The sequence below is a fragment of the Mesoplodon densirostris genome, chromosome 4 (genome assembly GCF_025265405.1).
Source record: "Mesoplodon densirostris isolate mMesDen1 chromosome 4, mMesDen1 primary haplotype, whole genome shotgun sequence".
In the NCBI taxonomy this organism is placed as follows: Eukaryota; Metazoa; Chordata; class Mammalia; order Artiodactyla; family Ziphiidae; genus Mesoplodon; species Mesoplodon densirostris.
Genome location: NC_082664.1, coordinates 171,473,848 through 171,618,026, shown reverse-complemented (window position 1 = coordinate 171,618,026; position 144,179 = coordinate 171,473,848). Strand labels below are relative to the sequence as shown.

General features: G+C 39.5%; 3 protein-coding genes across 9 annotated transcripts; all 3 read right to left on the bottom strand.

The window, feature by feature from the left end:
* Window positions 1-22,905: 22,905 nt before the first annotated feature.
* On the bottom strand, window positions 22,906-98,494 carry SPAG6 (sperm associated antigen 6). Of its 2 annotated transcripts, XM_060095448.1 has the most exons (11): window positions 98,470-98,494; window positions 98,295-98,390; window positions 79,997-80,163; window positions 76,135-76,318; window positions 61,029-61,234; window positions 59,969-60,142; window positions 58,204-58,356; window positions 47,654-47,845; window positions 40,644-40,760; window positions 36,947-37,092; window positions 22,906-22,975 (listed from the first exon to the last, which is right to left on the bottom strand). In XM_060095448.1, exons 1-11 carry the CDS (start codon window positions 98,492-98,494, stop codon window positions 22,906-22,908), a joined length of 1,530 nt encoding a protein of 509 aa, XP_059951431.1. The 2 variants fall into 2 exon arrangements, with proteins under 2 accessions (XP_059951431.1, XP_059951432.1); XM_060095449.1 differs by lacking the exon at window positions 36,947-37,092 and having other exon boundaries at window positions 22,913-22,975.
* Window positions 98,495-112,637: 14,143 nt separating this feature from the next.
* Window positions 112,638-122,824, bottom strand: BMI1 (BMI1 proto-oncogene, polycomb ring finger). Of its 5 annotated transcripts, none has more exons than XM_060097701.1 (10): window positions 122,591-122,824; window positions 117,601-117,731; window positions 117,157-117,253; window positions 116,487-116,542; window positions 116,349-116,399; window positions 116,080-116,188; window positions 115,954-115,999; window positions 115,424-115,522; window positions 114,977-115,057; window positions 112,638-114,889 (listed from the first exon to the last, which is right to left on the bottom strand). In XM_060097701.1, the coding sequence occupies exons 2-10, from the start codon at window positions 117,710-117,712 to the stop codon at window positions 114,560-114,562; spliced, it is 981 nt and encodes a 326-aa protein (XP_059953684.1). In that variant the 5' UTR covers window positions 117,713-117,731; window positions 122,591-122,824; the 3' UTR covers window positions 112,638-114,559. The 5 variants fall into 5 exon arrangements, with proteins under 5 accessions (XP_059953684.1, XP_059953685.1, XP_059953686.1 ...); XM_060097702.1 differs by lacking the exon at window positions 122,591-122,824 and adding an exon at window positions 122,112-122,271; XM_060097703.1 differs by lacking the exon at window positions 122,591-122,824 and adding an exon at window positions 118,482-118,577.
* Window positions 122,825-124,073: 1,249 nt separating this feature from the next.
* On the bottom strand, window positions 124,074-128,038 carry COMMD3 (COMM domain containing 3). Of its 2 annotated transcripts, none has more exons than XM_060097706.1 (8): window positions 127,873-128,038; window positions 126,436-126,547; window positions 126,267-126,330; window positions 126,140-126,174; window positions 125,718-125,778; window positions 125,566-125,622; window positions 125,414-125,473; window positions 124,074-124,443 (listed from the first exon to the last, which is right to left on the bottom strand). In XM_060097706.1, the coding sequence occupies exons 1-8, from the start codon at window positions 128,009-128,011 to the stop codon at window positions 124,384-124,386; spliced, it is 588 nt and encodes a 195-aa protein (XP_059953689.1). In that variant the 5' UTR covers window positions 128,012-128,038; the 3' UTR covers window positions 124,074-124,383. The 2 variants fall into 2 exon arrangements, with proteins under 2 accessions (XP_059953689.1, XP_059953690.1); XM_060097707.1 differs by having other exon boundaries at window positions 126,267-126,327.
* Window positions 128,039-144,179: the final 16,141 nt, after the last annotated feature.

Genomic DNA, 144,179 nt, shown 5'->3' with positions numbered 1-144,179 from the left:
TCCCTCCCATATTATTTTGAAGCAAATTCCAGACATATAATTTCACTCATGAACATTTCAGAACTTATCTCTAAAATATAATGACTACTTTCTTTTCCAAGTAAACATATCAACACATCACCATTATCACATCTGAAACAATTAACAATCAGTCCTTAAAGTCATTAAATGTCCCACGTTCAAATTTCCAAGGTCTCATACGTGTCATAATCTAATATTTTTAAAAAATCAAGATCTGAGTAAAGTCCATACTTTGCAGTTGTTTGATGGGTCTCCTAAGTCTCTTTTAAATTATTGGTCCTCCTCCAACTCTCTTTCCCCCTTTGTAATTTATTTTCCAGGAAACTGGGGTGTTTGTCCTAAAGGGGTTCTCCTCTCAGGATTTTGCTGATTATATCCCAGGGTGGCAGGAAAAGAAAAACATCTTTTTCTGTACTCTATTTTCTATAAATTGGTAGTTGGAAGCTTGATCCATATGTATGATTTTTATTTTAATGTTTTCTTTGGCTTTTTATTCATTTAAGTTTTACCAAATACCTACTATGTACATGTCTGTTATGGCTGGTTGTTATGGAAACAAAGATGCCTCAGGAATTCAGATAAGAGTGAAGAAAATGCATGCAAACAGAATTATAATCAATTCTTCCTTCTGGCACTCCACCAGAAGGAAGAAACTAGCTTGCCAGAGGGAGGCTTCTTAAGGAGGTGACTTTTGAACTAGGTTTTGAAAGAAGAGTAGGAGTTTTCCAGATGAGAACCTAGGGAGAGATGAAGGGAAGGCAATTTCCAATCCAAGATATCAGCACATGTGAAAGCAGAACATTGTATAAGAAAATGAATACAGCTTGAAGATCTATCCGTCTAAAGTAGGACCGCTGATGGCAGAGTTCCTGAACTGGGTAAAAATACCTTTAATTCCCTCTACCTTATTTCTGCTCCGGGAAAATTAGCTGCTTGGTTCCCGCCTCCTCAGTCTCTAGAGGAGTCTGTGGCTTTTACAGAGTTGACCGTCATGGCCAAGGAGAGCAGGAGCAGAGCGTGGAGAAGATGCCAAGAGCAGCAGCAGGAGAGAGAGGTCAGGTGACCTGAGCACTCGTGACAGAGCTCGGGCAGTGCCCAGCTAGCCTGGCCTGTGCCTGGGACCTTTGGCACAATACGTTGCACATGTATTCAGAGGCAGCCTTTGGCGAGATGGTCAAGAGCGTGAAGTTTATTCTGGTCCCCTTAGCACACGCCTCTCTTCACCTCTCACCTTGCTCCCATCACCCCCGCCCCCAGTAAGATAAGGGCAGAATCTGATTCTGCAACAAGATGACAAGATGCCTGCAGGAGACAGAGGACTGGAGGGAAATGTGGGGAAGGAGGGTGACAGAAGCAGAAGCTTCCGGGGCGGCCCTCGCAGTACAATGCTCCTGCCTATCCCAGGCTGCCTCTCTGAGGCTGTGTCAATCCTGTCCCAATCACTAGGCTAACAACACCCACCCCTCCCCCTGCTTGCGGGACTATGTGTCACTTATTTTTACCATGTCGTGACCATTTCCACCTTTGGTCATGCTGGTCCCTCTGATAGGATGCCCCCATCTCTCCCTTCTCTGACTGGCAAACCCCTACTCATCCTTCGAGGCCAGCTCAGGGGCCACGGGCCCTCGTCCCTGGATGACCTGCCCCCATCACTGTGCTCTCACAGCACAGGCACAAGTCTTGGCTCCTGCATCTGTCGCTCAGTATGACCATCTGCTCATGTCCTCCGTTTCTCCTCCATTTGACTTTTTCAAAATAGGACTGGGCTCCATTCACCTGTAAGTCTCAAGGCCTAGTCTAGGGCTGGCACGTGAAGATATTCAGTGAGCATTTGCTATGTGACTAACTGGAAGTATTAACTAGAAAGATTTGGCTTGCACCCTTTGCCTCACTCCATCTCTTTTTTCCCTCCCAGTTATAAGAGGACATTGTAGATGGTGGTCTCGATTGAAATATCTGGATTACCCAAAATGTAGTAACCCTTGTAGCTTTTACCGAGGTCCATGCACATTTTGGTAAGGTTTTTTTGATAGCACTGGGAACCATGGACAGATCATGGCTATTGTGGCATAAGGCCTAAAATTAAGGCCCAATATTATGCATGTCTTGACATCTGGGGAAAAATGGGAGACCTCAAATGGCCTAACCACAAGTTCCCCTCCCCACTCTGCTCCAGAGGATAAGGTCCCCCAGCCAAACAAACCTCCTTATTAAATGGACCAGGAGCTAATCCCTGAGTGGTGGGTTTCAGTTCCCTGCCAGCCCTCAGAATTCAAATAAGCCAGTCACATCCTCCCATGGGAATCAGGGGGCACTTCACCCTCTTGACGCTACAAAGAAGTCTGCCTTACCCACACAAGTCATGGTTGTTCATTCCATCCTCGAGTGCAACCTGCACGTGGCCCTGTGCGCAGTGTCCTCCTCCTCCCAGCTGTGAGTGTAGGTGACCAATAAACTACTGTCAATCTCTTCTGTCCAGTGTCAGGGGTTGTGTGTCTGGCCATGCTCATAACTCTAGGGTGCGAACACCTCCCTCACCAATGGCGTGAATAGGAGGTGATTAAAACCACCATGGGTTCCAGAGGAACAGTGGTGATGGTGGGAAGTGGAGCCAGGTTGGCAGGGATGTAGAAGACCTAGCAGTCTTGGTTGACCTCCCTCGTGAGTTTCCTATCATGCTGGGTTCCTGAGCTCTTACGGTAGTACTGGTGATCTGTCCATGGTTCCCAGTGCTATCAAAAAAACCTTACCAAAATGTGCATGGACCTCGGTAAAAGCTACAAGGGTTACTACATTTTGGGTAATCCAGATATTTCAAAACATGGCAACCATGGAGTGAACGTGTAACTTTTAAAAAGGTCTTTAGTTGAGAATGCCTGGCCTAGACCAAGCTAAGTTTTATAGGATTGCTGAGGTTAAACTCTAAGAGAGCCCTGGGCTGATTCCCTTATATCCCATATTGTTTTGCCCTCTTTAACCCAACTTAGCCCAAGGGGAATCCATTCAGGAGCAAAGTACTGCCCAGCTGGGGTAATCCAAACGAGAGTAGATTTCTTTGGCTTGAATTCTTTCCATAAATGCATCACTTTCCACCTGGCACTAGTGTTAGGCCAGTGGAGGTATTCTGCAACTGCCCTTCAAGTCTGTGAAAGAACAGGCTCCTCTCAAACAGCAGCTCTGAGAGAGGAACCACAAGTTCAAGATGAAAATCAGTGTCCCTTCACTTAATAAGATGCTTACTATATAATAATTTTTAAGATACAGGTAACAGAAAAATGGGGGAAATGACAACCTAAAAGTAAAATGAAGAAAACTCCAAGCTTCAGAAATCTATCAGAATGATGTTCTCTTGAAAAAACTTCCCTTGCTGAATCATTCATTTTTAGTGTTATGGTAACTAATTCCAAAAGTGACTTAGTGTTAGCAAAAAGTTCAGAGTCCCTCCACAGTTCAAGTCCGTAGTTCTCTGGGTAACTACTCAAGATCAGCAGGGTATTACTCTCTTATGTACCAGCCACAAATAATTTCAGGCCACAGCATTCTGCCGTCTCTCACAGATAATTTTTAAAAGGTTCTTTGGCATCCAAAGGAGTTGGATACATCTGATAAATGTCTGAGACACTTTGGACAAGGTTTGAAATAACTTTTTCCGAGTAAAGACAGTATAGTAAAGGTAGAGCATGAACTGTATTCATTTTTTCACATTCCCTAAATATGTTCTAACATTTGCATATTACTACGAGTGGCAGTACTATTTTTTATTATTTCAACCTTATCTTACTCTGTGGAGCACTTTATGAAAGCTAGCAATAATTCTTACCTTACAAGCCTAAAAGGTGGGTTTATTACTTTAGTAAGATCTAAGTGAATAATAACGTTTCTCTAGCTCCACAGACCTCCTTGCCCTTTCCCAGGCAGCAACCTCGCAGAAAACCCAGAGGCAGCACAGTAGACAAAGCTAGCTGTGGCAAAGCTGCTCTTCTCTTGTTTCTTCCACACAGTGTTCATGTCTATGTATAAATATTGCTCCATTCATCTTTATTACAGGCGGTGACTTACAGGAACTCGTCCATAGTCACTCAGAACTAGGAACAGAGTGCAGAAATCTGAGCACTGGAGATGCCTGGAAACTTTTCTGGAGTACAAAGGGATACTGACAGCTCTCACGGTCCAGCCTTCACTTTCAGACATGCTTACGTCTAAGTGAGCCTCAGTGGGACACAGGCCTGGGGAATCCTTTTCCCCAATTTGATTAGAGGAAGACTGTGGTCAGAAGACTGGGTTGCAATCCTGATGTTGTCACTAACAGAGTATCCTTTGGTAAGTTCCTCTTACTAGGCCTCATTTTCCTCCTCTGTAAAGTGAAGACGCTGGCTCAGATGATCTTCAAAGGTTCCTTCAGATCTCAGCTTTTATATACAGCAGATTATTTCTGAAGATGGTCCCACAGTCCCTCCTACCTCCTACTTTTTTGCTATAGTTTACCAAATAGTTGTAATAAAATGCACACATTTTGACAAATGTTCCCTGTGTATACACCACCACAATCAAGGTACAGAACATTTCTATCATCCCCAAAAGTGCCCTCATGCTTTTTTGCTGTCACCACCCTTCAGCCACAGGCAACCAGTGATTTACTTTCTTTTCCTCTAGATCAGTTTACCTTTTCCAGAAATTCACATAAATAGAATCATACAGAATGTACTCTTTTGTGTCTGGCTTCTTTCAAACAGCAGAACCACATCCCCTTTGCAATGTGCCTTATCATTCTCCCACCAAGAGTGGAATCCCAGGGCTTCCCAGGTGGCGCAGTGGTTGAGAGTACGCCTACCGAGGCAGGGGACACGGGCTCGTGCCCCGGTCCGGGAAGATCCCACATGCCGCAGAGCGGCTGGGCCTGGGCCCGTGAACCATGGCCGCTGAGCCTGCACATCCAGAGCCTGTGCTCTGCAACGGGAGAGGCCACAACAGTGAGAGGCCCGCGCACCGCAAAAAAAAAAAAAAGAGTGGAATCCCAATCTTTTGACTCTGTGCTGGCCCTTGGACTTGCTTTGACCAACAGAACACAGTGAAATTGATGCTGTGTAATCCCTTTCACTCCTTGGAAGACATCCACCATGTAAAAATGCTTGGGCTAGACTACTGAATGATGTGTGACCACATGGCAGGGAGAGAGAGAGAGAGAGAGGAAGCATGTGGAAGAGAACCAAGGTGCCCCACCCAGGTATCAGCGCCAAGGCCCAGACAAGTGGATGAGGTCACCTTGGATCCTCCAGCTGAGGCACCCCAGTCAAGAGGAAATGGAGCAGAGAAGAGCCATCCTCACTGAGCCCTGCCTGAATTCCTAACCCAAAGAATCATGAGCAAGTAAAACGGTCTTTCTTTAAGTCACTAAATTTGGAGGTGGCTCGTAACACAACAGTAGTTAACTGAAAACATTAGTCTTCTGCTCTGTTTTCTTTCAAGGTCCATCAGAATTTCTTTCAGGCTCCAGGACTATTAGCTACTATACACGTGTTTTACCTTAAATCTTTTCTACTTCTCTTACTCCCCTTTCTTCCTTCCTTCCTCCATCCCTCCCCCCTTCTTTCTTTCTTTCTTTCTTTTTTCTTTCTTTCTTTCCTTCTCTCTTTCTAATTGAGGCATATTTGGCAAACAACATTATATTAGTTTCAGATGTACAATATAATAATTCTATATTTGTATATATTGTGAAATGATCACCACAATAAATCTAGTTAACATCCATTACCACACAGTATAGAATTTTTTTCTTTTGATTAAAACTTTAAAGATTTACTATTTAAACCGTTAAATATGTAATACAGTACAATTAACTATGGTCACCATGCTGTACATTACAACCCCTGACAATTACTTTATAACTGGAAGTTTATACCTTTTGATCTCCTTAATCCATTTCTCACACTCCCCCATCCTCCACCAATGGCAACCAATTTGTTCTCTGTTTCCATGAGGTTGGTTTTTGTTTGTTTCTTTGTTTTTTAAAGATTCCACCTATAAGTGAAATCATATAGTATTTGTCTTTCTCTTCCTAACTTATTTCACTTAACATATTGCCCTCAAGGTCCATCCACGTTGTCATCTTACTCCCGTTTCAGATTGTTCTTCCCTAAGGTATCATAAATTGCATCTAAATTATTTCTAACTACACATTAACCCTGTTACTTACATGGACTTGAAAAATGTAGGGTGTTTTTCTTAGATTTCACTTCTACGTGATAAAAAAAAAATCTCAGATTCTTTCCCTCTTTCCTTCAGATCCAGTGTTCTGGCATTTGAATTACAGCATATTCTAGAGAAAAGAATGTAGAGCTTGGGAGCAAAGAGCTCTCACTTCAGACCAAATGAGCTGTATGGTTCTGGGCAAGTTTAAAAGCTTCCTGCACCTGATTTTCTCCATATAAAGTAGAAATATCTCATGTGCTGGTAGACAGAAGATAAAGTGCAAAAACAGATAGAAGAGTTATTCAAAAGCAAAAGTACCTTTCATTTCCATAACTCTGACAGGTTCTCTTGCAATGATATTTGCATGCCCTCCATAGGTCAAGTTCTCTGTCACAGGGTTGAACATGCAAGATACATTCACCTATCACCTGGAAGACAAGATAAATACTATTTCAGCCTTACAGCTTTTTGTTGGGAAAAGTGAGGAGTGTGTGTGTGTGTGTGCGCGCGTTTTACTTTGCTACTCTCCGTAAATGCTTTATGGTGGGCTATGACTCATTATGGTCAGGGAAAATCTGGTGAAGGAAACATTCTCATGGAAGGGTGAAAGCTGTGGTTTACATGAAGAGATGCGTTGGCTTGTGGGGTACTTAACTGTAGGGCTTAAGACTTTTAGAAGTCACTTCTAGCAAAGAAAGAATTATGGGAGTCCTATCTCCCCAAGTACAACTCTAAATCAAAAATAATACTAGACATAAAATAAAGGTAAAGAAACTAAGAAAGGTTCTGATTTGCACCGTGATAGTTACTTAGAAGCTTCGTTTGAAGTATCAGATACAATCCATCTGGTTTTTTCCCCCTCATTTTTTCTTGGTGCCCCTGTTTTCCTCGGTGTCCTAGGACAGTGGTTCTGAAAGTGTAATCCCTGAACCAGCAGTAGAGCAGCATCACTGGGGAGCTTGTTAGAAATGCTAATTCTCTGCCCCAACCCCTAATTTACTGAATCAGAAACTCAGGGTGCAGGACCTCGCAATCTGCGTTTTAACAAGCCCTTTCAGGTGTTCTGAAGCACTGAAGTTTGAGAATAGCTGCCTTAGACAGATGCTTGAGCTGCCCACTGCACTGTTTCTCAAACTAGCTTTCATTAGAATCTCCTTGAGAGCTTTATAAAAGTACCAATGCTGGGACTCTAACTCCACAGATTCTAATCCCATTGGTCAGGGGTAGGCCCTAGAAGTCAGTACTTTTTAAAAGTCTGATTCTAATATGCCAACCAGGATTGAGAATCACTAGCGTGTTGGGTAATCCAGCTCTAACCCCCAGGCTTGAGCAGTTGGGGGTTGGCAGTGGGGATGGGGGGAGGTGAGGGAGGACAGAGAGGTCTGCTTCCTCAGTTCAGGCTGAAGGGAATGAGCAGGAATATAGGGATTGTTCAAAAGAATGTTTAAGCAAGTTTGAAACACAACAGATTTAAATGTGAAACGGGGAAAGGGAAGTATTGTAGTTAAGCCATTGTCTTCAGGTAACGTTTGGGTCAGTAAGCATTTTGGATTGAATCAAAGGGAGAAAATTTAGAGAAAACTGCTGAAAAAGAGTAGAGTTAGTACAACTAAGAAAATTCCTTCTGGTACTGTGTTGTGCACTAGAAACTTCTTGCACCTTTATATTCCGAATCTCTAGGCCAACATTCAGTTTACTCCTTTTAAAAACATCTGGAAAAGGAACACCTCTATTTTTAAAAATTTAATATTGCTATTCTCCACAATGTTTTACTGTATGATTTATTGTAAGATTAGTACGGTCAGGCAAAGTCTGGGTGAAGGAAACATTCTCAGGGAAGGGTGAAAGCTGACTGAATAGTAATTATCTTCACTTATACAATAGTCAACTGAAGGAAACCAGGAAAATCATTTTTAAACTTTTAAAAATTATAGCCATAAAAGGAAAATTTTAGAAATGAATTCTTTTCGGTAAAAGTTAGGTTTTTTAAAGGACTTGATATTTAAAATATATTTCATCATGTATTTTTATTTGATATGTTCATATTTTGGATGAAGTGAGGGGCAGAAAATAGAAATGTTTTGAAAAAAGTGGTAAAGTAGATGGCAAATGAAAGGTGAAAACAAGTAAAGAAAAAAGATGTAGTGAAAAGACAGAAGGGGTCTGGGAGTAGAACAATATAAAACAGGAAAGGGATTTTTGTTTTTTTTTTTCACTGCTATATCTGCAGCATCTAGAACAAGGCATGACACATAATAATATAGTATACTTGTTGAATGAATGAATGATCTTACAGGATACCTCCAGTTTTGCATACCAGGATGATATGATTACTGGTTGGTTGAGGCATTAATATATGAGATCTTAAACTTATTTTTTTGTGTGAAGGACTTTCCAATCTGTCAGGTATACTTTGACATATATTATAAACTTTCCTGGCCAAGGTGTGGCTCTTTCACAACCAAAAGTTCCAAAGAAACAGAGGTTGAGACAGGGGTAATTCCTTACAGCAGCTGGCTGTTCTGATCCTCTTCACTCTCAAAACACCCCATTTTCACTTCCTTCAAAACGAATCCATCATTTATGCATCAGCATCCTGTGGGGATGAAAGGGTGTTCAGAGAACAGAAGGATTTAGCCGGCTAATTTTCATGTGAAACACACTCCCCAGGTGTGTCTTCATGTACTAGACATGACATTGAGGGTCCAGCACAGAAACATAGTTACGTGGGGCTCACTGATGTCCGTCTTGTGTTCTGAATGTCCCAGAGCCCCATGTCTTGCTCATCAGACTGGCCACCTAAACTCCCAGATGGGGTTGAGCATGTGTCCGAGGGTCACCTACGACTAGTTAAAAAAAAAAAAAAAAAAAAAGGACTTCCATTTTCCTCACCGATTTTTGTTGGGCTCACCTCAGAGAATTAATCTCTAGAATGAAGTGGAAAGCACCCTAGACATAAAAGCTCACTTCTTTCATTATTCTCCTTTGGAAAACGTAATAGTGGGGTATCACTATCTCTTGGCTATTCCTCACCAATGATTGCTCCGAAGCGAAAAGAGCAGGTCTGAAGAGATCAATTTTTCTTTTGTCACGTGGCTTGTGGTTTCGTGCTTCTCTCACGATGCCTTTAAATAATGTGCCATGTGTTTTTCATTCACTGAGTCAGTAACTATTTACGAAGCCCCCCCCCCCAGTACTTTGCCAGGCACTGTGCTAGGCTCCAGGGAACCCCAGTGAACAAAACACCTCCCGGCTCTCCCAGGTTTAGATCAAGTGGCGGAGAGAAGCCAAACAATAAGTATGTAAAATATGCAACGTCTAGCAGGTGGCAAGAAAGGCTACGAAAGGAAACAAGAGGGGAGATCAGCAGTCACAAGCTGCGAGCCCAAGCTGGACTTGGTGCTCTCAAAAAAGACCCTCCTGCCCGCTCTTCCGTCACTGAGGGCTGCCGCGTAACCAAACAATAGACGCCTTCGCCGCGGACTGGAAGCCCCTTTCTGAGGTTCAGCTGCCTCCGCCTTCTCTGGTCAGGCAGTTTCCCTGGATATTCATAAAAAACCACAGACTAACGGGATCCCCAGATAACTTTAACCCGCACAGCCCTCTCCTGAGGCCTGCGTCTGAGGCACCAGGGTGGACTCAGCAAAACATATCTCAGGACTGTAAGCACGGGTGAGCCTCGCCCACCTCCACGGTTTCCCAATTCAATTCTTTCTGAGGGACGAGAACTCGGTCTCATCTGGTTTCAGACTCGCTAAAGGAGATGGAGTCAGTTTAGGCGGAGGGCAGTCCTCAAACTCCAAGACTCCAGTCAGAATGAAAATGTCGGGAAGGAAAAAGCAGACTTCCCCGGGTTTAACTGATACGGAAAACATCGCCAGCGGAGCCCGCGCGGGGGCGGCCCGGCGGCCATTAAAGGGGCGCCGCTTCGCCACAGCTCTTTTCCCGCAGACAAAGCCTCCTCGTCAGTCCCTCCGCTGCCGCCGAAGGGGCAGCACGTTCGGCAGAAGAAAAGGAGAGCCACTGCTCTCCGTCAGGCAGCCAGACAATAGCGGCGGCCAGGCCGCGCCTCGCCGAAGGGCAAAGGACCGGCATCTTTGTTTCCACCCTATCCTTCAAACCCGGTCTCCGCGGGCTGTCGTAGCGAGGAGAGCGCGGAGGAGGAGAAAACGACTCGGGACCACTCTTCCCGCTCGTTCCTTTGCAGCGGCAGGGACGGGGCGGCCTCCCCGGGCCGTGGCGGGCACCAGCCGAGCCCGCGCTCCCCTCGTCCACGACACTACCCCTTCGGCCCCGCGGGAAGTAGCGCCGTCCGCGCGGAGGGAAACGGCTCCCGGTGAGACGCCCGGCCGCCGTGACGCGTCCGCGGAAACGCGGCTTCCTCGCGCTCGTGCGCGTCGACCGCCCGCGGCCCAGCCTTTGCTGGTGGTCGGAGGTCCCGGCCCGTCCCTCGAGAGCAGGCGGCCCTGGAGGCCGGCGGCTGGAGGGGTACGGCCTCTCCGGCCTCACGGGCGCCCTGGCAGGGCCTCCGTCCCGGGAGTGGGGGTTTGTCTGGCCCGCGGCTGTACACGGCCGGCCCCGCTGTCCCCCTCTCCAGCCGGACAGCAGGTGCCGCGAGTCGGGCCCCGGACCGCGGCGAGCGTGGCAGCCTGACTGGCCGGGGTCGGCCCGGAGCCCCCTCCCAAGCTCCCCCGCCGGGCACCGCCAGCCTCGTGTCCCTGTGCTGGGAAGCAGGGTGGTTGTGATGGCTCCCAGTGAGCGAATGCAGGTAAAATGCCCGGCGTTTAGCACACAGAGTGAAGTTCTCCAACAGAGCGAGCGGTGAAAAGGGACCCAGTATTAATACATGCGGCAACGCGGATGGATCTAAAAAAACATTATGCTCGGGGCGGGAGGAGAGGTAAACGCGGAAGACCTTAGTGAGTCCGATTGCGTTTATCTGGAATTGTAGAAGAAGCAAAACTGTGGTGATGAAAGAGGCGAGAGGATGGGAGGCAGAGGAGCAGGAGGGAACTGTGGGCGTGATGGCGCAGTTCCACGCCTTGCTGGGAGTGGATGTTGAGGACGTGTGCAGCTGCCAAAATTCAACGCTCTGCAGCCTTCACATGGGTGGATTTTATTACACTCAAATTACACCTCAAACGATCTTGGGCGGGGGGAGAGTTAAAGTAGTGGGTAAGGGTAGTCGAGGAGCATGGGACCGTTTGGTGGAAAATAATTACATTTACAAAATCTGAGAGCTGAACGCTTGCTATCTCTGAACTGAGTGGCTCCTCCTTCTCCAGGAGGGAGTGAACATCAGCACAGGACCAGCTCCGGCCCTCGAAGGAGGCACGGTACCAGACCCAGCTTGTGCGCCTCGCCGCTTTGCTCAGTCCCACCTCCACCCTCTAGCTCGGTGCGGAGGCCTGGCCTCCACTGCTGTGGTTTCCTCTCAGAACAGCCTCCCCGTGGGTGAGGGTCAGGCTTCAGCACCGTCTCCCCCGCAGCCCCATTCTGACGGTCGGTCGGTCGGTCGGTCGGTCGGTCGGTCGGAGGCACTGGCTCCTCCCACCAGTCCCAGACTCAGGTGAAAAACCCTGAGGTTCGGCTTGTTCCTGTCTCCTTGGCAATTGCTGGGAGGGTCAGAAGACACACCCAGAAAAGTGGGGCATTGGAGCCCCACGAGGCAAACTTACACCACAGAGGACAACCTAAGAGGGCAGAGAGCAAGAAGTAGCAAACATACAAACTCCTCTCCCCTTTTCTCCATAGGCAGCTGGTCCCAAGGCGTGATGGTTCTGCATGGCTTGTCGGGAAGGTGTCCCTGGGGACTTAGCAATCAGCTGTACTTCTCTCGCGAAGCACCACTTTCCATTTGCTTTCCTTTGCCTTTCCCCTCACCCTTGCTGCCCTGGAATTGCACCTCCTAATAAAATCTTAGCGCTTAAACTTGGCCTCAGGCTCTGCTTTCTAGGTAATCCTTTAGCAGCCTTTGGTCTTTCACTCTGTGCTTACTGAAAATTTCACAGCCACAATAGCAAACAAAATTAAGATTCTTTTTGGCTTAGGACAGGACACTATTAGTCCTGAACTGCTACTTGAAAAAGCAACCAGCTGAAACCAATACTAAGTACATACATTTATATACACATACCTCTGTGTGAGTTAGTAGAGATTAAAAATTTGTTTTTCCATTTATAGGTTCCTAGTGGTGTTTCCTCTCAAGAGTAAGTTCCTAGAGCACAGGCACTTGTATGTTTTGAACATTTGGAAGCTTAAAAAACTTGAGATGCATGTGAGTGCAAAACCAAGAAAATGCTTTTCAATCATGATCATAAAGCTGTCATTTTGTCGCGGGGAGGTCTGGTTATGTTTTTTGGTTCATTCATAAAGCCATGTTCTATCTTTGCTAAAATCTTATTATTAGGGAAGGATATGTTAAAGCCAGTTGCAGGAACATCTTCTGTTCCTGAATGCTTTGCAGAACAATTTTTCTTTGCCTTACTTTAAATACTGAAGATGAGTAAGTTTGTATTTTTAATGATAACAGCCACTGGCTTTGTGGCCTCCTGTTTCTTGCAGGGTTGTCAGACCTTTTTCTTCCCTCCCACTTGGCTTGCCAACCATCTGTAACTTGATCAACAGTAATTTGAGATGAGACTGGCCAGGGTCATATGTTAAATAGGACATTTCCACTTTCTTGACCACAAAATCCTCCCTTTCCTGGCCACTTAAACACTGTTACATAATCTACAAACATGTGGCTCTGATGATGATCTGCTACATATGCTGGCAGAGGTCACACCTGCAAATCTACCTTTCTATTGGCACAATATTTTTTTTATTAGAGACATTTTTATTGCTCATAATATGGTGTACCAGAGCATTTAAAAGTTATTTTTAAAAACATGTTCTGCCTTATCTACATCATCATAATGAATTGATTTTTGCAGAGAAAACTTTGTCATCCTACCGTGAACAATTTTTAATCTTTACATCTGAAAAATGTTTTATCTGGGGTTAATTTCAATCACAAACAAACACAAAGCCAGGCTGTACACATAATGTATTTAAATAAATTTTCACAGAAAGAAAAAAATACCTTAGGTTATAGACATGCGGTATCAGAGGACATCCCATTAAGCAAACGTGAGAGCTTCTCTTTAAATTCTAGCACTTGATTCTTTCCGAATATATGAGGGCAGATAACGTTCTAGGTTTTATAAATACAAATAGGTCTTGGCCTTTTCAGAATAGGTCATAAGCTTTGCTGCAGTTGTCTGTTACTCAAGCATTTTTAGAATTCTTTAGAGTTCTGAAAGAGACTGAGCCACATTCTTTTAAATAACATCATCAGTGATAGCAAACCTTTCTCTTTTGAGAGTGGATTTAATTTTTAGAAATAACCCTACAGTCATTTGAAACCAGACCAAGCTGAGGAACATTGTTTAGCAGGAGAAAACTGAACACGAAAAAATAATAAGTGAACGGAGTGATACTTTTTTAAAAATTAAACTTTTAGAAAAGGAGAATTAAGGAAAAGATTGAAGCAGAAATTAATGAATGAGAAAACAAAAAACACAATTATTGATCAATTCCAAAAGTAATTCTTTGGAAAAAATAAGAAAGTAGAGAAATATCTGGCAAATCTATTTAATTAAAAAAAGAAAATATAAATAAAATTATAAAGGAGAAAGGAGACAACAGATATGGAGACGTCTGAGGGGATTATATGAAAATACTATGTATAGTTAGCTACATGCCAATATATGTTTTTTCCAGGAAAAACATAAATCACCCAAATTTAATCAAGAAGAAGTTAGAAAAACTAAGTAGATCAAAACTAGAGAAGAAGTCAAAAAAGGCTCACCCTAGAGATTTTATGGGCAAATTCTTGGAAATTTTGAAGGACATGTAATTCCCTTTCTGCATGCATAAATATATTAAAATTTAATCCATTTTATGAAGCAAATATAATTATTATAAAACCTATCAACTGTGGTACAAAAAGAATAGCCAAAAAATATAAAGTCACATAAGAAATCAAATGCCAGAATTCCCCCCAGAACTATCAGCAAATTACATTCAATGAAATAAGTAATTTTTAACATGATCAAGTAGCTTTTATCCTAGAAATGCCAAGATATTTTAATAATGGGAAAATAATTGAAATAACAAATCATACATTTAGGCCATATAAGAAAAAACTTTGTTATCTCAATAGATGATAAAAATCTAACACCTACTCCTGATTAAAACTAAAGTTTTTAAAAGACCTCTTAGTAAATATTAAACCAATAGCCAGCATCATATATTTTAATAAGGTCTATAAAAATAATAATGCTAATGGTAAGACAGCCAAACTGTAAGGAAGAAGAGAAAGTGTATAGTAATTCCTCACGCTCCCATCATCACTCCTTATTCTCCTTCCCAGACACAACCTTCATTAACAGTTTCTTACATGTCCTTCCAGAAATCTTCCATGAACATAAAAGCATATGACCATCCCTTTGAAAAAAATCAAATAGAATCTTACTATACGTATTGTTCTGCACTTGATTTTTTTCATTGTATACAATAACTTGGACACCTTCCCATATCAGCACATAGATCTACCAAAAATTTTCATAACTTATTATATGAATATGTGAATTATGTAACAGTTCACATATTATATGAATGCGCCATAGTTTTTCACTCTCCTATTGGGGAACATTTTCTAGTTTTCTGCAATTCTATACAGTTACACTGAGCATCCTTGAGTATAGGATTAATGCCTAGCAATGGAATTGCTGGATCCATTTCTGAATAGATATTTCCAAATTAGCATCTAAAAATTAGTCTGGATTAATTTATAATCCCTCTAAAAATGTTTGCAAAAATATCGATAATTGTTGAGGGTAGGTGATGAGCACGTGAGAGTTCATTTTACTATTCAATCTACTTTCGTGTGTATTTTTAAATTTCCATACTCAATGATATGACAGGAGAGACATTCTCATTAAAATCAGGTATAGGGGCCTTCCAGGTGGCGCAGTGGTTGAGAGTCCGCCTGCCGATGCAGGGGGACACGGGTTCGTGCCCCGGTCCAGGAAGATCCCACATGCCGCGGAGCGGCTAGGCCCGTGAGCCATGGCCGCTGAGCCTGCGCGTCCGGAGCCTGTGCTCCGCAACGGGAGAGGCCACGCCAGTGAGAGGCCCGCGTACCGCAAAAAAAAAAAAAAAAAAAAAAAAAAAAAAATCAGGTATAAAGATGCCCGCTATCAGCACTATCCTTTAAAATTATGCTGAAATAATTCTGACAAGAAACAGAAATAGGTAAAATATTGAAGGCAGAAGAAAAGTTACCTTTATTTGCAGATGATACTTTTGCCTAGAAAACTCAAGACATGATTAAAAAGCTATTATAAAATAATTAGTAAAAACCAGTAACTTTTCCAGATCCAGTAATAACCTGTAGGGAAATATGTATTTTTAAAAGATTCTATTAAAATATAAATAATATTGGCAACACCTGGAAGGGATTGATACAAAAAAAGAGAGGAGAAAAAGCATGAAAGCAAAAAGATTTAAATAGATTGAGAAATCTGTTATGCTTCTAGATAAATGTATCTATTCCTTTATTTGTGATTTTAACCCAAATTCTAATAAGATTTTTTTTAAGTTGAAAAAAATTAATTTCCGTTTGGAAGAAAAAGCAGGAGAGTAGCCAGAATCCTTTTGAAAAGGAAGAATAATAATAGGAGATTCACTGTACCAGATGTTAATACATGTTATAAAGCCACAGTAATTACAATGATTTTGAACTACTGAGAAAAGCTTGACAAATAGATTAATAGTTCAGAAAAAGCCCTGAAAGGAAATTTAATATGCCAATAAATGAAGCATCACCAACGAGGAGGACATAGATTATTCAAAACTGGCCAGTAATTTAGTCAATTAGATGCTCACTTCATACAATTTACTGAAATACATCCCAGATGGATCAAAGGGACAAATGTAAAAACGAAACTGTGAAAGAACTAAAAGAAAATATAAGTCCCTTAAATAAGGAATTTTGTGTGGGAAAAAAACTACGAAATAGAAGATATATAGATGTATTTGCATAAGCATTTAGACCATCTGTGTGTCAAAAATTACAAACAATATTAAATAAAAAGTCAAGAAGTAGAAAGATATTTGCCATAAGAGTTAGTATTTGCAACAAGGTCCTTAAAAGCCTTTTCAAAGAAGAAATCCCAACACCTTTCGGGCAAAAACAGCATCACTGTATTATGGGTTATGTCTTAATGAGTTCAGAGGGAACCACTTTGAAGAAGAGAGTTCATTCGGAAGAATCATTTGTCCCAGTTTTAGAATGCAAGGTATTTGCTTTTGGTATGTTTTTTGTTTGTTTCCACCTCATTTCATGGGTACAAAGTGATGATACTTGGATTACAAATGCTTTTTTTTTCCATTTTCTTTTTCAAAAGCACCCCTAGAATATTGTGCTTCCCTCTCTCCTCTGAAGGGCTTCACTTGATTTATCTCATTGCAAACGCAGGGGTAGATACTCTTACTATCCCCATTTTCCAGATTAGGAAAGATGTATCTTTGTGGCTTTAAGTACAAATAGGCAGCAAAGTGAAATATCGACATAAACAAGTCATTAGAGGAGAAGCGACGCCGAGTGAACACGATTTAGAGAAAGAGAGGCAGTTGTTAAAAGTACCTGCCGATCCTCAAATGCGTGTGCTCAACCAGGAAGGATTCTTACCTCCTGCCCCAGCTTTGGCTGTCACAGACCACGCCCAAGGGATACAACCTAGCTTTCTGCAGTGCCTGAATGAGAACAGGTCGCAGAGGCCCCGCTGGAGAGAGGAGGCTGTGAGGAAGCTCACAGATGCCTGCACTTGTGCTAACACCTTCTGGGGGCTCAAAACAGAGACTGTTTTGAGCATGTACCGACTTCACAATATGCATGAATCGTCTCATGTACCCATCACCAAACAACCTCAGGACTTAGGTACTTTACAATCTCCATTTTCCACATTAGGAAACTGAGGCACAGAAAACGTTAAGCAGCTTGCTGAAGCTCACACAGCAAGGGAGTGGTCGAAACTGTATTTGAGCCAGGCAGCTGGGGCTGGAGCCCAAACCCCTTGGCCACAAGTAACCATGTATAAAGCCCTTTCATCCACAGGAGCACATTTGTCCCTCACAACTTTGTAAGGAGGTCAGGAAATATTCTCCCTGATTTACACTAAGGCAGTGGGAAGCCAGAAATGGGTCACTGGAATTAGTCATCTTTTGTTTTATATATATACTCTGAAGAAAGAGCATGGATGGACATGTGATAAGGAATGACTGGAGGGAAAACAAAGACTTAGCAAGGCTTGGATCAGAGAAAGAAGTGCCCCAAACTTTAAGTAGATTAAATGCAAGCTGCAAGGAGGGGAAGGGAGCTGGGGAACAGGCAAGGGGAGGTTATCCTAGCATGGGGAGAATGAAAATCATTCTAGCTCACCAGCCACCAGGTCTGTCATGATGCTGGATGATAAACAGTGAAAGAAATCACACCCACGGCATTCTCATCATGTCGAACTCGTTTACCTTCCTGAAATACTAGCTCTACTCTATGTCACTATTTGTCTAAGAATACTGTTGTTAATTCATGTCTCTGTTTACTTACCTGGCCTTCGTTAGTTAACAAGATTAGAAGTTATGTCTAAACAGCCAAAATGAAGGTCCATTGCACAATAGGATTTTCATGTAGTTTTCAAATACAATCATGGTAATAAAGTTTATGCAAATACTTTTAGAACTTGCTCTCATAGAACTAAAACAGTATTAGTTAACCTCTGAACTTGTTGCTTGTTTTTTGATCACCTTATTTATTTCCCAGTGTTGTGAACACAAAGGAACTTCGCAAGAAACTCTCATGTTCTGATAAACTTACATCTATAAAATGATCCATGTTAATTAAATGCACTGGAACTAACTCTATTTAAAAGTAGGAAAATAAAGAATGCTTTTACTCTAAGACTGTTGCCCACTCATTTATCTGTTTTTGTTCATCTCAAATGATAGATATCAGAAAATATATACTCTATACTCATTTCAAAATGTTCCTAAAATTGATATGTGTCATCAACTGCAAAGGGAATTCTTTAACCGATTGTAAATGACAGCATTAACCTCAAGTTGCATGTAATGTTATATCAGTGTAAGATTTTTCATAAGAACATTGTCTAAGTATAAACGTTTTCATAAATAAATTTCTGTCTAAGTCCTCTCTCAAAAGTGAGTAAATTTCATGTAATAAGTCCTTCCTAACTTCCTTTTCCTGCTCCAAACCCACATTCTTTCGTTCTGTAACTCTTGGCCATCAAAATCCTTCAGTGAGCTGTAGCCACCAAACAGGTTTCCAGGATTTGATCTCAAATAGTTTTTAAAAATGGGGGGATTGTTCAGACTGAAATATTTGGCTATGCCTCAGGGGAAAAAAATAAAAGGCACTCTTAATCCATGGTTCTGACAGCGCTGTTCTGATTTCTCTTTTAATTGCCAGTGCTGGCATGAATGAAATACAGAATGATTCACCCAATGATCATTTGAATGCTGGTAGAAAACCGTACAGAAAATCCAGGTGAGTTGAAGGAGAAAGAGATCAGGGACTTGTGAAGAAAATGCAGTCAGAAAACGAAAAGAGAGGTTCTACGAACGCAGGCAAACAAACATAGCAGGTTTGAACTCTAATATTTAAAGCCTGCTAAAGGCCAGTGACAGATGACACCAGGATGGGAGAGGAGCCAAGGGTGACAAGTTCCTAAGCTGACTGTTAAATAGATGTAACTCACTGATGAGAGTGCCCATGTGGGATTTTAATTACTCAGACATCTGTTTAGTGAAGTGTATAGTAAATAGGGATCAAATACAGAGATCAAATTATGCGGGGAAGAGAGTGGAGATGACATTCATGACTCAGAAAGGAGAGCTATCAGCCAGGGGCAAATCAGTCCCGGCTTTACATCTCACCAACAGAGAAGCAGTTATTTTAGATGTGGGGCTGGTTAGCATCCTAGGTCATGAATTTAATTAAATAACCCTCGAGAGGCAGAAAACAGAACAAACCACTGTATTTAACTGTCAGTAAGACACGCTGCAAATCAACGGTCCAAATTCCTCCTCTTCTTCTTCCCTCCTTACAGCTGTCAGGGACAAACAAGGTAAAAGAAGCTAATAGTTGATGTAACAACATGGATGGACTTGGAGGGCATTATGCTATGTGAAATAAGTCAGACAGAGAAAGACAAATACTGTATGATCTCACTTATATGTGGAATATTAAAAAAAAATAAAGAAATAAATACAACAAAACAGAAACAGACTCACACATATAGTGGTTACCAGTGGGAAGAGGGGAGGGAGGAGGGGCAAGTTAGAGGTAGGGAATTAAGAAGCACAAATTACCATGTATAAGACAAATAAGCTACAAGGATATATTGTACAGTCAGGGAAGATAGCCAATATTTTATAATAACTTTAAATGGAGTATAATCTGTAAAATTATTGAATCTCTATGTTGTACACCTGAAACTAATATAACACTGTAAATCAACTACACAATTAAAAAAATAATTAAAATAAAAGCCAGTTTTAACCTAAAAAAAGTCCAAAGTGCCTTAACCAATGGGTAAATGCAATAGTTACAATTAAGACTGTCATTTGATCCTTTTAATCTCTGAAACAGAAGAGCTACAAACCGGTATTTTCTATACAGTGAGTTTTGTGGCAAAATAAGCCACAGTATACATAAGCCTCAACATTTGCTAGCACCTATCTTAAAGTTAGATGATTTGAAAACACAACAGACAAATCCTTCATGCTTTCAAGGTCAGTTTCTAAATTTGACATCTTAGATTGGAGATGGCCTTACCCAGGAATTTAAGGTCAGGGTTTATGAATTTAAGGAAAGGGTTGGAGATCTAAAAACACAACAGACAAATCCTTCATTCTTTCAAGGTTAGTTTCTAAACTTGACATCTTGGATTGGAGATGGCCTCACCCAGGAATTTAAGGTCAGGGTTTATGTTAAGCAGGACCTCAAATCAAGTTTAGAAACAAGCAAATCTTTAATCCTGTCTTTAAGGGGATAGTTCAAGAGAAAAGGTTAGAAAAACAGGTCAACCTCCTGTAACTATGAGGTTGTCATTTGTTTTTACATACTGAATGAAATATGCCTGTTTGGTGTTCAGTGTCTTGTGCCTATTTTATTCCCTGTGTCTGGGCAAATGTGTTTATATTAGAAAACTCCATGAGGGCAGGAAATTTAGCTTTTCTTTATAATAAATCATCTGGAATAAACTCCACTGATCTAAGAGTATGGGGCCTGGTGTGCCCAACTGCTGGCCAAAATGTATCATCTGTCACTGACTGTCAGATTGCCCATAAATCACATATTGGTTTGCACAGAAGAGTTTACAAAATTGTTACATGCATCATTGCAAGTTATCTTCATAAGCATCTTATGAGTCTGCTGAGCAAGTATTATCACCTTTACTATTTAACAGACATGATCAGAACCCAAACTTTCACCGTCTCCTTTCAGGTACCACTGATACACACCTATTTCCACAACAGGTGAACTGAATGAATAATAATAAGGTTCAACCAATAATAAGATTCAACCATTCTATTCCTGAAATGATAAAAATACACTGTTGTTCATGTAAGCTAAATGAGATATCCTAATGATAGTTGAATTTTAAATAAACTGCAGGGGGTGGGGAGGGGAAACAGAGGATTGGAATTGACAAAATTCAAACCAGGAGTGAAAATAACAAAGAATACCATCAGTGAGAGACACTATTTTTCCTCTAGCACAAATAGAAAATATATTTTTTAAAGTCTCATAATAGACTTTGCAAAGAATAAAGAAAGCTTCATTCTGCTTTAAGTGTTTTATGTCAAGAAACATTTCATAGCATATATTTTCTAAATTGCATATGAACAACTTAAAGCACCCATTCAAATTCCACTAAATATTTTTATTTTTCTTAGCTTAAAACTATTTGATAAGTATGAAATGATTTAAGAAGTGAAAAATTTCAAATACAACATACAATAGCAAGAAGTACCTAATAGGAAATTCACCATTCCCATAACATTTGAGGAGATCTTATAGCAGATGGACTAATTTCTGTCATTATTAATGAAGAAAGATGGAAACCACCTTTATTTTCTCAGTTTGTTAAAAGGTTCATAAGAGAAGCTGGGCAGGCAGGAAGGAGAGAAAGGGAAGCTACAAAACTGAGGATAAAGATTACATTTTCTTATGCAATGGATCTAAGAGATTACTGCAAGGAAACAAAATAGGCCCTTTTCAAAAAAAACTGCAGGCAATTCTAGACTGATACAAGGCAAAACGAAATGGGGTAATCTTGGGTATGATGAAATTTAAAAATATACAACAAAGCTATGTACCGTTAGGAAATGATGACAGAGATGAATCCAGAAAATACCAAAAATAAATGGGTAGGCTTCTTTTGAGAGGGGGAAAAAAAAAGAGTCTGAGAAGGAAACCTGAAGGCCAACCAGACTGGAAACAGTGTGTCCAAGGGGCTCTCTGGTTACCATTTACTTCCTCTCCAGGCCTCCAGGGGAGATCACTGTAAGGAATGTCCTTTAAATTAAAAAAAAGACACAGTTGCCAACTAACCAAGACTCCTCAGTCTAATCACATATTCCCCAAGGTCAGAAACACTACATAGGAAAAATGAAAAGGACAGTTCTAGTGCTGTTCTTATTTAAAATTTTATCACAACTCCCTTTTACCCTCCTTTCAGCTCTGTTTGTGAAAATGTAAAGTCTGAGTCGGATAGTATTCTTTTCAAATTTTTCCTTAAATCCCTGAAAATCTGACTTTTGAAACCTGGGAATGTGAAGCTAGGACAAGGGAACACTGAGGACCCATTTTATTTGCTTGCTTCCTTGTTCATTCATGAGCAGGGCTAGACTAAGAAGAAACCTTTCAATGAAAATGGAACGCATGCCTGCAATAGTATAGTGTTTAATATTGACTTCTACCCCGTCCAGCCCCAGGAAAGGTAAGGAACAGTTTAGGCAGGGTAAGAAGAGGTTTAGGAAGCTTAGGATGAAGGGGAGACTTCCTAAATTTTAGGACAACCTGGCAGGTTATCGATAGATTCCATGTGTTCGGCTAACACATTTGTGTAACCAGCATCAGTATGTCTTTCAAATGCCCTGTACTTTGTCATCAGTGTCCTCTTTCAGCTAGTACTTCCCTTGGATATCCTACTGTGGAATTTGCAAGGCAAGCTTTCCCTGCCTGTGCCTGTGAGGAATTGGCAAAATAAGAGTTTTTGAACACCATCTTTCATCTGTATCTAGTTGGAAGGGTGTGTGTGTGTGTGTGTGTGTGTGTGTGTGTGTGTGGTCTTTAATGGAACAATAACTAATGCCTTAGATCCTTTAATGTCTTTTTAAAATTTACCTTTAGAGCATATCCTATGCAAACGACCATGAATAGTTAGTTCCTCATACATTCAAGCCACTAATTTTTAAAGTATTCCATAAATATAGAAAATATCCAAAGGCTTTTCACAGTGAATAAATCTAGAATGAATTTAATTCAAATATTTAGAAAGAGCTTTAACAACTGTCATTCATAAATACTCTGCTGTGAATTTGAGTATAAAAATGTAACTTTGCTCAGTTATTAAGTGGTTGATAGCTGTCCACTCTCTGCAGAAGTGTATCTGAATATCCAGGGGAAAAATACCTGAAAAAGAAAATTTTCTATTAGATCTTTGTGAAAAGATTTGGCACAGTAGGCAAAAAAGATTTAATATAAGATATTTATCTGAAATAATTCTCTGAGTGAAACCTCTAATACACTGACCAGGTATGCTCCAGGAATGCTTTGTGCATGAGGGTAGAGATGATCAAGGAAGAGAACAACAGCTCACAAGACTGCCAGATAAACAGCAAACATTTAAGGGATATCAGTGCAATGACAAAGAAGGTGTATTTTCAAAGCCAGGAACTTGGATCCAGTAACAATATTTTATTACAGAGACTGTTTTCATTATGTCAAGTGACTGATGTTGCTTTCATGATCATAGCTAATGGGTTTTTTTTGTAAGTTAGACAACACAGTCTATCATTACTAATCAACTTCCACATTCTGACTACCCTACAGATTATTCTCAACGTATGTTTTTTTTTAATTTATTTACTTATTTATTTTTGGCTGTGTTGGGTCTTCATTGCTGCATGCGGACTTTCTCTAGTTGCAGCGAGCGGAGGCTACTCTTCATTTCGGTTCACGGGCTTCTCATTGCGGAGGCTTCTCTTGTTGCAGAGCACGGGCTCTAGATGCACGGGCTTCAGTAGTTGTGGCACAAGGGCTCAGTAGTTGTGGCTTGCGGGCTCAGTAGTTGTGGCGCATGGATTTAGTTGCTCTGCAGCATGTGGGATCTTCCTGGACCAGAGCTCGAACCCATGTCCTCTGCATTGGCAGGCGGATTCTCAACCACTGTGCCGCCAGGGAAGCCCTCAACGTATGTTTTAATCAGATCTGGCTACCCATAAAAACAAAAATTTCTGGGAGTATAATTCACATTAAACAGCTATTTAATAAATAGTTTACAAATACTTCATTATACTAACCTAGGAAATAAATCCTTTTAGTTGGTTTTGGGCATCTATAGTACTATAAATTTACATTTATAAATTTATCATTTTATAAAATATATAGTATAAAAGTATTATATATATTGATTAATGCATTGTGAGATGCTTCATATACCATGAAAAGAATTTATATGCATATAAAAGTATGTCAAATAAAAATTGGCAGACATTCTGGAATACACTAAAAGGATTAAAAAATCTAGTAAGTGTAATTTAAAATTTTCTAAAACATTCAAAATAATTAAACCTCCTAAGGTGTTTTCTCCAAATAAAACCTAATGTTCAAGACTTGCTTTATCCTTTGTTAATCTTTATCTATCCTCAGATGCTTGACTTAAAAACTCATAATTTATATTACATTAATTTCTTCCACAATTTGTCAAGTTAATGTGGATAAAACTGTGTTTTATCAAGTGTTTTCTCAACAGTGTGCTTATAGGCGGTCATAGATAAACAGATACATACATGCATACATAAAGAGCTACCTTAAAGAATGTATCTCCACCAAAGGCCTCCTACCCTTGAAAAAAATTGTCCCTCAACAGTGAGTCTCTTCAAAGTATTCCTAAACCAAGGAAGTTACAACTGTTTCTCTCTGAGTTAGTCACAAATTTTAAGCAGGCCTCACCTTCCTGGGTCTTATAAATGTGTTAGACACGAGATAGGTAGTACTTTTTTTTTTTTTTCTTTTCTGCGGTACGCAGGCCTCTCACCGCCACGGCCTCCCCCGCTGCGGAGCACAGGCTCCGGACGCGCAGGCCTGGCGGCCATGGCTCACGGGCCCAGCCGCTCCGTGGCACGTGGGATCCTCCCAGACCGGGGCACGAACCCGCGTCCCCTACATCGGCAGGCGGACCCCCAACCACGGCACCACCAGGGAAGCCCTAGGTAGTACTTTTTATAGAAATGGTAGAAAGTGGATTTAGAAAAACCAAAACTTTAAAAATTGTGCTGTTTCAAATGGTAGCCACTAGCTACATGTAGTTCTTGAGCCCTAGAAATACGACTGAGGAACTGAATTTTTATATTTAATTTTAATTAAAAATATTAATAACTGATATTCAATTAGTTATTAGAAAAATTTTAGGTGTGCTTGGAACAACCTGTGAATCTACTTTTTCAACTGTAAACTTTATATAATCTAAATACAGATCATGTATTTCCAATGAAATTTAATATCTGAATTGAGATGCACTAGAAGTGATAAAATACCCACCAGATTTCAAAAACTTAGTATAAAAATGTAAAATAGCTGATTGATAATTTTTATACTGATTACAAATTGAAATTATAAAGCTTAGATATATTGGGCTAACAAAAATATATCATTAATATTTATTTACGCTGTTTCATTTTACTTCTTAAAATGTGGCTACTAGAAAATTTTAAATGACACATGTGGCTCATATTATATTTCTGTTGGACAGTATTGCTTTAAAATAAAGGTCCCCAGTAAATAAATTAGGACCTACCTATAATTCTTGAGGTTTTACCTGGCTAATTGCCAGGCTAATTGCCACTGTATACCTGTCTCCCCAGGGACCTCAGCGATGCCACAATCTCCAGGATTCCCCACGGGGAAGGAAATGTGCTCAGGACTTATACTTCTCACACCTTCAGCAGGGTGTACACTTATCACTACCTAACTTCTCATAAATGCATACAGACCACGTATGTAACTCAGTGTATGGACCCATAAATAAGTACATCAAGTTACCCATTAACTGTCAGAAATCCCATTCCAGCTAGAATCTGTCTGATGCTAAGGAATTCCTTTTGGTTTTTTTTTTTTTTTTGGTCTATTTTTATTTAAGGAAACCTCATACTGTTTTCCATAGTGGCTCCACCAATTTACATCCCCACTAACAATACACGAGGGTTCCCTTTTCTCTACACCCTCTCTAGCATTTATTATCTGTAGACTTTTTTTTTTGATTCTTTGTATATTTATTTGTCTTCAGAATGTACTCCAAAAATGAATTTATATTTAAAATATTGTATTCTTAAGTCACTTAAGATAATTACTTTTACAAACAATAAGAAATTAGTAAAATTGGCTTCTGTTCTAAATTCATAGGAATTCCTGGAATTTTTTTTCTATTTGATTTAATTTATTTTTAATTTTTTAAAAGTTTTTAATTTAATTTTTTTATACAGCAGGTTCTTATTAGTCATCAATTTAATACATCTCAGTGTATACGTGTCAATCCCAATCGCCCAATTCATCACACCACTACCACCACCCACCCGCCACTCTCCCCGCTTGGTGTCCATAGGTTTGTTCTCTACATCTATGTCTCAAATTCTGCCCCACAAACCGGTCTACCTGTACCATTATTCTAGGTTCCACATATATGCATTAATATACAATAGTTGTTTTTCTCTTTCTAACTTAACTTCACTCTGTATGACAGTCTCTAGAACCATCCACATCTCAACAAATGACCCAATTTCATTCCTTTTTATGGCTGAGTAATATTCCATTGTATATATGTACCACTTCTTCTTTATCCATTTGTCTGTCGATAGGCATTTAGGTTGCTTCCATGACCTGCTTATTGTAAATAGTGCTGCAATGAACATTGGGGTGCATGTGTCTTTTTGAATTATGGTTTTCTCTGGGTATATGCCCAGTAGTGGGATTGCTGGATCATATGGTATTTCTATTTTTAGTTTTTTAAGGAACCTCCATACTGTTCTCCATAGTGGCTGTATCAATTTAATTCCCACCAACAGTGCAGGAGGGTTCCCATTTCTCTACACCCTCTCCAGCATTTGCTGTTTGTAGATTTTCTGATGATGCCCATTCTAACTGGTGTGAGGTGATACCTCACTGTAGTTTTGATTTGCATTTCTCTAATAATTAGTGATGTTGAGCAGCTTTTCATGTGCTTCTTGGCCATCTGTATGTCTTCTTTGGAGAAATGTCTATTTAGCTCTTCTGCCCATTTTTGGATTGGGTTGTTTGGTTTTTTACTATTGAGTTGCATGAGCTGTTTATATATTTTGGAGACTAATCCTTTGTCCGTTGATTCGTTTGCAAATATTTTCTCCCATTCTGAGGGTTGTCTTTTCATCTTATTTATGGTTTCCTTTGCTGTGCAAAAGCTTTGAAGTTTCACTAGGTCCCATTTGTTTATTTTTGTTTTTATTTCCATTACTCTAGGATGTGGATCAAAAAAGATCTTGCTGTGATTTATGTCAAAGAGTGTTCTTCCTATGTTTTCCTCTAAGAGTTTTATAGTGTCCGGTCTTACATTTAGGTCTCGAATCCATTTTGACTTTATTTTTGTGTATGGTGTTAGGGAGTGTTCTAATTTCATTCGTTTACACGTAGCTGTCCAGTTTTGCCAGCACCACGTATTGAAGAGACTGTCTTTTCTCCAGTGTATATCCTTGCCTACTTTGTCATAGATTAGTTGACCATAGGTGCGTGGGTTTATCTCTGGGCTTTCTACCTTGTTCCATTGATCTATGTTTCTGTTTTTGTGCCAGTACTATATTGTCTTGATTACTGTAGCTTTATAGTATAGTCTGAAGTCAGGGAGTCTGATTCCTCCAGCTCCGTTTTTTTCCCTCAAGACTGCTTTGGTTATTTGGGGTCTTTTGTGTCTCCATACAAATTTTAAGATTTTTTTCATCTAGTTCCGTAAAAAATGCCACTGGTAATCTGATAGGGATTGCATTGAATCTGTAGATTGCTGTGGGTAGGATAGTCATTTTCATAATATTGATTCTTTCAATCCAAGAACATGGTATATCTCTCCATCTGTTGGTATCATCTTTAATTTCTTTCATCAGTGTCTTATAGTTTTCTGTACACAGGTCTTTTGTCTCCCTAGGTAGGTTTATTCCTAGGTATTTTATTCTTTTTGTTGCAATGGTAAATGGGAGTGTTTCCTTAATTTCTCTTTCAGATTTTTCATCATTAGTGTATAGGAATGCAAGAGATTTCTGTGCATTAATTTTGTATCCTGCAACTTTACCAAATTCATTGATTATCTCTAGTAGTTTTCTGGTGGCCTCTTTAGGATTCTCTATGTATAGTATCATGTCAACTGCAAACAGTGTCAGTTTTACTTCTTCTTTTCCAATTTGTATTCCTTTTATTTCTTTTTCTTCTCTGATTGCTGTGGCTAGGACTTCCAAAACTATGTTGAATAATAGTGGTGAGAGTTGACATCCTTGTCTTGCTCCTGATCTTAAAGGAAATGCTTTCATTTTTTCACCACTGAGAATGATGTTTGTGGTGGGTTTGTCATATATGGCCTTTATTATGTTACGGTAGGTTCCCCCTATGCCCACTTTCTTGAGAGTTTTTATCATAAATGGGTGTTGAATTTTGTCAAAAGCTTTTTCTGCATCTATTGAGATGATCATATGGTTTTTATTCTTCAGTTTGTTAATATGGTGTATCACACTGATTGATTTGCGTATATTGAAGAATCCTTGCATCCCTGGGATAAATCCCACTTGATCATGGTGTATGATCCTTTTAATGTGCTGTTGGATTCTGTTTGCTAGTATTTTGTTGAGGATTTTTGCATCTATATTCATCAGTGATATTGGTCTGTAATTTTCTTTTTTTGTAGTATCTTTCTCTGGTTTTGGTATCAGGATGATGGTGGCCTCATAGAATAAGTTTGGGAGTGTTCCTTCCCCTGCAATTTTTTGGAGGAGTTTGAGAAGGATGGGTGTTAGCTCTTCTCTGAATGTTTGATAGAATTCACCTGTGAAGCCATCTGGTCCTGGACTTTGTTTGTTGGAAGATTTTTAATCACAGTTTCAATTTCATTACTTGTTTGTTGGAAGATTTTTAATCACAGTTTCAATTTCATTACTTGTGATTGGTCTGTTCATACCTTCTATTTCTTCCTGGTTCAGTCTCGGAAGCTTATACCTTTCTAAGAATTTGTCCATTTCTTCCAGGTTGTCCATTTTATTGGCATAGAGTTGCTTGTAGTAGTCTCTTAGGATGTTTTATATTTCCACGGTGTCTGTTGTAACTTCTCCTTTTTCACTTCCAATTTTATTGATTTGAGTCCTCTCCCTCTTTTTCTTGATGAGTCTGGCTAATGGTTTATCAATTTTGTTTATCTTCTCAAAGAACCAGCTTTTAGTTTTATTGATCTTTGCTATTTTTTTCTTTGTTTCTATTTCATTTATTTCTGCTCTGATCTTTATGATTTCTTTCCTTCTGCTAACTTTGGGTTTTGTTTGTTCTTCTTTCTCTAGTTCCTTTAGGTGTAAGGTTAGATTGTTTATCTGAGATTTTTCTTGTTTCTTGAGGTAGGCTTGTATAGCTATAAACTTCCTTCTTAGAACTGCTTTTGCTGCATCCCATGGGTTTGGGATCCTCGTGTTTTCATAGTCATTTGTCTCTAGGTATTTTTTGATTTCCTCTTTGATTTCTTCAGTGATCTCTTGGTTATTTAGTATTTGTTTAGCCTCCATGTGTTTGTGGGTTTTTCCCTGTAATTCATTTCTAATCTCATAGAGTTGTGGTCAGAAAAGATGCTTGATATGATTTCAATTTTCTTAAATTTACTGAGGCTTGATTTGTGACCCAAGATGTGATCTATCATGGAGAATGTTCCGTGCGCACTTGAGAAGAAAGTGTAATCTGCTGTTTTTGGATGGAATGTACTATAAACATCAATTAAATCTATCTGGTCTATTGTGTCATTTAAAGCTTCTGTTTCCGTATTTATTTTCATTTTGGATGATCTGTCCATTGGTGTAAGTGAGGTGTTAAAGTCCCCCACTATTATTGTGTTACTGTTGACTTCCTCTTTTAGAGCTGTTAGCAGTTGCCTTATGTACTGAGGTGCTCCTACGTTGGGTGCATATATATTTATAATTCTTATATCTTCTTCTTGGATTGATCCCTTGATCACTATGTTGTGTCCTTCCTTGTCTCTTGTAACATTCTTTATTTTAAAGTCTATTTTATCTGATATGAGTATTGCTACTCCAGCTTTCTTTTGATTTCCATTTGCATGGAATATCTTTTTCCATCCCTTCACTTTCAGTCTGAATGTGTCCCTAGGTCTGAAGTGGGTCTCTTGTAGGCAGTATATATATGGGTCTTGTTTTTGTATCCATTCAGGCAGTCTGTGTCTTTTGGTTGGAGCATTTAATCCATTCATGTTTAAGGTAATTATCGATATGTATGTTCCTATGACCATTTTCTTAATTGTTTTGGGTTTGTTTTTGTAGGTCCTTTTCTTTCCTTGTGTTTCCCACTTAGCATTTGTTGTTGAGCTGGTTTGGTGGTGCTGAATTCCCTTAGCTTTTGCTTGTCTGTAAAGCTTTTGATTTCTCCATTGAATCTGAATGAGATCCTTGCCAGGTAGAGTAATCTTGGTTGTAGGTTCTTCCCTTTCATCACTTTAAGTATAGCATGCCACTCCCTTCTGGCTTGTAGAGTTTCTGCTAGAAATCAGCTGTTAACCTTATGGGAGTTCCCTTGTAGATTATTTGTCATTTTTCCCTTGCTGCTTTGAATAATTTTTCTTTGTCTTTAATTTTTGCCAATTTGGTTACTATGTGTCTTGGGGTGTTTCTCCTTGGGTGTACCCTGTATGGGACTCTCTGCGCTTCCTGGACTTGGGTGGCTATTTCCTTCCCCATGTTAGGTTAGTTTTCGACTATAGTCTCTTCAAATATTTTCTCTGGTCCTTTCTCTCTCTCTTCTCCTTCTGGGACCCCTACAATGCAAATGTTGTTGGGTTTAATGTTGTCCCAGAGGTTTGTTAGGCTATCTTTGTTTCTTTTCATTCTTTTCTCTTTATTCTGTTCCACAGCAGTGAATTCCACCATTCTGTCTTCCAGGTCACTTATCCGTTCTTCTGCCTCAGTTATTCTGCTATTGATTCCTTCTAGTGTAGTTTTCATTTCAGTTATTGTATTGTTTATCTCTGTTTGTTTGTTCTTTAATTCTTCTAGGTCTTTGTTAAACATTTCTTGCATCTTCTCGATCTTTGCCTCCATTCTTTTTCCGAGGTCCTGGATCATCTTCACTATCATTATTTGAATTCTTTTTTCTGGAAGACTGCCTATTTCCACTTCATTTAGTTGTTTTTCTGGGGTTTTATCTTGTTCCTTCATCTGGTACATAGCCCTCTGCCTTTTCATCTTGTCTATCTTTCTGTGAATGTGATTTTTGTTCCACAGCCTGCAGGATTGTAGTTCTTCTTGCTTCTGCTGTCTGTCCTCTGGTCACTAAGGAATTCAGAAGTAGTTTCTCATCAGGAAAAAGTTTGGAATCCCTACCTTAGCAATTAAAAGCAATTTAAATCTAATCAGAACAATCTTTATTTATGTCTTTTATACTTGCAAAAATGAAACAAATATTTGCTTGCTATGCATTTATCATCAAAACAAATAGTGAAAAAATGATAAGTGGCCATGTGCTGCTACATAAGTTTCTCCAGTATTATTATAATGTTAAATTTGATCTAGCTAATAATGTGACTTAACATGGATAGAAAAAAGAACAAGAATAATATGTCTTGGTGTAGGTGTGTGTGGGTTCATCTTGTTTGGGACCCTCCTGTACCTGAATATCTGTTTCCTTGGTGTTGGGAAAGCTGGACAGCCACATGTAAATCAATAAAGTTAGAACACTCCCTCACATCATACATAAAAATAAACTGGAAATGGCTCAAAGACTTAAATATAAGACATGGCACCATAAAACTCCTAGAACAGAACACAGGTTAAACATTTTCTGACATAAATTGTAGCAATGTTTTCTAAGGTCAGTCTCCCAAGGCAATAGAAATAAAAGCAACAATAATCAAATGGGACCTAATCAAACTTATAAGGTTCTGCAAGCAAAGGAAACCATGCACAAAATGAAAAGTCTATGGACTGGGAGAAAACATTTGCAAACGATGCTACCAGCAAGGGCTTAATTTCCAAAATATGCAAACAGCTCATATAACTCAATAACAAAAAAACAAAAAACCCAATCAAAAAATGGGCAGAACACCTCAATAGACATCTCTCCAAAGATGACACACAGATGTCCAACAGGAACATGAAAAGATGTTCAACATTTCTAATTATTAGAGAAATGCAAATAAAAACTACAATGAGATATCACCTCACACTGGTCAGAATGGCCATCATTAAAAAGTCTACAAATAACAAATGCTGAAGAGAGTGTGGAGAAAAAATCCTCCTACATTGTTGATGGGAATGTAAATTGGTGCAGCCACTGTGGAAAGCAGCATGGAGGTTCCTTAAAAACTAAAAATATGGTTGCCATACGATCCAGCAATAACACTCCTGGGCATATATCCAGACAAAACTATAACCTGAAAAGATACATACACCCCAATGTTCATAGAAGCACAATTTACAATAGCCAAGACATGGAAACAACCTAAATGTCCACTGACAGATGAACAGATAAAGATTTAGTATACACACACACACACACACACACACACACACAATGGAATACTACTCAACCATATAAAAGAATGAAATGATGTCATTTGCAGCAACATGGATGGATCTAGAGATTATCATACTAAGTGAAGTAAGCCATAAAGGGAAAGACAAATACCATATGATATCACTTACATGTGGAATCTAAAATATGATACAGATGAACTTATTTAAAAAACAGAAACAGACTCACAGACATAGAAAACAAACTTATGGTTACCAGAGGGGGCAGGGGATGGGGAAGGGATAAATTCAAAGTTCGAGATTAGCAGATACAAACTACTATATATGAAATAGATAAACAACAAGGTTCTACTGTATAGCACAGGGAACTATATTCAATATCCTGTAATAAACCATAATGGAAAAGAATATGAAAAAGAATATATGAATATATCTGAATATATATATATATGAATCACTTAGCTGTACACCAGAAACTAACACAACATTGTAAATCAACTGTATTTCAACTTCAAAAAAAAAGAAAAAGAAAAAAAGAACAAGAAGAGGGACAGATATAACAGATATTTACTGAATTGAATTCTTCCTATCTGTAAACCCTGTGGCTAATCCTAATAGCCTCTCACTTAATCCTAATAGCAACTCTGTGAAGTAGGTAATTATTCACATTTTACAGATGAGAAAACTGGTTAAGAGGGTTAAGTAATATCTTCAAAGTCACAGTTAGCAAGTCGTTTGGACTGAGATAGGAACTTAGATCTGTTTGATACCTAAGTCCGAGCTTTTAGCCATATTCCTCATGAAAGAACCAAAATGAACCTCCAAAAAAGAACTGGAAATGCCTTTCCTCTGGCTATCACCCTACTTTTTCCTGGCCTTTAAGAATATAGGGGAGGGGCCTCCCTGGTGGCGCAAGTGGTTGAGAGTCCGCCTGCCGATGCAGGGGATACGGGTTCGTGCCCCGGTCTGGGAGGATCCCATATGCCGCGGAGCAGCTGGGCCCGTGGGCCATGGCCGCTGAGCCTGCGCGTCCGGAGCCTGCGTGTCCGGAGCCTGTGCTCCGCAACGGGGGAGGCCACAACAGTGAGAGGCCCGCATACCGCAAAAAAAAAAAAAAAAAAAAAAAAAAAAAGAATATAGGGGAGTTAACTCATCCTAGACCCATGTAGAATTTAGGTTACTGTAATAGCTGTTATCACACCAGAAATGTGCTGAATGGAAGACTGTATGCATGCCTTGCACCCCAGTTTAGGCAGAGATCCAGAAGACAACAGCTGTGGAGTGGCCCAGGATTAGAACTTAGGTCTTCTAACATCTCGTCCTGGGCGCCTTCCCTCTCATCATACCAACCACCTTTATTAAACATTTTTAAAGATTACTAAAATTAGAAGGCAATGTGAAATAAATGTTTAGGCTAAAAACAGCTGAGAGAAAGTATCCACTGATAATCTGTCTTATAAAGAATAATTCTAAAATAGTCACCAAGTCATTTTTGAGAATTATGATAGCAAAAATTAAACAATTTTGAGATTATATTTGTCTGCTTTCATAGAAAGGCAAATTTTCAGAGATTTTTATAAAACTCCTCTAAATTCTATAGAGCCCAATGCTTTAAAAAATATATGTCAGAAACTTGAAAAAGTTAGCCAGCTAACCAAAATTCTTCATGATGATTAGCCAGTTTTCAAAATGAAATCCCAGATCCCAGAATATGAAAAGTGGAAATTTTACAATGGTATTTTGACAAAGAACCAGGTCAAATTCTAACATGACAGAGTTTTTTATTTCCCCTGGTGCCCTGTAAAATAATCCTAGAAATTAGTGGAAAGAAGACTTCTATTCAAGAAAGCACCTTACCATTGGTTAATTCTAATAGGTCACTCCATTTGGGGGACCAGTTAGTTCGCTTTTTCCATTTTTCTATAATTCTGTTTATGTTAGAAAATTGCATAGAAAGTTATTTTAAACTTATATAAGATAGCATTCTTCCTGAAGGGACATACATTCCATGCACAAAAATTAACTTTATTTTCTTCATAAAAGGTTTTCACATTTCCTTCATTTAGTGGGTTCACACATATTTATGTTATACAACCTTTTTGATATGTTATTTTATTTACATATTATACATAGTGTATATACATGTTATGATATACTACTTCTTTGATGTATTTTATATATATTAATATTGTCAAAGCTAATTTATTGGAACTCTTTTGGTCAAGAAGTTCTCATAAACCTCCCCAAAGTGAATGAACTTGTACACCTCTGGAAAGAACTTACTGGCAGAGTATATGTGAATATAAAACAAATTTCAATATTAAAATTATTTTCGTGCTTTTAAAATCAATGTTACCATATGTATTAAAAACCACTGATATTAAATAGGAAGAATACTCCCAGAGTAATGGAAACAAAAACAAAAATAAACAAATGGGACCTAATTAAACTCAAAAGCTTTTGCACATCAAAGGAAACCATAAACAAAATGAAAAGACAACCCACAGATTGGGAGAAAATATTTGCAAATGATGTGACCGACAAAGGATTAGTCTCCAAAACTTAAAAACAGCTCATGCGGCTTAATATCATCAAAACAAACAACCCCAGTCAAAAAATGGGCGGAAGGGGCTTCCCTGGTGGCGCAGTGGTTGGGAGTCCACCTGCTGATGCAGGGGACGTGGGTTCGTGCCCCAGTCCAGGAGGATCCCACGTGCTGCGGAGCGGCTGGGCCCGTGGGCCATGGCCACTGAGCCTGCGCATCCAGAGCCTGTGCTCCGCAGCAGGAGAGGCCACAGCAGTGAGAGGCCAGTATACTGAAAAAAAAAAAAAAAAAGGGCAGAAGACCTAAATAGACATTTCTCCAGAGATGACATACAGATGGCCAAGAAGCACATGAAAAGATGTTCAACATCACTAATTATTAGAGAAATGCAAATCAAAACTACAATGAGACATCACCTCACGCCAGTCAAAATGGCTATCATCAAACAATCCACAAACAATAAATGCTGTAGAGGGTGTGGAGAAAAGGGAACCCTCCCACACCATTGGTGGGAATGTAAATTGGTACAGCCACTATGGAGAGCAGTCTGGAAATCCCTTAAAAAACTAAAAATAGAGCTACCATATGATCCTGCAATCCCACTCCTTACCATATATCCAGAGAAAAACATGGTCCAAAAGGATATATGCACCCCAGTGTTCACTGCAGCACTGTTTACAACAGCCAAGACATGGAAGCAACCTAAATGTCCATCAACAGAGGAATGGATAAAGAAGATGTGGTACATATATACAATGGAATATTACTCAGCCATTAAAAAGAATGAAATAATGCCATTTGCAGCAACATGGACCAACCTAGAGATTGTCATAGTGAAGTGAAGTTAAGTCAGACAGAGAAAGAGAAATATCGTATGATATCACTTATATGCAGAATCTAAGAAGAAATGACACAAATAAACTTATTTACAAAACAGAAACAGACTCACAGACTTAGAGAACGAACTTATGGTTACCAGGAGGGAAGGGTGAGGGGAAGGGATAGTTAGGGAGTTTGTGACTGACATGTACACACTGCTGTATTTAAAATGGATAACCATCAAGGACCTACTGTATAGCACAGGGAACTGTGCTTAATATTATGTAACAACCTAAATGGGAAAAGAATTTGAAGAAGAATAGATACATGTATATGTATAACTGAATCACTTTGCTGTACACCTGAAACTATCACAACACTGTTAATAAACTATATGCCAATAAAAAATAAAAAGTTTAAAAAATAAATAAATAAATTGAAGAAAAATAAATAAATAGGAAGAATAGTTTACATAACATATAAATTATAACAAATTTTAAAAATTGGAATTTGTAATCTCTAATATTAAGAGAAAATAAGAAATGAGTGTAGTATTAGAAAAAATATAGATAAATATAGCCTTTAATTCTGCATGTTTTGTGGACATTTTTCAAGACTCAGTTGCTTAATAATTCTATTTGTACTTGGTAACTTTGTTTTTATTTATTTGGGGTTTAGTGGTATAGTTCTCTTTTAGGCTTACAGGGACTGAGGCTTAGGTTTAATGCTCTGAAACCAACCTCATTAAAAAAATTAATCTTGAGAAAATCTTCCTGCTACATTACTATGAAGCATCTGCATTTCATAAAAACATTATTTATTTAATTATTTCAAATATAGATAGTAACTTTCTTTTTGCCATTCAACATCTCCTTTTTATTTGTAATACTCTCACCGATATGAATGGAGCTTAAGGCAGAGAAATAATATGCAGGGAACTATGAAAATCAGACTCTTTCTAAATCAGGTTCATATTAAAGATTGTTAATTTACTTTGAACTCTGTATTTGGGTACTCTTTAGTAAAGCATGTATTAAATTAGTACAGAAATATCTCAAATGGCATCCCAGTTTGATGTGGAAATGTATGTGTCAATCAGAACATCATTTAATTTGAGGGATAAAAGAGATCAAGAGAGAAGTAGAAGTATACACTGGTCTTATGTGCTATTTCAAAGTCCACATTTTGACACAGTAGATATAAAATCTAGGTTTGAGAACAGAAAAACTACATTATAACTTTGACCTTCTCAAAGTCCATTTTTCCCACCTTACTATTTCTTCTGGGTAACAGTTGTTAACACTGTTGATGTATTCTTGAAGGAGAGATCCAGGTTCTGCTTTTATCTCTTGAATCTTTTTAAGTCCACCACTTGTTACAAAAAGTCGTCGAGCTTTGCTATCATGTGGCAGCACCTTGAAAAGTGAAGCACATAAAAATGTCAGCTTTTCTTTTCCAAGTTGGATTTTTACTACTGAAAAGCAATAATATATCTCAGGAAATATATAAGAGAATTTATGTCCAATATACCTGTAACATAATGAGCCTAAATTTGCTGATCATTGGAAGTCAAATGCAGCCTTTTTAGAAATTTGTTAACTTTTTATTTATGTCGTGGAGATGGAATAAAGGCAATGAACAGGAGCAAAGATAATGGAGAGCCACTCATATACATACAAGGTAAAGCAGTATCCGTTCTTCTCTTATACAAACTGAAGGTCTCTCCAATCTCCTTAACAAGGCACAGAGGGCCTTCTGTGACTCAGGTCCTAAATACCTCTCCAGCATCCTTCCCTACCGATCTCTATGCTAAATTTTATTTCAATAATCTCAAAGGGTGGGTCCAAACCATTTCTTGCCTTTGCCTATGCTGTTTCCTCTTCCTAGAATACCCTTCCACCCTCCACACACCTCCCCCATTACTGGCTCACTCTTGCTTATCTTTTTTTTTTTTTTGGCCACGCCACGTGGCATGCAGGATCTTAGTTACCCAACCAGGGGTCAAACCAGTGCCCCCTGCAGTGGAAACTGGACCATCAGGAAATTCCCACTCTTGCTTATGTTTTAAGACTCAGCTCAGATGTCACCTCCTTTAAGAAACTTTCTCTGGGATACCCCTATTCTCTTTTCCCAGGATGAGTTGGGTACTTTTCTTCTCTCATGGAATTCTGTTAAACCCCTATCAGTGCACTTGCCACATAATATTTTAATTATTAGTTTATATGTCTATCACTCATAAATGTCATTGAAGGTAGAAACTATTCATTCATTCATTTCTCTAGTGCCTGGTGCCTAATAGATGCTCAATAAATGTTTAGGAAATGAAAGAACATACTAAGGAGTAGGCAGAGAAAGGAAATGGAGGAGGTGTTAGACACAGAAGAAACACCAGGGAAGTAAAGAACCAACAAATGAGAGAGAAGACTTTAAGAAGCGACCAAGGAGAACTAAATAAAGTCACTGGGTTTGACAATGGATGTTAGTGTGTTGAAAGGAAAGAGCCAGTGGAGATGAAGAGGTTAATCATGCAAGACAACACGACCACCAGACAAGGAACAAATAAGGAAGGTCCTGGGGGCTGGGGATGCGGTTCCTGCTTTCTTCCTTCCGTGGCCATTGCTACCATTCCCTCTGACAGAAACACCCTTTCTTTCTTCTTCCATTCTTACTCTTTCTTTAAAGACCAGCTTTGTTTTCACTTGTACTTCTTCCACTGAAGTCCTCCCTGAATATCTCAGGCTGCATTCACTCATTCTTCTCAATTTTTTTTTTAAGTTTATCATGAAGTCTAGTACATAGAAGTGTTTTCTGATTGTTCCATCTGGTCTCCCAGCTGGATTATAAAATTCCTTGAAAAAGAACTTGGTCTTATTCTTTTTTTGCCTATCCCTTAATGCTTAACAGAGTGCTGGGTACATGTAGGCACTTTAATACTTAAAACTACAAAAGGATCTTGCTAATAGAATGATAATACGCATCAACTGGACAGTAAAAGCTGGCACTAGTGTGTATACCTAAAAATGGAAAAGCCTATAGATGTGTCAGTTTTAAATATTTTGTTTGGCCTGGAGGGTTTTTATTACCTCCTATCTGTCTGCAGCCACGTTAAATTCATACCTTTTTACCTTCTGCCTTGCTTTCCCATCTCTTTTCTAGTGCTCTGGATCCTTAGATTAAGAAAATGCAAAATTCTGCCTGAAGAAATATTCCCAAAGGCACATTTATAAGAGTATGTGATATGCAGTATTGTCTTTATTTTATCTTGGCTGTCTAACTTCCACAAATCCCACTGATTTACTTTAAAACGTGACTTATTTTGAACTCAGTTCAAGCTAGTGTTCATTTTCATAAAGTTTAGTAAAATTCAAGTTCAAGTTCAATAAAACCAGAATATCTCACTCCCTGCAGCCGAAAAGATTAGATGATAAAATGAAGCTTTCAGAAATCATGTCAACTACTCACTTTCAAGAGCTGATGACTGTGAATGATCCACTCATCTCCTTACATCTCCCTCCCTCTTAGCTGATCGAATTAGCTGGTCACTTTCTTACTTAGCACCAAGAAAACAAAGTTCAATTATTTTCTTAGAAGGAGGAAGACAGAGCATAGGTGTTTGACACACAGAATTGTATCCTGAGGGACCTTCAGCAACTTACAACCTTCTACCATCCAGTGACTATGGTGCTTGAGGGGCAACCAAGCTGTTGGAGATCATGGGAAGGATTCAGAGAACTGAGGGCTGTTAGCAGACAGTATGATCTTTCAGATGAGTATCTAAAACTAGACCTATTTAGCTGTAGGGCCTAACCTAAACATTACAGCAATATATAGTTTTTGTTCATTATTTGTAGAAATACAATGTACAAACAGTGGTACCTCCTTTATACAGCGTTATAACTGACTATTCAAATGAATTTGGCCTGCCATTCATTTTTATTATTTTTTAAAAATCAGCCTTAACCACGTCCATGTTTTATTTCTTAAAAACAACTTTTGGGGATTTTGTGGGTTTTTTTTTTTTGAGTGCTTAGTATGCCTGGGATTAGGCTAAATTCTTTATATATAACATCTCATTAACCTTTACAATGACCCTATAAATAGGTTCTTTTATTAACCCCATTTATGGGTAATCACACTAAGGTTTAGAGAGGTCAAGACTTGCTAAAGGCATTGCTGCTGGTACATGGAGAATCCAGGCACCCCAGCTCCAGAGCCTGGGCTCACGGACACAGTGGGATACTAACTCCAAAGACCCTGTTTTCTTAAAACCAACCTCCTGAACACAGTTGACAGCTCAGGGTCCCCCTCCTGGCCATCCACAGCTGTGAGAACACACTCACTCTCTCTCAGCCTCTGCTTTCAACAGTCAGTCCCACTGGCTGAGCCCCTCCAGCAGCTTGACCTTTCTACCTTACTACCTTGAATCTGCAGTGGTCTAAGAAATATGACAGCCACGTTTGTCAAAACTGTTCACAGAATAAGTCAATACACTCCAAGTGACGTCTCAAAGCATCGCCGGTAAAGTGCATGCACGTTGCAAAAAATATTTCAGTGACTCAGAGACCTTTTTCCTTTTCTTTATAAGATCTTCGCAGTGTTCCCAGATGAGTGAAACTAACAGACACTGGGAAAATTACCAAAAGTTACTTCTCAGTATAAATTATCTGCGCTATGAGGTTTTTATATGTTGACTCTTTACTCTCCAAGAACATAAAAAAGACAGTACAGAGGCTGTGAGGAAAATGTGAGGAAGAAGAAAGTGTGAATTATTTATGTGTGAATTTTATTAGCTTATGTTAATTTTATTAACCTATATTACCTTCCATGTCAATATGATAGGTGAAAGTTAACTAGTAAAACCCTGCCCCCATCTTATAGAAGAAAACATTGACCCAGCAGAAGAAACAAGTTAATACCCCATTTCAATTTTCTTCCCCCACTTCTAGGCTAAGAGAGCATGGCTTACCTTACTGAACTGTCCAACCACATACTTCAGAATATTGGGAGGAGCACCATACAGAAATGGCTCGAGAGCTGGTAAATAGGTGCATTTTTGTAGGATATTCTTTATGGCTTTTTTACTCTATTGAAATACAAAGCAAAATACATACCAAAGTAAGTAATCAATGAAAGCTTGACAAGAATTCATGTCTTGTGTTCCTGGAATTTGAAAATGAAGTGAAGAGCTTGTGAGGAACTTAACTGCTGTTGGTGACAAGGTCTACCAGTGGCATCCACTGTACCATGCAGACAGCCTTACTCCAATTTTAAAGGTTCCAAATTGGTGATAGACTGCCAACTTATTAATCAAGAACTCTAATTACGCTAGAAATCCACTGAGCTTCACTATCCTTCATCAAGAAATATACTTGAGGGCTTCCCTGGTGGCGCAGTGGTTGAGAGTCCGCCTGCCAATGCAGGGGACGCAGGTTCGTGCCCCGGTCCAGGAGGATCCCACAGGCCGCGGAGCGGCTGGGCCCATGAGCCATGGCCGCTGAGCCTGCGCGTCCGGAGCCTGTGCTCCGCAACAGGAGAGGCCACAACAGTGAGAGGCCTGTGTATCGCAAAAAAAAAAAAAAAAAAAAGAAATATACTTGATTTTTTACTATAAACTTCTAGATCAGGATGTATATCATGACTAATAATCAGTTGTATTATCCAGCATGAAAGAAATATTAGCATATTAGTTAATTAAGATTTTGTTTACTTGTCAATTTCTGGGTTTAAGATTTTTTTAACAACATTATTGAGATATAATTTACATACCATAAATTCACTCATTTTAAAATCCATAGATTTTTAGTAAATTTACAGAGCTGTGCAACCATCACCACAATCTAATTTTAGAACATTTTCATCATCCCAAAAGAAACCTTGTGCCCGTTTATAGTTACATTCTTGTGGGTGTAAAGTAATATCTCATTATGGTTTTGATTTGCATTTCTATAGTCACTAATGATGTTGAACATCTTTTCATGTGCTGATTGATCATTTGTTGGTGAAATGTCTATTCAGATCTTTTGCCCATTTTTTAGTTGGGTTGTCCTCTTATTGAGTTTTAAGAGCTCTTTATATATTTTGAATACAAGTCCTTGCTTGAATATATGATTTGCAAGTAATTTTTCCAAGTCTGCGGCTTGTCTTTTCATTTTCTCAGTGATGTCTTCTGAAGCATACAAGTTTTTCATTTTGATGAAACCTAATTTATCAATGTTTTCTTTTATTACTTGTGCTTTAAGCGTCATTTCTAAGAAATCAATGCCTAATCCAAGGTTAAAAAGATTTCCTTCTATGTTTTCTTCTAAGAGTTTTATAGTCTTAATTCTTATATTTAGACCTATTATCCATTTTTAGTTAATTCTGGTATATGGTATGAGACACGGGTCCAAATTAATATTTTTGTCTGAGGATATAATAATTATCCTAGTACAGTTTGCTGAAAAGACTAACATTAAATTGCCTTGGTACCTTTGTGAAAAATCAATTGACCATAAAAGGGTCTATTTCAGATTTTCAATTTAATTACTACATTGATATATATATGTCTTTCTGTAAGCAAGTACCACACTATCTTGATTCCTGTAGCTTTATAATAAATTTTGAGGTTGGGCAGTGTAAGTCTTTCTTTTTCAAGATTGTTTTGGCTAGTCTGAGTCCTTTGCATTTCCATATGAATTTTAGGATCAGCTTCTCAACTTCTGGGGGGAAAAAAGCCAGCTGGGATTTTGACAGGAATTGTATTGAATATGTAGATGGTTTTCACAATATTGAATTGCCATTTTAACAATATTGAATCTTCCAATCTGTGAACATGGAATGTCTCTTCATTTATTCAGATCTTCTTTCATTTTTTTCAGCAATGTTTTATAGTTTTCAGTGTACGAATCTTATACTTCTTTTGTTAAATTTATTCCTAAATATTTTATTCTTTTTGATGCTATTGTGAATGAAACTATTTTCTTAACTTCATATTTGAATTACTCATTACTAAGATATGGAAATACAATTGATTTTTTTTTTTTTTTTTTTTTTTTTTTTGCGGTACGCAGGCCTCTCACTGTTGTGGCCTCTCCCATTGCAGAGCACAGGCTCTGGACGTGCAGGCTCAGCGGCCATGGCTCACGGGCCTAGCCGCTCCGCGGTATGTGGGATCTTCCTGGACGGGGGCACAAAGCCATGTCCCCTGCATCGGCAGGCAGACTCTCAACCACTGCACCACTAGGGAAGCCCAATACAATTGATTTTTATATTGATCTTATACCTAGTGATTTTGTTGAACTCTTATTAGTTCTAGTATTTGTGTATGTGTGTGTCTGTGTGTATTCCTTAGGATTTTCTACATATAAGATCACATCATATTTTGGATTTAAAATGAATAAGCCTTTGGAAAATGTGCCTTATATTTGGTTATTTATGGCTCTGAGTGAAATAAAATTGTTCCTACAACTTCATTCTGGGAATTGTACAGAAATTACATGGGGTCAACAAACCCTTTTATTTATCTAATTCAGGAAATCAAGTAATATGTTACTTTGAAATAATGAATAAGAGATTATGAATTTTGCTAAATGTCAGAGCATTTAGTAGCTAGTGCTTATCCTTAGACATATATAATACATGATGATGTGAGGGAAGGAGTCATGGGCTATCTACTTATGGCAACTTGAGTTTGAGCCTGGTTTTCCTATGAACTAGCATAGCATCTACAGTTCTACATTCATTAATTTTTCTGATATTTCTAAAAACTGACTTTAGCCACACTGATCAAAGCTATTGTAAAAACCACAGTAAGTGACTAACAATACTATTTTTTTTATCTCAACAACACACATAAGTGTAGTAATTAACAAAATACAATTGTCAATTCTAGGCAAACACTTGGTGCCACTTCACTTGTTTTTCACAGAAAATGAAAGGAGTAACAAAAAATTATTCACTGTTGCTTTCCTTAATGAATGATCTCTAATGAAAATTGCTTAAAATGAAAAATGTTTCTTATTCAAAAGTTAATTTTATTCTGAAAGCATTCTGACCCAAAGAGCTATAGTTATTTAAATGAGGGGAGCACATAGGAGTAAATCTTCATGACCTTGTGTTAGGCAAAGTCTTCTCAGATATAGCTCCAAAAGCACAAGCAGCAAAAGAAGAAAAATGACTGAACTTCATTAAAACTTTTTTTTTAAATGTGCTCTAAACAATACCATCAATAAAGTGATAAGACAATCCACAGAATGGGAGAAAATATTTTTAAATCATACATTTGATAAGGATTTGTATCCAGAAATATATAAAGAACCCTTAAAACTCAATAATAAAAAGATAAATAGCCCAATTTAAAAATGGGCAAAGGGTCTGATTAGACATTTCTCCAAAGACGATATACAAATGGCCAATAAGCACATGAAAAGATTTTCAGCATCATTAGCCATCAAGGAAATGCAAATCGAAACCAGAATGTGATACCAATTCACACCCACTAGGATGGCTATAATAAAAAACAAAGACAATAACAAGTGATGGCAAAGATGTGGAAAAATTAGAACCCTCATACATTGCTGGTGGGAATGTAAAATGGTACAGTCACATTGCAAAACAGTTCGGCAGTTCCTCAAAATGTCAAAAAGAGTTATCATATGACCTAGCAAATTCCATTCCTAGGGACATACCCAAGAGAAATGGAAACATACATCCACACAAAACTTGCACAGTAATGCTCATAGCAGCATTATTTATAATAGTCAAAGAGTAGAAACAACCCAATGTCTAAGCAGTGAACAGAAAAATAAAATGTGGTATATCAATACAATGGAATATTATTTGGCAATTAAAAGGAACAAAATATTGATATATGCTACAACATGGATGAACCTTGAAACTTTAAGTGAGAGAAGCCAGGCACAAAAGGCCACATATATTGTATGGTTCCATTTAAATGAACTGTCCAGAAGAGGCAAATCCCCAAAGACAGATAGTAAATTAATGGTTGCCTGGGGCTAAACAGGAAGGATATGGAGTGACTGCTAATGGGAGAATGAAAATGTTCTAAAATTAGACTGTGGTGATGTTTGCACCTGTGAAGATACTAAAACCATTGAATTGTATAGTTTAAATGGGTAAATTATATGGTATATGAGTTATATTTCAATAAAGCTGTTAAAAATAAAGGGGAACAACCAAGACAATAAGAATACAATAATTAAATCAAATAATTATCTTAGAAATAGTTTTATAACCATTTGAATAGTTTTATAACCATCCAAATGCCAAACTAAGATGATGCATTTCGATATGATACCTCTGAATCAAAACAAATGAATTCAGTTGCCTGAATATTATCAAAATATATGTAGGTAAGCTGATTATATAAAAGATATATATATTTTTTCAGTTTTTATAAGGTATTTGAAATTACATAGGTGTTTAGACAGTAAGGCTATGTGAAAATGTGCACGAAATTCCAAGGGGCTGCTCCTTGGCTCTCTCTCATGGATCAGAACCAATTAGAGAATGCATACAGAAGCTGACATGCCTTTGGGACAAAATGAACTTCAACATGGCCTTATAATTTGAAAGCTGCTACAGAGTAACAAATGAGAAACACCATTAGACAGTTCCTAAAGCTCTTGGATACATTTTCCCTACTGAGATAGTGTCACATCAAACAGATTTGGACTTTCACTCTAAAGCCTTTAAAACAACAACTGATAGAATCCAAGAGACCTTGGGGAAGAAAAAAAAAGGAATGATTAAGTCCCTACAATAAGAAAATATCTGGATGGATTTAAAGCCTTGGAAAGATTGTTGACAGGATAATGATTGATAAATCACTTTTAATTTAATACCCACTGTATTTCCTGAAAGTAAATATTATATTAAATAAAGGCAGAAGGAACCTTCTATTAGTAAACCTAAATGTTTTAATAAAACCACTTTTATTAAACTAATACAAGATAAAAATTATCTGACTTCAAAAAGTAAAGTTATCAAACTTATTTTACTCTGGTGATATTTATACAATATAATATCATAATAACTCATTAAAAACCAAGTTATATAAACTTGGTAGTATGTAAATAGTATATAGTACTCCCTCAGAGACTATTTGCAAGGGTTTCTCAACTATAATTACTATTGACTCCACTATTAATTATTCATGCTCTAGCTGATGTATTCTTTTATTTCCCTGGATTACTAGAGGTAAGGGTGGGAAGGATGAAAAGTGAGGAGGAGGGAGGAGGGAAGAGGAGGAAGTGGGGAAGGGAAGAGGGAGGACAAAAGACAATTATGATAATGGGTTAAAGAAATATGCCGCAAAAAGAGAACTACATACACAGGCTAAAATTATATGTAGGGCTTCTGTGGTGGTGCAGTGGTTAAGAATCTGCTTGCCAATGCAGGGGACACGGGTTCGAGCCCTGGTCCAGGAAGATCCCACATGCTGCGGAGCAACTAAGCCCATGGGCCACAAGTACTGAGCCTGTGCTCTAGAGCCCATGAGCCACAACTATTGAGCCCTCACGCCACAACTACTGAAGCCCGTGCACCTAAAGCCCACTCTCCACAACAAAGAGAAGCCACCATAGTGAGAAGTCCACCCACTGCAATGAAGAGTAGCCCCCACTCACCGCAACTAGAGAAAGCCCGTGCACAGCAATGAAGACCCAACACAGCCAAAAATAAAATAAATACATTTAAAAAAAATAAAATAAAATAAAATAAAATTATATGTATGTAAATCAGATGTACTTGGACAACTCAAAACTGGAAATGGAGTTGTGGTTTCTCACCAGAAAGTCAAAGAATCACACAATTGTTAAACAGGAAAAGACCTTAGCACATTGTCAATCTTACTCTCTACCAAGCATTGCCAAGGAATGGAGTCAACATTGGAGACAAGTAAGGGAAAAGCCCTAAATCTATTAAATCATTGCTTTGATCTAGGAAGTCTTATAAAAACGGAAAAAGCGTTAATCTTAGAAATCAACTTCCCCCAATGAATCTGTAGAGAAAAAAACATGTAAACATAACCAAATCAACATAAACTCACTTTTATAAAATTTATAAACCAAATAAATAACTCACTACATTGCTTTCAGAGTCTCTCAACTGTAAGTTCAAGCAGACTTCCTGCCTCGTTAGAGCATCTAAAGTTGTTCCAGCAAATCTGTTTTCCTATTTGTTACTTTAGTGTTTTAATTAAAATTTAAAAGTAATTTAATTTACTGTTATTTTGATTGTCTTTTCTGTGTACTTCTCTCAACCCAAGTCAATTCTGAAAGCTGTTTTCCAAAAGTTGCATGCTCTCCTAATTGGGAGTATGCTGGGAAGCATTTTTCTTTCTTTGAAATTCTAAAATTATTTTACAAACCCATCCTACTTTATATTCATGTTTTATGAATCATGTCAGTAGCTAGTAACATTTTTTTTAGAAATCTTTATTTTTTTTAAATGCATGATTTAAAATGTTTAATTTAGTGAATCTTACAGTCATTCAGTCATTTTTCCTTTTAGGAACAAATATAAGACATAATTAAAAGATCAGGCAGACTTGGAGTTAGGAGAGGTAGCTCATGCTTCAGGAATACCTTGAGAAAGCAGCTTAAATTTCTTTAGACTCAATTTTTTAATGTAAAATGGACTAAAGTACTCTCTGGCCAATTCCACCTCCAAAATCCTATTATTCAATAACCTATTTCATAACAAAAGTCAATCGAAATGTAGAAGGCAACAACCAGACATTCATTTTACAAACAACTTTGTACCTACAGAGAACTTTCTTTAAAATATATCACTGATTTTTAGAGACAAAGGTAACTCATTTTCAAAGAGTCACCTCACTTCTGATAAATTAATTTCTTGACTCAGAAAAGCGATATTGTCCGTGATGAAAATTAAAACATTTTAAATTACACATTTTAAAGAATGAGTCAAAATCTAACAAATCTTCATTAAAACAGTCAAGAATTAAGCACTTACTTTCATTTGAAGATCCTCAGAACTTTCGGTCGACATGTACAAAGAAAGCAGGACAGGCAAAGTGTTTGTGACCGCGACAGCCCGGGCGTGCTCCGGAGTGTGCCTCCCAATCTGTCCCAAGGCCCAGGCAGCAGCAGCCTTAATATGATCTTCTGGCTCTTCCGACAAGCAGACTGACAGCTGGGGCACACCCTGCAGCGTTGATCAAAAGAGCAAGAGTTATGAATCCAGAGCAGGATTAAAGAGTCTTCCCCGTCTCTCAAACATTAGAAGGAATCATTTTGGTCTTGATCCTTTTCTTAAACGGTTCAATAAATGAGCACTTCACAGGGGCTGTCATTTTTCAAGTCAATAAAATGACCAGAACTAATTTACCATAATTATCTGTAACAATCCAACTAAACTAAATATCTCCACTAACGTTTACTCCCCAAACAGAGGCGTTTAACCAAAAAACAGATGCCACAGACTAGTATTTAGGCAAAACCAGATTCCACTGTGACAAATTAAAAATGTGTAGGATTTTAAAACCTTTTGCTTGAGGGGAGGCTGGCTGGGGCCGGCGCACACATCCCAGACGCAGCCGGGCGGGTGACTCAGCTGCAGGTGGCGCCCCAGAGTCCGGGGAAGCGGTGGGGGGCGCAGGATGCTCTCCGAGGTCGCCCCGGGGGCAAAGGATTTCCAGATCTGATCAGGGAGCTGGACTCCTCTGTGTCACCACTTAGAACACACATCTTTTCTTTGTTATCAACATCACTGATCATCAACCACCCCAGACATCTGCATGTGTGACTTTAAAAAGCCAATGCAGCAGCATTTTGGTTGAAGGAGGAGACCTTCAAGATGACAGAAGAGTAAGACACGGAGATCACCTTCCTCCCCGCAAAAACATCAGAAATACATCTACATGTGGAACAACTCTTACAGAACACCTACTGAACGCTGGCAGAAGATCTCAGACTTTCCAAAAGGCAAGAAACTCCCCACATACCTGGGTAGGGCAAAAGGAAAAAGAATAAACAGAGACAAAAGGATAGGGACGGGACCTGCACCAGTGGGAGGGAGCTGTGAAGGAGGAAAGGTTTCCACACACTAGAAGCCCCTTCACGGGCGGAGACTGCGGGTGGCGGAGGGGAGAAGCTTCGGAGCCACGGAGGAGAGCACAGCCACAGGGGTGCGGAGGGCAAAGCAGAGAGATACCCACACAGAGGATCGGTGCCGACCGGCACTCACCAGCCCGAGAGGCTTGTCTGCTCACCTGCTGGGGCGGGTGGGGGCTGGCAGCTGAGGCTCGGGCTTCGGTCAGAGCGCAGGGAGAGGACTGGGGTTGGCGGTGTGAACACAGCCGGAAGGGGCTAGTGCGCCACAACGGAGGGAGTCCGGGAAAAAGTCTGGAGCTGCCGAAGAGGCAAGAGACCATTGTTTCGGGGTGCACGAGGAGAGGGGATTCAGAGCAACACCTAAACGAGCTCCAGAGACGGGCGCGAGCCGCAGCTACCAGCGCGGACCCCGGAGAAGGGCATGAGACACTAAGGCTGCTGCTGCCGCCACCAAGAAGCCTCTGTGTGAGCACAGGTCACTATCCACACCTCCCCACCCAGGAGCCTGTGCAGCCCGCCACTGCCAGGGTCCCGTGATCCAGGGACAACTTCCCCGGGAGAACACACGGCGCGCCTCAGGCTGGTGCAACGTCACGCCGGCCTCTGCCGCCGCAGGCTCGCCCCGCACTTCGTGCCCCTCCCTCCCCCCCGGCCTGAGTGAGCCACAGCCCCCGAATCAGCTGTTCCTTTAACCCCGTCCTGTTTGAGCGAAGACCAGACGCCCTCAGGCGACCTATACGCAGAGGCGGGTCCAAATCCAAAGCTGAAACCCAGGGAGCTGTGCGAACAAGGAAGAGAAAGGGAAATCTCTCCCAGCAGCCTCAGGAGCAGTGGATTAAATCTCCACAGTCAACTTGATGTACCCTGCATCTGTGGAATACCTGAATAGACAACGAACCATCCCAAATTGAGGAGGTGGACTTTGGGAGCAATGATATATATATTTTTTTCCTTTTTCTCTTTTGGTGAGTGTGTATGTGTATGCTTCTTTGTGTGATTTCGTTTGTATAGCTTTGCATTTACCATTTGTCCTAGGGTTCTGTCTGTCCGTTTTTGTTTGCTTTTAAGTATAGTTTTTAGCGCTTGTTATCATTGGTGGATTTGTTTTTTGCTTTGGTTGCTCTCTTTCTTTTTTTTTATTTTTAATAATTATTTTTTTGTAATAACTTTATTTTACACACACTCTCTCTCTCTCTCTCTCTCTCTTTCTTTCTTTCTTTTTTTCTCCCTTTTCTTCTGAGCCATGTGGGTCTTGGTCCTCCAGCCGGGTGTCAGGCCTGTGGCTCTGAGGTGGGAAAGCCGAGTTCAGGACACTAGTCCACCAGAGACCTCCTGGCTCCACGTAATATCAAACGGTGAAAGCTCTCCCAGAGATCTCCATCTCAATGCTCAGACCCAGCCCCACACAATGACCAGCAAGCTACAGTGCTGCACACCCCATGCCAAACAATTAGCAAGACAGGAACACAACCCCACCCATTAGCAGAGAGCCTGCCTAAAATCATAATAAGGTCACAGACACCCGAAAACACACCACCAGACATGGTCCTGCCCACCAGAAAGACAAGATCCAGCCTCATCCACCAGAGCACAGGCACTAGTCCCCTCCACCAGGAAGCGTACACAACCCACTGAACCAACCTTAGCCACTGGGGGCAGACACCAAAAACAATGGGAACTACGAACCTGCAGGCTGCAAAAGGAGACCCCAAACACAGTAAGTTAAGCAAAGTGAGAAGACAGAGAAACACACAGCAGTTGAAGGAGCAAGGTAAAAACCCACCAGACCAAACAAATGAAGAGGAAATAGGCAGTCTACCTGAAAAAGGATTCAGAGTACTGATAGTAAAGATGATCCAAAATCTTGGAAGTAGAATGGAGAAAATACAAGAAGTGTTTAAAAAGGACCTAGAAGAACTAAAGAGCAAACAAACGATGAACAACACAATAAATGAAATTAAAAATTCTCTAGAAGGAATCAATAGCCAAATAACTGAGGCAGAAGAACGGATAAGTGACCTGGAAGATAAAATAGTGGAAATAACTACTGCAGAGCAGAAGAAAGAAAAAAGAATGAAAAGAGTTGAGGACAGTCTCAGAGACTTCTGGGACAACAGTAAACGCACAAACATTTAAATTATAGGGGTCCCAGAAGAAGAGAAAAAGAAAGGGACTGAGAAAATATTTGAAGAGATTATAGTTGAAAACTTCCCTAATATGGGAAAGGAAATAGTCAATCAAGACCAGGAAGTGCACAGAGTCCCATACAGAATAAATCCAAGGACAAACACACCAAGGCACATATTAATCAAACTATCAAAAATTAAATACAAAGAAAAAATATTAAAAGCAGCAAGGGAAAAACAACAAATAACACACAAGGGAATTCCCATCAGGTTAACAGCTGATTTTTCAGTAGAAACTCTGCAAGCCAGAAGGGAGTGGCAGGACATATTTAAAGTGATGAAAGGGAAAAACCTACAACCAAGATTACTCTACCCAGCAAGGATCGCATTCAGATTTGAGAGAGAAATTAAAAACTTTACAGACAAGCAAAAGCTAAGAGAACTCAGCCCCACCAAACCAGCTTTACAACAAGGGCTAAAGGAACTCCTCTAGACAGGAAACACAAGAGAAGGAAAAGACCTACAATAACAAACCAAAAACAATTAAGAAAATGGTCATAGGAACATACATATCAATAATTACCTGAAATGTAAATGGATTAAATGCTCCAACCAAAAGACACAGATGGCCTGAATGGATACAGAAACAAGACCCATATATATGCTATCTACAAGAGACCCACTTCAGACCTAGGGACACATATAGACTGAAAGTGAGGAGATGGAAAAAGATATTCCATGCAAATGGAAATCAAAAGAAAGCTGGAGTAACAAGTCTCATATCAGACAAAATAGACTATAAAATAAAGACTATTACAAGAGACAAAGAAGGACACTATATAATGCTCAAAGGACCAATCCAAGAAGAAGATATAACAATTGTAAATATTTAAGCACCCAACATAGGAGCACCTCAATACATACGGCAAATGCTAACAGCCATGAATGGGGAAATCGACAGTAACACAATCATAGTAGGGGACTTTAACACCCCACTTTCACCAATGGACAGATCATCCAAAATGAAAATAAATAAGGAAACACAAGCTTTAAATGATACATTGAACAAGATGGACTTAATTAATATTTATAGGCCATTCCATCCAAAAACAAGAGAATACACTTTCATCTCAATGGCTCATGGAACATTCTCCAGGATAGATCATACCATGGGTCACAAATCAAGCCTTGGCAAATTTAAGAAAATTTAAATCGTATCAAGTATATTTTCTGACCACAACGCTATGAGACTAGATTATCAATTACAGGAAAAAGTCTGTAAAAAAGACAAACACGTGGAGGCTAGCCAATACACTACTAAATAACCAAGAGATCACTGAAAAAATCAAAGAGGAAAAAACACCTAGAAACACATGACAATGAAAACACAACAACCTAAAACCTATGGGATGCAGCATAAGCAGTTCTAAGAGGGAAGTTTATAGCAATACAATCGTACCTCAAGAAACAAGAAGCATCTCAAATAAACAACCTAACCTTACACCTAAAGCAATTAGAGAAAGAAGAACAAAAAATACCCCAAAGTTAGCAGAAGGAAAGAAATCATAAAGATCAGAGCAGGGCCTCCCTGGTGGCGCAGTGGTTGAGAGTCCGCCTGCCGATGCAGGGGATACGGGTTCGTGCCCCGGTCTGGGAGGATCCCATATGCCGCGGAGCGGCTGGGCCCGTGAGCCATGGCCGCTGAGCCTGCGCGTCCGGAGCCTGTGCTCCGCAACGGGAGAGGCCACAACAGTGAGAGGCCCGCGTACAGCAAAAAAAAAAAAAAAAAAAAAAAAAAGATCAGAGCAGAAATAAATGAAAAAGAAATGAAGGAAACGATAGCAAAGATCAATAAAACTAAAAGCTGGTTCTTTGAGAAGATAAACAAAATTGATAAACCATTAGCTAGACTCATCAAGAAAAAAAGGGAGGAGACTCAAATCAATAGAATTAGAAATGAAAAGGGAGAAGGAACAACTGACACTGCAGAAATACAAAGGATCATGAGAGATTACTACAAGCAACTCTATGCCAATAAAATGGACAACCTGGAAGAAATGGACAAATTCTTAGAAAAGCACAACCTCCCGAGACTGAACCAGGAAGGAACAGAAAATATAAACAGCCCAATCAAAAGCAATGAAAGTGAGACTGTGATTAAAAATCTTCCAACAAATGAAAGCCCAGGACTAGATGGCTTCACAGGAGAATTCTATCAAACACTTAGAGAAGAGCTAACACCTATCCTTCTCAAACTCTTCCAAAATATAGCAGAGGGAGGAACACTCCCAAACTCATTCTACAAGGCCACCATCACCCTGATACCAAAACCAGACAAAGATGTCCCAAAGAAAACTACAGGCCAAATCACTGATGAACATAGATGCAAAAATCCAACAAAATACTAGCAAACAGAATCCAACAGCACATTAAAAGGTTCATTCACCATGATCAAGTGGGGTTTATCCCAGGAATACAAGGATTCTTCAATATATGCAAATAAAACAATGTGATAACACCATATTAACAAATTGAAGGATAAAAACCATATGATCATCTCAATAGATGCAGAAAAAGCTTTCAACAAAATTCAATACCGATTTAAAATAAAAACCCTCCAGAAAGTAGGCACAGAGGGAACTTACCTCAACATAATAAAGGCCATATATGACAAACCCACCGCTAACATCATTCTCAATGGTGAAAAACTGAAACCATTTCCACTAAGATCAGGAACAAGACAAGGTTGCCCACTCTCACCACTATTATTCAACACAGTTTTGGAAGTTTTAGCCACAGCAACCAAAGAAGAAAAAGAAATAAAAGGAATCCAAATCAGAAAAGAAGAAGTAAAACTGCCACCATTTGCAGATGACATGATACTATACATAGAGAATCCTAAAGACTCTACCAGAAAACTGCTAGATCTAATCAATGAACTTGGCAAAGTAGCAGCATACAATATTAATGCACAGCACTCTCTTGCATTCCTATACACTAATGATGAAAAATCTGAAAGAAATTAAGGAAACACTCCCATTTACCATCACAACAAAAAGAATAAAATACCTAGGAATAAACCTACCTAAGAAGACAAAAGACCTGTATGCAGAAAACTATAAGACACTGATGAAAGAAATTAAAGATGATACAAACAGATGGAGAGATAAACCATGTTCCTGGATTGGAAGAATCAACATTGTGAAAATGACTATACTACCCAAAGCAATCTACAGATGCAATGCAATCTCTATCAAACTATCAATGGCATTTTTCACAGAACTAGAACAAAAAAATTCACAGTTTGTATGGAAACACAAAAGACCCTGAATAGCCAAAGCAATCTTGAGAAAGAAAAATGGAGCTGGAGGAATCAGGCTCCTGGACTTCAGACTAAACTACAAAGCTACAGTAATCAAGACAGTATGGTACTTGCACAAAAACAGAAATCTAGATCAATGGAACAGGATAGAAAGCCAAGAGATAAACCCATGCAATATGGTCACCTTATTTTTGATAAAGGAGGCAAGAATATACAATGGAGAAAAGACAGCCTCTTCAATAACTGGTGCTGGGAAAACTGGACAGCTACACGTAAAAGAATGACATTAGAGCACTCCCTAACCATACACAAAAATCAACTCAAAATGGATTACAGACCTAAATTTCAGGCCAGACACTATAAAACTCTTAGAGGAAAACACAGGCAGAACACTCTATGACATAAATCACAGCAAGATCCTTTTTGACCCACCTCCTAGAGAAATGGAAATAAAAACAAAAATAAACAAATGGGACCTAATGAAACTTAAAAGCTTAAAAAAAAACCAACAGCAAAGGAAACCATAAACAAGATGAAAAGACAACCCTCAGAATGGGAGAAAATATTTGCAAATGAAGCAACTGACAAAGGATTAATCTCCAAAATTTACAAGCAGCTCATGCAGCTCAATATCAAAAAACAAACAACCCAATCCAAAAATGGGCAGAAGACCTAAATAGACATTTCTCCAAAGAAGATATACAGATTGCCAACAAACACATGAAAGAATGCTCAAGATCACTAATCATTAGAGAAATGCAAATCAAAATTACAATGAGGTATCACCTCACACCAGTCAGAATGGCCATCATCAAAATATGTACAAACAATAAATGCTGGAGAGGGTGTGGAGAAAAGGGAACCCTATTGCACTGTTGGTGGGAATGTAAATTGATATAGCCACTATGGAGAACAGTGTGGAGGTTTCTTAAAAAACTAAAAATAGGGCTTCCCTGGTGGCGCAGCGGTTGAGAGTCCGCCTGTCGATCCAGGGGACGCGGGTTCGTGCCCTGGTCTGGGAAGATCCCACATGCCACGGAGCAGCTGGGCCCGTGAGCCATGGCCGCTGGGCCTGCACGTCCGGAGCCTGTGCTCCACAACGGGAGAGGCCACAACAGTGAGAGGCCCACGTACCACAAAAAAACGAAACAAAACAAAACAAAAAAAACTAAAAATAGAATTACCATATGACCCAGCAATCCCACTACTGGGCATATACCCTGAGAAAACCATAATTCAAAAAGAGACATGTACCACAATGTTCACTGCAGCTCTATTTACAGTAGCCAGGACATGGAAGCAACCTAGGTGTCCATCAACAGATGAATGGATAAAGAAGATGTGGCACATGTATACAATGGAATATTACTCAGCCATAAAAAGAAACAAAATTGAGTTATTTGTAGTGAGGTGGATGGACCGAGAGTTTATCATACAGACTGAACTAAGTCAGAAAGAGAAAAACAAATACTGTATGCTAATACATATATACGGAATCTAAAAGAAAAAAAAATGGTTCTGATGAACCTAAGGGCAGGACAGGAATAAAGACACAGACTTAGAGAATGGACTTGAGGACATGGGGAGGGGGATGGGTAAACCGGGACGAAGTGAGAGATTGGCATGGACTTACATACACTACCAAATGTAAAATAGATAGTGGGAAGCAGCCGCATAGCACAGGGAGACAGCTCAGTGCTTTGTGACCACCTAGAGGGGTGGGATAGGAAGGGCGGGAGGGAGACGCAAGAGGGAAGAAACATGGGGATACATGTATATGTATAGCTGATTCACTTTGTTATAAAGTAGAAACACACCACTGTAAAGCAATTATACTCCAATGAAGATGTTAAAAAATATATATATAAATAAAACCTTTTTCTTTCCCTTGTTAAAAATGTTAATTTAGAATCCTTTTAAAAATTGACTTTTCACCAAGTATAACAGATCTGAGAACAAAATACCTACTACAGATCCAAAATCAAATGAATAATATGAGCAAGAATCCTATTTAAGTAAATTTTAGGTGAAATATAGTCACTAAAATCTTTTCTGAAATAGTAAATTTCCATTAATTTTGGTCAACATTTAAATGATAGTTTTGCCCATTTTAACATGATTGAATGTCAAAGTAGGGATGAGTACTTTTGTTACACGGATGGCATATGCTTATATCTTGCGCTTCAAACTTCAATTTTATCTAAATAATCAAAACAGAATTAACTAAAGGGCCTCAAATGCATCACAGTTTATATACCCAAGGAAGAGTCAAATAACCAAATTGAATTATAATTCATTCTGTATAGGCATAATTTTCTAACTAACTTGAGACTAGAAGAATTATCACCTTAAATTTAGTACCACAAAAGCCACTATCACATGGGTCATGCTACCACAGCAAAGGCCAAATGATCATATATATTTTTTTCCCCTCCACCTTTAAATTAGGTTTTTAAGACCAATTTCTTAAAGAAGAGATCTGCCATATTTCTTTGACTTCTTTCTTACGACTAAAAATGTGTCTGCCCATACCAAAAAAAAAAAAAAAACGGTCAGAATCTTTCTATCTTCAGAATGAGGCAACTCTCCAGGAAGTCCATACTTCTGAGACATACCAAGACTGAAGAAACAGGAGGAAAAGAAGACAGCCCCCTTTACCCCATGCCCAACACTCTGACTTACTGGCCTCAGTTGTTTTGAACAGCAAATGAGACAAGGAGCGTTGAATGTGCTTTGAACATTAGAAAGTATTATTTAGATTGGAGGTGTTGTCAGTCCTGAGAGTACTACACGGAACGGGAAAGGATGAGGCCGTGTTGCGTGGTCTGCCGCAAACTGCTGCTGCCCCAACCTTGATCTTCAGGTAAGTGGAAGACAAACCCGATGGGAGAGGCCAGAAGCAGCCCCAGACCAAAGGCAGGGAGCACCTCCTGGTTAGTCTGGGGAAGAAACACAGGAAGCAAAAGCAATTGCTGCTTCAGCAAAAGCAATTGCTGCTTCCTTCCTCATCCTTCCTACAGTAGGCTTTCTGACTATCCACAAAAGAACCGAGAATCAAGCATCCTGATCACATCCCCATGGTGACCCTTCAGAAAGCAGCACTACTGCTCTAGTCAGTATCAGAGTCTTTGGTAATAGAAGAACAAAAGGAAAAGCTAGAGATAAAAAGGGAGTGAAGTAAAGAATTATCAAGGAATAGGTAGAAAATAAAGATCTGAGGCTCATTTTTATTCTGAGGATTAGCAAAGATAAAAAAAAATCCACACTTCTGTTTAACATACAGCAGCAGATTTTCCATGCTGATAAGAAACCCACATCCTAGAGGGTTGCCAGAGACACTGGGAGCACACAACCTTTGAAGCACGCTTCAGGAGATCAATATTCATTCATTCAACAAATATTTTTTGAGCACCTACGATGAGCCAGGGCTACATGATCTGGTGGGTTAATTCCAAGTTGTAAATTGAGATAAGGCCAAATCCCTAGAGCAAGGACACAGCATATCAGAAACATGCTATCCAACATGTGCTCTGAATTGCCCATGTCTAAGAAGAGAAATTAGCTCATGGAAGCTGAAGGAGAGACGGCCATCCATTGTCATATCCTGCCCAAATGGCAGGAAGGGAGAGTGTACGGAATAATAAAAATGACCACTGGGCACGTCATCTATGACAGCTGTCTTTAATCAAAGTATGCTTTACATACTTGTAAAGCCAATCCTTCAAGATACAAATACATGGTATTTAGATACAGGTGATACTAACACTCAGAGGTGCTGACATTTTATTGATATTAAACACTGAGTAAAACTTTAAACTTCCTGCCAAGTAAACTTTACTTCAAGCACGGCTTTGGGAAACTTACTAAAAAGCCTTGAAGAAAGCTGGTAATTCTTTGACTCTGGTCAGCTATATTTTACACTCTGTGGGATAGTATTAATCTGCGGTTCTGTCTTAGAGTATCTCTCTGCAATAACTAGAGGAAAAGGAAGCAAGAACAAACCTTGGACGTGATGACCGCCATTGCCAGGTTCTCAGAATGAGCTGCCACGTAGCCAAGAGTCATGATGCCCGGCAGCTTTACGTTTCCTTTGCAGGACCCAATGCAATCGATCACGGCAGCAACTCCCCCCATGTTCACCAGCAGCTGAGAAAGCTAAGAGAAAAGAAGGAGAGCTAGATCACCATGGCCCTAAAGTGTATGATGATCTTTAAATATTACTTTAGCATTGCCAACTTTTAAAATTTAGGACCTAAAAAGTGTCTGGTAAAATCTGAAATATCATTTAGTGAAATTATTATATTTATCAAAGAAGTGTACAAGGGTAACAGTCCTGCTATTTCTAATGTACACAACATGCTCACTGTGAGGACCCTCTCTGTGGTTCAATTTTTCTTGCACAACTCTATCCTTATCATAATGGATGTCAAAATTCCTCACCTAAACACTAAGCCTAGGGCTAGTTCATAACTAGCTAACTGCTGAAACCCCCCATCACAAGGTGTGAGTAAGAACTGGATTAATCACTGAATGCTGAAAGGTGAGAGCAGACTTGAAATAGTCTAGCCTCATTATCCTTCCTTTGCTAGCAATGATCTCTAGCTGACTGCACTCCAGTCTTGAAAAATCTCAACCAGATAAAGATGTTAGGTGAAATAAAGAATGAGGACTTGGGACTCCCCTGGTGGTCCAGTGGCTAAGACTCCGAGCTCCCAATGCAGGGGGCCCGGGTTCGATCCCTGGTCAGGGAACTAGATCCCATGTGCCACAACTAAAGATCCCCCACGCCACAACAAATATCCTGTGTGCTGCCACTAAGACCCGGCACATCCACGTAAGTAAATAAATATTTTTAAAAAAAGAATAAGGACTTAAAAGTTTAGTGAAATGAAATTGATTAGTGAAAATTTACACAGAAAAAGACATAATTTCAGAAGCTACCCAGGTTTGCTTCGTCTCTATTCCTTTCCCACCTCACACCTCAGAGCAGGAACCACTGTGCAAGAGCAGCTGTTAGAGCAGTTACGCCAGGTCAGGGGGCCTGATGGTCTCTCCCAACCTGGAGGGGCACCATCTCTCACTACGCCCAGCTGACCTAGAGTGAGAGGACAACAAAGGTCCACGGTCCCTACAATCTAGAAATGGAAAGCAGAAAATGATTAAAACCTGAGATTTCAGACTCAAACTCCATTGATATAACCCAGTGGTTCTCAACTGGGGCACTCTTGTACCCTAGGAAACATTTAGTAATATGTGGGGACATTTCTGATCGTCACAACTGGGGGGAGGGGTGCTACTGGCATCTAGTGGGCAGAGACCAGGGATGCTGCTAAACATCCATCCTACAGTGTACAGGACAGCCCCTCAAAACAAAGAATGATCTGGTCCAAAATGTCAACAGTGCTGAGGATGAGAAACTCTCAGAACATGTGACACTGCCCCTGAGCCCTGTGAACAAATTGATGTTTTACTTTAAAATTAAAACTAACTGCATACTGGTTGGGTTTTTTTTGTTTGTTTGTTTTTTGCGGTACACGGGCCTCTCACCGTTGTGGCCTCTCCCGTTGCGGAGCACAGGCTCCGGATGTGCAGGCTCAGTGGCCATGGCTCACGGGCCCAGCCACTCCACGGCATGTGGGATCTTCCCGGACCAGGGCACGAACCCGTGTCCCCTGAATCGGCAGGCAGACTCTCAACTACCGCACCACCAGGGAAGCCCCACACTGTTGTATTTTGAAGCTGTTTTTTTTTTTTTCCCCTGTTTTACCTCAGGTGTATGTTTCACAATCTCTCTAATTAAAGTGGAAGCATTTTTCTTCACGTATTCATCTTTGTCCTTCAGACAGGTAAGTACAGCTGGAAAAATCTCTGCTTCAACCACCATTTCTGCTAGATCCACAGAATGTTTCGCAATCTGACTGAGAGCTGAAAGGACCTGACGCTGTTGAGCAAAAATCAAACCCAAATGTTACACAGACTCCACTGTGGAGTTCAGACATAATTTAAACAGCTTCATACACACTCAAATTCCTTTATAAAGAGGAAAAAACAATCACACATCCAAAATAATCTAGGAGTCTCGAGGCATTCACATCCTAGTCTTCTTATACCTAAATACTCAATTTCTTAAATTCCCTAATTTCCAAGTTAAACATCTTAGTTCACACTATTGACTATTTAAATCTCTTATCAATTGAGGCTGGTCAAAGAATATGACCCTGGGATGAATACTATTTCTTAATTATGCAATACTTAAATTGTTAATTTATGATAAACACAGTAATGTAGTACAGTAACAATCAAGCAGAACTAACATTTTGGGATATTGCCAATATCATTTTTAAAAACTTTACATTGCTTAATTAACATTAATAATTTTTAAATCTTATAGAATATAACTATTAGAATATAAAAGTATAATTGGTGACTATTAACTGAAAATTAGATTTTAGAAAGCTATAAAAAAAGACTACTATAAATCTGGCAATTTTTACAGGAAACTTAAGTATAACAATGGGCTAGAAAACCTTTAGGTCCCTTCTAACCCTGAGATTTAATCATTACGTGATTCCTTATTTTAATTATTAGTATTAATTCTGATGCTACTTCTAGTTTTCAGTGTTGCACATACTTTTTCCCAGTCACATCTTTATTGTCTAACCCTTACAGCACAGTTTTCACATATTAAACAACCAAATACATAATATATTCATGTTTTCCATGATAATTTACTAATTATTTTAAAATGTATAATATTAATCTGCACACATTTCTATCTGCTTAGATTATCAAAATCCTGGTTTGTTTTTTTCTTTATTTTTAAATACCTTCAACCCAGCATTATGGTTCAGGATCATCTGGGCTAAGTGAGCAATTGCTCCTGCGTCCACCACTGTCTGTGCCAACTCTGGAGAATGCTTTGCAATATCACTGAGGGCCAAAGCACCAATCCTTTTCAAAGCAGTTTCTGGCTCTTGGATATAGAGCACTAAAAGAGGAATGGCTCCCGTGTCCACCACAGCTTGTGACAGCTCTGTGGGTCCAAGAAAAGTAATTAAGTGAGTATGGGTGACTGACCCTTGTACAAGCCACTTTTCACCCTGACAGATACAGCAAAGGGAGAAGGGGAGGGTGTACTTCACTGTCTCGACATCTGCATTTCTAATCAGGCTTCCTGGTTTCATGAACCATGTGGACCAATCCTGAGCTGAAAAGAATACAGGTCAATAGATGGACCTCCATTTACATGAACACATTTGAGGTAGATTAAGCTGAAATGGCTTCCTATTCTTTTTCTTTTTTTAAGAGAGTAAGCAGATGTCAGCTGTTTAAGCTCTGACAATTCTGCACTTCTCAATAGGCAAGCATTTTATGCATGGTTTACAATAACAGAGAAAATTAAAGTACCAAAAATTTACCAACCACACTAATTAGGCAGTATTTTGTGCTATTTACATGAGTAAACATTAACATGACTCTTATGCCAATAATGTCGATTTTTAAATTCCTTTCATCTTATTGTACTTTTAAAAGATTTTTAAAAAAACTTTGTACAATATTAAAAGGTGTATTTTCATTGTACATACAAAAACACTTTCAAAAATGAGAACTACAACTGAACAGGCTTTAATATATATAAATGTTAATGTAAGATAAAGAAATAAATTTATCTTAAGCATTTTACATGTCAGAAATAGTATCTTTTGTATATACATGTTGATTCACTTGTGTGCCCAAAAATAACAGCTATAAAAAATAACACATTTTAAAATTATAGAAAACAGGAGACAAGCAGGCAGACCCATATAATATACGTGTAAAAACTATCTGTTGAGAAGCATAAAACAGTGCATAGTTACAGATTCTACTCTCATTGTACTCATGGCCTTTCTTGCTGAATCACGTATACCCATTTCTATAATCTCTTCCTTTCAAATTATGCTCTCATTTTCTCAGATTTATAGTGCCTTGGCAATTTATATCTTAATAGCCAAGCTATCAATTCAGCATATCTCTTAGTCTTTAAAGAAAATACAGTCTTTAATTTTTCAAAAGATTGGTAATATCACATTTTCTAAAAGAAATAATGTTAGAAAATACAGGTTAGTGTCCAACACTTGTTTTCCTTCAATTATTATAATTATCTTAAAAGTCCCGATATTGCATAAACGATTCATTCATTCTTTCATTAAACAAGTATTAATGGAAGGTTATTATGTGTCAGACTCATTCAACACGGGTGCAGATGACACACTTCTACAAATTAACACTACACTGATTAGCAAATATGTTTCAATTAAAAAACCCAAGTGTGAAATATGAAATACAATGGGAAGTTCACCTATTTATGTATTTTCACTTTTATACAGTTTCTAAGAGTAAAGAATCTGCAGTAAACAACTGTTTAAAAAAGAGTTAATATGGGCTTCCCTGGTGGCACAGTGGTTAAGAATCCGCCTGCCAATTCAGGGGACACGGGTTCGAGCCCTGGTCCGGGAAGATCCCACATGCCACGGAGCAACTAAGCCCGTGCGCCACAACTACTGAGCCTGCGCTCTAGAGCCTGTGCTCCACAACAAGAGAAGCCACCAGAATGAGAAGCCCGCACACCATGAAGGCTTCGAAGAGTAGCCCCCGCTCTCCACAACTAGAGAAAGCCCGCACACAGCAACGAAGACCCAATGCAGCCAAAAATAAATAAAATAAATACGTTTTTTAAAGTTAATAAACTATTAATAAACAGTTAATAAAACGATTAATAAAAACAAAGTATTAATAAAACTATTAACAAAAATAAAGTTCTTTTAAAAAAAATTTATCGTCTTTGTAATTCCCATACATTTTATTCTTTCCTTGAGTAACTGAGTACCGTATCTTCCTTTTCCTGAACTCTATAATGTTAATAATAAAGCAAACTCAGTTCTTCTGACTTGTTACCCATTTCCATCCAAAGCTGTTTTCCATTCTTTCTGGATCAGTGATGCTAAATGAGGGGAAGGCTGGGGAGGGTACCAAAGAAAGGATTGCCTGAAGGTAATGAAGCTTCCAGGGACCTGGATGGGGCCTAGCAATTTTGTACTTGCAGTTTCATATACCTTACATCTCCAATTTATATGGTCCTACAAAACCCAGCTCTGTTCTTGGGTGGCACACACTGTAATTCATAAATGATACTGTTCTACCACTTTCATTCATATATTGGGTATAAGACAGTGTATATAGAGGTAAGAGTATAATAGACCTAAATAATGCACACCATACTATATTACACATTCCACAGGCTATTTCATCCTGCCTCTGTCACTACTCTTTTTCCTGTGGTATATCCTTCTCCTCTTCCCTACCGTTGCTTCCTCTGGTATTTCTGTGGCAGTCGCCGTTGATGTCTACCCCATAGCCTTTGTCGGTCAGGGCGTGGGCTTGTTAATCAATCCTGGTGAATGGGACCTGAGTAGAAGTCAGCTAGAAGCATCTCTGAGTGGTTTTCCTCTGTAATAAACAGAAATACACAGGAGGAAACACCACCTCTTCTTTGCTGGACATGGGCATATCTGCCTGCAAATGACATCTGGAACTCCTACAGCCATCTTGCAACTATAACAGAAGAAATTGCCAATATGCTGAGGATGGCTGAGTACAAAAATGAAAAACATCTGGGTCCTCCAAGACACTGTTCAGCTGCATAACCAACCTTGGAACTGCCCTGACTCTGCATTTTGTGTCATGTGAAATAAAAAAATGTCCTCATTGCTTAAGCCACCTGTAGTTGATATTCTGTAACTTACAGCCCCAAACATATTGATACAATTCTGTCCTCTCTCAGGCTTGGTGTATGTACTTATTTTCCTCTCCTTTCTGGTCACTGAGTGTTCATTACGTGCTTACTATGTGCTAGAAACTTGGCTAGATCTTGGGGAAGCAGAATAGAGTAAGAACATTGTTCTGTTCTAGTAGACTGCTCAGGGTGAATATGTGAACAGACCACAGCACAGAGTGGAGCTGGGAGTCAGGTGCGTGGAGAGTTTGGGGAAACACACGGGGTGCCGTTTCAGGCAGTGCTTCCCATCCTCCTTCCTGCTCCCCTTTTCTTCTACTTTTCTACTCTAAAGAAAGCGGTAGTAACCAAAAACACATACAAAAATCTGGTACACTTAAAAGTTACTCCCTATAGGAGAAATCTCAAAGAATTCATTTTTAACTCTAATTTGGAAATGAGTCTGGGTTGTTTAATTAATTATTAAACTTAGGGAATCAAAGATTGATATGTACAGATGCTCATAAAAGGTTTGATCAAGAAAAAAAAGAGCCAATTAATTTATCTTCAGTGCCTGAAAATATCTTAACCTCATTTTTTTCCTTAACCTCATTTTAAATTTTAAATGAATCTTCAAAAAACAAATTTTTTAAGACTACATCTTCTTTTATGTAAGAACATGTGACATAATCATATACTGTTAGGTAACCAGCAAAATTAGAAGTAGTTATGCAAAAAAAAAAAATTCAGAGAAAGAAGGCTTTATGTTATACTAACATACTAACAAGATTTAGATGGGGTTGATGGTACTATTGGTGATATTTTCTTCTCTATTTGACAAATTTTCTTCAATGTGATTGTTTTTAAAAAATAAAAGAAATATGAACATGTCCTTTGACCACACATATAGCTATTGCTGGGGCTAACTATACTAACATTACTATTCTAAAGAAAAATAAGCACTTTAGCTTATTTCTCACTATGGAAGAAAGTTTCTTATTTTTAAAAATGGTGGGAATATGTCTCCTTAAAACAAAATATTAGGAAAGAATGCATAATTATTCTTTGAAGAATTACTAATATACACTAGAAATATTATCCATTTACTTTTTCACACTTCCCCTCATCTTAATTCATGCCTTTATTACAGTTAAAATATTACATTTTTAAAATGTTAAGGCTTATTCATTTTTAACAATTTTTTAGACTTCAAATTGTCAGTAGAAATAAAACTATCCAACAGCACCTTCCTTATTCATAAATAATAGTTAAAGCCATTGACTGCATGCATGTAGACAACTGGTATGCAGTCCTCAAATCTGATGGTCAGCTGTTTTCAGTAAAGGAATAACTAGTTCTCTTTGGCCTCCTGAATACCTCACTGCTGAGTGAAGGAATTGAGGCAGCCACCTCTATTGGACCATGACAAGCTCAATACAACTTTAGATTTAATTTTTAAAACAAAAGGAGACACAGATAAAAGGGAGGACATTTAAGATCAACAACATTCATAAAATTACTAGTATCTAAAGCTGGATGAATGGAATATTTAGGGATGACTTTATGTTGACCAGAAGGGAAGAGCACAGAGAGTAAAGTCCATCAGCGTATAATAGGCACAGCTGTAACACGTAAAACTAGGTGCATCAGGCAAAAGTAATTTTGCTTTATTTTAACAGTGCTCACAATGGCCTTAACCCCCTCCTTTTTTTTTTTTTTCGGTACGCGGGCCTCTCACTGCTGTGGCCTCTCCCATTGCAGAGCACAGGCTCCGGACGTGCAGGCTCAGTGGCCATGGCTCACGGGCCCAGCTGCTCCGCGGCATGTAGGACCTTCCCAGACCAAGGCATGAACCCGCATCCCCTGCATTGGCAGGCAGACTCTCAAGCACTGCGCCACCAGGGAAGCCCCCAACCCCCTCCTCTTAATTGTTATGACTAGTGGTTTGTTTAGATCAGAAGCGGTAAACACAGGGCCCAGACAAGTAATTAAAATAAGTGAAGCCAGCAGGTGTAAGAAAAATAACTGAGTAGGAAGCACAGTAAACTGGAAAACTATATGCAGCAGCTACAAGGAGCAGCAACTACTCAGCTTCAGCCCAGCGCAGCCACATAGGAATATAGGCCAACCGTTGTCAGATCCTAGGATTTTTCAAGAGAAGCCAGACATCTGATTTTAAATGTGAAATTGCCTGGTTTTTAAGTGTTGGAAACTTAAAACACACTGTGTAAGACAACATAGTGCAGGCTAAATAAAACACATCCATCATTTTACAACCCTAGGCTTAAACCTTACACCTTCTAAAACGAGCTGTGGGGACTTTCTGGATGTAGAAAGGTGACATTCTTTCTACATTTGATTCTTGAAGACACACTCTAGAGTCATAAAGGAAGAACCACTATAGTGGTTACATAAGAAAATTCAGAGGTGAATTCCAAGAAATTGATGAAAACCTAAAAATTGGCCTGCAAAAAAAGGATTAATCTAAACATATATTATGATACTCCACTAATTTTTCTGCTCATAATGGAGATGTAAGAGGGAAGAATGTGAGCAAAATTAAGTGATCCACCATGAGAACTCATGAAAAGGACTCAAAATGAAGAGGTTCTCTGAAAGGAAAAAAAGGAAGAAAAAAAAATATATATATATATATATTTAGCATACTAATTCAAAAATAATTAGGCAAATCAAACACCTCAAAAACTCTAATTCCTTTTAACTTTATTGCTTTTTAATTTCGTTTTCCAAACACTGCTTTTAACTCACTGGTTTTAAGCCCTACAAAAATTTCTATTCTATTTTTTCATTAAAAATAAAATAAAGTTATGAATCATAATTTCTTTGCATTTAGGTGGCCCTATTTCTTAGTTTAAAGATAGGCTGGGGCTTCCCTGGTGGCGCAGTGGTTGAGGGTCTGCCTGCCAATGCAGGGGACACAGGTTCGTGCCCCGGTCCGGGAGGATCCCACATGCCGCAGAGCACCTGGGCCCGTGAGCCATGGCCGCTGAGCCTGCGCGTCCGGAGCCTGTGCTCCGCAACGGGAGAGGCCACAACAGTGAGAGGCCCGCGTACCACAAAAAGAAATAATAATTAAAAAAAAAAAAAAAAGATAGGCTGGTTTTGCATCTGGCTGTAAAACACAACTATATCACTTCAAAACCTTTGTGAAATAAAGCGGGTTAAAAAATACATTTAAGATTTGGCTATCACTTATGATGTCAATCTTATGTTATATAATCATCCCATTCAACCAAATTTTTCATGATTTGGTGAAATTACAGTAAAAACAAATATGGAGGTGTAATCGCCAAAACTGGTTATATACTGACCATACGCCAGTATGATTTTAGGAATGTCACTTTTAAAGTGGAAGAAATTTGTCTCACCCAGCTGTTTACAACTGGTTTAGTTACCTACTGCTACACCAAACTTAGCTGCTTAAAACAGGAAATGTTTATAACCTTACAGTTTCTGTAGGTCAGGAATCTGGGAGCGGCTCAGCTGGATGGTTCAGGCTGTGACCTCTCACTAGGCTGCAATCAAGCCATCAGCTAGGGCTGCAGTTATCTGAGGCTTGACCGGGATACACTGGGTCTACAGGATCTTCTTCCCAGCGTACCCACGGGAGTTGGAAGAAGGCATCAGTTCCTCCCCATTTCTGGGCTCTTTCATAGGCTGCTCATGATGAGGCTTCCCCCAGAGTGAGTGATCCAGAGGACAGAACCCAAGACAAAAGCCATAGTCTTTTATAATCTAACCTCAGAAGTGACATGCCATCACTTCTTCTATATTTCATTGGTGCAGCGTGGACGGAGACTACACAGGGATGTGACTAGGAAGAGGAAGGCATGGAAGCCAGCTACGGAAAAACCTTTATTCTACACCAACACATCTGAGAGAGGCAATATCCTTCTACAGGTTACGATGGCTCACTAGAGCTATAATTCTGAGCTGAGAAACTGATATCTCCAATCGCATGTCGGAGTGAGAAAAGGTGGCGGGAATTTGCATATTATTATGAAAAAATCGAATGTATGATTTTTATTTATCCCCTGCTCCCACAAATGTCATTTTTCTTACCCATTATCTCCACGCCACTTCTTTCCACCCCATCTCCAGAGCCATCGGTCTAACCCTTACATATGGATTGAGTGTCTGAGAGATTAAGGGTTAACACACATACATACATATGCTTTGAAGGTTAAATAATTCTAGCTTCTTTAAAAAGTCAAGTGAGTCAAATAAGCCATTGATCTGGAGTTAACGGGGCCTTAGTAAGAAATTACAATCAGCTGGATGGATGGCGCACTTATACAAGGCTCAAGTATAAAAAACAGCTTCAAAATACAGAAAGGAAAAGTCAAGAAGTGGAGATGAGAGAAAGAGAAGGTGGGAAAAGGCAGAGTTGGGTACGGCCTTGGAAGATCATAGGTAGCATAAGATACAAAGCCATTTTTAAAACCCCGATTTTAGCAACTTTTAGTTTTATACTTTACTCGACAGCTGAGACTAAGCTGAATTGGAAAAGGAAAAGTTACAGAGAGGGTCTGGAGTGCTCTTGTAATGAAGAAAATAATAAATTACTTGGAATCAGCTTTTTACAAAATACGCTTTTTGTATCTAGACATGTTTCCATTCATTTCTACTTGCTTTATATAATATTGCAGCAATCATTGTAGTTTCATTCCACCTACAATCCGCATTCTGCTGGGAGGAAAAAGAAAATCCTTAGATGGAAAATGAAGATTTTATTATTCAAACTTTCGAACTTCACTGGCATTTGTTCTTTGTTCAAGCCCAGTTTTAGGCAAGTCCCTGCCTTCGAGAAGCTCAGGCTGACGGAGGAGGCTAAACAGTAAAGGGTTAGCAGTGCCCCCGTGGAATTCTCTACAAGAACACACAAAGGCCAGAGGAAACAGAAACGAAGCACTGGATGGTTAGAAAGTTTACAGGGTGTTTTTATACAAGTGGTCCCCGGTCAGCAGTTCTCGGGGTGACTGCCTCTGGGTGGTTAATGAAGCTACCTGTGGGCCTCCACTGTCCACTTTTATTCCTGAGGATGAGCCAGCCCAACATTGTTAATAACTGCATGATATCCCACTGAGTAAATGTTCCATAATTTACTTAACCTCTCCCCCCCACCCCAGCTACTCAGGGCACTTAATTGTTTTGTTTGCTTTGGGGCTTTGCCATTCTTAAGTTCAGTACAGTGAACTTCTTTGTGCATTAAGATTACGTTTATTTATTAGTTATCCATTGCTACATACAAAATGACCCAAACTCAGCAGCTTAAAGCATCATTCCTTATCTCATATTTTCTGTGGGTCAGGAATCCACAAGCAGCCTAGCTGGGGGGTTCAGGCTTGGAGTTTCTCATGAAGTTTCTGTCACACTGTCTGCTGGGGCTGCAGTCGTCTGAAGGCACAATTGGGGTAGGATCTGCTTCCAAGCTCACTCGTGTAGTTGTAGGAAGCTCCGGTTTCTTGCTGGTTGTCGAAGACCTTAGCTCCTCATGACATGGGCCTTTCCACGGGCTGCCTGAGTGTGTCCTCATGTCACAGCATCTGGCTTCCCTCAGAGTGAGTGATGAGAGAACCCCACAACAGAAGCCTCGATCCTGCAGAGCTGGTCACCTACTCTCAGAAGTGACAGACCGTCACTTCTGCAGCATTCTGGTGGTAACACAGACCAATCCTGGTACGATGTGGGAGGGGACTGTACAAGGGTGAGAATGCCAGGACATGGGATCTCTGAGGGGCATTTGGGAGGCTGGCTACCACGGGTCCTACATTGATACATATATACACTACAGGTTAGACAAACATACACACATTCACAGATATGTGTGTGCATGTATGTGTTTACTTAAGATAGAGGCTCAGAAGTGAGGGTCCTGAGGGGAAGAATGTTGACATTTTTTGAGGTTCTTGATATTTTTAGATTAAACCACATGAAACTGCTGTTTTTGTTAAGTCAAAACCAATCAAATATAGGTAATTTCATAAGGTCAACCTAATATGAACGCAATATTGTTTTCCAAAGGGGATTATCAGTATGTGGCCCCATCAACAATGTGCGAGTCTGGTAGTTTGGCCACTTATAAAGTACATTTCAGCCCTTACATCAGTAAGTGATTGCTTGAAGTTGACCCATCATTTACTTGTCCCCAAATGGTAAGTTTAGTTCCATATTCCTTAACTTACTACACATATTACTGTTCAGTTATACTGATTAATAAGCATGACTATTAAGTGTGACTTTTTGGGACCACAGCATCACCACTACATTGCCTTTTAACAACAACAACCCCCTCACACACACAAACCACAGAGCGCAGGCACAGGAACTCTAAGTCAGTGCTGTGAGATGGGAATGTGTACCATGTATATAATTTAAAATTTTCTAGGGACTTCCCTGGTGGTGCAGTGGTTAAGAATCCACCTGCCAATGCAGGGGACATGGGTTCGAGCCCTGGTCCGAGAAGATCCCACATGCCGCGGAGCAACTAAGCCTGTGCGCCACAACTACTGGGCCTACGCTCTAGCCCGCAAGCCGTAACTGCTGAAGCCCATGGGCCCTAGAGCCTGAGTGCCACAACTGCTGAGCCTGTGTACTGCAACTACTGACAGATGACATAGAAAAGAATCAGGCCAGCCAGCTCTGTCTGGATTCCTTCCTTACATTATCTATTTGGTAAACAGTTTGTAATCTACTCGATGTGTCTGTAGTATCAGAATAAGCCAATTACTGCACTGCTCACTGTGGCTGCAGCAATCTCCTCTCCTGACTGCTACTGAGCTGGAAGGGAAATTTCTCATTTGATTTAGGATATAAATGATATCCCTGAGAGAAAGAATAGTCACACATGTGGAAACCAGTCATCAGGGATTAAAAACAGAGGTATCTGGCAAGACTATCCGATACTACAAGGAGCTTAAAATGAAGAATGATGAGCTTTCATACACTTGCCTTTCTCACATTATAAAAAGGAAGACTTTCTGAAGGGTTTTGAGTAATTGCCAAGCAGTTCTGCCATAAATTGCTGTCTGACCAGAATAAATCATTTAACCTCTCTATTTCGGTTTCCTCACCTATAATATGTTAATATTATATATATATATATTATAACGTGTTAATAATTTAAATGTTTTAGAACACCTAATCAAACGTATTCCTCTTTGTCAGGACTGAGAACAGCCAAAGTTGATTCTGAGACAGCAGAGGTTTACAGGAGGCAAAGTTTACAAGAGACAGAATTTTTAGCTAAAGCTCCTAAACACTGAGAACTTAGTTTTCAGCCCAAATGTGGAAGATCATTCCTACAAAACACTTAAGTGGCTCCTCCTTCCTCAGGCTGCGGCCAGGCCGCTGCTCTCACCTCTGTCCCAAGTACTCTGATGACTGCCACATGCTGCGCACAAGTTTGCTGGCGGCGCTCCACCACAAAGCTGCTGTGCCACCGACGGGCGCAAGGCCAGAGCCAGGCTGCCAGGCAGAGCGAGGAAGGAGGGCCCTGAGCGCGAGGAAGCCCCCGCCTGGGCCCTACCGGTGGGAGCACCACGGCCGCAGAGCCCACCGCTCCTCCTGCCTCGCGCCCTGTAGCTCCAAAAGCAAGACCAGTCCTCGGAAAGAGTGAGAGATTTGACGCCGATTAGGTAAATATGTAACCAGAATAATTCTGCTGAGTGGGAGAATGCAGCAAGACGGAGGAAGAGGGACAACCAGTCTGAGAAGAATGCTACCTCGACCTTTATTAAGGAGCCCAGAGCAGAAAGAAGTAGCTTATTTATCTTCCGAGTAAGAGGTACATATTACCAATTGTATTCCGTACCTGGTGAGTCAAGCGTGGACATTTAATGAGACCATTTGCCCCAAGTTAAAACCACCACCACCACCATTTCTGGTGGATAGCCCCCAGTTTCCCTTGGTTATCTGTAAAATGCTTTAAAATCTATACATAGAAGTAACTTTTAGAAATTGCATTTTTCAAATAAGGAAAAGTCAGAGGATGCCCATAGATTTCCCTCTTCTACTAATTGTATGCTTACTTTATTTTTGTTTCCTATACACAAAACGTTTTTCCTTAAAGGTTCCTTTCTTATTGCCCTTAAAGGTACATTTCTTTTGCACCTCCTTTAAGGTTTATATTTCTTAAACTATCTAATCAAACAACTCACCACGAATACCCAGAAGAAAACACTGAATGAATCCCTTTAATCTCAATATATTCCATTTTTAAGAGATCATCAAGAAAGAAATCAGGTTATTTGGAGGTAAATCTTCTATTTTCACTGATATTCAGGATATGAATGATGACTTACTGCTTACTAGATAACAATTCCCTTTCCTTCTGAGAAATCTATGCAGTAATCTCTTCTGGGAGCTTCTGGGTCCCAAGCCCCTAACTACTGTGAAATATTGAAATTAAACTGGGAATTCCATGTGGGAGCCAGATTATGGCAAAAAATTGGAATAGAATCCCAAAGACAGAGCCTATTTATGAACTATAATCATTTAGCCGCAGATTCAACAAAAGGGAGGTATGGAAAGGTTACCTATGGGCACCTGCCTCAGAGCGTGTCTGCATGGTTGTCCTCAAAGCTCTTTTGCACCACTCTTTAAAATTCTCATGTTACAATCTGTTTGCCGTAAAGTCCTCTGACATTAAAAAAAAAAATTACTAAATATACTCATGTAGTTTCCCCGTGATAACTAGCTTCTAATTTAAAACATTGCTTAAGTTTTCTCAATCAACATGTGTTAAACAATAGTCCTAAGGTGAAGCTACTTGGAAAACCAAAATCCAGATATTAAAGAAATAATTTTCATATACCAATTCTGAATCATTCTAAGCATAACAATAGTTTTCCTTCTCAATTTACTTTTATATCATTTTATTATTTTGTCTCCAATACTGTCACCATTTAAAAACCAAATTAAAGGACTTCCCTGGTGGCGCGGTGCTTAAGAATCCGCCTGCCAATGCAGCAGACACGGGTTCGAGCCCTGGTCCAGGAAGGTCCCACATGCCACGGAGCAGCTAAGCCCGTGCTCCACAACCACTGAGCCTGTGCTCTAGAGCCCGCGGGCCACAACTACTGAGCCCACGTGCCACAACTACTAAAGCCCACGCGCCTAGAGCCTGTGCTCCACAACAAGAGAAGCCACCGCAATGAGAAGCCAGTGCACCGCAATGAAGAGTAGTGCCCGCGCACTGCAGCCAAGAGTAGCCCCCGCTCGCCACAACTAGAGAAAGCCCATGCGCAGCAATGAAGAACAAACACAGCCAAAAATAAATACATTAAATAAATAATTTTTTTAAACCCAAATTAAACATAACCATGGGGCTTCCCTGGTGGTGCAGTGGTTGAGAGTCCGCCTACCGATGCAGGAGACGCAGGTTTGTGCCCCGGTCCAGGAAGATCCCACATGCCACGGAGCAGCTAGGCCCGTGAGCCATGGCCGCCGAGCCTGCGAGTCAGGAGCCTGTGCTCCGCAACGGGAGAGGCCACAACAGTGAGAGTCCCGCGTACCGCAAAAATAATAATAATAATAATAAAAATAATAATAAAATAAAAAACATAACCATGGGACAGCCACTTCCTGTTTCTGTTTTGAGTTTCTTCTTCAAAACTCTTTCAAGGAGTACTTAATGAAACTGTATGGTACAGGGGTTGACATATGGCTTTGGAGTCAAGACAGATTTAGACTCAAATTTTGGTTCCACCATTAACATGATTTCAGGTATCCTAAGTTCCACTTTCTTCCTCTTTTTAACAAGGAGAGTAATACCTGCCCTAAGTGTATCTGTAGCCAAAATGAGATAATATCCTAAAGCATACTGCACAGAGCCAGGCACACGGTAATTACTTGATAAACGGTAGCTATTATTTTATACATGCACACACACTGAAAAATCTGGAAAACAAATTTAAAACATCCTTAATTCTATCACCCTAGTAGCACAAACACGTATGTCCTTGTAATTTACATCCACATAAAATTTTATTTTTATATTATAATTGTAATGCACAATTTTGTCTTTTTTTCACATTATAATCACTTTTCCATGTTATCATGTAGGATTCATAATTACCTTTTATTTGTTGAGTGAGATTCCATTAAGTAAACGACTATAATTTAACCACTAAATTCCTGCCAAATATTTGAGGGGTTTTGATATTAGATAATAATACTACAATAACATTTGCATGAATGCAGCTTCTTCATTCTGTGGGATTTTTCCTTAGGAAGAATTCCCAAATCAGGCTTTCTAGAGTAACCATGAACTCTTTTTTTTTTTTTTAATTTTTTTAAATTTTACAAATTTAATCAGTTATACATATACATATGTTCCCATATCCCCTCCCTTTTGCGTCTCCCTCCCACCCTCCCTATCCCACCCCTCCAGGCGGTCACAAAGAACCGAGCTGATCTCCCTGTGCTATGCGGCTGCTTCCCACTAGCTATCTACCTTACGTTTGGTAGTGTATATATGTCCATGCCGCTCTTTCACTTCCATGAACTCTTTCATGGCTTAGATTAGTTTTGCCAAATGCCTTTGCACAAGTTTATACAATTTGTAGTGCCTCCATCAGTGGACAGAAACATCATCATGCCCTCTCAAACCTTCAGAATTAATACAGTATTCATACCTTGCATTTATTGATTACTTACCATGTACCAAGCATTGGTCTATCTCATCATCCTCACAACAAATCTCTGAAGTAGTACTTCCTCTCTTGCAGATGAGGAAGTTAAGTTTCAGAAAGTTTAAAAGCCATGTCCAAAGTTACACAGCAACTAAGTAGTAGAACTTGGACTCAAACTCAGATTCTGTCCTAAGGCCACGATGCTCTTAACCACTTGGTTATATTTCTGCTTTACTCTTTTTTCCCCCCAAATAATAATAGGTAGGAAAAGATACTTTCACTGATGTTTTAATATGCAGTTCTTGATTACCAGCAAAGTTTACACTTTTACATATGTTTGTCTTAAAACTGTTATTTTCTTGTTGTGTTGTTTGTTCATACTATTTAGCAACTTCTGTAAAGCGGTGGGGGCAATTTTGTTCCCTATGTATTTTTTACCGATCAGGTGTGTCAGCACAACCGTCACACAAGAGGCCCAGGCCCATTCTTTTTCTTTTTTTTTTTTGCGGTACGTGGGCCTCTCACTGTTGTGGCCTCTCCCGTTGCGGAGCACAGGCTCCAGACACGCAGGCTCAGCGGCCATGGCTCACAGGACCAGCCGCTCCGCGGCATGTGGGATCTTCCCGGACCGGGGCACAAACCCGTGTCCCCTGCATCGGCAGGCGGACTCTCAATCACTGCGCCACCAGGGAAGCCCCAGGGCCCTTCTTGATGGCTTCATTGAGCTCAGTTTATAAGAAAAGGTGCTCCTTCTCTTTCTCCTCCTTCCTGACTATTATGGGCTGAATACAAATATGTTCTAGCAAGTTACCACATCCATATCTTTTCAATAATATTCACTCATACAACATGGCTCCTGGCTGGCTTGGAACACCCTACCATAAGTGAGAGTGAAGACCCAATGTCCCCTGAGGGGTGACAAACAATTTTGTAACGGAACCAATTTATCAAGGTCCTTGAATCTAATCAATATCTCATTGTCCCCACATCCCCCTGATTCCCTTTCTGTCTTCAAATTTTTCCTTTGCTAACTAACATAAAGACTGAAATGTATAGGTTTTTTGGTGAATTTGTGATCCAAACAACTTGACCATCATTCAAAACTTATCTCCCATAATGTACAGAAACATCATTAAGACATCATATCTGGGACTTCCCTGGTGGCATAGTGGTTGGGAATCTGCCTACCAATGCAGGGGACACGGGTTCGAGCCCTGGTCCGGGAAGATCCCACATGCCACGGAGCAACTAAGTTCATGCGCCACAACTACTGAGCCTGCGCTCTAGAGCCCATGCTCCGCAACAAGAGAAGCCACCGCGATGAGAAGCCGGAGCACCACAATGAAGAGTAGCTCCCGCTCGCCACAACTAGAGAAAGCCCGCGCACCACAACAAAGACCCAATGCAGCCCAAAATTAAAAATTAAAAAAAAAGACCTCTCATATCTATGGTCTACTAAGCAAAACCAGATTTACCTAATTAATCTAAACTTTAACAATCCTATTTTATAATAAGGCCCATTACCTGCATTATGTCTTGCAATACTGTCAAATGCACAGGCTGCAGCCTGTTTGACTCCAGGGTCAAAATCTTCCAAGCATATCACCAGCGTATTCAGTGCTCCACAATCCACTATCGCCTGAGCTAGTTGGGGAGAATGTTTACCAACTGCTTGTAACACAAAGGCAGCTCCTTTCTTGTAAAAACGCTACAAGGATAAATAGACAAAACTCAAAGTGAATTGAGCTAAAAGTTAAAATAGACCAAAACCAACATTAAAATGACATTGATATATTTTTTTTAAAAAGCTCAAAAAATAAATAAATAAAATAAAAAATAAAACTAAGAAATAAAGCTCAACAGCTATTAAATATAAGAGATGAAAAACATCCTGCAATATCATTTTGATTTTTTGATGTTTCCCCCATTGCTTTTGCTCAGTAACTGAACTGAAAGGATTTAAGTCTTAAAATACATTTCAAATGTTTTACTCTGAAACATGCATTTGGAAATTGTATAAAATAAAATATAAACATTATATTTCCTACAAATTCATAAAATAATGAGATTTCATGTTTGTGCATTACAGTGAAAGGTATTTGTTTGCCCTATGGGAACTCTTAGATTGTTAGCGCATGCAACTAAACTGTCACCTAACAAATTCGTTTCCTTTACTTGCCCTCAGTCTCTAAGCATGACCTCAACTAACCTTTCTGGTGTCCCACGTTATCCTGAAATAACAACTATGTTCTGAGGCTCCCTTAGCAATCATCAGATAAACATAAAGGCAAAATATTCATGATACATTTTAAAACTCCTCCTGGCAAATAAACCAGCCCAACAGTGGGTTATGTTATTTATCCCTTCTTAGAAATGCTTTTTTACAAAGATATAAATGACGTACCATTATGTGAATTTCAAGTAATGCTTCATACTTATAATATGTTCTATCTGTAAATTTTATCAGATTAAGAAACAAAACTGAAACACAAGACTAACCTGTTTTTCTTCATATTGCTAAAAAAAATAGATGCAGAGGAAGTATTTGGCTATAACACTCACTGTTTTATGGTTAGCATAATGACACAGTAATAGTCTCCTAACTCTTTCATTAATAGAGCCCAATTAATGCCCTATTTTAGATTCTAAGTTTCTATTTCTTTACAGTGACTACAAAAAAAAGCGACTAGGTAACTATAGCATCTGTTTTGAAAGCATTCTATTTATGCAGGCTAAAATAGTAAGATTCAATAAAAAATTATGTAAGAGAAAATACATCAAGTATACTTTAACATATCGTATCTCCAAAATCAGTATATATTGACAAGATAAGAAATATGCTATGTTAGTAATGATGTTTTGATTTGATATATTTCTTTAGTTTCTTAAATGTCAACATATACAGGCATTAAGATATTTGTTATAAAGTCTAATTTTACATGTCAGTAACCAAAAATCTCCTACTTTATTATAAAAATTAGAATAGTTTTAGAGTAGCTTCCCATAGATCATTTTCTCATAATTGTGGAAAAATAACGGTGACACATTTCTTGTCATTACCTTAAGCTAATTTGACTTTTTATATTGCAGAATTTTCAAATTCACACTTTACTGGGCATCAATAGTCAGTACTAACTACAGTGCCTAGAATATCACTCTCTGATCTCATTCCAAATCCCTAACTCTCTTCTCTCCCGGAATTCCCCACCAAAAGAATTACCCTTTAAAAAAAAAAAAAAAAAAAAAAAGGAAGGAAAAGCAAAACCAGAGGACTTTGTACCTCATAAAGAAGATATTAAATCTCCTGTGAGAAGTGGGCTAAAGGCCTGGTAGGGGAAGGAGACAGAAGCCTGTGAATGATGTTTCACATTCTCACTTTCTCCTCACTTCTGCCCTAGGACTTTTTGTCTCTTTACAGCTAATGGGTACTCATTCACACTTAGAAAACTTCTGTTGAGAACCTTCTATGTGAGACACCAAACACAGACCCTGCCCTCAGAGAAGGAGCTAAAAGCCTAAGCATTCGATGATAGAAGGAATGCCTACAAGAAAAATAAAATTTCTGTAACTCCTCCCAGGGATAAGACAGTTATTAGCAAATTACTCTCCAATCTAAAAAAATAAGGCACATTTTAAAACAATTAGGATTTTTTTTTCGTAAATACACATAACATAAAATTTACTATTTTAATCATGTTAAAGTGTACAATTCAGTGGCATTTAGCGCATTCACAATGTTGTGCAACCATACCTATCTAGTTCTAGAATATTTTCATCCCTCCAACAAGAAACCTCCTACATGCTAAGCAGCCACTTCTCACTCCCTCCTCCCCCCAGCCTCTGGTAACCATTCATCTGCTTCCATCTCTATGGAGCTGCATATTCTGGATATTTCATATAAATGGAATCATACAACATGTAGCTTTGTCTGGCTTCTTTCTGTTAGCATAAAGTTTTCAAGGTTCACCCATGTTGTAGAGTGTATCATGATTTCATCCCTTGTTATGACTGATAATATTCCATTGTATGGATACATAACATTTTGTTTATCTAGTCATTCTTTGGGCTATTGTGGATAATGCTGCTATGAACATTTGTGCACAAGTTTTGTTTGAACACCTGTTTTCAATTCCTTCAGAAACATAACTAGGAGTAGAACTGCTGGGTCATATGGTAATTATTGTTTAACTTGCTGAGGAAGTGCCAAACTGTTTTCCATAGCAGCTGCACGATTTTACAAAACTTCTCCACATCTTCACTAACACTTTTATTATTATTTTCCTTTTTTTCTTTCTCTTATTTTTTATGGCCATCCTAGTAGGTAGAGTGCTATCTCATTATGTTTGGTGTTTTTTTTTAAGATTTGATTTTATTTATTTTTGGCCGCATTGGGTCTTCATCAACTGCGCGCGGGCTTCCTCTAGTTGTGGCGAGCAGGGGCTACTCTTTGTTGCGGTGCACAGGCTTCTCATTGCAGTGGCCTCTCTTGTTGCAGAGCACGGGCTCCAGGCGCACAGGGTCAGTAGTTGTGGCTCGCGGGCTCTAGAGCACAGGCTCAGTAGTTGTGGTGCACAGGCTTAGTTGCTCCGCGGCATGTGGTATCTTCCCAGACCAGGGCTCAAATCCGTGTTCCTTGCATTGGCAGGCGGATTTTTAACCACTGCGCCACCAGGGAAGTCCCCCCCTTTTTAAAATTGTATTGTTTGTCCTTTGTTTACAACAAATAGGAATTTAATCTTAAAGATATGTCAAGAAAGATACATCCCTAGGTTATGATAAACTAGGAGGATGGAATGAACAGTCCAAGACCCTATGTAGAGGAAGATCCTTAACTATTGTTAGAAACATAGAGGGAACCAGACAGGATGCAAAAAACAATAGAGGTACTCTTATATGGCCCTTAAAAGGGCTGACATGCTTGCATCCTTGGAAAAAACTGCTTTGTCAAACCTTCCATTACATGTATTCTCTTTCCTTTTGGATGCTTCTCTCCCCCTTGCTTCAAAGCTGTCTCTTACATTGTCCATTAACCAGATTTCACCATTGTATATAACTTATTTGCCCAGGGCTCCATACACCTTTCTAAGACTGATCCTACAACTTGAATAAACCCGTGCTGAGAAATACTGCTTTATGTATAATTCCATTAAAAATTGTAATATGTTTTCTCCTTATATTAACAGCAATGGAGAAAAGCTGCCTATCAGCCCCAAAGTAAAATACCCTAAAAGTATTATTACATGCAGTTCAAAGAATTGAAGGTTGTATTAACATCCTAATAATTCTATGCCTACAAACTTGCGACTGTACCCAAACTATCAATTTTTTAAAAAATCCAAAACAAACAAACAAAAAAACACATAACTTAGTTTTTAAAACTTCTTACATCCCGTTCTGCCAAGGAATAAACAAGCTGGGGAAGAATGTTGCCCTTCACGACCGCTTCTGCTAGGTCCTCATTATAACTAGCCAGTCTCCCCAGAGCCAAGGCAGCAGTCTGTTGAATTGTTGGGGCCACATCCAGAAGAAGAGGCCTCAGCAAAGACATTACACCTAAGTTATGAGAAAACAGAAATCAGCAAATTTTAAATTAAAAGGCAAGCATACCATTCAGCATATACGCAGATAGGAGAATTCAGGGGAATATATCAGTAAAACAACAACAAAATCATCCACTAAAAACTAAAAAACTAATGGGATATCAAGCAGCACCTAACTGGCTAAGGCACAGAAGAATACAACCTGTAATTATCAAAGTAGCAGCTTAGCATGGAAATAAGAAAGGCTTTGGAGAACCAGAGTTTAAATCCCTGATTTGGCAAACACTAGCTGCGTGACGTCATGAACGCAGAGAGAGGTTGTAAAGCACAGAGTAGAATGCCTACCTAGCACGTGGCAGGGAGGCAGGTGTTGGGGAGCTGGGTCCCTCCCACACAGCCTTTGCACATCCTATCTTTCAGGGCTCAGTTCAGTCCTTTCCTCTCAATCAAGTCTTCCGATGTTTTTTTCTCTGATTCCAACTGAACTTTACTTCAGGGCTAGGTGAGCTAGGAGGGCCATTTGGCTAGGGCCTCCCATTCATAAAGGGCTGCAAATTCAGATTTCTGACATTATCTCCAAATAAATCAATCACAATACTAGCTCTCATAATATTCATTCTAGGCTTGAATACATAGTAGGAATACCATCATAACAACAACAATAATAAAAGTAGCTTATATATTATTTTGTGCATGCATTGTTTTAAGAACTTATTTTCCATATTAATTCACTGAACTCTCATAACAAACCTAGGAAGTAAGCCCTATTATCATGTCTATTTTACAGATGTAGAAATGGAGGCTGAGAAAGGTTAGGGAAATCCTCACACAGTGGTGGAGCAAGGTTAGCAATTCAGACATTCTTTTTTGATACTAAATAAGTAATATGTATGGAAAATTGAGGAGGTGGGGAAAAATGATTGCATTTGGGCCATTTTACTGGATACTTCCAACTCTGTATTAACTTTGCCCTACTATAAAATATGCAAAATAGTCAACTGCTATTTGTGCTTTAATGATGGTGTTTTAGTCTAAGATTACAAAAAAGGTAATGACGAGAGTTCAAACTAGAACAAGTTTAGAAATTTGACTTTCTAAACTTAATTTACAGCAGGCTATTCAACTTGATGTTATTACATCTTTTCTTTAAAAACATACCCCAGTGACCTATAAAAGCAAATACATATTACCAATATTCTTTTATAAGAATCCAGAAACATGTGAAATAGAAATAAAAGGAAAACATTTACAATAACATTTAGGATTAGACCAAAATAAGATAAATAGTACTACCAAATAACATAAGCAGAGAATAATGATGCTTATCACAGAAACATTTAATGATGAGACCTGTGGCTTTTCGCAGCTCCCAATTTCCTTTAGTGATCATTTTTACGTCTAAGTTGGTTTGGTTAGATCATTTTACAGAAGGCCACCATTGCAAGTCTGCATCCCACTCAGGCTGGTTAACTTTGCAGGCACATAAAGTGTGCCTAGGCCCCTCCTCAGGCCTAGGCCACAGCTCATGTTAAACAAATCAGCATGTCCATGTGCATAAGTGTTGCTTATATTATTCTCTATACTATTTACAGAGATAATTTCTGTAATATCTCACAACAAAAAGTTTAATGCACAGAATAAGGTATTAGAATGACTACCAAATGTTAACATGGGTTCCTTCTAGAAAGTTGAATCTAAAACAATTTGTTGATCTCTTCTTTGTAGTTGTTTTATTACTCAATTTAAGTTTTTTAACAGTGGTAAAATATACATAACATAAAAATTACCATTTTTACCATTTTGGGGTGTACAATTCAGAGGCATTAAATACATTTACAATGGTGTGTAATCATCACCACTAGCTATGAACCATTAAACTGCTTTCCACAGCGGCTACATCATTTTACACTCCCACCAGCAAAGTACAAGTGTTTAAATTTCTCCCCATCCTCACCAACGCTTGTTATTTTTTTTTAGAATAACCATCCTAATAGGTTTGAAGTGGTATGTCCTTGTGGTTTGATTTTTATTTCCCTATCACTAGTGATGGTGAATGTGCTTATTGGTCATTTGTACATCTTCTTTGTTGAACTGTCCATTTAAGTCCTTTGCCCATTTTTTTAACTGGGTTGGTTTTTTTGTTTTTGTTCTTGAGTATAACTTGGTATTTTTTATAATGAATATGCACCATTTTAAATAAAACAAATCAATACAAATAGCTAAATTTGTTAACATATATTTAATGTTTCATAATAAATACGTTAATGAGGATGCTCAGAATAGTTTTAAGAGAATCACAAATATGTTTCATGTTATTTTGCCCTGATGATTCGGGTATTTCCTTTTCTCCTCACTTGATATAATTATGTGAAGGCAGTGGCTTATTGTCTTTTGAAATATAAATGGAAAATCAATCCATACTGGGTTATTCAACCTAGAATTTTGAATTAAACTGCAAGAACTCTGAACTTTTATGTTATGAATTTGAAGAATGAATTTGTCTAAGTTTATAATATTTCTTATTATATTATTATTTATTATTAGTTACTATATTTAGCTAAGACACCACAAGTCTCCCAGTGTTGGATATTTTCAGTTTGCCATTTTAGCAATAAGAGATTTTACCCCCAAAGATGTATTTCACTTGTCCATATACTCAAAGGAATTTTCTGCTTTGTACATTTTCTCCTCCCTTTTTCTACTGCACCTGGCCCAGGAAAAATAAGGTCAATAAAATGACACACAATTCCTTTCCTTCTACTCCAGTATTCAAAATCCAATTTAGACTTCTATGCAGATGCTTCTGCTCTATCATATTCCTTTCTTCAGACAGTAAGAATTTTGAAAAATTTTAAACCTTTGAATATAAAAGTAAAAGCTAAAGTTTCCATTTAAAATATCTGTTTAAATAAGGTCATTCTGGGGCTTCCCTGGTGGTCCAGTGGTTAAGACTTTGCCTTCCAATGCAGGGGGTGCGGGTTTGACATCTGGTCGGGGAGCTAAGATCCCACATGCCTCGCAGCCAAAAAAACCAAAACAAAACATAAGCAATATTGTAACAAATTCAATAAAGACTTTAAAAATGGTCCACGTCAGCAACTAAGCCCGTGCACCACAACTACTGAGCCCTCATGCCACAACTACTGAGCCCTCGTGCCATAACTACTGAAGCCCATGCGCCTAGAGCCCGTGCTCTGCAACAAGAGAAGCCACTACAATGAGAAGCCTGCACACCACAACGAAGAGGAGCCCCTGCTCACTGCAACTAGAGAAAGCCCACACTCAGCAACGAAGACCCAATGCAGCCAAAAATAAATAAATACATTTATTTTAAAAAATAAATAAACAAAATAAAAATGGTCCACATCAAAAAAAATATTTAAAAAAAAATAATAAGGTCATTCTTACTAGAGAAAATATTACCCCAAATTTCTAGTCCTTGAATTGCCTCTTAGTGCTTCACAGTCCTCAATCCCCAGGGACATGTTTTTATCTCTTACATAGGCTAAGCACACTTTGTTATTCTAATTGCAGATTTGTCCTAGATATACAGATAATGATGCAAAAGGAACTGAGGAAGGAAGGAAGGAAAGGAGGGAGGGAGAGAAGGAGGGAAAGAGAAGCATATATAACATAAAAAGAAAATTTTCCTTACTTGTCTGTCCATTAGGAATTCATGGTGATTGATCCTTGGTGAGTGAATGCATGAAAATGTAGAGTCCATAAGTTAAAACAGTCTGAATTACCGCTACAATATCTGATAGACAAGGTCTCTAGTGAGCAGCTAATGATTCATTAGAGTCTCCACCGAAGGAGTCAACAGGTACTAGCGAATATTGGGTTGGCCAAAAAGTTCGTTTGGGTATTTCCATAACATCTTACAGAAAAACCCAAACAAACTTTTTGGCCAACCCAATATTATATCTAATAGTAAATATTATTCCTGTATTATACTCTAATATCTATAAAACAATTCTGTTTTCTCTATATAAATTGATTAAATGGTGTGAAAATGTTTCTGAAATTTAACCTACAGGCTAAATCTTTACAATCTTCCCCACCCCCAACTTTATAGCTTTGAGTTTCTTTTCTGTATTTCTTGTTCCAGTGCCATACTGGAGACACTGCTTCTAATACTTACATTGTAATCCAGTTTTGCAAAAAACAACCTCGCTAATCCTACCCACCATCATTCATTCAAAAAATAGATCAAGGTTTACCGAGTGGCAAGAAATAAGACCTCATACATGAGTAAAGGCAGTTCATGCTCTCAAAAAACTAATAATCTAGTGGAAGAGATTATAGAATAGCCTCAAAATAATCACAACTCTTTCCCTTAATTCCTTTTAATACAACATAGGCCTAATCACTTTAATTTTGCATGCCAATTGCATATGTAAGTCAGGAAAAAAAGGTCAAACATTTCTAAAGACAAAAAAATAACTCACTCATTCTCATATTACATGTGTATAATTTATATAGATATTACTTTAATCTGAGGTGTTTTATAAAGATATTTAACATCTCAACTTTGTTCCATTAAAAACAATTCTTTGGGTTCATTTAAGTCATAGTAAAGATTTCTGGTTGCCCTGGTTACTTTTTTGTTTTGTTTTGTTTTAATTGTGGTAAAATATACATAGCATTAAATTGATCATTTTAACCATTTAAAGTGTACAATTCAGTGGCATTAAGTACAGTCATAATGTTGTGCAACCATCACTACTGTCATTTCCAGAACTTATTCATCATTCCTAACAGACACTCTATACCAATTAAATAATAACTCCCCATTTCCCCCTACCTCCAGCCTGTGATAGTTTCTGGTCTGTTTTCTGTCTCTATTATTTTGCCTATTTTAGATACATATAAGTGGAATCATACAACATTTGTCCTTTTTCATCTGGCTTCTTTCACTTAGCATAATGTTTTTTTTTTTTTTTTTTTTTTTTTTTTTGCTGTACGCGGGCCTCTCACTGCTGTGGCCTCTCCCGTTGCGGAGCACAGGCTCCGGACACACAGGCTCCGCGGCCATGGCTCGCGGGCCCAGCCGCTCCGCGGCATGTGGGATCTTCCGGGATCGGGGCACGAACCCGTGTCCCCTGCATCGGCAGGCGGACTCTCAACCACTGCGCCACCAGGGAAGCCCTAGCATAATGTTTTTAAGGGTCATCTGTATTGCAGCATGTATCAAAATTTCATTCCCTTTTTAAGACTGAATAATATTCCATTGTATGTATACACATTTTGTTTGTCTATTCATGTGTTGATAGATATTTGGGTTGTTTCCACCTTTAGGTTATTGTGAATAATGCTGCTGTGAACAGTGGTGTACACATATCCATTTGAGTCCCTGCTTTCAATTCTTTTGAGTATATATACCTGGGAGCGGAATTGCTGGACTAAATGATAATTCTATGCTTAACTTTTTGAGGAACCACCAAACTGTTTCCACAGTGATGGCACCCTTTTACATTGCCACCAGCAAATTACAAGAATTCCAATTTCCCCACATCCTCACCAATATTTTGTTGTTGTTTATAACAGCCATCCTGATGGGTGTGAAGGGGTATCTCACTATGGTTTGATTTGCATTTTCCAATGACTAGTGATATTGAGCTACTTTTCATGTGTTTATTGTCTGTTTGTTTATCTTCTTTGAAGAAATATAATTGATTTAAATCTTCTGCACATTTTTGAAGTGGATATTTTGTTGGTGGTGGTTATAGTTCTTTATATATTCTAAATATTAAGTTCTTATCAAATATATGCTTTGCAAACATTTTCTCCCATTCTGTGAGCTGTCTTTTCACTCTCTTGATAGTGTACTTTGAGGTCCCTCCTTGTTTCTTAGACTTAAAATGAATATTTTTTACTTTCCAGTTTTATTCAAAATTATCACAAACATAAAATATGTTAAAGATTTGTTATAAATTTTACAAAGCTTTAAAATTTTAAACTCAAACAATACGTTTTATTTTAATCTAAAACTACTTTCCATGTATCCATTTACTATGAAACTGCTACTACAGTTCATTCAAGTTTTGGAAGAAGTAATTTCTGCATACTCAGCAAAGGATTCACCCTTAACCGTCAATGTCAACGTTACTCAGGCATTCTGTTGGGGCCCAGTTAAAATATGAAAGAAACTTCGTGCTTTAGAAATAGAAGGAATCTTGTCCTACTTGGTACCTGACTGCCTATGCTGAGAGACAACAGACTGAGGTGGTTAATAGCATGTATCTGGAGGGAGATTGTTTGGGTTCAAATCTGGGCTCTTGGGCTTCCCTGGTGGCGCAGTGGTTGAGAGTCCCCCTGCCGATTCAGGGGACACGGGTTTGTGCCCCGGTCCGGGAAGATCCCACATGCTGCAGAGTGGCTGGGCCCGTGAGCCATGGCCGCTGAGCCTGCGCGCCCAGAGCCTGTGCTCCACAACGGGAGAGGCCACGGCAGTGAGAGGCCCGCGTACCGCAAAAAAAAAAAAAAAAAAAAAAAAAAATCTGGGCTCTGCCACTTCCTGGCTGTGGGGCCTCAGCGAGATTACTTAACTACTCTGTGTCTCAGTTTCCTCATTTGTAAAATGGTGACAAATTCTAGGACCACCTTATAAAGCTGTTGTGAGAATTAAAATGAGCTAAAATTTCTAAAGTGCTAGGAAGATTATCTAGGACAAAATAAACACCAGTTGGATGCTTGATAAATAAAAGTGCTCTAAAGGAATCAATTCCCTATGTTGACCATATTTTTCATCAACATTGTATTATTATTAACATAGATGACTCATTAATCAATCAGTACCTTACACTGTAATGGAGAAATATTTAAGGTCGCCTTTTCTACGATGTATTTTAGAATTACTATGGAATGAATAGCTCATTCACCATTCATTTAAGAAATATTAAGAATCTACAGTGTGTTAAAACACAATTGTCCCTGACCTCAAGGAACTCATAAAGGGGTCATGAGAGATAAACAACACATTATGATGTGTGCAACTAAAGGAGTACAGGATGCTCTGCAAAAACACAGTAGAGCATCTAACCCAGGCTTTGAGGGACAGAGGGAAGGTGCAAAGGCTAATTGACATCTGAATTGAGATCTGAAGGCTCTCAGGCAGATTGTCTGCTGAAAAAATTGGAAGGCGTAGGGATTGGAGAGAACTCCAACCAGAAGAAACTGTATAAATGAAGCTCAGAACCAAAAAGAGTTTGATATGATGACAAAACTGAGAATACAGTTTGACTTTAGTACAAGAGAGGAGAGAGGAGTTGGAGAAAGAAGCCTGAGATTAACAGAGACAAAAGTCCTGAAGGGTCCAATGAACTGTTTTAAGGATTCTAAATTTAATCTGAGCATTAATGTCAGTGCAGTGACAGATCAGATTTGCACTTTGTAAAGAAGGATCTCAGATTACACTGGGGACAAAGGATGAAAAGAGAGAAGACCACTTAGGAAGCTATTATAGGAACCTAGGCCAGATGTGAAGATAGCCTGGAGTACAGTGATGGCAAAAGGGAAAGAGAAAAGTGAAGGGTCTAAGGAGATATTTAAAAGACAAACTGATTATTGTGAAGAAGACGGAGGAATCACTGATACTTCCCAGTTTCTGGCTTGGACAAGGGATGCATGATTGTTGCAGACTGTTGAAGAAGCCATGATAAATCTATACTGGTCTGAAATGTGAAGTGGGAGGGGTGACGTGGCAAGGGATAAAGCTGGAGAGGTTGGTTGGGGCCAGATAAGTTTAGCTATAGGTTAAATGAAGATTTTTGTGATGTTGTTCTAAGAGAAATGGGAAAGCTATGGGGAGCTTTATTGTTTGCACTACTCATTCTCAGGGAGGTAAATAAATGAAAATAAAGACTTTGAATAATTCCCAGGCCCACCATGTATGGCTGGGCAGGCTGCATACTGCACAAATCCAGGCGATGCCATTCACGTAGATCATGATATAAATGGCATTCCCGAAGTTGTGCAAAGCACAGAAGCCATCCTTGATATTTATGTGGTTCTCTATTTTATGTGAATAAATATCTTACCTCCTCAGTATAATAATGAACATCTCTAGAGCAGTGCTTATGTTTTACACTTTTCTTCTGTTTCTCAAATTACCTAGCACAGTTCTGAACGCACATCTAACTCTTATTGAAACACTTTGTGGTCCTGATTCTAGAGACCACTATCCACTTGGATTTTACTATTACAAGCACTACCTACTCTCCTATCACAGAGTACTTCCAATTACACTCATCAGCTTTCCTCTGATTTTAGTTTTTTTACTTCTTTAACAAGTTATTACATTTACATGTCTATATTTTTACTGATGCAAGTTTTATGACACTGATGAGTTTTAAAGCATGTTCTCGTTTTCCTTCACTGGTCATTTTTCACTTGAAAATATTTGTGTTCCTTCCTTGCTTTTCTTTAGAGAAGAATTTTCAGGACTTGATTTGATTTCTTTCATCCTCTATGATTATATACCTCTGGCCACTATTCTTTCATTTGATTAAGAATTAGTAAGTTTTGCTATCACATATCTATTTGCCTTGCTTTCTGTGAAACACTTTTTCACTGCCATAACTACAAAGTCAATTATGATTTTAGGTGTTATATCCCTTACAACATGCAAAGATCCTTATAATCTATTTAAATGGTCAGAGTGAATCACAAAATGTATATATAGTTTTTTTACATAAAATTCAATTGTAATCATAAATGATTCAAGAAGCTCTTATGATCAAGGGTAATATATTTTCTCCTTTTAAATTTATTCTCATTAACTTCAGTATCCTCTGAATTTTGTTTGGTGATTCACTGTCAATTCAGTCGTTTGTGAGTGAAGGACTACCACACCTGACATGTCACTGCTGAGTGCGGAGGAGTGAGAGGAAGATGAGACAGAGATCACTGACCCTCTCACTGGTAGCCAGCAACTCTTCTAAGAGGGCAAGGAAGCACAGTATGTATTCACTTATTTAACACATACTTCTAGAGCATCACCAGGCACTCCTCTAAAAAAATCTACAAATATTAACCCATTAATCCTCATTACAATCCTACCAGGTAGATGCTATTTATAGCTCGGGAGTCCATGCCCTCCTATTTCTCCAATGTCAGTCAGCCCATTTACCAATGAAAACTGGCCTCTGTGCTAGGTTTAGAATGCATACCATCTGTTGAATTCACATGATTCTGCCATTAACGTTACTGTAGGTCTCTTCCATGATTACTGCATTAAACCGAAATTCCATTGATTTCTCCAGTGCAACTGTGACTCTTGACTAGGTCACTGCCACCACCGTCTATATGTGAGATTTATACTGAGTATGTAGACCATAAAAGTTATGGCAAGTTCAATTTACATGATACTTCAGATAAAAATGATTAGAACTTACGTGTTTATAGTTACATGAAGAAATATAGGGCCTCCCTGGTGGCGCAGTGGTTAAGAGTCCGCCTGCCGATGCAGGGGATACGGGTTCGTGCCCCGGTCTGGGAGGATCCCATATGCCGCGGAGCGGCTGGGCCCGTGAGCCATGGCCGCTGGGCCTGCGCATCCGGAGCCTGTGCTCCGCAACGGGAGAGGCCACAACAGTGAGAGGCCCGCATACCGCAAAAAAAAAAAAAAAAAAAAAAAAGAAAAAAAAAAGAAATATAAAATGGGCTTTTAACATAGTTTTCAAATGAACATGTAAGTTCCACATATCCAAGCCTTTATTTTCATTTCAGATCTCTCTCCTGAGCCCCAGAGCCCTATCTATCCAAACTGCTTACCAGAGTCACTGGCACATAGATCTCCCAGACACACTTCAACCTCAGCACTGTTACAGAGTGAAATCGCCATTTCCCCGAGCTGTTTGTATCCCTTCTCCATTAATGAAGAGTGCTAATTTGCCTAAGTAACCAGAAGGCTTGGAGTCATTTTGTTTGTTTCTTTCTAAAAGTCATTTTATTGTGAAAGCATGAAGGACTGCCTTTCATCAGGCAACAAGTTTGCCATTCCAAAGCTGTTTCAACATTATTGAGTGCCTATGTTGTACTGGACCCTCTGCCAGGTGGAGGGCTGTAACAATTTTTAAAAACAATTTTATTGAACTATACTTAATTTACAATGTCGTGTTAGTTTCTAGTATACAGCAAGGTGATTCAGATGTGTGTGTGTGTGTGTGTGTGTGTGTGTGTGTGTGTGTGTGTATCCCTGTGCTATACAGTAGGACCTTGTTGGTTATCTATTTTATATATAGTAGTTTGTATCTGTTAATCCCAAACTCCTAATTTATCCCTCCTCCACCCTCTTTCCTCTTTGGTAACCATAAATTTGTTTTCTACGTCTGTGAGTCTGTTTCTGTTTTGTAGTTTTGTAAATGAGTTCATTTGTATCATATTTTAGATTCCACATATAAGTGGTATCATATGGTATTTGACTTTCTGTCTGGCTTACTTCACTTAGTATGATAATCTCCAGGTCCATCCATGTTGCTGCAAATGGCATTATTTCATTCTTTTTTTATGCCTGAGTAATATTCCATTGCATATATATACCACATCTTCTTTATCCATTCATCTGTCTATGAACATTTAGGTTGCTTCCATGCGTTGGCTATTGTGAATAATGCTGCTGTGAACACTAGGGTACATGTATCTTTTTGAATTAGAGTTTTCCTTGGAGTCATTTTGAACTCCTCTCTCTCCTCCCCTGCACCTGCCAGCCCCCTTCTACTAAGTCACAAGTCCAGCAGACCTCTTATCCAGCATGACTGCTATAGCAAAAATGGATACCTGGTCTTCCCGATCCTGTTTCAATCCCCTCCAATCTATTCTCCCCACTACTATGAAAATCATCTCCCTAAAACACAAAATGAATCCCTCCATCCCTCTAGTTAACACTTTTCAATGGTTTTCTATCAATTTTAGGATAAATCCAAACTTCAGATGAGGTCCTTCGTAATTAGGGCTATTTTCCCCTCCAGCCACTGACGTGCCTCTCCCCTGTCCTACTACCCCAAGAAGTTCCAGCCATACCTAAACATCTGCCTTTTCTATCAAGTACCATCTGTTCTCTTGCCTATTTGCCTTTGCACATAATGTTCCCTCTACCCAAATGGAGTTTTCCTCTCCCATTTCTTCATCTAGCTAACTCCTAAGAAAGTCAGCACAGATAACACCTCCTCCTAAAAGTCTCCCATGACCGGCACCCCTCATTCCTAAAACTTGGTTAGGTACCCTTCATATGTGTTCCATATGTCTATATATCAGACACTTATCAAAAAGTATGTATTTATGTATCTCACCATTAGCAAATAAGCTCCTTACGGGCAGAGTCTATGCCTTCAATTTTTGCATGATCAGCATCTAAGCATGTATCTGGCACTTGGACACTCAGTAAATGTTGAATGATGAACGAACAAACTCTGAAAATTAATATGCAATTTTCTCTTTTTAGGTAAATTTTAGTTAAAATAACAAAATGGATAACGTGCTCATAGTTCTTTTGTTAGGTACACGAGGTCAGGTACATAAGTGTCAGTATTATAAATTCATAAAGCTTTAAGGAACTCAAATGGGTCATTTAAACTATCCCCTCACCTAAAACCAACACACATACATATAATTCTATTTTAATTTAAAGCCTTCTAGAGAGCTGCAAATTTTAAATTAGTTCTGTCTTCTTCTGTCAATGTGTTTTCTCTTTTACAATATATACCTATTACACCCATCTTCCTGGAGAAGATTGGAATGTTTAGGAATGGGGTCAGTATAGAGAATAAAGAGGACAGTTCTAAAAGGACTGTCTGCTCCAAGAGGTTTCATGGGTAATATCTGAAGGGAAACTTTTGGAAGGCAATCAGCTCAAAAATCTATCTTCAGATGAAATTCTTTGTTTTAATCATACTCTACCTAGTTTACTTTCTTTTGAGATAGTTTACTCTAAAAGATATGGATACAAAGATAATAATTAAGAGCCATGGAGTGGAGACGGGGGCTGGTTATTTTTTAAATCAGAAATATAGTGATAGTTGCTACAGCTGAACTCTGAACACAGCACTGAGTTTTGTGGCAGCAAAAGTAGAACGAGAACCACTTTGTGAAATAAAAGGAAGCAGGAACAGTTTTTTTTCCTGAAATCATACCTAGGCCTGACTTGAAACATAATAGTTGATAAAAGATTGGTTGGATAAAAGAGTATATCTTTGTATTAAAAAATTTAACAGCAAAATGGACATCTTCAATGATAGGTTTTTAAAGTTATGGGAAAGTCTAAGTATCTATTTTTAAATAAGCCCTCAAAAAAAAGAGGGACTTTTAGAATTATTAGACTAATTCTACAAAGACATTTTAATAGAAAACTAATGTAATCTAGTCTACTTACATAATATAATAGTGATTCTAACTTGACACAGAGATACAACTTAGAATATATGGAAAAGTGGAGAGAGATCATTTCCTTTGGAGACACATGCACACATACACAAGCACAAATATCATTTGTTTTCACCTAGATTTTTTTAACAGAACTTGCATAAACAATAAATTTAGAATTAAGCCACCCTTATAATAGAAAACTGGGGTGTATGGCAAAACCAATACTTCACTTTGAAAATTAGGGAAGTCTGACCTGTGTTCAAATGGGCCATTCCACCCACTACAAGACAAGGCCAATTTGTTTTCTCAAGGTATGGCCCTGGATTTCTCCTAGGGCCAGTAAATCTACTCAGTAGAAATCCCAAAGTTCTGCCCCCAGTGAACATGGAAGAAAAGCCCTCACACCAAGTGCGATTAAATAAAGAACAAAGGGAAGTGTTGAGTATACACTCACATCAACCAACCAACAAATATCAAGGGCCTCCCTCTTCACTGTACTGTACCTCACATGTTCTCAGAAAACCCAGGAGAGCAGGCAGTCAGTCACAGGGCAGCTGGCCTCCCTGGGCCCTGAGGAAGTCTGTTGGGCACTCGTCCTGATAATAGCAGGTCTCAGTCCAACAACTCTCTCAAGTACTCTATTGGTTCTCAACTTCCAGTGGATTACACACTTTCCCCAGGTGATTTTAAAGAGCTTCTGGTTTGATAAGACTTTCCTTAGAAGCCAGAGGAAACCAGAAGGTCTTCTAGAGCTCTGAGGCCAGTTTAAGCCCTAAATACAACTTCCACTCCCTCAAACCCCCAGGTATTTACCAATTAAAGTTAGTCCTCTGCATCTGGGCCTCCACTCAAGATCCCATAATGGTACTCAACGAGACCTCAAAAGCAGTTATGCACAATTACTGGACAGTCACTGGTACCCAAAGGCCTAAACAGATGACTTGTTTTAACAGTTAACACTGAGGTTTATCTGGAACTCCTAGAACATCTAGGAATAGTTTCCTGATACCCCTGAGGTAACACAGAAAGAGCACAGGGTCAGACAGCAATTAAGAAACAGGTCCTAGCCCCAGATTGGCCACTAACTCACTTTGTGATGAGGGCAATTACCCAACCTTCTTTGGGCTTTAACCACAGTGAACAAGATACCTTACCTGAGCTGTTATAAGAATCTAATCTTCTAAGAGATGTGAAAACACTTAGAAAAATAATTACTCCTTCCTTCGTTCTATTTAAACATGTTGAACATCTGCTCTATGCTAAGCATTATGCTAGACGTGAAATTTACATCTGGTAGAGAAAGCAGAAACTAAACCATTACAGTTGTGACAAGGACTATGAAAGAGAAATATTAGAAGCAGGGAAAGATAAATCAATAAACTCAACCCACTGGGAGGGCTCAAGGAAGGTTTCCCTGAGGAATCAACATCTGAACAGAGCCATAAAGAATGAGCAGGAATTAATCAGGCAAAGAAGTGTAGGAAAAGGTTCTAGTAGTCAGAGGAGCAAAGGTCTTGAAAAAACATTCAACGAATGTAATGTGTTTTTAGGAAACACTTAAGTAACTTTTCAAAAACATTTAATCTGTGACATTAAAATGTAACCCCACAATCTGCCATTTCAAAAACCCACTCTTACAGGTTTATCTACAGCTTGGATTTTTCTTTTTAGTCATCAAACTTTTCCTAAGAAAACAGTGAGATCCCAGCCCTGGTTGCATTATTTTCTACTTATGTACCAATGCTTAGAAAACAAAACAGATAAATGTCCATGTAGGAACAACGATTTGGGACACAGAATAACATTCTGAAAAATCTTGTTTTTAGGACATATTGGTAGGTGCATAAAAATTCAGAATTTTTATAGTTCCCTGGAACATTTTCCACTTAAGTATATGGGGAAAAAAAGAAAGAAAGAAAGAAAGAAAGAAAGAAAAAGCCCTCTATCCCTACCCTATCTTTAAAAAAAAAGTCAGTGCTTTGAATTAATTATCATACATTCAGAAGTATGACTCCTTTTATATTGGCAAATACAACAAATTTAAAGGGCATAATTGGTTAAGTTTTCTGGAGTTGCTTTACTAATTATCTTTTCAGTTCTAATATCCTTTGGAACAATAGTTTTTGTAGAAGAATCATGGTATTGTACATGTACCTCCCAGGATGTGTTTTAAATACATTATAAATGTTTACTACAGGCTTTTCCTTCTCATAGCAAATTGAAGTTCTAGATCATTAATATGAAGATTTTCACCCTGCCCCAGACACATGCAATTTAAAATCATTTTATGTCAACATATATTACTTATTTTCTTGAATTATGAACCAAATAAATTGCCTCAATTTGCAAATTAGCTTCATACAGGTGCTTATTTAAAGTGATAGGCAAACTTTTCTATTCCTACTCTTCTGAAAATGTGCATAACTATGATTTGCCATGTTTACTGTTTGGCTATATATAGGTTACAAGCAAAATATTACAAAGTATTATTTTAAACTTTACCCCCACTTTTCTTATATAAATAGCTGCTTCAGAAGAAGTTTATTTCGTGCAGCTAAGCAGTTTAAAAATCATGTTCTTCGGGCTTTTACTGGCTTATTTTAAAAGACCTTCTAAACAACCAAAGAGTGGCCTGGTACTCCAATATACCACAAAACTCCTTTCTTATATTTTATAATTAAACAACCACCTCCAATTGCTGAAATTCCACAACTGGTACAAGTAACGATGTATTATCACTACCATTGAAGTCATGTATTATTATTCAAAGAGAGGAAGTATCCAAATTCATTTTTAAATAGCTGCAAGATGTAATGGCTCAAACATACAGGGTTTGAGGGAGCATAAAGAGATTTTATAACAAACATTAAACTTTTTAATGTTTTCATGTATGTCCTTTTGATTTAGAAGGAACAAAATCTCAGTGAGGAAAAAAAAACCTCTAGGTTATAGACACATTGTACACAGTTCTTTCTAGTAACAATTTTGAGTGGAACTCAAACTTATTTTTGTCCAAATACTCTGAAGAAGATATCTTGCAACACTCTGTTTTATAATTACTTTGGACATATTTAATAGAACAGATTCTCTCATTAGCACATCAAAAACACAATGAGAAAGATCAGAGATTTTAAATGAAATAAAACTTCATTGATAACTTTCACCTTTAAGGTTCCTTTCACACTGAATGAATTTAAAAATTCTAAACCAGTGAACTACTGATTTATCATGATACCTATATGGAAACTTTTTTTCACATTATTTTGGATCTATGATACATATTTATTTAAACAGTTTATTAGGGGAGACAAGTGAGAAAACAAAACAAAACCCTCCCAGGTATGCAGACAGTATGTCAAAGTCAGGAATAAAATGCACTGGTATCTTATGATACCAAAATGAAGTCACTTGACTGAAAAAAAAAAAAAGCTTGATCAAAATATATACTTTATGAAAAAAAATACATATATACTTTATGACACATACTGTGGCTCACTCAAAAGTATTTTTAAATCCATGGTGATGTTTAAAAAATAAACCATTTAAATGGTTAAGTTGACTATTAAGAGAAGTTTTCATAACAAAGCTTACAGGGTTTTTTACATTAAAAGAATAAATATATTGGAATACTCATCTGTCCCTATTTAAAGTTATTAAAGGGGGGCTTAAGTTGCATTTAGATAATATGAAATACATTAAAATAAGTTCCTCAGGGGAAAGAAAAATCTTACCATTCCATCAAGATATTAGGCAAGTGCAGATAACTTCAAAACATTAAGTTATATTCCTTTTGTATTCCATTCCTTCATAAGCCAGACCATAAGTGGAAATAGATGGCTATTTAAGAATGCCATACCTAAGTCACTTATACTTTGATGATGACTTAGCCTGTTTGGATTGATTAAATTCCACAATATATTCTACATTGTATACTTATGGGAAGAGATAATCTGTCACTATTACACTAAAACATGATATTCTGTATCTTAAGAGTTATCTGTACATCCATATTTCAGTATCAAATTTATAAAAGAATGTCAGTCATTTTCCTTTTTTAAGAAATCATGTTTTAGTTTAGCTGTATACATACTGTCCAGAAAATTAAATATTTGTAAATAGCAAGTGTCCATTCATGAAGGCCACTGAGTAGGACTGAAAGGGAAAAAAAATCCAAAAATAAGCACATTCAAAAAATGTAATATGCTCTAATGAAGTTAACATGGTCAGTATATATGAAACTCTGTGTGTCCAGCACTGTTCTGGGCACTTTGAGGAGTATACGTGCATGCATACAAGCACACACACACGTGCAGAAGAAAGAAGATGAATTCACATGAAACAACGGTAGAGCAAAAGACTATCAACTTTGAAATTTTCAAAATGGAGAACAGATTAATGGTTGCCCAGGGTTAGGAACAAGAGCGAGATAGGTGTGGCTATAAAAAGGCATCACAAGGGATCCTTGTAGTGATGAAAGTAGTACCTTGACAACAGTGGTGATGGATACACACGGTATAAAATTGTATAGAACTAAACACACATACACTTAAAGTACAAGGAAAACTGAAAAACAAACTGATGCATTTTTATCAATCTCAATATTCTGGTTGTGATATACTACAGTTTTGAGGTACATTAGCTCTGTATATTATTTCTTACCACCGCATGTAAATCTACAATTATCTCAAAATTAAGTTTTTTAAATGATTATAAAATACACTTTCCCTATTCTAAATACATCCCCCGCCCAAAATAAAAACATGCAATAATAAACACCATAATCCCTCCCAGTGACAAAAGAAATTGCCAGCTAGGTGCAGTAGTAATTCCCTTCAAAGAAACCCAGAGTAAACATTATGTCTAAACATTCATGCCCTGAAAATATGTTCTGAATTTTCTTCAAATCCGTGTTAATTTAATGAGTTTTAAAGATCACATCCCATAAATTGAAGATTTCTCATGACACAGTAGCAATAAAATTCTACCTTCAGATGGTGGTGGACTCATCCTTAATCAGAGACAGAGACAGAGGTGGGGGTGGGTACCACCATTTTCTTCTCTGTTTATGTTAAAAGATAAGAAGCAAATCACACACACAGGCACACACTCTTCCTCTCCCTGTAGAGTGTACATGAGTTCGGATCGAGACGTGGAATAAGAGCACCACAAGGATTTCTCAAAGCTAGGTCTCTGCCTACTTGGAATCTCTTGGGAAATATTCAAGCATATCTTTGCTCTTTCGCTAATGCAAGACAAGAAACAACGGGTCAACTGCTCTGGAATTCCTTTGGTGTGAGAAAGTCAAGTCGAAGATGATCAAAGGCAGGGCATCCGGATAAAATGGGTCTGATTAGGGTAGATTCAGACAACCTGTCATTTGCTTGGTTGCGATAAAGATGGAAATAGGGACGTCGGGTCCCTCTCACACAAACCTGGAAACTTGACCCGCTAAAGAGACCGAACGCTTCTACAGCCTCCGCGGTGGATTGGAGGAATTTAGGGACGCTGTCCTCCTGTCCCCATCCTGCCGCTCCCCAACAGCTCAGCCGGCTGGGGAGCGGGGCGACGGGGACCCGGGGCGAGGCGAAGCCAGGGGACACTGGGCGACGAGGGGCAGGGGATAAGGGGTGAGGGGCGAGGCAGGGCCAAGGACCCAGGGAGACTAGGAATGGAGGTGCGGGGCGAAGCCGGGACAGCAAGGGACGCGGGGCCGGGGTGCGGGGCGACGGGCGAGGCGAGGTCAGGGGCGTGGAGCGACGCGAGTGCGAGGTGAGGGCTCACCCGCGTTTTGCAGCGTCTCGCTGTTCTGCGGTCTGGTCGCCAGCTCCGCCACCATCTGCACGAATTGGGTCCGGGCTTTCCGGTACTCCTCGAACCCTGCGGGGAGAGACACGCTGGAGCGGGCCGCCCGCGGCCCCCGGGCCCCGCCGCCCCCCGTCGGGGCGCCCGGACCTACCTTTCAGCACCTGCCTCTGACTCATGGCGCCCTCGCCACCAACTAGGCGGCGCCCGGTTCGTCCGCGCCCAGCCTGCGAGTCCGCGGAGGGGGCGACCGCGGGGACCGCTCGGACTCCGACGGGAGCCAGGTCTGTGTACCCGCGTCTCCCGGGCAACCGACCGGAACCGGAACGTGGCCCTCTCGCGTCAACGGCCGTCCCGGGCGTGACGTCAGGGCGCGGTGCTCGGGCGCCCCGTGCGCGGTCGGCGTCCACCAGGGAGCTCAGCCTGCGCTACTTCCCCGACGTGCGGAGCTCGCCCGGCGGCCGCGGGAGCCGTGCGCCGTCGAGGGTCACACCCTATGGGCACAAGGCGTCTGCCAGGAGGTCAGGGAGTTTCACAGACCGAACCCGGAGGGAGCCCCACGCGCCCAGGAACCTGGTTCCAAGTGCGGCGAGACAAGCAAACTGCTACGATGGAGTCGCCTGGGCTTCGACGGTCGAGAAAAATCTCACATAGGACACTGTGTAGTCTGATAAATACATTACCGTCAGTACCACCTTAAAGTCAAATGTTTTCCCCTTTAGTCCAGATTTTATATACCCGGCAGTTCAGGTTTCAGGATTCCTGGAGGGTCAAGACAACTATGGTCATACATTTAATTATACTGTATTGATAGCATTTAATAAGCACTCCTAGAGATTCAGTGAGAAAAGCAGACGAGGAAACAATATGATAAACGTCCTGTCTTCCTTGACTTTCTCCAAATTACTACCAACTTTGCTGTTTCCTCACTTTTGATTTTTAAACATGTTGTCTTTGTCTTTTAAATTTAGTCTTCATTCTGTTGCTGAAGGACATTTCAAAAGAAACTGAGAGAATCTTTACCTGGAAAGTCTTGATTGAAATTATCTTAACCAGACTTCCCTTGCTGACATAACTTTAATTCTTTACCCAGTTTCTTTTGACAAGTTAGGTAGTCTATCACTGGTTTCTAGTTTGTCTGAAAACTGTATACCAAATGTTTCAGTGACAGGTGTCAACGTTAAATGTTCCTCCATCAGAAACTACAATTTCGCCAGATGTCAAGTGAGCGGATAGTCACAGCTGCTGCTGAGTAGTGCCAAGACAGGAAACCTCTTGATACCTCTTCTTTAATAGAAGGGAGCATGCAAACTTAGCTGGGTTGAGTCCTATATAATAATCTTTCAAATCTCACTCTGACTTGAGCTCTCTGATAAAGTCCTGGTATTTTGTGAAGCCCCACATAGTTGTGGAATGGACTAACAATCAGAGGGAGGAATAAGTATGTTCAGCCGGGTCCCTACCACCCCCAGAACAGGTGCATGTCTTTTGCTCCGGAGTTCAGAAGCCAATGATACCCACAATCCCTTTACTTAACTCTGAGGCATAAAGTTTAACAGTGATCTCCACATTTCCCTAAGGAAACAGGTCCTTTAGAATTAAAGTTTTTGTGTGTAGTAATTTAGAGATTGGGTGGGGGGGGAGGGACAAGTTGAACAAATAATTAAAATGGCAAATACACCTTCACTGTAATTTTATTTTCAGTTCCTTTTTGCATTGTGAAAAAAGAAATCCCCTTAAAACTAAAAGGTTCCATATTTGGTTTCAGTCCTTTAACAATTAAAACTCCGAAGTGACTACAGCTGCCATTTTTAGCAATTCTTTTTACTATGTATTTTCTACTTGAAACGTGTTGAGATAAGAGCTCAATAGTGAAAAAAAGGCTAAACCTATAAACATAACAGTCTACTTACGGAACCCTACAAAGTTTGAAAACTTAAGTTCAAGTGGTATATAAATTATTTTTAACTATAGATTATGAGTATTTGTCATTAACAGTGTCTGTGGGTTAAACTGTATTGTTCCTGATGAAACACAATATAGAATCCCTACTTTATATCTGAAACTGGACATACTAAAGAAGCTAGATCTTTGCTCTTTATTCTAGCTTTCTTTTTTAAAATCCTTAAAATTAAATGGAGAACTGTAACAGATTAATTGTAAAACATAAATGAATTGTTAGTAATTCAAATATAAGATATGGCAAAACTGAAAGATTACTTTTACTGACAGAGCCAATCTATATTTTCTGACTCACTTTTCAACTAACTACAAAATAAAATACCATTCTGTTTTACAAAGCTAGTTGAATGCCCCAAGATGACATACACACCTCTAACAGTTAAGCAGTGAGAAAGAAAACTATTCAAAGGGATATTTCAATTTAAAAAAAAAAAGGAAGAAAAGGTGCTATTTAAGATTACTCTTCTTAAAGTACCAGCTGACTTTAATACAGATATACAGTGCACTTGACACATTAAACTATACATTTGGTTGAGAATGAAACTTATCTGAATAACTTGCAAAAATGTTTCCAAGAAAGATTTGTGTGAAGACTTTGTCCCCTTTTGTATAAAGCTAATCACATGTAATTTCAAAATAATTTTTGCATTTATCTTTTTATGAAAATGAGACTCAAAAAAGACAACATTATAAAGCCAGTTTAAAAATCCTGTTCTGTTTCTCTTTAAAAATCTGCTCTGGGAATTCAGAAAAACCCATTATCATGGGAAGATATTCTGCACATGCCTAAAAGAAATTTTACTAATTTTAACAGACATGTTTTCTTTTCCTTCAGCTTCTAGAAGAATTTTAAAAGTTAAAGCTTTATATGTTCTAAGTAGATATTAATATACACATTTAAAAAACTGCTGTTGAATGAATCAACTGTATATATATTCCTCTCCCAAGCCAAAAACATTAAATATCAGTGTGTGCCAGACACTACTACTAACAGAATGTGCTTGTCTTCTAGGACATGAAACTTAGTGGGAGATCGACATCTAAAGAAAGTTTAATTCATTAAATAAGCATATACTGCAGCCTGCCCTGTTTTAAGGGCTGTTATTGCACTCAGCACTGTTAAGTGCCTTAGGAACAAAGAGGGACTTAGGATAACCTAGGGGAAGAAGTGAGAATATCTAAAACATCACTTAACTAATAAAAGGTGTCTTGTTTTTAAGAAAAATTAGCTGACTTTTGCCTAGATATGAAATCTCCTTCCCTCCTCCCCCAAAGAATTAAAACATAACGGTAGTATTTAAATATGCATTCATTTGGCAACTGCATGTAATTATGCAAGTCATAAGAATACAATAATCATTTTGCCAACATCAAATCTAAAATTAATATTTACATACTTGAATGAAAAATAAAGGTATTATATACCCCATAACCAAGTTAGTGGACTCAAAATATGACCTATAATGATGAAAGCAAACATATGACATCTTAAATGTCGCTCTGCTCTTTTGAGTAAAAGCCTCAGGAGTTTACATTTGGGTTTTAGCAGACCAACCGGTTGTGCCATCAAGTTTGTCAGCAGAGCAGAAAAGACTCGGACACTTCCATCCAGAAAGGGAAGATTAACATTTCTATGCTGATGTTATGTTTGTGTCTTGTTTCCTATTCTTTACTTTTCAAGCCTTTTAAAGTCAACTCCTTATATTTCAGACTTTAAAGTTTTTACGTTTCTTTGTGTGAAGGCCAATAAAATGTTGAAATGACAGTGATTTTGCTGGCCCCAAAGTTCTAAAGATACGCCTGTACATAGCTTCCTTTTCCAGGAATTCAGTGGATGCATAGATTGAACTCATCCTTTCCACTTCCAAAGTAAACCGTGATTAGGGGGATTCCACACACGAATAAGTTCACCTCCAAAGCCACCATATAGCACAAAGTGATTGATACTAAAAATTGATGATTCTAATGTCTGAAGTACAGCATAACATTTTCGAAGGGAATGGGACATGCATAAAGACCAATTTATTGCTGCTTGGTGTGCGTGTGTGTTATGTGAATATCTTTTTAAAGACTTATGTGAGTATTCCTTTAAAGACTGTACCCAAACCCCGCACCACCAGATACCCTCTAGGCACCCTGCCATAGAAGTCTGTCAGCCACTCCTTCTCAGAGCTCCACAGGCCCCCCACCCCTTTAAAATCTTGGCCCTGTTGGACTTCTCTGAGACAAGGTCAATGCTATTCCTTTCCCACGTTTTTATTAGTACAGGACACAAGAGACAAAAGATGGAAGGTGCCACATAGGAAAAAAAACCAGGAGCCCACCAAGCGCGCATCTAGGCCAACACCCAGGAGGACGAGGCTCACGCATCCCCCATGTGCGGGTCCCGCCAGGGCTGCGCTGCGGCCCCGCCCGCCGCAAGCGGAAGGTTCTGGGCCGACGCCGAGAAGCTAGACGTAGGCGGGTTTCCGCGCGAGCAATGGGCACGGGGTCCCCGGCTCGACGGCGCTAGCCTCGGGCAGGCAACTGCGTTCAATGTGGACGGGGTGTCGGGGCCCCAGGAAAAGGGAAGAACGCGATGCTCCTCCGATGTCCTCGGCTTTTCCTTTAGGCCAGAGTTTCTCAGACTCCAGCGGGCACCTCCGCGGACTCCGCGCAGTTGTCACCGGGGAGGGGGCGTGGGAATCTGTTGGGGTTGGGGTCAGACCATCATTCGAATCAGAAACCCGCTAGGACCCCGCCGTGGGTCGCTGGGCTGGGCCGAAAAGGGGGCGCGGGGACTGCAGCGCCAGGAGCGCCGGCTGGAGGAAGAGGCGGGGGCGCGCGGCCCGAGGGGTAGAGTGCGGAAGCGTGGCGCAGGCTACGCGCAGGCGGCCCCCCTCCAGCGGGGCCTCCGGGGGCGGCCGCGGGCCTGCGGGTGTGAGCGAGGGGGGAGGTCCCAGCTTCGGCTTGCTCGTAGCCCTGCGGGCCGCTGGCCTGGGGATCAGGAGGGAAGGGGCCGCAGATGCCGCAAGCCGGTGTCTGCTGGGGGCGGGTTGCAAGATGAAGAAGGCCTCTGTCCTTTCGCTTTGCTTCCCCCGGCCAGGCCTCCATCAAGCACCGCACCGCCGCGCGGGCTCTAGCGGAGGGGTCCCGGCCCGAGCCTCCCCGCGGCGCGGCTGACCCGTGGGCCCGGGAATGGTGTGGCCAACTCGCAGGGGCGAGCCCGGAGCGGGCGGAAGCTGGAACCCCGGGAGCAAAGGCCCCGCAGCGTTGCGCAGCCAGAAAAGCTCGCGGCGGCCGCTCCGTTCGGCCCTGCTTCCCCTGACTTGCTCCTCTCGGGACTTAAAAAAAGAGAGCCCCGTTGGCGGGGGAGGGAGATCAGACTCTCTTGGCCGGGAGTGGGGTGTGGGAATCCTACACCACCTTACATCAGCCAGCTCCCTAGACCCCGGCGGCGCAGGCCGGATCCCAAAGGCTGAGTGAGAAGCCCAAAGCTTACTTTAAAAAAAGGAAAGAAAAAAGAGCTGCATGTCACTGCGCATGTGCGAGCCTCGTGTTTTTGGTTTGTTTTTTTTTAATTTTTGACGTCATTTCGCTACATCAAATCTCAAGCCAAAACTTCTTGCTCATTGATTACTCTGAAAAATAACTGACTGTATGCTCTGACTCCTAGGAAATACTGCAAAAGTACAGATAGACGGTGTTCAAGGTTTCTGCTTTCACAAAAATAGTACAGGCTGTCTATCCACCCTGCACGTCGGTTCCCCCTACAGATTATCAGAGCCGAGAGAGAGCTCCGCTAAAACGTAGGCTAGACTTGGAAGACTCAGTGGCACAGCTTCCCATTTTTTAAGTGGTGATAACTTGCGCTGTGATTTGCATCCTCCTTAGTCCAAGTAAGCTATACAACACAACTCCTGCCCTTTTTTTTTTTTTTTTGGTATTTCTGAGGAAACATCTGAATATTGCTAAAGCTGAACTACTTTACGTCCTACTCCAGTGTTACCTCATATTTATTTTTTAAAGCGAAGAATAAAGGTTTTCATATGGACAACATAAGAAAAGATTAATGATTACCAATATGAAGAAAATACTAATGCCTTTCCCATTAATAAGACAGGAAATGAATAGTAAAGAAATGCTTTTTATTTTAGGAGTGCTTTTTTTTTCCGGTGAAATAATACGTAATTGCTTATCATTTTGATTATAAGTCAAGGGTAAAGGTCTTGGAAGTTTACAGATAAAATGAGATGTATACAAGTAATGTCAGTATATTTATGGTCAAATCCCAGAGAACCAAACTTACTAAAAAACTTTTGGCTTAAAGATTGCCTTGCAATACTGAGGACACCAAATGTGGACAATTAAGATAGAGACTTCTTGTAGCACAACTGGATAGAAAAACCTTGATTTTTAAAAATATCATGCTTATGCATAATGCTTTAAACGTATGGCAAACATCTAAGACTGATACCAATTAAGATATCAGTTTTCTTGGAAAGTGTATTCTCAGAACCCATTGCAGACCATGATAATATAATAGACTTGGTTGCACTAAGGTCTGTCTTTAAGTTTAGAGAGCCTATACGAATTGTGTATATTAAGTTCATGAAAAAGGATTTCCTTAAGCCTATTTTAAAGGTTGCTTATATCATTCTGTTGTAAACTTACTTTATTCTAATGAATTTCCTTAGAAGTGGTCTCCAAAGTGATAATTTTAATTGGTGAATAATTTGAGCAGAATGATTATTTAGTAAAAGTGAGTGGAGTCCTTCAGGTCTCGTAACCTCTTTCTCATTAGAAAATGATGGCATGGTTTGAAGAGAACCCAAATGAATATATTTTAAGATAATTGTCATGAGGCATATTTAGAAAGAAACAGCTGGTAAACACATTTTCCCAAGCTTACCCTGACTGACTTCCTCAGTTACACTAGAAAACAAACTGTAATATATCATGTTCAAAGGAAAAACACTCTTCTGAATTAATTACTGGTAACATTAATTTTCTGATTCATGAACAGCTAGATGCTTTCTAAACAGCACTCCATTTTCCCAGTATCATTTATACTTAAGTATTTTGGATGAGTGTTTATTGAACTTAGGAGTCTTGTTCAGGTTGGAAAGGAGTCAAAAATTGCATGGTAAGATTCTATAGAAATGTAACCAATTCCAGTAAAAAATCCTTTGTATGGAAGTACATTATGGAAATGACGTGGTTGTCAGACCTCATTGCTTGGCTTTTGAGTCCTCAGAAGAAATTCTACAGCCTTAGGGGTGTAGACTCAAAAGCAGCAGCATTTCTGGTTTCAGTTTAAATAAAACAATGAAATCCATCATTATTCAAGTCAATAGAGATAATTCACATGAATATGAATGCACTTTGATCTTATCCTTCAATTCATTGAAAGACACAGTCGTAATGAAAAAGGGAGATAATCTCTTTAACTTGATCCAAAGCAAGTTGTTGGAGCTTCTTTCCTGAAAGACCATAGAAAGGAACTTTTCACTAAAGCCTTGCTTTCGTGTTTTTCAGGTGGAGGTGGGGAGTGTTGGGCAAGCTACAGGTCATTATGTTGCCCCCAGGAACCAAGTAGTGCTAACTTTCTTCTTTGAAGTAAACTGTCTTATTTAATGAACTTGACGTTTTGTGAAGCTTAAAGGTGAACCCCTTTCATAACATCATACCTAAGAAGCATTTTAGGAGGCATGTTGATTTGAGTTTATCATCAGATATGATTAAGACATATTAACTATTTTCAGTATGTTTTAAAGACTAAATTAAATAGGATATTTCAAGCTGCATTGTCTTAGTTTTGCAGTATCCAATAGTAGCTCCTTAAGAGTTCCTGTTGAACTGTGAAGACAGTTAACACCCTGCCTGTGCTGTATGAAAGTCACTTTAAAATATCATCTTATGCCTATTTAACCAATTTCCAGACACCTTTGGTGGGAAAATAACAAAGTGACAAGTTCTTATTCTTAGAATTCTGGAAACATCTGTCAGATATTTTTTAGTACAGTCACCACATTTGAAATATAATTAGGTAAAAATATGCACGAATGAGGATATCTGATTAGTGCCACTGGCTTGGAAAATCTTTACCTTTTCATTGAGTTCATTAAAGATAGCCAAGCTTTATAGTAGTTATTAGTAAGTTTTATTTCTCATAAGGGTTATTGAACTTCTGGAATCCTCTGGAAATTCAACAAATATTTGTTGAGTTATGTTAAAGGGACTCCGGAGCATACAAAGATAAATAAGACAGGTGCTTGTCCTCAAGGAGCTTTAAACTTAAAAATTTCAGCACATCTGTGATTTACATTAAATGTCAATCTAGGAAGAACACTCCACTAACTTAATAGCTGTTTAAAACCGGGTCAGTTGTTAAGAGCGATGAAATTTGGCAATGCATGTATTTCCCGGGGTTATCCTACTAGCTAATCAAAATATTTTGCTGGATACTTTGAAGATTTTTCTTCAATAAAAACTTGTTTAAAACATTAACAAGAGTTCTGTTAAAAGTTAAATCAACGTCCTAGAGCCACAGACATTAGAAAAGGCAGAAAGATTCCTAACGGTTAATGTCAATCATTTTCTTTATGCATCCCCACTGCTGAGGTCTGGTGTGGTTCATCACATGAGATGAGGGAGAAGAAAGTGCTCCATCCACTTATGTATAAGAACAAGTATCTGGAGGTAATGTTTGAGCTACACAAGCAGTTATATTATGAATTTCATGCAAAATATTCGTGGTAGACAAAGAAGAGGGAAGACTGTAGCGTTTGCCGGTGGTTTTTTATAACCCAGAGGAAAGCCACCTTTACCAAGGGCAGACACAACCCTAAGCTCTTTGTGTCGATGTTACTAGAGAGGGAGTGGGCATCTTGACTTCTTTACCACCATCCTTATTGCTGATATCTAGAAAAGCTTTTTAATGGACTGGCCATTGACAAAGAATTTCGGCTCAAGTTGGAGACGAGGGCACCTGGGGCTGGGACGAAGCCTAGCGCCGGGATCTCGGGGGCTCAGGTGCCTGCGCGGCAGCGTGCGCTTGGAGCCTATTTATCTATTGTCTGCCATGGGGGCAGGGCCGAGCTGGGGGAACTAGCTTTTGAGTGGAGCTGAGGGTCTTGGAGGATGAGGACCCGGAGGGGTCGGGGCGAGAGATGTCAACGAGGGCAACCCCTAGAGTTCTAAATGCTAGACACCGAGATGTACGAAGCGGCGGCGGTACCCGCGGCTGCAGCCCTGGCTGCAAATCGCCGTCGTGTGGTTGCTACTGGCAACCGAGCCTCTGCCGAGCGCGCAGCCCCGCAGCCCCTGGAAGGAAGGTGGCGAGGGGAAGCGGTGGCGCCGCGGCCGCCCCGGCTCGGCCGCCCGCAGGGCTCGCGCTCCCGCCCGCGCCCCGCGGTCCCTTCGGGCTGTGACCACTGCTGTGCGGCACGTAGGGCCCCGAAAGGCTCTCGGGTTGGGGGTGTCGCTGCCTCGGGAGCGTCAAATTACTGGCGTCCTCCGCGAATGCAACATGGCAGCTCTGGCTCAAAGACTGGGCTCTTTCAGTCCGCCGGGGAGGCGGGGGCTGCGGACTCCGCTGCGCGCCCGCCGCCTCCCTTCCTGGCCGCAAGTCGGCCCTCCTGGCGCCCCCGCCTCCGAGCCGGGCCCAGCCAAGGGCAGCCGCGCGCGCCGACTCGCCTTGCGCTCGCCCCTCGGCCCTTTGTTCTCCACTCGATAGGCACCTCGCGCTTCGGGGGCTTTTAATGGAGACCGTGGAAGACAGGGTGACCCCGGGTGGGACGCCGACGTCCTGGCACTCCCCAGAGGTGTGTAGCTCCCCGGGTCTCCCGAGGGCTCTGGAGCGAGCTGAAAGCGCGAGTCCGGGATGCTAACCCGACACTACCCGAGGAGCCGCGTCTCGTCGGGTGGGTCCCTTTCGGCCAGGCCTGGCCCGCGTTTCTCTTCCTTGCTTCCGAGAGGTGTGAGGCGGGAGGCCAGGGCTGGCACGCGACCCCCCGCAAAAAGACAATGCCCGTCCCCGCCCCAAGGAAATGAGATTCTCCGCAGGGGAGAGGAAAGCTGCGGGCCCGCAATCTGGGAAAAACGGGGAGAAAAACACACGTTAGTCCTGCGCTGGGCTCCACCCCGCATCACACTAGCCCTTGGGCGCGGGTGGAGCCCAGTGCAGCCCCGAGGTCCCCGCCCCGGGTCGAGGGGGAGCCGAGATGCGTCGCTCTCCACCGCGAGTGGGGGAAGGGTCGGTGCTCCGGGGAAGGGGGGAGGCCAGGGGGAAATTTGCATTTTTAAAAACGGCGGTTCCGAAACGACCTTGCCACGTAGACAAGCCAGTTGTGACGTTCAGCACAACGTGCTACTGAAATACCGAAATCCGCCACCAAATGGCGGCTCCTGCAGTCTGCCGCGCCGATAAAGAGGACTCGCCGGGCGTCGCCCATTTTAGGCCGCTTTCATTTCTCTGCTGTTACCCCGGTCCCCGCCCCAAGGCGTCCCTTCCTCTCCCTGTTTTTGGGCGCACGTGGGACTCCTGGGTCAGAGAAGCTTTTCTGCCCCGGGGATCAGGCAGGCGCGGACTCTGCTGGAAACCGCTGCGTCCCGGCGGCTTTCAGAGGCGATGTCCCCAACCTCCGACCGCCCGATCCTCTGCCTCGCCGGGGTCTCAATGGCGCCGGAGTGCGAGAGCACCGGACCTTCCAGGTTCGCCCTGCCCGGAGACCCAGGCTTCGCATTTGGGTCCCAAATTGTGGTCCTTTGCCCAGATCTTAAGATTCCTATCGCGCAGCCACCCCTTCCTCGACACTGTCACCTGGTCAGGTTTTCTTCCCAGGGGATTAGAGCCCGTTCTACTCATTAAACAAGTTCAACTCGAGGACCCTTCGGGAAGGCTGAAGCTCAGCCTTCGGGAACCCTCAAATGGCAGTTTTATATTTTGTTAATAATTTGGCTTACAGTCTTTACAACAAAACCCTAAACTCCAAGGATACCTTGTTATTGAAGGAGAAAGGGCACAGGATTTGAAGCAGCCGGAGGGAGGAGGGCAAAGCGAGGCGATAATCTGGAATGGCCCCGCAAGGAATCGCTTCTGAGGGCTTTGCAGGCGACGACGCCGCCTCCCGGGACGTGGGACACTTTCCTGCCCGCGCTGAGCTCGCGGCCCAGGGGCCGGTTGCCGCGGCTCGGTGTCCCGCCCGGTGGAGAGGCCTTCGGCAGGATGGGGGCCGCCTTGTGAGATCACGTGCACCCGGCTGTCGCCGCCGCTCGCCACCGGGTCCGGCCTTGGAGACACGACTTCGTTTTCCCGCCTCCCCAGCCTGCCGAGGCCTGGGAATCTCGCTTTCAAAATTGGCGGGATCCGAGTCCGCCGAGCCGAGAGTGGCGCGCGGCGCACGCGCAAAATGGCCTCCCGGTGCCCTGCGGCCTGGGCTCGAGCGTTGGGCCGGGCCGAACCCCGCGGCGCAATCGGGGGCGGAGGTCTGGGCTGTCGCTCTTTGCGGTTCTCGGAGAGCTGCTGGTTAAAAAATAAAACAGGGAGAAGGGCCGTTTTCTCTGTAACCGGTCCTTTTGGTAAAGGCTCCCTAATCGGGAAGGCGGCGCTGCCGGGAAACGAAGGTCATTTTCTCCAGCCGGGCGTCCTGTGCCCTTTCCACCGGGCACCCGAACATAGGAAGCCTTTCTCTCTTTTTTTTTTAAAGCCGCTGCTCTTTCCACCCTACTTACCCTCGCCCCCGCTTTATCTTGCAAGCCGCGCACTGCGCTGCTGTCTTCGGCTTTCTTTGAATATTTCCACCCGTGGGGTCACTTAGACCTAAGACTGGAGCTCCTGGACAGGCTTCGCTGTCTCCAGTAACTTCTTTAGCCACCTCTATAACGTTCTCATTCCTTCCATCCCAATTTTCGACGCGTTTCCCGAGTACCCTAGTCCGCAGCCTTCCGAGGGTCTGTTGGGTTCTAGCTAACTTAGGACAGAGTTGAAGAGCACCGAATCCGCACGGAACTTGAAATCACGTTCACTTTGAAGTTTGGAGTTGATGACCACCCAACAATCAGAGCAAGAAGTAACTTTTTTTTTTTTTTAACTGAAATGTAGGTGACTCTGAGGGAACATCACTTGCTATTTTGGGAAATTCCCTTCTAATAGCCTCTGGAAGGGATATTTTAAGAAAACAGAAGAATGGGGGTAATTTAACTCATCCATTGGAAGTTTTATTGAGTGCTTACTATTCATTTAGGGGGTTAAATGAGACTTCGGGTGAGTTTTCCACAGGCACTTGAACTTCTTCAGAAAACTCATAAGGATCCTGGAGTAGCCTTTCCAGTGATAAATAACTGTTGATGTCGTCGACTTGATGAAGACAAAACGTTGATGGTGAAGTCTTCATGTGAGACCTCTAGAAATTGCACTCAGAAAAAGAAACTGGTGCAAATAAAGGAAATCCGTTTCAAGAACCAAAAGAAGAAAAAACGTTAAAAAAATTAAGTGCGGAAACAGGAAACACTCGACTGTGTAAACATTTTCGGAGACTTTCATAATCAAAACTGGGCGATCTTGAGATTTGTAAGGAGATGGACAGGCTTCGCGGTGGTATTTCCCAAGTCTGATCTACTGGGAGGCTCTAATATGTGATACTTTCTCTTCCTTGTAAAGAACCCATCTATCTGAATTCTGTGGTCCCAGTTTAATTCAAGTTTTATTTTGGAGGAATCCAGATTTTTTTAAGCTACCTTAGAAATAATCACCTGTTGTACTGTTCATGTTTTACTTGAAGAAATATCCTCAAGCGAAGTGACCTTATCTAACCCAAGAGCCTTATGTTGGAGCTGCGTTCTGTGCTCTTTGAAACTTAGAAGTCTTAAAGGTATATACTTTTTTTTAAGGGTCCTTTAAAATGTAATTTCATCAAGACCTTTTGTTTTGGATAAAAGGCGAGTAAAACTGTATGGAAGAAACAATCATTGTATTTCAAAATAACATGGAGCTTCCATTTCATGGACCACCAAACTGAATCAGAATTTCCAACTGTCATTCCAGGGTAATGTCAGAAGGAAAAGATATATCTTTAAAATCTTTAAAATATAAAGAGAAATGAAAATAACACTTCCTTCACCTCAGGATTCTAAAGGAGACTAGGTTCCATGTGCAAATTGTTTCTAAAATTAAAATCCGATCTCCTCCAAAGATTACCATAAGCTATTTTTCAAAAACCAAACATTTTCATTTCTTCTTGGCCAGTGCAAGTAGGATTTCACATGGATTCCTTTTACATTGCTATTAAGGTTTCATAACAAAACTTTTTGATAGGCCTATACAACGAGTGTATGGAAAGACTTCACAAATGAACTGCAACTCCAATATTGGGAAAAGAATAAGAGGAAAGGATGAAGGAAAGCCCCTATCAGCTTACTCTGCCTGTTGCATTGTACCTCCAAAGGTCCTAACATTTGCACATATGGATAAGGAAACAAAGCAATATGGTTGGTAGGTTAAGTCAACTGAAGGGCAACTTTTTTTTTCAACTCAGAGCAATTAACGGCCGGCAATTTTAAAAGCAAAAAGGTACTTGTAAAGTGGTATGCATGTGTAAAGCAAGATAGATCACTATTTATACAACAGCAACCAGCCTCATTCTTTTTTTGCATTTAAGCTAAAATCTGTGAAATCAATTTAGGCATTTTCTGTGGAATATTTTTAGCTCTAACTTTGTGGTATAGAATGCCAGAATACTGTTCAGAAGCAAAAGCCAAACTTAAAGCCGACTTTTCACGCACCCTGCCTTGACTGCTAAGAGTTACAAAGTTAGCAGCTTTGATATGGGTTTTGGTAACATTGAAATTTTAAGTGGTAGTTCAGTAAAAGTTTTAAAGCCTAATTGTCAAGCCCGTGATGGCTGCTTATAAAATACAAAACATTATACTCTCTTCTGTTTTATTAAAAGACAAATTTTAGCTGAAATAGCCTTTAAAGCTTAAGCAATTTTCAAATTGAGTAGGGGGGAAATTCCTCTTTCAAACAAAATAAATGGACATGTTTTCAAATATGGTGCAACAGTGTTAGGTAAGCCATAAATGCAATATCTGATATTTTACTAAGTAATTTAAAAAATAAGTCCATAAAAAGGTTGAGATGTAAAATCTTTGAGCTCTGTGTTGATCCTATGACTTGGTTTTGTGTAAGTCAAATGACAATCCACTGGTACTTTAAGTTCTTAGCCTTTGAAAAATATTTTTGCATTTTTTATATACAGTCATATCCAAAGTAAAAACATCACTTGAAACTCCCACTAACTATTTTTTCTTGTCTTAGATAACATCATGAACTTGAGAAGAAAAGCCTAGAAAAATGAGTTAAATTCACCAAAATTGGCAAACATGGGTAACTTTTACTTCAAAGATTGTAGAGTAAATAAACAGATACATCTTTCAATTGGGCTTTCAAGCAATTATACAACAAAGCATGTACTCTCAGCAACATCACTAAGACAGCAATGGATGTTCTTCAGCTTTTACCTGTTGTAATCCACAATAGGGTTTCCAAAACTTCTGCACATTGTGCTTTTCATATCAAATTTTTATTAAAGTCTTAGCTATTTTCTAAATGAATATCCTTTTTATTGGATTTTTTCCAATTACAAATGAAATTTAATTTTACATCTATCATTAGAAACAACACTTACAATGGGACTGTACAAATTTAGGTCAAAATAAAAATATATGTATTTTGTGGTTTCATAAAACTTCATTTACTGTATCTTTAAAGAAAGCAGAAGTAACAGCAATATATGTAAAAGTAATGATTTAATGACTATAAGCAAGACAGAGCAATAGAATTGTGCTTCTTTTGCAGACGGGGGACAATGAAATGTTTAACTACAATTTCCCCATACAAACATGAAACAATTTCATAGAGAATAAACACCCTCACAAATAACTGATGGGTGATGAACAAGTTCGACCAAAGCAATACAAAAACTGAAAACTGTTGGGGATATTCATACTTTAAATTCAACATGCTCACTCTATTTAAAAACTAATACCTGTAGAAGCTCACAATAAATTGCTTCTATTTCCAGACGTTACAGAGAGGGCATATTCCACTGTTTATAACTGTAAAAGCAATTCTTAAATTTGAAATTTCCACTATGCCACATATTAAAATAATTTTAGATAAAATGCCTTCTTCCAGCAATTTGCTGGTTTATTTAAAATATTTGTTTTAGAATTACAGCGATCAATATGCATTTTAAAAACACATTAATTCCATCATAAGCAATGGGAAATGAAGAAAGTATTTCCAATTTCCTTAGTGAAAAGTTTTTCTTTAATGCAACTATTAATTTTAAAAGTAAACAGGTATTACTAGAAAAAAGTCAGTATTACTATATGCCAGTTGCTTCCAATGGAACAAAATTTAGAATTAGATATCCACATTAAAAATATTCAATGGTGATAAGGCTCAAACATAGGTATCTGCAAAGGTCGAACCAGTTGGGATAATTTTAACAACCATCTCTGAATGCATGAAACACAATATTTTCTTTATAGTATTTATAAATATATCATACAATACTGTTTCCTGTTATGTCGTATACCAATATGGCATTGTACAATAAGCATAATGCCATCTGATTCATACAAAAGCGAATCATTTAAACAAGTCAGTAAAATAAACGGTAGTACCCGCTTTTAGGCTTACAGATTGTAAAACTGAAGTTTACTTTCCTTTGATCGGTTTCGCGCAGCAACAGAGAAGTAAAAATCAAACAGGAATCAAAATGGCTAAATATGCAAGAAATTGTTATTCACAGTGACATGGCTACATAGAATGCATTATTCTATGCATATTCTTTCCATTTGTTGAATTTCAAGATAAAAAGCACTTGTTTTCTACAGGTTCACAAAACAGCATAATAACAAGAACAATCAGGGAGGATGTAATGTAGGCGTTAGTTGAGATTAACAAACTATGGCCCAATGTTTATATCCACCGCAGAAGATTTTCAAATCCAAACAATGGTTACAGAAACCATTTCACATCTGTCCTAACACACAGAAAAACATCTTGCCTGCTTTCTCAGAAATCGTTTCTTTCGAGAAATAATCTTTCTTTTCAATTAACGTCCATATGAACATCACATCTAGTCCATCTTTTATAGCCAAATTTAACATCACTACAAAAGAAAGCAAATTGGACGATAGTCACATGTATTAGCATCTATAAAGCTGTAATGGCATGAAGATATCTATATAAATCAGGGGTTTAAAATTTTTTTCCTCAACAGTCTCAGGTATCAACCAGATGAAGTTGCTGACGACCCATTTACTGACGATTTTCGAGGTCTGTTGGCAAAGGAAGATTGGTGGTTACCGCTGGGGCTGCTGCTGGTTCCATTCATAGTGCTGGAAATGTGAGGAAACTGAGGATGAGGAGACTGGACTGGAGTGCTGGGGCTGGGCAAACAAGAAGAGGTGGAGGGAATACCTCCTGCTGGGCTGTTGGCCTTGTCACTCCCAGAGTCACTTTCCAGTTCTCCAGCGTTTGTCAGTCCATCTCTCTGATGACTGATCTTCATTCTTTTACAAGTAGGTCGAACTCTGTATTTCAAAGGAAGCGGACCATTCTATAAAGTTGAGAGAAAAAAAATCAGTCTTACATCTTTAAGTACAGTCTATCAAAATAACCTGCGAGCATCAGGTACGCTACTTACCCTTCTCCAGGTATAAATGTAGGCAATATCCATTAGTGTATAGTAATCCTTTAAAGGTTCCTCTTCATACATGACATCAATCTGTTGAAAAAGAACACTTCAGTTACTAGGCATCACCAAGAATGACGGTAAATCTAGATTTTTTGGGCCATCTAAATAGAATCCAAAAATGCTTTTAAAAAACATTTTCTCCAAACATTTGAACAAAGAAAGAATCCCTCTGGAAACTTCAAATGAGGGAAAACATTTCTTGAAATTATTAAGGGATTTGTTTTCACAGCATAAAACAGAATCCATACCAAATATTTTAAGAGCTATTTCCAAGTAAAGTACTAAATTAAAAAAATTTTTCCGTTGTTTTGGCTTTAGAATCCAAGAAGAAAAATGTCATTGAAATTTTTTTTAAAACGATTTACATAAAATGCATGAAGACTATAAAGTAGATACCTGGAAAGTATTAGGTATGTCCATTTTACTTCTGAGAAACTTTCTTAGGTGCATCACAGTCATTGCTGCTGGGCATCGTAAATATCTTTTATCATTCACCTAAGAGCATATTTAAGAAAAATAATTTTTTAAAATTCCTAACTTTAAGATTTTTTTTAAAGTAAAAAAAAATAGATAGATGTCTGAGTATGATAAAAGGTACAAATACCAAAGCTGAGATTTGACTAAGTTCTCAACTATACTTTGAGTTTGCTATTATTATAAATACTAAATGAACAGATTCCTTCAGTACATCAAAGCATTAAACATTAATTACTGAAAATATTTTGTAAGAATAGTAATCATATATAAGATAAATTCTATCTAGTAACTATCGAATATAGATCACTCTTAAACATCAAACATGATGATTTTCTTCTATTTGATAGCAACATCTGACCCTAGGATATTCTAAAGGGCAACATATACCCTCATAAAATCTAGAATCCAAACAATGCATCTTCTATGTGTTTTTGTATCATGGAACATACCTCCTCCTTTGATTTCTCCTTGTCTTTATTTACTTTCCGATCCAATCTAAGAAACAAACAATTTATTAGGCAAACAATGTATCTAATAAATATATTAGCATAAAACACATTTTCTAAAGAATTTACCTGTTCTGGTCAAAGAATTCAATGGATAAACTTATTATTTCATCATCAGTTATAATTCTCTTATCTTCATCTGCAACTTCTCCTCTATCTTCATTAGAGCCATTGGCAGCTATAAAGACATTTTTAAATTCAATTTTTAAGAATTAAATACTTAATTAAATATTATACATATAGAAGAATGGAACTGGTACTTTTAAGCTTAATTTTAATAAATTACTGGCTAAGTTCTCCCTCCAAATAAAATGTCTTTCCCCCTCTAAAGAGTTTACCATCAGCTGAAGGATGAGCTGCATAAAAATCCCTTCTTCTCTTCATTTCATCTAAAGAGGAGGAAAAAAAAGACTTAAACATAGCAGGTAAAACTGATAAATACTTTTTAAAAATTCAGTTTTAAGCAAGTTACTCACTTTTGAAAAGCCCTGGAACTAATTTGTATACAATATCTTGAAGAGTTTTATCTGACCTGAAAAAGAATAAATTAGAAAATAAACTATCAACTAATATGGCAAAAACTAAAAGTGTTCATTAAGTATTTAAACATTCTTTGTTTTCTCTGTTATAGTATTTTACTTGATTGTAACACTGTCTATAACTACATCAACACGATAATTATGAGAATAAAACTTCTTTATGTAGTAGCACTGTTTTTAAATTAGAAGAACACTTTATTTTATATTCACTAATAAATTCTTCACATTTCACTAAGTCAAGAAAAGTGTGCCTTCCAAACTACTGAATTAGCTAATATGAAAGAGAACAAAGAGGAGAGAATGGAAGCAGTTTAAACACATGCACTCTTGCCTGTCACAAGGTCAATAAAGCAATGCAAAAATGGAGAACTAATTCCATTTTTTAAAATGATTTAAAAAATCTTAAAATCCCTTGAATAATATTGAATTCTGTTTAAAGTTAGTCATCATTAAAATGGCCAAGAAATTAAGGGCTACCCTCCTCCACAAAGAACACGCATTAGATGGGGACTGAAGGGTAAATTTTGTGTGAAGAAATAAATACTAAATTCAATAATTATGCAATTCCAATAACAATTACAAACAATGTTTTTAAATATTTTCCTACCTTATATTCAGTAGTGGTCTGGTCTTGTGAACTTGGACATCACAGATAGGACAATACTTGCTGGTCTCCAGGTAACGCACAATACACGTTTTACAGACTAGAAATAAAAACACCAATTTTTTAAAGTTCAGGAAGTAGATGCTAAGCAACAAAATTAGTGTCAGAAATAGAGAACTAGTAGTAACAAAATGGTAAATACCAAAAGGCATTTCTAATTAAATAAACAAACTCAGTTAATATCCTGAGAACACTTATACAATTTATATTTATACAATATTTTAATAAATATGCATTAACAAAAAGTCACTAAATGCAAGAGCAGAAAACAACTTCTTCATTTTGTACCAACATTCTCAAGGACAGTGGGAATTGTTAGTTTTCAAATTTCAGGACAAGATGTTAAATATACATGACACAAGAAAAGGTCTAAAACTGTGTACTTACAGGAATGTAGACATTCTATTATGGTTGTGGCATCAATGAAGTACCCTCCACAAAGCACACACATTAGGTGGGGATTTAGCTCAGTGATCTTGATTCTGGTTGTTCGATGCATTTCTGCTTGATAAAAGATCCTGCAAGACAAAGAAATATTGGCCATAATTCACAGAAAGAGAATCGAGATTATCTCCAACTCCCAGTAACTATATGCTCTGAAATGCTGGAGGAGTTCATAAAACTCGTTTAACACTGTGCAGCTGGACTGTCCCAACGTCTTCTACAGAAAGAATTCACTGATCAGACCTCAATCAATTCTACTGAAAAGGTGAAAAAGGATCCAAGAAAAGTAATCTCTGGTCTCTCAGGTCATTCCAGGAGGGAGAAGAAAAGGTCTGGGGTGGGGGCTGGGAGCTGAGAGCATTCGGGTCTCTTTCTTCCATTTGTCCTCCAGCCCAGCAGCCCCACGGCTGCTGCAGACGCTACACGCTCCCCGCAGATATTTACCAACCGCTAGGGCTTGTTCCAGGACTCCAAATTTAGGGTAAAACTTCCTTATGGATCTTCGATCGAAAATCCAGGAGCATGCCCTGGCTTCCCAGGGGTTCTGGTTGTTTTAAGCGGTTCCGGCAACCAGAACCTGGCACGTTTTGACGCGATACAAAGGGAAAGCAAATTCTGCTCTATCTGCATCCCTGGCATTTCCGGAGCTGGGTGCTGGGGCCGCAGGAGAAGCACCTCGAGTCGGCCTCGGGCTGGGGCCTGAGCGCGCGGACGCCCGGGGGCCGGGGGGCCGGGATGCGGAGGGGCGGATCCGGCGGCGCCCGGGGCTCCGTCTCGCTCCGGATTCGGAACTCTCCTCTGTCGGGGTTTCCATAGCAACTTACACTTACACTTGGCATCCGGCCACCGCTGCAACTCCGCGCGGAGCCGGGCCGAGCCCGTAGCTTCGGCGGGCGTGCGGGGCTGCCGGGCGGCGGCAGCGGCGGGCGCGGGGGAGGGGCCGGCACGGCGCGGGGGCGGGGCCGCGCCGGGGCGGGGTGGGGTGCGGGCGCACAGCGCGGGGGTGGGGCGGCCCCACGAGGCCCGCCGCGCTGGGGAGCAGGATCCTGGCCCGAGGCGACCCGGCAGACAGCCTGGGGGACCCCGGAGCGTGCAGTGGTAAAGGAAAATGCAAACCGCACTCCGGCCATTTCGGCCACTCTTGGGGGCCTCTTTCCACGTCGACTCGGCGCGAAGGGCTTCTTTCAGATCTTGACTCTTTCGGTCTCTCCTGTTAGCAATCACTAGGTCAAAAATTTCATGAAGGGATCTTTTGAGAATTGCCAACTGTGCACTTAGCCCGAAACCGTCAGGGCTCAAATTGCAGAGATGTTTATTGAACTGAAACTCTTTAAAGCTTTCTTCTCTAATAGGAAGTTCTTCTGTAGATGAGGATGAGCGATACAAAGTTTTGGAAAGGCTGAAAACTGAAATCTGTTTCATAGAAGACAAGGAGTGGGCAAAGCCTTGTGTTTTACCTGAGCTATGATGGATAGAGGCAAGAAAAACTACCTGAATCGACGGCAGTGACAATAAGTAAAGAACCATGTGACCAGCCCATTCCCAACGCTAAATCAACACCTTGTCAACCCAGAGCACCGAGAGCAGAGAAAAACAAATGTCATTTTCTCAGCCTCACCTCCATGCAAACCCCACACAATGAAATGCTATTCCCAACAGATATCGTATGTTACAGAAAAGTCACGGTGGGGAACTGTCAGCAACAATACAACAGCGGACAATCAGGGAAGTCAATTACTTCGTGCAGTATGCTTGAAAAATGCATTTCTTACTCCCACTTCATTCATTTCAGAATCTGAAATAAGACTAAGCTTCCAGACTTTTCTGAAGCACATTCTCAAAACTGCCTTGAACAGAAATCTAGGAACTTGTGAAACTTGAAGATGCATCTGAGGTTTTAATTCTCAGGGAATTTTAATGCAGAAGAGGGAAATACTAATCAACACAGCTCAATGGCTGAAACTAAAAGTTTTAGAGTACTAAACACACACACACACACACAGACACACACACACACACAAAAAAAAAAACGGTAAAAACAAAACAAAGCCTCTTTTATGAAAATTGACCACAGTGGCAACCAGTGACTTCAACCAGAAAACGTCATGTGTGACTCCTCAGTTATCTTTGGATGACTTGTTTAGAGGAATATTGTCAACATATTGTTAATATAAATCTAAGTGGGATTACAGACGCGTTGTGGATGGAGCAGTGTCCCTAAAGAGTAGCAAAATTTAATTCTATTGTACTTGGTGATTAAAGACAAGCCTTCTTGGTTCTCAAAGAAAACTCTCCTTATGAAACAGCAGGACCTTTACTAGAAAGATAGTTAGCAAGGTGATACTTCTGTCCCCTTGCAAAAGCACATCACACTAATGCCACCGATCATGAAGTTCAGGAAGGGGCATCAATAAAAACAGCTGCCTTTCTTTCTCCTCTACTTTACATAAAATGAACACCAGACAAACACAAATATTAACACACAGAACAATCAGACCTCAGTGAAAGGTTATCTACTGGTTGGCTTTGAACGTTTAAGTCTCATGCACTTGACCAAAACCCTTTCAAATTCATCTTAAGTCTTAATTCACACAACTCCTCTACCTCAATTCACAAGAATTTGACCACAACCCTATAACCATTTATAATGCTAGTAAATACCACTTTGTTACTTGTATAAGAATCAGTTCTTTATCTTTTTATACCACTTGAAAGTACTGGGAACCTAATGAAGACTTCCAAAACATCTGACATGCTTGATAAGGTTTCAGAAACAATCTCTTGCACCTTAGAAAGGAAAACCTTCTAGGTTCCACCACAGAAACTGCCAGTTAAGCAAGCAAAAATGCACCAAACATACAATGGAAAAAATACTCAATAGTTTAAACTTGCCATTATAACATACTCAGTTGGGGCTGTCACTTTAGTTGGAGGCCTAACACCAGTAATGTCAAAATGAAGGAAAACAGAAGCAAGTTCTTATATTAACAATCAGCTTGACTATTGCAATCTAACAAATGCAAATGAACTCCATAACCCCAGTGGGGCTCCCAGCCCAATACAAGTATGGGTAAAGTTGGGGGTAACTTGACTTCTAGGGAGAATTTTACCTTTTGGGGCACTTAATGCACATCCAAGGACTTGATAGTAGAACATTAATGGATTTTTCAAGTACAACTAAATGCTCACTTTTCTTACAGAAGCGTGTGTATATGTGTGTGTATACATACACACATGCATACATAGTGACTTATATGGCTTTAAAGATACTAGGTGTAAATTTACACAAGTAGGTTATTTCAAACACCTTTGCACTTTGGGGCAGATGTATGGGAATGAACTCAAATATTTAAAAAAATATATGTTTGCCCACAAAATCAACCTCTAAGGGATTCTACTTAAAATAAAACTCAAATGTTAATATAGTCTCATAAGTTAGCGTATGCTGTTAACAATTGGCATCCTTAAGTTTCAAGACTTTAGCGTGGCATATAATATGTTCCCAGAACTTGGGGGTTAAGCTTCCTATAAAATATAGGTTGAACTACTCATAATATTCTAGGCATCACCAACCTACACTTGGATTTGAATAAATATGCCCAGAATTTTGCCTACTTTAAGGGAAGGGGTTAATACATGCTGGTATTTCAAATACTGAACCGTGACCACTAAGCCCACTAAATCCTTTTATTGCAATTGGGAATGATCAAAGTCTCTATACTTGTTTACTTCCAATTATTAACTGTAAATCTTTGGGGAAAAGATCATGCTATACGGCTGTCAAACCCAAAAGACTGCGTAAACATATGCCATCAACTTTTTAGTGCACGTTTTCCAAAGCATCTCCTCACCACATGACCTAAGCTGACATTTAGCAAAACCTGTAAAACGTTGTGGACTTGAGTCATGGTTCTAAGTGCATCCCATACTAGAGGTTGAGAGAAAAACTGTAGTCTCTGAGAGAGAGAAAAAAAACAAAAAGAGGAAAAAAGAAAGAAAGAGAGGAAACCTCTTGCAAGACTAACGTCCACTCACCATCATCACTCCAAAAAAAGCTCCAAATTTGAAATGCCCACTTCCCAGTGAGCACGTCCCAAGTAATGTTTGAAGAACTTATCCAAGACTCCCAACAAATTACACCTTGAAAACTTTACCATTTTAAACACAAACGCAGGAGACCTTGGAAACAACTGGGAACCGCCATCTTACAAGCCATCCAATTTCTCACAAGTGTCCCTTCAACTTAAGTTAATAACATTTTTGTTCGGGCTCTCACCAGCCTAACATCCACCTTGGCGGGATCGCTGCCCCCCACGCAACCCGTCCCTATAAAATGGGGGCGTTCTCTGGCTGTTTAAACCCCTCCAAAGCCCTTTCTTCGGGAGAGGAGGGAAGCCACTTGACCCAAGCAGCTCCCGATTTCAGGCACCCGTCCCCGTTTCATCAAAATCTACCTCTCAACAAAAGGCGCCGTGGCCGGGAGAGCCGCAGAAGCTGCAAATAGAAGTGTTCTTCTCGGGGGCCATGTGCGTCGCGAGGGTGTAGAGGGGCGCTCGGGGGAGAAAGGAACTAAAACGTGGGGCCGCGCGCGGCGCGTCCGGGCTGGAGCGGGCGGCGGCTGGAGCGGCGCCGAGGCCGGCTGGCGGCGGCGGCGCGGGCTGCGGGTCGGTCCCGGCGCCGCGGGAGTCGGCGGGCGGCGGCGGGCGCGCGCTCGCGCTCGCGGGCGGCGCGCGGGGCCGGGCGGCGCGCGGGGCCGGCGGGCGGCGGGCGGCGGCGGCGCGGGGCTCGGCGCCCACGCTGTCAGCGCCCTCCCGGCCGGCGCGGGCGAGGCGCGGGGGGGGGCCGCTCCCAGTCCACCGGCGGCCGGCCCGAGCCCGGCGCGACCCCCGCCGCCCCCAGGCCCCGTCCCGGAGGCGCCTCGCCTCCTACGTACCCGGAAAAAGCAGCCGGCGAGAAGCGATCGCAGCGGGCGGAAAAGACAATGAAAGTTAAAAGTCGTTCAGCAGAAAATGAATGTGAGCCAAGCGGCCATCTTGAAGCGAGCTGCAGACGCTGCTGTCAATGGGCAACGAGCGCAGCCGAGAGGAGCCGCGGCCGCCGCGCTCGGCTCATGCTGCCTCCCGAGCCCGGCCTCCTCCTCCTCCTCCGCCTCGGCCTCCTCCTCCGCGGCCTCCTCCTCCTCCTCCTCGGCCTCCAACGCCTCCTCCTCCTGGGCCTCCTCCTCCTCCTCCTCCTCCTTCTCGGCCGCCGCCGCCTCCTCCCGCTCCGCACTCGGGGGAGGGAGCGCGCGGAGGGGGCGCGATCAGTATTATTCTGCGGGGCTGGGAGGTGTTTCTAATCCGGATCGGGGCTCCCTCGCCAACATCCCCATTGTCTCGCCCCGATCTCTGCCTTTAATACTACGATTATTATTTCATAGTTGCCGTGGGGGGAGGAGGGGGGGTGGGGGCGCCGTGTGTGTGCGTGCGGAGAGGCGGGGGGAGGGGAGGAAGGCTGAGGAGGGGGGAGGGGAGGGTGGAAAAAAAAAAAAAAGCACCGCTGAAGGCAGAGTGGAAACTGACACCGGCTCCAAAATGGCTCAGAGTCCGCCCGCCCCCTCCCCCCGCCGCCCCCCCACCGGGTCACGTGCTCCCCTCATTCCTTAAGGGCGGCCTGGGAATTAGTGTCGGTGTAGTCGGGCCCGCGGCCGCCCCCTCCCCTCGGAGCAGCGCGACCCGGCCCCCTCCCCCTCGCTCGGCGCGGCGGCGTTGCTGGCGCGGCTGCGGAGACATTTCTCCACAGCGCCACTCGCGCCACCCTGCTCTCGGCGCGGGCATCGCTCTGGCCCCGCAAGCAGTTCAGCCCACCCCACCCCCCGTTATTTCTTTCTTTCCGCCGCCGCCTCCGCCCGCGGTGCACACGTCCGCGGGCTCCAGCAGAGGAGAGCGCCCGGCCGCCGCCCCCCGCTCGGCCCCACGGGCTGCGGCCCAGACTCCGGCGCCGCGGCGCGGAACCTGCGACCGAGTTGGGCTCGCGGAAACAACAGCGCCCGCCCCAGTCTTCCCGCGGCCGCGCCGGCCCCCTTCCTCGCCCGCCAGTGGCCGAGGCGGGGCGCGCGCGGGCAGCCGCTCGCTCCGGGCAGGGGCTCCGCGCGGGGCCGGCCGGGCCGGGCCTCCGGAGCCCCACGGGCGAGGGTCGGGCTGCGGGCGAGCCCTCGGGCACAGGTAACGGGACGGTCCGGCTCCCGGCGCGGGGCGACCGCGCCCTTTCCCCACGTCCCGAAGCTGGGGTCTTCAGGCAACCCCGAAGATCGCATCCTTTCCCACTATGCTTAACTTAAATTCTGAGAAGAGGCGATCGTTAAAAGTTAACGCCAATCGTGTCTGTGTTTTCAAAGTAATAATTAACAAACTCAAATCCAAACAAACTCAGCACTCTTTAGTGGGAACAACTTATTTATTCAGAATATACTGTCTGCTTCCTTTTGGAAGACTTGGAAAAGATCAAATATGATCAGTGTACGGATAATACTAAAGATGATTCAAATACTTAGGCAAACTTTCCCTCTTAACCCTTTCACAAGTGTAAAAAAAAAAAGTGTCAAAATTGATGAGTGACAGAAATCCAAAAGAAAAAATTTGTTATCCTGAAAAGGAAGACATCCAGCTCCCAGAAACGATGGTTCGGCGGACGGCAAGGCGTTCCTGGTCTTCCTCTAGACCGGGGCAGATCGTTAACTTTCCCAAGTTACAACTGAGTTGCTCTTTCCAGGCTTTTCGAAGCATCTTTAAGTTTCCCTACTAAGTCCTGAAAGATGTATATGATGGATCGTTTTTAGGATAAAAACACAAGAAAGCAGTATCCAACTTTCAGAAAGATGCAAGAAAAGAGTCGGGGACACTTTCTAAACAAGTTTAAAATTCACAAAGATTTTAAACTTTTGACAAACCACTATCAAAAGAAGGTTTCCTCTAAAATATAAAAGATATAAAAAATTAAAAGAAGGTTTTTCTCTAAAATATCTCATCTTCAAATGGGCTGCTTGCCCTCAGATGTGAGATATAGTTTCTAACTGAATCCTCTGAACAGGCAAAGTATATCAAAATTAAATTTCTCAAGTTATCTAACAAAGATTATGCTGTATTCACATCTTCTGAAAGTTTAAAGTTTGATTAATGGTTACATTAAAACGACTCTGCAGGAGATCCCTTTTGAAAAATTCAATCTCATCAAAATTTCAAGCAATGATCTTCTTTTTTTTTAAGTGGTAAGAAATAAATTCGTTGTCATGTCCATTAATCAATGTAATTTTTGATTTCCCCAGTCTTACACTGGCAATATAAACAGTTTTAGAATTTTTGTATACTTGCTCCTTTATAAAAAGTCATTTACAACTACTGTTTAAAAATCATGTTTTGAGAGTTTAATTCAATTTCTGAAAGCAAAGAAGACATTTTCAAAGCCAAGCTCTTCCTTTTGCTTTGTCCTACTGGCTCACACTTATCACAGATAGAAGGAATTTACACTCAACACTACAAAAGTTTATTTTAATTGGCGGGAACAGCAAATGCAGACCAATTCTGTTAGTAACATCATAATCTCAAAAGCGAAGCCTACGTTAAAATATTGCTTTTGAAGCCCCCTCACCATTAAATCCTTAACCAACCTTTATTATCTACTGACAGATGGTTAATTTTCTTTTGAACTTTACATAGGCATAATTCTCAATTGAAAATCTGTAAAAAGATAGGCATATTCACAGATCCTAATACTGTACCTGTAATTGTTCCATGTTGCAACTAAAACTAATCTCTGGGTGGGATCGGGAATCAGTGTTCTAGGGAAGAAAAAAATGCTGTTTATTTAAATCAAGGCAATTTTAAATTTCATTACACATTTAATTTTTAGACAGGGCTTATGTATAAATACCTCTACACTTAAAGTCACCAAATATGCAGGTCTGTACATCTTATCAAGTTGATTTGTCTAAAACAACACAACACATTGATTTCAGTCTTTAACTCTTATTTTTTTAAAAAAGTTCCCTAAGTTCCCCTAGAGAACAGTTTGTTAAACTTTACCTTTATCTGGTATTCCAAATGCCAAGAAACATCAGTTATATGAGGGAAAGATCTGCCTATACTGAAAGATACAATGATAATTTTGTACATAATAGCTACAGGAGAACTTTTAGTATTTATCTTCACCAACAATGGTGTCTACCACCTCCCCACCACACACACACAATTTTAATCCATTCTGAATTTAAAACATTGTTAAACTTTATTTTCAAGTTCTGAAGAGTAAAAGAGCATTTAAAAAATTATCTCCATAAACTTTATCTTTAAAAACATTAGCTTAACTGCAATTGTTTCACTTGCCCTTTAGCCCCTTTTCTTTTGGTCTAGATCCCGTTTTTTTGTCCTGTTTTGTTTCACACCAACACTCCATTCATACCTGCAAGTAAAAAGTAGCTCAGCTTGACACCTTATACAGGACCTACCTTCCCAGTAGGATTTCTAGGGAATTCCTATTATTCTGGGAGGAAAAAAAAGAAAGAAAATACGTCTTTGCAAACAGAGTAGAAGAAAAATAGTAATTGTTAATTTTTAAAAATTTAAGTAAGTAACCTGATATTCCGTGCAAAACAATTCTATTCTCTCGCTATCAAATTTACAGTCTTCTAGGTAACTGCTAAAGAAAAAAAAAAGCGTAAGTTTAGTCTCCATTTTAAAAACTGAAATTGGAATCATAAAGGTACTATTTGAAAACAAATGGATATTTAAATAAATCCTGTACCTTAGAGTTGATTTGTCAGCTCTTTGCTTTCCAGCCTCCAGTATGTAAGTTGCAGCTGCTGCATGACAATGTTTTAAAACCACTGGATCGATATGTTTCAAGTCTGGGTGATCTAAAATAAATTAATTGCCAGTGATGCCTGTGACAATAAATTCTTTATAGTCCTGTTTCTAAAAAGGTATTTTAATTTGGGTAAAGAACCCTCTTTAACAAGATAACAAGAAGAATTCAACTATAAGGACTGGAAAATATAAGTAAATGAGATGTGCAACATGGTCAATGGCAAAACAATAAAGATCACACATCAATAATTATGCAATTACCTGGTCAAATTACCTTCTTTTACTTTACCTTAATACTTTTATTTATTTTTTAAAAAACATAGTCCTAGAGTAAAATATACAGTGGTCACTCTAAAGATGGATGGAGTAAATTCCGAGGAAAATAAGGAGATAAATATTTTATATGGTGTAAACTTAATGAATAAACTTTCCTTCTAAAGATGGATTAATTTTATGCTAACTGGCCCCATGGACATTAACACATGTAGGTGGGGGAGAGGGAACGAGTTCAGAATATAAAATACAATTTTCAAAATATTTTCAGGTTTCCACAGCCATCCTTTTTTTTTTTTTTGAGATTAACCAGGTGGTGGTTACTATTTTCGTTTAAAGAACTTCCACTTTTATACTTTTTGTACACGTATTTAGCTCGTGAAACTACAGAAAAAAATTGAATTGTTGAGATATTTATATTTAAGAAAATCATGTAATAGCGATCTGTCTTAAAATATGCCTCCATCCATACTGACACCGCACTCCGCAATCACTGACCCGACCATTTATAAGACTCGCCTCCTGATAACTAGTGCAGAACAAAACATTATGCACCATATTTTAAGGGTCTAGGCGTGGAACCTGTGCAAAACATATTGAACTAGAGTGTTGGAATGATCAGAGGAACTTGAGGTATTCTCTAAGCTGAAAAATGTCAACACTATTGGACGTAGTAATTACTTTGGAAGCAGACCCTTTAAAACCTTCGTCAACCTAGCACTGAAAGCTTGAATTGCAGGGAGCTACCCTGATGAAGTCCAAGTGTCAAACAGCCTTTGCCCCAGACCAGGCTGAAAACCTTAGATGTTTAGGCCACAAACAAGACTTGAACACCGGCTTTACAAAGGAACAAAGAGCCTGGGAGAGGAAATCAGGCCAGGAACGTGTAGCTGGCTGTGTGCAGGTGCCAACTGGGGAGAGAACAATGCTCGGGGTCCGATGTGGGTTCTGGCAGAGCCACATCCCCACACTCCGTCCGGAGCGAAGGGCAAACCCCGGAGACTTCCTCTTCCCGGGGCTTTCCCCTTCTCGCTCCATCTCGCTCCTCTTCTCCGAGCGCCCCTCCACCCAGGCCGATCCAGCTTAGAGCCCAGCGGCTTACCTAACACGGCCTCGTCCGCCTGGGCGTCCAGCAGGCTCTGGAAAGCCGCCCGGAGGAGAAGCGTGAAGGCGTTGGAGTCGAAGGAGCCGGGATCGGCCAGCATCTGGAAGCCTTTCTGCACATACTCCGAGAGCTCCATTGTGAGCGCGCCGTGACCTTCGACACGCGCACCACGTGACACGCGCCGCGCGCTCAGCTGATGCGGCCGCGCGCGCACGCGGCTGGGGCGGCGGAGGCGGCAGCGGCGGCGGCGCGGGCTGCGGGCCTCCCAACCCGTGGGCTCCTCGCCGGCCTCCCGGGCCGCGCCCCGGCCCGCGACCCCCGCCGCCCGCCAGCCGCCGCCGCCGCTTCCGTCCAATCCTTCCTTCTGCGCCCGCTGCTAGGGCCGCCGCGCCTTAGCACGAGGGGCGGCCCGGGCGCTTTGTGGACGCGCTCGGCGCTTTCTCTGCTCTCGGCGCTCACCTAGGACTGTCACCGGCTCCTGCGGGGCCCGCGGGAGCGCTCCCGAAAGACCCCTCGGGAGGTGGTGACGGTGACGGGATCCCGGCCCCCAGCGCCCCCGAGAACTACGCCTTCCCCGCTCCTCGCTCAGCGCGAAAGCCTGCGGGAAGCTCCAATCGGAGGCAACTGGTTGGTTTTTGGTTGGGGGATTTTTTTTTTTTAACTCAACAGCTTAACCCCCAAGCGCTGCCCTTCTGTGAATGAGACTGTAGACGTCTAATTATAATTCTTGCTTATTTTTCCTCTTTCATTGTCATTTCTGGAATACAGCAATTGATTCCTTCCTGCGTGTGGGGTGTGTGTGTGTGTGTATACACATGTATACATATAGTGCGCGCGTGTAGCGTGCTGTACTTCGACAGTTAAGGGATTAATATCTTATTCATGAACATATTGGACAGAATTATTAAAAATTTTAGATGCAGCTGCAAATAAACACCTTTCAAAAGCAAAGTGATAGAAATTTTGTGCTACTGTGCTCACAGCATCTATGGGTCCTGTTTTAGTCAAGCTATCCTCATATTTTTATCAAATAGTTATCTTAGTAAAATATAGTTAAGAATGGCAAAATCTTTATCAGAAGTGAATACCCATAATTTTAAAGGTTCAAATATTGTACATTTAACTTCCCCTTTATAGTTATACGAATTTGGAGAACAAGAGTGATTCTTAAAACAAAAAACTGCATCAAAGTAGATTATGCATTTTTTGATCAAAAGAATTTAAAAAGGAAACTCAAAGTGCAGTTCTTTCCGGGTGGAGGGGAGGAATAAAGAACGAGAAAGATGTTTTAGTCTTTAATGCCTCTTAGGAGGCATTATTTGAAACAGACTTACCATGAAACACTTTTTGAGGCATAATTTAGGTGTTTATTTGAAAAAAAAAGTTTCTAATGAATACAGTCAACATTTAACCTTGCACCAGTGCATAAAGATCACCTGATTTCACAACAACAGGACGCAAATGGAATAATTTAGCATCAGTAAAGATTGAGTAACTACTCAGTTCTCCTTTGAAGGCTTTGAAAGGCATGTGAACTAGCTCTCCACTTCGGTGAGCATATAGGAGCAGTGAAGGATTTAAAAGTCTCCCTAGAGTCTTTATGAAACAAACACCTATTAATCATGTTCATCTTTTCTTCCCATCTCTCATTTTCTTTCTAAACTCCTTGTTTCTCAGTAGTAAAATGTCAGTTGAAAAATGTCCAGATATCTGATTTGCATAAGGGATATTTTAGAGGGCAGAGTTGTGTAAAAGTTAAACAATATTAACAACACCCAAGCTCATTACATTTGTTACATACTTTATAACCTTGCATAACATTGATTGTTAATACTCTAATAGAATTTGAGTTGATAACTGTAATCATGCTCAATTTAGTGTCAAGAAAGCAATAATGCTTGAGCATAGATTTTTAAATGCTGTTTTAAAAGAGGAAAGTAATTACAATTAAATGTGAGTTCGTGGGCATAAAAGTTAGGAAATTCACAAGAATTGTTTCTGTAATAGCTGTCATGTTACTCTCCTGTACATATGTAAGTCCTTTCTCTTACAAGGCATTTGTCGTCTTCTACCTAAATGTATTTATGTGTTAGGCCCAAGTGATGGGTATATTTCCAGTTCACACAAAAATTTTCACCATAATGTTTTCTGATACTAGAAAAACTGAATTTTTCTCCTGTAGCTACATTTATTTCAACTCCCTTTGAAGGAGGCACAGGATTAGGTATTTGTTTAAATGTAGATAATACATGTGTTTCTTTGACAAGTAAGCCATTGAAATACATTGAAGTATAATTATTAAAAGGCATGATTACACAGATGTAGACTCTTTGTTGCAGCAATAAAATCAATATATTCTATATTATTAGAAAAACTATGTATGAAAACATTCTGAAACTATGGGGGAAAAACTATTTAAAATTTTTGCTTTGATCACTGAAAACAGCATTGGAACTTTTACTAGACTTAAAACAATTCTGCAGCCTTAAAGCCAATGGACTAAATTTGCCCTGAAAGAGCCTTTTAAAATAACAATTATGTGCAGCTGAAAACAGCAAAATAGATGTTCAAAGATCTTCGTGTTAATGTATTTTTCCTTTTAAACTGCAAATTTAAGACAGATAATGCTGCTAAATTTGTTTTTCTTTTTGAGAATGTACAAATTATTCGAAGAATGAGAAAGTATTTTTAAATGTTTTAAAATACATTGTATCCTTTGAGCTGGTTAGTTAATTTTTTTTTTTTTTTTTAGAAAACAATTTAATATTGGCCTCTGCACCATGAGTACAATTTAAATGTGCTGAGGCATTTACAGGATCTATGTGGTCAGCTTTTCCCAAAGGCCTCACTGGTACATTTGTTGGTTGCAAAAAACAATTTCTAGTATTTATTTTTTAGACTGTATAAGTACTTTTGCTTTTGTGCGGAGGAAGCTGAGGGAAAGTATTCCTTTAGATTGAAGAGTTCCTTGAATATCCATGGGGAGGGAAAAAAAAGCCAATATGCTTAAATGCCCATGCATCCAAAAGTTTTTACTGACATACATACTATGTTCTAGCGGGGTTCTATTCTATGCCTGCACATGAAATACCCGCTCATTTTCCAGAAAGAAGAAAGTTTAAAATGCTTAAATATTATATAAACACAAGAAACATCTTCTCTCTGCCCCCTCATAGGGATTCTTTGGTGGTTAGTGATCTTAAAGCCTCGAGATAAATATTAATAAAAATAGAATTTATTATTTTAAAGCTACTTTAACCACAAATGGACAGTTGGGAGGAATGCTTAACTGAGTTACCTATGGTATTTGAAAGTATAGGTCAAAACTATTTCAGTGAAGTTTATAAAATCTATACACATTCTTTTATTAAATATCTTAACTTGGCAAGGCATAGATTGGGTCTTGGAATTTGAATGGTCAAGTTTTTGCACATTTATGACTACAGAGTTCAGTGGTTTCAAATTGAGTCTTGTATCACATGTTTTCAAAAGACCACATCAAGCATTCAGAGGGAACAACAAAGGTTTAATTTTCAAATTAAGCATTTAGTCCAATCTCTAATAATTTATAAATGGTCATTGCTACAGTAATTAATATAGGCAAATACAACCTTTTCCCTCCCTTATTCATATAGCCTATCTTGTAATATGAGGATTTTTAGATAAAACTCAAATTTATTTCAATGGAGCTAGTGCCTTAATATGTGAAAGTGAAATGCTAGTCACATTAAAGAAATTGGAACCGTAGGAATGAAAATCAGTGATACAATGTTCTCTAAAATACTACAAAATTCATGCTTATGGTTTTGCACAAGCGTTTTGAATTTTCCCCCCAAAACTTTTATTCAAAACATTTAGACTAATTAGCACAACTTCTATTTAAGTAATAGTTTCATCATTTAGTACTATTTTTTAAATTTCATTTTCAGATAGTTGCATCAGGAAAATATCATGTAAAACTTCAAAATGTGGTATAATGATAAATATTTCAAATCTAAGTTGTAACAGGTTAAATTATCACGCTACTAAGAAACTGAGTTTCTTAAAAAGATAAATATCAAAGCATTTCCTTTGAAATTAAGAAACTATAATTTTGTCAAACTTTGCAAACAGGAAATTCTATAGTCAAGATGCTTAAAAAGGAGAATACTCTTGAATTTTTAAAGTGAGATTTGGGAGCTATCATCAAGAGTGTCCTGCCTTGATTTTGTCAGCTACTTGAGTCAGAATGAGATAATTCTGTAATATTAAAAGAATGTACATAAGTATCAAATGATAATTTTTAATATTAAATCTTTGTATCTAACCAGTCTATGGGTTTGAAAGGATTTTCTGCATATTGGAAAAGTCATGTCTGCTCTTCAGGGCTTCCTTTAGGAAGTTTGATCCCTTATTTTGAAGCCAAGCAACTAATGTCACATGGGAGTATCTGAGTAGTACTGACTAAAATTGTGAAGTCTTCAGCTAGGAAGAAATGAGGAATTGGTTTCTTAATAGGAAATGAAATTTTTAAAATGCAGTTTGGCAAGAGATGAAGACAAATTTTAATTTAAAGGTAAAGAAATTAGAAACAAGGAAGGCAATCATACTCCACAGTATATTTAATAAGAGAAGAACAGGTTGAATTGTGTCTTAGAATTTCTCTACATAGACAAATAAAAACTAATTATTTACTTTTAAATTCTTAAAATGTACTTTTGTATGGATTATAAAAAGTAAGTTTACTCCTTAAGTCACCAGTGAAGTGATATGAAAATTAGGAGCTGGCCAACCATCCAATAAAGTCTGTCAAATAGATAATTTAGATAATAAACAGTTTCCCCCTCAACAACAGGTTGGTTTTATTCTCTACTTCACTTATAAAGATCACCGCTTCGATTTCCTACTTCATTGATCTGGGATCAGCCAGAATGACCCATGGGTTAGCTAGAAGAGAATGAAAGTGAAGCATGGATGTGTTGAAACAAGTTTACTTTGATGAATATATGTGATTAATTCTTCCATATGCATGCAGACTGTCCTTTAAATTGTTATTTTACATTTTCAGAGGGAGAGGGAGAGAGAGAGATTGAATATTTTTTGAAGGAAGGAAGGAAAGGAGGGAGGGAGGGAGGAAAATTTTTCCCTTCCGGAGAAGAAATGTTACAGAAAACATTTACTGTTTATTTTCTCTGACACAGTCCATTACACCAAGATTCTCTTAGCTCCACTGAATTTAACTAAGCCTCACAGTCATGCTCAAAATGGACTAGAAAATCATCTGTCATGTCCAGAACCTAACCAGTTTTAAGATGGCTTACATTTAGACTATAACAACAGAAAATATCTAAGAAATTCCCTTCCTTTTTGGTCCTGGTTTTGGAATCTCTATTCTAACACTGTATTTTCTCATACCTTAGAAACTGAAGTTTTGACCAGATCCATGAATTCCAACAACAACAAAAAGGAACAAATGGGCCTAGTCAATGGAATATTATTGTCTAAAGCCAACATTTTTTAGAAGTTTGTACTTTAAGAGCATGCTTTTTATATATTAAAATTTGAAATTTAAGTAATGTATAAGTATTCATATTTATTTTGTTTAAAGGAGTATAATTTAAAAAAAAGAGGAAACAAAAAATAAAAGGAGTATTTTATAGACTAAACTCAGGTAACAATAATCTATACTTATAAAATGAAAGATTTGACCATGATTTATCAAATGAATTATTTCAGAAGAGAAGTTATATATATAAGAATGCATGATCTGAACTAAATACATTGCCAACACTAAAGAAACTATACAAACTGTGCTTTTAACTCATTTAAAGTAAACATTTAAACCAAAAGTAATATATTAAGAGAGATTACTTTGTAAAGAAAGGCTTAGGTGAAAGTTTTAATATTTTGAAACATATTTTAAATAATACTGGTTAAGAATTTAACATTTTAATTATGGTTGTTTTGAATGGTATTTTCAAGAGAATACATATTTTTATGTCCCTTGTCAAAATAAAACATAGACTTGAAACAATTTTATGCAAAGTTCAGTTTAACAATACTTTAAAAAAATCCTTAGAATAATTGTGTTCAATTCTCTCACATATTTTTTGCATATACAGAACTATTCAGAAAATACTTTATTAATTTATTTTTAATTAAAGTATAATTGACTTACAATATTATATTAGTTTCAGGTGTACAGCATAGTGATTTGATATTTTTATACATTATAAAATGATCACCATGATAACTCTTGTTACCATCTGTCCCCATACAAAGTTATTACAATATTATTGACTATATTTCCTATGCTATACCTTACATCCTGGTGATTCGTTTATTTTATAACAGGCAGTTTGTATCTCTTAATCTCCCTCACCTGTTTGATTCATCCCCCTACAACCCCCTCGCCTATGGTAAGAAAATGAATGGTTTATACATAAGTGATTTTTACACCATAGTAAATGCTCAGAAAGTAATTTTATAGACTGTTGTGAAAACAAGTGCCTATGAAATAGCTGAAAATTTCCATTTTTTTCTCCCTAAGTGTTTATTTTCATTAAGGTTAAAACATAAATAACCACAGTTGTTCTAACTCTTTCAAGTGTAATTTTCAAAATTACATTCCTTTTTGTAAGCATTCTAATCTGTATTTTATGGAAAGGAATGGGGAGCAAGATTTATAAAATCATTTTAATGTCATAAAATACCAAGAAAATAATGACTGGCAACAGGGTGAAAGGGAGAGTTGTATTAATATGGACAATTTAGTCCATGTTATTAGAAACTTGGACTTGAATTACTAGTATCTGGGTAATTACTCAACTTTTTATTTTGTACTAAAGTAAATAGTCCTGGATCATTTGGAGCAACAGTATTCTAAATCAAAATTAATCAGATAATTGGCAACTTTTATTTGACTTGCAGTGCTCTATAAATTATAGACCAAGAAATGAGGAGAAATTTGGTAAAGAATAATAATGTAGATGGTGATACATGGGCAAATGAGGCCTAAGGAAACTCTGAATTTTCATATGCTTTTCTTAAAATCTGAAGGTGACAGAAGATTTTTAATGAGGCCCAACTACAATATATAGGTGAATAGTAGAGAGTTAAAAAAAACTTGTTTTTGTTAAAAATAGTAATTGAATTAAAATATTTATGAATTGAAAGGAAGAATTGTTTTATAAGACTAGTGGTATCAATAAAGAGATACATATTTTGTTTTATAAATTTCTATAGAGAATATTCACTCTACAAAGGACTCTTTCTTTCAACAGTGTAAAATGAAAATATTGATTTTACATTTGCCAATTCTAATAGAGGGAAAATAATATTCTACTATGTATGTTGTGGTTTTGAAGGTTGCCTTAAATTAATTTTGTAACAAGGTGGACATTAATAAAAATCTAAAGTACAGAGGCTTGTGAGATATTTTAACCAATGATTAATGTGTTTTTAGAAACCTAAAAGCATTTTCTAACTAATACTTTTTAATTCATTTAAATTTCATTTTGCTTTTATTCTGTTTCTAAAAGTTGCTATGATCAATATTTGTCTGTTTGTAGAGACTATGACATTCTATGATGACTAATTTTCAAGTTGAGTCATAATGATAGTCTGTTATATTAAAATCAAGAGTGACTATAGGAAAATAGTCATTTTGCAAGCAAACATCCTGTCAAGTAATGGCCAGGGTAGCAGGGAGCATATGTCATAAAGTAACAGACTTAAACCTTTAGCTATGCCTTAAGTATCTGTCCATTGACATAAATGGCATAAAGACAATCTAATTGTGTTTGTCTTAAGCTTTTTCTCTTAGCTGCCCTTTATTTTATTAAAGTTTTAGAAAATAGTGTAAAGAGAAAGACTTGGTTAGATTTGAACACACTTGACATAATTCCTAAGATGATAGAGAAAAAAAAAACTTTCACTGAGATGTTATCAGAATCTCAGACATAGTTTTACATTACACAAAAAGTTTAAATAATCATTTGATCATTCCAGCTAAATACAATAATTGAAGAGTAGATAATGCTACTTTGTGTATTAGAATAATATTGTGCCATTCTTTGAATGAAAATAGTTGTTACTCTTTTTTTTCCTTTAGGATATCTGAATAATTATATGAATAATATTTTGGAAATGTAAGAGTTTAAATGGAAAATTTAAGATTAGAATTTATCTCCAGTTTCAAGTGGAATGTCAATTTTTCAAATAATATACTTGATTAGGATAACAAGATTTATTGAAAAGGAATAAAAAAAATCTTTTGAGGAGTACTTATCCAGAGATATATTCTGGATAAATAGGGAGATTTTCGTAACTCTGCTTTAAAAGTTTATTTTTATCTTAATTGTAAAGATCACTATAAAATTATATAAATAAGTTACAATGCCTTCTTAAAGTATACTGAAGCTCATGGAATTTAAACCTTTATGGTTGTTACTTCTTTACCATTTTACTTTGCTGTCCTTAAAAAGAGTCCTTTTATTAGACGAGTACCAGGTACATGACAGACAGTCAAGAATATTTATTGAATGAATGAAGGCAGTACAGAACATGGAGTCAGAGAAAATTGGGTTCAAATTCCTTTCCTACCTGCTTCTAGTTCTTGACCTTATTTTCTCTTCTCATTTTTCTCAAATGTATGATGGAAGTAATAATGGCATCTCTTTCATATGGCTCTTGAAAAGCGTTCAGAGCCTAAGTATGTGCAAAGCATTTAGAGCCCAGCCTTAACATGTGCTCCATGCATGCAATTATAACCAAATAATGTGATTATGTAATTTTGAATTTGGTTTTCACTGGCCTAGATTTTTTCCATTCAGATTTACAGCTGTTGTGCACATGATACAACCATCTGAGGACCCCAAGCACATAAGCCCCTACTTAGAAAATTAAATAAAAACCTTCTGGGCTGCCTAGCACGTCTTTACAGTGAGTCTGACAGAGCTCTCTTTTAATAGCAGCCGTCATAAGATACCCTCAAAGACCTTGATGACAATAATTATCTTACCCTTCATCTCTTGGTCCCCCAGGAATCTCAGAATCCAGGCCAGTGTCCGTTATGGTCAGCCATCCTGTAAACACCTCCCTCTTATGAAGGCCTAGTGGGCCATTCCTTCTCTTCCCACTGGTTCTTACCCTAGTTTTTCTTAAACCATTCCCTTTGGTTAGCAACTCATTAGAAAGTATCCAGGAGCAAAATCAAGACATCTTCACATTTTCCTCTGGAACATCTTTTATTTATTTTTATCTTAACTGTAAGGATCATTATAAAGTTATATAAGTTACAATGCCTTCATAAAGTATATCAAAGCTCATGGGATCTAAACCTTTCTGGTTGTTACAGCAACTGTCAGTGAGTTGCTGTCTCATCCTCTAGTTAGAGTAACGTATAACTTGTGGTCCTTTGGGCTCTGCTTGGAACATCTTTGCAACGCCACATGCTTCATAAGGCATTGAGAAGATAAAGTAAACTTAAAACAATAAGGAATGACTTCCCTGGTGGCACAGTGGTTAAGAATCCGCCTGCCAATGCAGGGGACACCAGTTCTATCCCTGGTCTGAGAAGATCCCACATGCCGCGGAGCAACTAAGCCCGTGAGCCACAACGACTGAGCCTGTGCTCTAGAGCCCGTGAGTCACAACTATTGAAGCCCGTGCACCTAGAGCCTGTGCTCTGCAACAAGAGAAGCCACTGCAATGAGAAGCCCGCACACCGCAACGAAGAGTAGGCCCTGCTCGCTGCAACTAGAGAAAGCCCATGAGCAGCAACGATAGACCCAATGCAGCCATAAGTAAATATATATATTAAAAAAGGAAAAAAAGAACCCTTACCTACCATGGAATGGAGGACACACGGTTTAGAATATGGAGGTTTAAACTCGACAATTCCGAAGTGTTGAACAATTCAATGGGTTTTGGCAAATGTATGCAGTCATGTAACCACACAACACTGAAGAAGCAGAGCATTGCCATGATCCCAAGTTTTCAGTCTTCCCCTTTGCAGTCATTATACTTGCCCCACCCCTGATCCCAGGCAACCATTGATTTACTGTCTCACTATAGTTTTGTCTTTTCTGGAATGTCTCACAAATAGGATCATTCAGTTTGCAGTTTTTGCATCTGTCTTCTCTTACCAAGTATAATATTTTTGGATTCATCTATGTTGATGCATGTATCAGTAGATCATTCCTTCTTATTGTTGAATAGTATTCCATTGTATGGATATACCAGAGTTTGTTTATTCATTCACCAGTTGGTGGACATTTAGATTGTTTCTAGTTTTTGGAGATTATGAATAAAGACATTTTAACAGGTGTGTAGTAGTATATCACTGTGGTTTTAATTTGCATTTCCCTAATGTCTAATGATATTAAGTGTCTTATCATGTGCTATCTGCGATCTGTAAACCTTTATTAGTGAAGTGTGAATTCAAATCTTTTGCCCATTTTTTATAGGGTTATTTTCTTATTGAGTTTTGAGAGTTCTTTATATATTCTGTATACATGTCCTTGATCAGATATGTTTTTGCAAATATTTCTGTGTATATTTTATGTATTGTCTTTTCATTTTCTTAAGAGTGTCTTTCAAAGAGCAGAAGATTTAATTTTTGATTAAGTCCCATTTTTTTCTTTTATGGATTGTACTTTTGGTGTTGTGGCTAAGAAACCTTTGCTTAACCAAGGTCACAAAGCTTTTTCACCTAGGTTTTCTTCTAGAAGTTTTACAGTTTTAGATGTCACATTTCGGAGTTTGTGATCCATTTTGAGTCAATTTTTTATATTGTGTGACATATGAATTAAGTTGGGGTTTTCTTGCATGTGGATATTCAATTATTTTGTCCTATTTGTTGAAAAACTATCCGGTCTTCATTGAATTGCCTTTCCACTCTTGTCAAAATTCAGTTGATTATATATATGTGGGTCTATTTCTGTATTTTCTGACACATTGATCTGTGTGTCTATCCTTTTGCCAATACTGACACAGTATTAATTACTGTAGCTTTATGTAAGTCTTAAAATCAGGTAGTGTGAGTCTTCCAACTTCTTTTTATTTTTTTCAAAATTGTTTTGGCAGTTCTATTTTGTTTGCTTTCTCCACATAAATTTTAGAATCTGCTTGTTGACTTCTACAGAAAGGACTGGGATTTTGGTTGGGATCACATCAAACGTGTAGATCAACTTAGAGAGGAAATGATAATATTGAGTTTTCCAATCCACGATAATGGTATGTCTCTACTTTTACATATATGTCTTTGATTTCTCTCATCAGTGCTTCATAGTTGAGCATGCAGATTTTGTACATATTTTGTTAGATTAATACCTAAATATTTTATGCTTTTGGTGCTATTTTAAATGAAACCTTTTAAATTTTCATTTTTCTAAGTATCCATTGCAAGTATATAAAAATACAGGGCTTCCCTGGTGGCGCAGTGTTTGAGAGTCCGCCTGCCAGTGCGGGGACACAGGTTCGTGCCCCGGTCTGGGAGGATCCCACATGCCGCGGAGCAGCTGGGCCCGTGAGCCATGGCCACTGAGCCTGCGCGTCTGGAGCCTGTGCTCTGCAACGGGAGAGGTCACGACAGTGAGAGGCCCGCGTACCGCAAAAACAAAACAAAACAAAACAAAAAACAATTGGTTATATATTGACGTTATAGCCTATGACCTTCCTAAACTCACTTATTAGTACTAGTAGCTTTTTATAGATTCCATTTGGGATTTTTTTCTGTGTAGACAAGCCTGTCTTCTGTTAATAGAGAGAATTTTATTTCTTCCTTCCCAATCTGTATGTCTTTAATTTATTTTCATGCCTTATGCACTGACTAGGACCTCCATTATGATGTTGAATAGGAGTGGTGAAAGTGGCCATCCTTCCCTTGCTCTTCATCTTTAGGGAAAGCCTTTGGTCTTTCATCATTAACTATGATGTTAGTTGTAAGTTTTTTATAGATATATTTTCTTAGACTGAGGAACATAAGAACATCCCTTATAAACCAAGTTTGCTGAGAGTTTTTTTTTTAATCATGAATAGATGCTGAATTTTTTCAAAGCCTTTTTCTGTATCTGTTGAGATAACCATACAGTCTTTCTTCTCTAGTCTTAATATGGTAAATTACATTGATTGATTTTTAAAATTTGAAACTAACTTTCATTTGTGGCGTAAAGCCTACTTGGTCTTGTTGTATTATCCCTTTTATATATTGCTGGGTATGATTTGCTAATATTTTGTTGAGGATTTTGTGTGTATGTTCATGAGACATATTGGTCTTTAGTTTTCCTTTTATCTAATATCTTAGTCTCCTTTTGGTATCAGGGTAATACTGACTTCCATCCTCTTTTATTTCCTGGAAAAGTTTGTGTAGAATTAGTATTAGTTTTTCCATAAATATGTAGTAGAATTCACCAGGGAAGCCATCTGGGCCTGCAGTTTTCTTTGTTTTAAGGTCTTCAGCTATACATTTATTTTTTAAGGTGATGTAATACTATTTAGTTTACCTATTTTTTTCTTGAGAGAATTGCCACTTGTCTTTTTATTTTCTTAACATTGTTCTTCAAAGAGCAAAACATTTTACATTAGTTACAGTACTTAATACAATAGACAAGAGCAAGCAGCTGTAGTTCTTGAGCAGCAGAGAACAGTAAGGCAGCAGTGTTTTAGGAAGATGAGTAGGATTCAGACAGGATCAAAAAAGGAGACTGGGCTTAAAGGGACTATCTAGCAGATGACAGTCAGGGGAGGGGTGGTGGCAGTAAAAAGGAGGAGGAAAGGAGCACTTGGAAGTCACTTTAAAGAAGGAATTGACAGAACTTAGTCGTGTCTGGAAGTAGGTAAAGATGGAGAGGGGCACTCAAAAATGAACCCAAGATTCTATCTGAAGAGATGAGAAGAATGTCAAGAGTGCAGACAGACGTGACATGATGGAAAAGGTAGCCCTTTTAGAGGTTAAGGTCATGCTTCATCTTGGGATATATTGAGTGTGAAGTGAGTTGCTATGGGAATTGACAGCAAAAATAGTATGAGAAGGTAGGACAGTAGAAGAGATTTTTGGATTAGTGAGATCAGGGTTCCTTAGAAGAATGGAGAATCAGAGAGGGTTGCCATATAAAGTATAGGATGCTCAGTTAAATGAGAATTTCTGATGAATAAGGAATATTTTTGTTGTTGTTGTTGTTGTTGTTGTTTGGCATAAGTTTGTCCCAACAGCCTGGTCTTCAACCTATACTAATTGGAATTTATAGGTCAGAGAGGATCACAATTATTTTGGAGAGATCTAAAAATTCTTACCAGTATAGGTTGAAGACCAGGCTGTTGGTGGCTAAATCATATACGTATTTTCAAGTTGGGGGCCATAAATATAAATGTTAACTGTATATGAGTTTTACTCTCAATAAAATTAAAAATCATTTCTATCCAAAGGAAAATGACATACAATATTGAAATATATTTCAAGAAAATTAAATGTAATTTCTTTAAAAAAAAGCAAATCATCATGGTAATTTCATCAAAAGAAGGTAATTTGAAATATAGAGGGAAATACTATAAAACTGGCATTAAAGGCCTTAAAATGATCTGTTCCATAAGATAAATCATTGACTACCTACTAGATACTATGAACTATGCCTTGAGATATGCAGCCTCACAACAACTCTCCCAGGTAAGTTGTTACACTATCCCCAATTATTTCCTTTTCCCAAATGAGGAAACCGATGCTAAGGTGGTTTTACTTGTGGTAACATAGAATGGTGGCTTGATACTGTGTCAGTTTAGCTAAACTGCAATTAGGTTTCTCCAAATTCCTTGACTTGTATGGTTGCTGTGTAAAGTCGGCCCCAGGAGAAATCTGTGCAACATTTGAAATGTAGGATGAAGCGGCAGCATTACCCTCAAAGCAGGCTGCCGCCGACGTCCTTGTTGGCTCACCTTGTTGGCTCAAGGCAGCAGCTCCCTCAGCATCGGCCAATCTCCTCCTGCAGGTGCTCTCAGTCCTGGGCCAGGTTAGATGCAGCGAGAGACATGCGTAAAGCCAACACACTGTGTTACTACAAGCAGGTGTGCTTGTCTCCCACCACTTTGCCTCCAGCTTTCCTTCCCCACAGCCTGCCTTGCCACTCTGCAGGCAGGTGACTTCGGGGCCAGCAGCAGAGGAGTTAGCCTTCCTGAGAGCCCTTGATGGGCTCCCATTCATGTTCACAGGTTAGTGACTTTATCTGATCCTCCACCTACCCCGTCCTTCACAGACCTCTGCTATCACATCTTCTCCCACAGTCGTGTAATGTCTAATCCCTGTAATGAACCCCTTAGTCCATATCACTCCTAGCGGTCCTGCTTCCCTGGTTGAACTAATAACTGGTACATAGAGCAAGCAAATTGCTGGGGAGCTTCTCAAGCCCAGGTCTGTCCGGCTCCTCCTTCTCACATTGAAGAAAACAATTAAGACTTTTATTTGGATGACACATTATCAGGCTTGGCTTATTGTTATAGATGGTACGATTGCTTAGTTGTTATCTTGCTGAAATGAGGTTTCACAGAAATCTGAACCCCTTTTATGTTTCCTAACATTTCATTTTGAATTACAGCCGTTGTGTATGTGTCATCTCTAGTACTGAATGATAAAGTTCTTCGAGGACCACACGAAACTTCTCTTTATTCTTCAACAGCTGCTGCCACAGTATTTTGTAAGTAGTAGGTACTCAATAAATGTTTGTGACTTTTAATAGAGTAGCTAAATTCCTCAAAAATATGTAAAATAGTCCTACATCAAAATGTAAACTTGCGTTTGGGGACACTAGGTGTATGTTATAAGATGCGGAAGAGATGTTGCTGCTAAATTGGGATGTATAGAAAGATGAACAGTTTTAAATAGGAATTGAACTACTGTTCAAAGGATTGGAATGTTCTTGTTACAAGCTGAGGCTCAGCGGCAGAGTCCTGCCTTCCCTTGAGCACTGTAGGCTCATGGTAGAGATTTTTGTTACATGCTACTGAAAAGATACTATCCTGTTACAGATAGTGTATTCATCAGTTTTCTTAATCTCTAGAAACATACTCTGATTTCTTCAGAAAAAGATTTTTTTTAAAGGATAGTAGATTGCTCTCAGAATCTCTGGCAAGATCAGAGAATGAGGCTTTTGGGGAGTGAAACCAGCTCTCTGGGAAAAAACATGTTTTCTTAATTTCTCTGTTATTTACAAGTAATGGTTATAAACATGACGCACTTTTGATTTGTATTAACATTTTTCCATCACTTAAATTCTAGACAATCAAATTCTAGACAACAAAGTAACAAATCAAGCCTTGATTTCTGGTGCTTGCCAGTTTCCATAGTGTAAATACTCCCAAGATGGCTGATGTCCAAGCTCCCAGTGTGATGTCAGTGAACATGGGATCAGGAAGAAATGTATGATACAGATGCAATAGATGTAAATAAGCTTAAAGTCCATAGATAACAGTAAAATATAGTAAAATAATTAGAAAAGGATGAGTTTTGAGTTTATCTTTTTATATATAATTTATTTAGTTGTAAGTTTATATAATTTAATATTTAATATTACATTTAATGACTGGCTCACGAAATTCCTGAAAATTTAGCAATCACCTTTTACAAGTGGGGAAAGCTGGCTCCAGCACACCACTGCTTGGTGGCCACCCAGCCAGGAAACACCACCCCAAGTCACCCACAGCACTGCTCCATGGAAGATAGCACTGCACACAGAATAGCTGATGGCACACAGGATGGCTGGGTGCAGATCCTGTCACTGACTGGGCACAGGAGGGTCCTGCTGGAACTAGTGCCCTTTGTTGATTCAGGAAACAGCCACAGCTGGCATCTGTCACCAGAGCACCACGACCCTTGTGTCTTTTGTGTTGCTGGTTCCCAAGACTTTGAACTGGTAGATGCATCTGACTGATAGCTCTCACTTAGGTGCACAGAATCTGAAAAAAAGTTTTTCACATTTTCAGCTTAAAAGGTGGTCATAAAGTGAAGGGTTCTACAAATACAGAGAAAGAGTTCAGATATTGAGTAGCAAAAAAGAGTAACAAGCATAGGCCCAGTTGTGTATTTCACCCCTTTGGTTGTGGGAGAATTGGTTGCTGGTTAAGAACATTTGCTGCATCCCGTAAGAGAGCACGCCAATCTATCAAGAACACGTATCATTATTCCACCATTCCATAAGGCCAGCTACTTCTGAGTGATGCATAAGTGAATCCCATGGATATCAGTTCACTGTCTACTTCTCCAAATTTTTGATTGAATTAAATTTTTGATAATATGCTGTCTTTTTAAAATGTCTATCAGCTTCACTGACTGTACA

What these genes read in the sequence shown, in the direction of transcription:
- SPAG6 (XM_060095448.1), bottom strand. Translation starts at nt 98,494, where the DNA reads ATGAGTCAGAGGCAGGTGCTGAAAG. An exon ending in TCAGAGGCAGGTGCTGAAAG is followed by an intron (nt 98,391 to 98,469) that starts GTAGGTCCGGGC and finishes CTCTCCCCGCAG; the next exon opens with GGTTCGAGGAGTACCGGAAA. An exon ending in TGGTTGGACAGTTCAGTAAG is followed by an intron (nt 37,093 to 40,643) that starts GTAAGCCATGCT and finishes TCACTTTTCAAG; the next exon opens with GTGCTGCCACATGATAGCAA.
- BMI1 (XM_060097701.1), bottom strand. Translation starts at nt 117,712, where the DNA reads ATGCATCGAACAACCAGAATCAAGATCACTGAGCTAAATCCCCACCTA. An exon ending in AGCTCATCCTTCAGCTGATG is followed by an intron (nt 116,189 to 116,348) that starts GTAAACTCTTTA and finishes ATGTCTTTATAG; the next exon opens with CTGCCAATGGCTCTAATGAA. An exon ending in GAATTCTTTGACCAGAACAG is followed by an intron (nt 116,000 to 116,079) that starts GTAAATTCTTTA and finishes TTTGTTTCTTAG; the next exon opens with ATTGGATCGGAAAGTAAATA.
- COMMD3 (XM_060097706.1), bottom strand. Translation starts at nt 128,011, where the DNA reads ATGGAGCTCTCGGAGTATGTGCAGAAAGGCTTCCAGATGCTGGCCGAT. An exon ending in TGTTTTGCACGGAATATCAG is followed by an intron (nt 126,175 to 126,266) that starts GTTACTTACTTA and finishes TTTTCCTCCCAG; the next exon opens with AATAATAGGAATTCCCTAGA. An exon ending in TGGTGACTTTAAGTGTAGAG is followed by an intron (nt 125,474 to 125,565) that starts GTATTTATACAT and finishes TTTCTTCCCTAG; the next exon opens with AACACTGATTCCCGATCCCA.